At 38.7% G+C, this 144,179-nt stretch overlaps 6 protein-coding genes and 2 long non-coding RNA genes across 11 annotated transcripts; 5 read left to right on the plus strand and 3 right to left on the minus strand.

Annotated features, from left to right (window-relative positions):
- Positions 1 to 1,868: 1,868 nt before the first annotated feature.
- Positions 1,869 to 32,648, plus strand: LOC130930412 (junctional sarcoplasmic reticulum protein 1). Of its 2 annotated transcripts, XM_057858360.1 has the most exons (9): positions 1,869 to 1,912; positions 3,540 to 3,626; positions 22,730 to 22,806; positions 23,226 to 23,326; positions 26,287 to 26,315; positions 26,410 to 26,485; positions 28,231 to 28,365; positions 28,447 to 28,544; positions 32,104 to 32,648. In XM_057858360.1, exons 4-9 carry the CDS (start codon positions 23,233 to 23,235, stop codon positions 32,422 to 32,424), a joined length of 753 nt encoding a protein of 250 aa, XP_057714343.1. In that variant the 5' UTR covers positions 1,869 to 1,912; positions 3,540 to 3,626; positions 22,730 to 22,806; positions 23,226 to 23,232; the 3' UTR covers positions 32,425 to 32,648. The 2 variants fall into 2 exon arrangements, with proteins under 2 accessions (XP_057714343.1, XP_057714342.1); XM_057858359.1 differs by lacking the exons at positions 1,869 to 1,912; positions 3,540 to 3,626 and having other exon boundaries at positions 22,670 to 22,806.
- Positions 31,969 to 40,927, minus strand: sf3a2 (splicing factor 3a, subunit 2). Its single transcript, XM_057858358.1, has 8 exons — positions 40,803 to 40,927; positions 39,601 to 39,894; positions 39,476 to 39,522; positions 39,302 to 39,411; positions 33,944 to 33,993; positions 33,721 to 33,861; positions 33,579 to 33,647; positions 31,969 to 33,509 (listed from the first exon to the last, which is right to left on the minus strand). The coding sequence occupies exons 2-8, from the start codon at positions 39,796 to 39,798 to the stop codon at positions 33,252 to 33,254; spliced, it is 873 nt and encodes a 290-aa protein (XP_057714341.1). The 5' UTR covers positions 39,799 to 39,894; positions 40,803 to 40,927; the 3' UTR covers positions 31,969 to 33,251.
- A 1,673-nt stretch (positions 40,928 to 42,600) lies between these two features.
- LOC130930006 (uncharacterized) lies at positions 42,601 to 44,869 on the minus strand. Its single transcript, XR_009066978.1, has 6 exons — positions 44,601 to 44,869; positions 44,051 to 44,209; positions 43,607 to 43,730; positions 43,107 to 43,260; positions 42,892 to 43,002; positions 42,601 to 42,761 (listed from the first exon to the last, which is right to left on the minus strand). It is a non-coding gene; the product is annotated as an uncharacterized LOC130930006 (long non-coding RNA).
- A 138-nt stretch (positions 44,870 to 45,007) lies between these two features.
- Positions 45,008 to 47,213, plus strand: LOC130930004 (uncharacterized). Its single transcript, XR_009066976.1, has 6 exons — positions 45,008 to 45,215; positions 45,606 to 45,764; positions 46,085 to 46,208; positions 46,555 to 46,708; positions 46,812 to 46,922; positions 47,053 to 47,213. It is a non-coding gene; the product is annotated as an uncharacterized LOC130930004 (long non-coding RNA).
- A 7,522-nt stretch (positions 47,214 to 54,735) lies between these two features.
- LOC130930350 (E3 ubiquitin-protein ligase MARCHF2-like) lies at positions 54,736 to 69,471 on the plus strand. The gene is made up of 5 exons (XM_057858246.1): positions 54,736 to 55,466; positions 56,555 to 56,830; positions 56,955 to 57,150; positions 63,060 to 63,269; positions 66,904 to 69,471. The coding sequence occupies exons 2-5, from the start codon at positions 56,643 to 56,645 to the stop codon at positions 67,057 to 67,059; spliced, it is 750 nt and encodes a 249-aa protein (XP_057714229.1). The 5' UTR covers positions 54,736 to 55,466; positions 56,555 to 56,642; the 3' UTR covers positions 67,060 to 69,471.
- Positions 69,472 to 72,324: 2,853 nt separating this feature from the next.
- LOC130930084 (ras-related protein Rab-11B) lies at positions 72,325 to 94,669 on the minus strand. The gene is made up of 5 exons (XM_057857799.1): positions 94,440 to 94,669; positions 89,246 to 89,441; positions 88,987 to 89,180; positions 76,649 to 76,729; positions 72,325 to 72,922 (listed from the first exon to the last, which is right to left on the minus strand). The coding sequence occupies exons 1-5, from the start codon at positions 94,477 to 94,479 to the stop codon at positions 72,777 to 72,779; spliced, it is 657 nt and encodes a 218-aa protein (XP_057713782.1). The 5' UTR covers positions 94,480 to 94,669; the 3' UTR covers positions 72,325 to 72,776.
- Positions 94,670 to 95,602: 933 nt separating this feature from the next.
- On the plus strand, positions 95,603 to 117,695 carry LOC130930382 (mitochondrial import inner membrane translocase subunit TIM44-like). Its single transcript, XM_057858296.1, has 13 exons — positions 95,603 to 95,684; positions 96,095 to 96,199; positions 102,116 to 102,280; positions 102,373 to 102,453; positions 102,637 to 102,786; positions 106,248 to 106,381; positions 106,496 to 106,581; positions 110,949 to 111,041; positions 111,155 to 111,279; positions 111,367 to 111,417; positions 111,623 to 111,712; positions 113,783 to 113,893; positions 114,004 to 117,695. The coding sequence occupies exons 1-13, from the start codon at positions 95,655 to 95,657 to the stop codon at positions 114,121 to 114,123; spliced, it is 1,341 nt and encodes a 446-aa protein (XP_057714279.1). The 5' UTR covers positions 95,603 to 95,654; the 3' UTR covers positions 114,124 to 117,695.
- A 13,096-nt stretch (positions 117,696 to 130,791) lies between these two features.
- LOC130930160 (cortexin-1) lies at positions 130,792 to 140,262 on the plus strand. 3 transcript variants are annotated; one of them, XM_057857925.1, is made up of 3 exons: positions 130,854 to 130,877; positions 131,251 to 131,308; positions 139,389 to 140,262. In XM_057857925.1, exon 3 carries the CDS (start codon positions 139,505 to 139,507, stop codon positions 139,778 to 139,780), a length of 276 nt encoding a protein of 91 aa, XP_057713908.1. In that variant the 5' UTR covers positions 130,854 to 130,877; positions 131,251 to 131,308; positions 139,389 to 139,504; the 3' UTR covers positions 139,781 to 140,262. The 3 variants fall into 3 exon arrangements, with proteins under 3 accessions (XP_057713907.1, XP_057713908.1, XP_057713906.1); XM_057857923.1 differs by having other exon boundaries at positions 130,858 to 130,877; positions 131,274 to 131,308; XM_057857924.1 differs by lacking the exon at positions 131,251 to 131,308 and having other exon boundaries at positions 130,792 to 130,877.
- The last annotated feature ends 3,917 nt before the right edge of the window (positions 140,263 to 144,179 follow it).

A 144,179-nucleotide genomic window follows, 5' to 3' on the forward strand; every position in this document is an offset into this window, starting at 1 on the left:
TGACTTGGCCATTCTAACACCTGGATACGTTTATTTTTGAACCATTCCACTATAGATTTGGCTTTATGTTTTGGATCATTGTCCTGTTGGAAGATAAATCTCCGTCCCAGTCTCAGGTCTTGTGCAGATACCAACAGGTTTTCTTCCAGAATGTTCCTGTATTTGGCTGCATCCATCTTCCCGTCAATTTTAACCATCTTCCCTGTCCCTGCTGAAGAAAAGCAGGCCCAAACCATGATGCTGCCACCACCATGTTTGACAGTGGGGATGGTGTGTTCAGGGTGATGAGCTGTGTTGCTTTTACGCCAAACATGTCGTTTTGCATTGTGGCCAAAAAGTTTAATTTTGGTTTCATCTGACCAGAGCACCTTCTTCCACATGTTTGGTGTGTCTCCCAGGTGGCTTGTGGCAAACTTTAAATGAGACTTTTTATGGATATCTTTGAGAAATGGCTTTCGTCTTGCCACTCTTCCATAAAGGCCAGATTTGTGCAGTGTACGACTGATTGTTGTCGTATGGACAGACTCTCCCACCTCAGCTGTAGATCTCTGCAGTTCATTCAGAGTGATCATGGGCCTCTTGGCTGCATCTCTGATCAGTTTTCTCCTTGTTTGAGAAGAAAGTTTGGAAGGACGGCCGGGTCTCGGTAGATTTGCAGTGGTCTGATGCTCCTTCCATTTCAATATGATGGCTTGCACAGTGCTCCTTGAGATGTTTAAAGCTTGGGAAATCTTTTTGTATCCAATTCCGGCTTTAAACTTCTCCACAACAGTATCTCGGACCTGCCTGGTGTGTTCCTTGGTTTTCATAATGCTCTCTGCACTTTAAACAGAACCCTGAGACTATCACAGAGCAGGTGCATTTATACGGAGACTTGATTACACACAGTTGGATTCTATTTATCATCATCGGTCATTTAGGACAACATTGGATCATTCAGAGATCCTCACTGAACTTCTGGAGTGAGTTTGCTGCACTGAAAGTAAAGGGGCCGGATAATATTGCACGCCCCACTTTTCAGTTTTTTATTTGTTAAAAAAGTTTAAATTATCCAATAAATGTTGTTCCACTTCACGATTGTGTCCCACTTGTTGTTGATTCTTGGCAAAAAAAATTAAATTTCATATCTTTATGTTTGAAGCCTGAAATGTGGCGAAAGGTTGCAAGATTCAAGGGGGCCGAATACTTTTGCAAGGCACTGTATATATATATATATATATATATATATATATATATATATATATATATATATATATATATATATATATATATATATATATATGGCGGAAAACACAGAAAAGACTGAAAAAGCTATATCTGCTCTTGCACTCCTCTTTAAAAGAAACTGCCGTATTTTAAGCCAAAACAACCGTTGTGTTTGATAGAACAATATGTCTATATGCTGCCATAGCAAATTCATGGCACATTAAGCCCCCGACCTGTCAGGCCTAGTGCTGGGCAGGTGTGTGGCTGTGTTTGTCATCCAATTACAGGCCCAGCACCTGACGGGTGGAGCGACGGCAGCTGGCAGCAATCACCATCACCAGCCTACATAAGCCAGCCAGAGCTCCACCACGTCGCTGGATCGTCTCTCTCAGTACACTGTTAGTGCTTTCTCGTGTTTTGAATATTTCTGACTGACCTTATCTGATCATAGACCTCTCTTGCTTTGCCCTAGGATCTCGCCAGCGCCTCACGTCTCTTGTTACCTTCGCCCAGGCTCTCTACACCAACGAACTCCATTTTTGAATAAACTTTTTGACTTCCTAACCACGCCAACTCACGTGCCTGCTTTGGGGTTGTCTGCTCACGATCATAACACGACCTATTTTTAATTTGTCCGTTTTACCTGGAAATCCCATTTACAGACGTCGCGCAACCGCTTTTGTTTCAACCTAGCCATAAAAACAAGGTAAGCAGTCGTATTTATTATTTAAAATGTCTTACATTTTTAGCTTAGAATCATTAATTGATGTCTAATATTTAGTTTAAAAAAAAAAAAAAAGACTAAAAAAATTATTCACTCGCATATTTTAAACCTTTAAACAAATTAATTCACATTGAAAAATTTGGCATCACGGATATCTACCTCATAACTATCGCTTAATTGTATTTTTTTCGTTACTGTCGCATTTTCCCCAATATTTTAGATGATCAATAATCGATCCAAACAAAGACTCATGCTCATGGCATATTTAATTCTGCTCTTGCATGCTCTCACCTACAGTTAGGGTTTTGCTTTTTAAATTTTTTTTTTTTTTTTTTAAATACCCTCCTGTTTAAAATTTTTCTTCCCCCCAGAAAGTTAAGATGTCAAGCTTTCCAATGATGTATCACACATGCATATAGGACAATTTTGAAATTTGGCCAAATTGGGGTCTCAGAGCAGAACTTCAAGTCACCTATTTACACCTATTTTCCGCCATATATATATATATGTATTACAAACTAAAAAAATAAAAAATAATCAAAACAAATATATATATATATATATATGTATGTATAAATATATTTATATATATATGTATATGTATGTATAAATATATTTATATTTATGTATAAATATATTTATATTTATATATATATAGACCAGAACTTCAAGTCACCTATTTACACCTATTTTCCGCCATATATATATATTACAAACTAAAAAAATAAAAAATAATCAAAACAAATATATATATATATATATGTATGTATAAATATATTTATGTATATATATGTATAAATATATATATATATATATATATATATATATATATATATATATATATATATATATATATATATATATTTTTTTTTTTTTTTTTTTTTAAATGCCTCGATATACCCACACTAGCATTGCGGTCGACTGGTAGATCGACGTAATGAGCACCCTTGGTCTAAAATACAGTATACATGGTATCACTACAGATAATGTAATCCTTGGGCGGATTAGATTGGCATGGTAACACACAGAGGCTGAAATCTGACAAAAACAAAAGACGTCAACGGAAGAGTACTGGAGGGAGTGTATTCAAGTTTTAAATCATTCACTGCCATTGACAGTGATTGACATCAAATTCATTATAACTGGGATGGCTGGTATTAAGTGATCATATTTCAGTGTCACTGACAGCGATAGACGATCAATCCATTATGACCGGGAGGTCTGTCAGTGATCAAACGTCTATCACTGTCAATGGCAGCCAATGAGTTCATTTATAAAATAAAATTAAAGCTTTTTGAACATTGGAATGTTATATTGATTTTTTTCCATGTCTGTAGTTTTCCCTTTGTTTCAATGCAGTACATTCAGAGCTGTAAAATGCCAAAATTGTGGTCAATATAAAAATAGTTCATTTTTAGAGCAACTCTACTCATGTTGTGAGAGTGTCGAGTCCCTCACAGGGTGCAAAAACTGCCTCACTCCAGAAGAAGGTGTTATCCTCTTTAGTGCCCGTGTAGACACTGTGTCAGCACAAGGGGGACTTGCAAGTGTGTGCACGTGGAAAGAAAGATGTGTGCAGTGATGCATGGTCCATTCTTTCCCCGCACAGGACATCTGATAATAAGCCAATCACTGCCGCTGATGGAGATGGAAGAATGATAAGCGCAGCGTCCTCCCTGCAGGGAATGAGGCTGAGGTAAGGGGGTTGGTAATAGATGGTGTGTGCTGATGCAGACTGGGTTCTTGCGCAGCGGGCTGAACACCTGAGACCAAGGTGGCGGCAGCCCAGCAGCCATCAGATGAATGATTGTCTCGTGCCTGCCAAAGCGATTGCATGATACAAAACACACTTTGTTCTCCAATAAATCACATCTTGCGGAAAGTAGTTTTGCCCAAGCTCCGTTTACAATCACAGTGGAGTGGCAGTTATCGTGTGATATATTAACAAATTAACAAGCGCTTGGTCAAGCTTTGTGGCGTTTGAAATGTTAAAAAACATTGATAGACGAGGCTCATTGCGCGTTAATTGCTGCACCCTGACTGCGGTAGAGAAATAAATGGAAATGTTATTTGACTTTGGCACACACACAAGAGCTTGTTGCATAACTGGAGAGGAAACAGGCTGACTTTTAGGAGACAGCCATTGCTTATTCTCTTATCACCAAGTGCACGTCCATGTACAGGATGGAAAAATGAAAAATTAAGCAATTTAATTTGATATTTTTCACCTACTCTGTAGTTTAGGAGACATCAGAAATATGGAATTTGAAGGCCCATCTTTAAATTATATAGTGTGGCAGCACACAAAGCACAGGTGACAAACTCAAGGACTGGCGGCCAGATCTGGTCCGCCACATCATTTTGTGTTTTGCTAAAATAAAATGTAAATAAATATACATATTCTAAATAAAATATTCTGTAGTCCCTGATAAGAGATTGAGCACTACAGAAATTTGAGAATACGTACAGATATTTTTTTTACATTGGTGAAGGGAATAGTATCTTTTCTCGTTTTTACCAATCGACTGTTTGTATTACTCTAACACACTTAATATAATCAATCTGGGAATAGTATCTTTTCTCGTATTTACTGTTTGTTTGTATTACTCTAACATACCCAATATAAAATAAATAGCACTTATACTTTAGTTTAAGGAAAACAAGCAGAATATAGGGCATAAGAGATACATGACGCCTTCTTATCAAGGAAGCCCAACGTGTGCGTCATGCAACTGACTGAGCAAGATAGACGCTGACCAGCATCAGTTCCCTTGGCCAATCCAGAACAAATGGCGGGACACCCTGTCCCAACACAAGGAACACCGGAGAACGCCCGATATCTAACTGATTACACGACTGATAAGACTCCAAGAGCCCCTTTGATGCTGAGGTAGCAAAGTCCACAACCCTCATTGCCCTGACAACAGTAACTCCCGAATCCTCCCGTCCAATCCACAAACAGACAATAATCCAAAACAACGCCCAAACACACCTATCTCCTGCCAACGGCCCGCCCCACGAGAGCCTTCAAAAGAATGTTAAAGTAAGCAGTCATTTTTTTGTCGGGAACATTTTGTTGACTTGTTGACCCTGAATCCTCGCTTGGGTCCTTCTGTGCTGTATGATCGCTGTCAATCTGAATGATTTGTCAACTTGTGCTTCGAAGCCTTTTTCCAGATTTCCAAAATGGAGTCAGTACAAGGGGTTAAGACTAAGGTGAACGCGGGGAGTTTGGCCTTTTGGCCGGGTTGTCTTTTGGCCGGGTTGTTGGATTTTGCCAGCCTGGGTCGTTGAAGCTGCGCCAGCGCACGTCTGGCGGTTCGGCTGGCGTGGTTCCAGCAGTCTGGCTAAAAGGTCAGATTCCTTCATTGGGGAAAAAATGATAAGTAAAAGTACAGTGGTACCTCTACTTATTAAATCAATTGGTTCTGGTAGTAGTTTCATAACTCTGTAAGTAGAGACACGTTTTCCATGTAAATGCCCTAATCCATAATAATTAATAATTCCAAGCCTCCCCAAATTTCAGACATAACTCTTTTATAATGCACAAAAATGCATCAAAACATGTAACAAATACCGTAATTTCCTGAATATAACATGCACTTTTTTTTTTTACCAAAATCAACTTGTAAAATCATGGTGCGCATTATAAACAGGTACATGGATGGAGACAGAAATATATATATATTACATATATACAGTATATAAACCGATTTTTTTTTTTTTTGACACGGCCACGTTGTGTTGAAGAAACATATGCGGCAACCCGTTGCCGACCATTACGGTACGTGACGTCACCATTTTGTTTCGGTTGTACATCACTCTAATTGGCCGAATGATTTCGTCTGTGTTAAATTCTGCTTTTTTCACTCTTCATAAAGCACAGAATTTAGTTTCTTGAACTCATTTGAGTCGACGTTTATTGCAGCTCCGCAACTCGGACCATAACAAACGTAAGCACACAGACTTCCTGTGTCCGTCAACTATATCGGTCCCTTGGGAAACTCAAACCCAAATAACAATTGTTCCTATTGTTACTGTCATGTTGACAGCGATGCGCTCTCACGATTTCTGACTTACATTCTCACTTTCATTTTAATGTATCAATCCATGGAAGAAATATTTATTCATCATGATGAAACAAGCAGGTTATACAGCAGCCTTTAAAAGAAAAGTCACATCTGTTTTGTTTTCTCCTACATTCTGGTAAGTTGGAGAAGTTGTCAAATCATATTACTACCGTAAATATTGTCAGTTTATGGTAATGTTTTGAACTAACAATGTTCTATGCTTGTGCTATATTTCACCAGTCACTAAAATGACATTTCTGTATCTGTACACGAGCTCTGTTTTCTTATATTCTTCTATTTATTGGTGCTAAAATTAGGGTGCACGTTATAAACGGATACAATAATTTCCCCTAGATTTTACAAGTACATTTGGGGTGCGCATTATACACTGGTGCGCCTTATATTCGGGTAATTACAGTACATGTTGCAATTAGATTATTGCACACTAAACATAAAAGCAGAGTTGTGCATAATGTAAAAAAACAAGAATAAAGAATAAAAGTTAATACACTCATGTAAAGCTGTCGGAACACGGGGGCGGATGAAGAGGATGCTCTCATAGCCAATTGGATGCCAGGAATGCTAGGCAATAGCCAATGGCAGAGCAGCTATGTTGTTCATAATCTATGATTCATGAATTTATGATTAATGATTCTATGATTCATATTCTATGTTACGTTCAGTAAAGCCCTGGGAGGTGCGAGTACCGGCCGTAATGTATTTTTGCCATTCGTATTCTGAAATTTCTTTCATAACAAGTGGAAATATTTTCTTTTTGAGGCATCTTAACCTGAAATTTCTGTATGTAGAAACATTCGTACTGTAAGTAGAGCTACCACTGATTAAAAATATCATTTTTAAGTAAAACGAAAATTTACTGCATTTCCTTTTAGGGTTAGGGTTAGGGTTAGGGTAAGCATTTGTAATTGCAATCATTTTCTGGGAGTAATTGAGCATTATCTGACAGAATTGCAGGGGTGCCAATACATTTGGCCAGCAGTGTAATTAAAGAAAATAAAAAATAAAATAAAAATTTAAAAAAATAAACTATATTACAGAATCTTTGGATACTTTTTAGTTGTCGATTCATTAGATAATCTATTTGTTGTTAATTAGTCAGGCATGGCAAGAAGGAAATCATACCGACGATGTAGCCAGTGAAAAAGAGGTTTATCACACAAAAATACTGGAAGTCAACAAAAGCGCTTAAGGGAATAAATCGATACAGTTTCATGAAAAACGATTGCAACATAGGTTGTAAATATTTCAGTGCTTCATCCAGTCAAGAAGGCCTTGAGATGTCCCTGATGTTGCATCTCTGTAGTGCCCTACACAAACATTTGTGCTACACACATCCTGTCACAACTTCCTCCTATTGAATCATGTTTTTTTTTTTTTTTTTTTTAAGTTATTATTCTTTGGGTTTTTTTCCTCTTCGATTCAGAGCTTGAGAAACCAAGGAAAACATCATAATGCATTACATATCTAGATTATCTGTGAAGGCATTACAGAGAAGCAATTGCACAGAAGGCCCAGGGGGAATAAATCAAGTCGACTCGAGTGAATTGTTCCCATTCCTGCACCCTTTCATACATTCAAGAAAATATACTCCACTGAACAGTGAAGTCATTCCATTCAGATGAATGCGTTTAGGTTTTTTGTAGGCTTGAAAAATGGATTTGCCCAGTGATTTATGTATAGGACATGTTGTCACAACATGCAAATGTGCTGAGCTATATACAGTCAATCTACATAATATGCACTCAGCAAACGACCAATAAGTAATCATCATCAGGAGCTGGCGAGTACACAGAAGGCATCACAATCACATATGTGAACCTGCATGAGAAATCAGAGTGGTTTGTCTGAGTGCCTGCAGCGCCGAGATAAACAAACACGCCATTTGTCGAAGGGTGTTTGTGTGTGTGTGTGTTGGGGGGGGGGTGTTTGCGGGAGTGTGCATGTTCCTTCTAGGACAGGCAAAGTTCATTTCAATTACTCCATCGTTACTGAAATTTTCCCCTCCATACTGTCGTTTCTAGTGACTTTTCATCATTTCACAAGCCATAAATAAAGATGCTAACATCATCATTTATGCACATGATACGAATTCTATAGCCTTTATAGTTGGCGGCTTTACTTAAATCACTCTTTACCAGAACCTGGTCACTTTCTGTTGAGAGGTTTGTCAGAACCTTGAATCAATGAGCAGGAATTCCAGGAAGGACCTTGGACCCAGAATCAAAGACCTTGAATTACAGGTAGGGCATTGGATCTGGACTGGGATTCCATGTAGGTTCCCCGACTTCAGGGAGGTCCTTTGAACAAAATCAAGGACCTCGAATTGCAATTGCATCCTTGGATCTGGACTGGACTTGCAGTCCAGGTAGGTTCGTCTACTCATTCATGACCAATTATCGAAAATAGATCGAAAATTACGAACATTTCCGAATGTAGCCCGGAAACAGCCGAATGGGGCTGTGACGTCACAGCCAGGAAACAAAAGGTTGAGGCAGGTGCCATTGTTGTTTATCGACGAGAGAGTTGCGTTCGTGTTTTATGATAAAAAATCACTGAAATGGTTCAAACCTGTCGTGGTATGTGGTGTACAAATTTGTCGCAATGTAGTACCCATGAGTTCCCAAACGCGAAAAAAAGAGCTGGACTATGCAGTCAATGAGTAAAGTTCGTCCGTGCAAAGAGGGCTAATTTTGCACACCCAGCCTCCGGCACGGTTTTGTGTGGTGCGCATTTTACACCTGAAGGCTATTCGAACTATGGACAAATGAAATCAGGTTTTGCTAAGAAATTGCTGCTGAAAGCGGATGCGGTGCCCACCATACACGCGCAGCCACCTAAATGTCCCGAGATATCAAGAAAGAGGACGATGACTGGCACTGATGAGACCACCCCACCACCCCAGGCAAAGCAAAGGAGGGGAGAAGCCAAGCTCGAAATGGCCAGAGTGAGTACTCTTTTATAATAAAAAACATATCACACATTGGATATAGGACTGGACACATGTATAAATTATAGCTCGTAAAATATATACAACAAATCCTTTAATCCTATTCATATTTGTGTCTGTTTGCAGAGCGAAAACCTATGATAGCACAATAAATGATTATGATTCTATACATTATTTTGCGGTCACAGTATCAGCTTCACAAAAAGAAATGCAAAACAAACCATTCGGTTTTTCCCCACATGATTTATTGCCGGTGTTTCATGAGTGTGATTGCTCCCCTTAATGGTCGTTTCATTAGGCTGCATTTGCTTTTGTTTGGGCTCAAATTGACAACCCAAAACACCAAAGAAAGGTTCATAACTCTCCTCGTCACCATTAGAAGAACGTTCGTTACGTCGGATTCGTCGCTGCAACTAGAAACAAAATTGTCCGCCATCATCGCCGCCATTCAGTACTTTGTCAGGACCCAAGCACTGAGCCGGGTGTTTCCTAGTTGTGACGTCACGCACCCAATATGCCAGATTTCCGGGATCTCGGGCATCGGTCGTTTTAGCTTGACAATCGATGCAAATTTCCATAATTTTCTTGGTGTTGCGATGTGTGTAATTACACAAAGTGGCATGATATGAATCCAAAAGGCATGCGTTTATGGATAAATGATGGAATATTAGCATTTCCCCAGGTGTTTTAATACTCTTTAACAGTATTATCACTAGGTTTTTTTTTTTTTTTTTTTTTTTTTTTTTTTTAAATATGGAGGCTCCTCGAGACACGTGAGTATGGAAGGGGCGTCGCTGCCAATTTCAGCGAGTCACCAAACACCAACGTAATCAAGTTATACTGCCCCACTGAAAGTCCCTACCCCAGAGTAGGAACTAAAATAATTCTTGAAACTAGAGTTCCTGGTCCCAAGTTTCTACATGTGCGATCATGCAAAATTAAGTCATTGTCCTCCAAAAGGTTCTAGAAACTGCGGATAGTTCCTACAGTGCTTAAGTGACTAATGACCTCACCTAGAATGAAGGACCTGGATTTCCAGGTTGGTCTTTGAGTCTGGAGTCATAGACCTCGACACAGGAAACCCATTTGTTTGATCCCCAAAAATACAGTTCCCTCAAAAACGCAGTTAATTTGTTAGGATGCGTGATCCCAGAGCAGACAATGGCACGAGTGACTGTGATAAAAAATGTTGTATTGTTGCCAGATCCAAGGGCAAATAGGCAGGCAGGGTGCCGACAAGGATTGGGAAGATTATCAGGCTTGAGGTTCCGATGTAGGGCGCGCAGAGACCGGTCCTGGGACGTGAGCAAAAAAATCATGAGCCGAGAAACTCAGAGAAAAGTATCAAATGAATGCGGGAAGAAACTGACAATGGAAACAGACAAGTTGATCTGGCGACGAGGTGAGGCGTCCACTGGCTTATAAAGGTGGCTGATGTTGATCGCCTGCACCTGTGGCCCCTCCACCCGTCTGACATCTGAATTAGATAAATCATGCACACCTGGCCCAGCTCTCAGGAGGGAGGGGCAGAGGCCCTAACATTTTTTTTTTCCTACAAAAACTGAAAAATACAAATTGTACCAAGTCTCACATTATTAAATCCCATTCATATTATTCACACTTCATAAATTTCAGGAACTCATGGGAGACCGGACTGTTATTTTGTTTTTTTGCCCAAAACTTGAAGTTTCACTTGAATTTGACAGAAACTTTTCCATTCATCATCAGTGGTCCTATTCCCCATTCACTTCCAATGGCAATTTGAATTGCAAGGTTCATTTTAACCAAAGGATTTGGGTTACAACTAAGTTTACAGTTACAATAAGGAACTGAAATGCCCGTGAAGGCCATATAAGTCAATGTATGACCTTGTCTCTTGATCTTGGACTTCACAGCAAAAGGATTCCAGACAAGATCCTGTGTAGGGAGTCAAAAAAAAAATTTAAAAATCAAGCATATATTTTAGTCCAAGGCCATTGAGTTCTTGTAGAACAGCAGTAAGATTTTTAAGTGTTTCCTTTTACCAACAGAAGGCAGTGTAATGATTTCTTGTATGTATTTGTAAGGACTCTGGCAGCAGCGGTCTGGGTTATGTTATGCAGCCAGATTGATTTTTTTGTTAAAACCTATTAAAGTGATCCTCTAACTTAAATACATGTAGGCTCTAATAAACCACAATTGTTCTCTTGTACTAAAATATGTTGTTAGAAACACATAAAATGTTAAATCAATGTCAATATTTTACAATATTTAGTCCATATTTTGACCGTTAGTTGGCGCCATGGTTTGCAGGCTCGCAGTGATGATGTCACTGGGATCTTTCCAAATGTGTAGCGTGTTCAACAATTGCTGATTGCTGCCTAAACTCGCGAAGTAAAATGCTACGATGTGCTGCTTTTGGATGCAATTTCCAGTCAAATGGAATCAAGGGGAGTGAAGCGAGTGGTCAAGGTGGAATTATTATTTTTAGTGAATAAATGTGCATAAGTGGAAGCTTCTCTCCCTTTTTGGTCCCTGTATGCACCAGAGGTTGCGCTAAACTTTTTCGTTGTCTGACATTTTGACTGACAGGGTCATAAAAATCCGGTCATAATCTATTTTTACCCGTCACTTAAATTTTTAAAATGATGATAATGACATTGTGGTGACCCTTTGTTTGGCATAATTCACCTTCCGTATTTGTGTGTCCATTTGGCCGAGCGCGTTACCGGCTGCGACACAGTCACGTGACAGAGACACTTAAGAGCCGCGCGCGTTCCGGCTTGAATAGAGAGTTCACAGAGAGCAGCAGAGCTACAGCGGCTGGACACAGCAATTCGAGCTAACAAGACTCTTAACATTGCATACCGCTTCAACATATTCAATAGTATTTAGTTTTCATTCACTTTAAATTAATATTCTGTCCGAACAAGCTTAACAGAGAATCCACACCGTGCCATCACACATCAAGCAGATGAATATGTAACTTTTTCTCCGCAGTGACAAAAACAGCTGACTGTGGCCCCAGTAGGTAGGCTACATATGGAACAATTAAATTAACAGTTCACCTGTTGTGGCCTGAACGCAGTCTCACACTTTCCTCCTGGTGCGCATGGACTTGAATTGCGTGCCCGCTTGTGCAGTCCCTCTTTATTCACCTCTTTTATCAACACCATCGTTGTTTTGGGGCTTATTGAAGAAACTTCGGACACTCAGTTGCCTTGACATTTTTCAGAGTAAGGCCAACGACGTCATGCATCAAGAGAGACAATAGCTAATTAATATGCTCACTCGCCACCCTGTGGTCTGGGGTGTGAATTGCAATCTGTCAAAATGACAGATGGACTTGTTTTTTCCGTCACCGTTTTAAAAAATCGGTCAACGACGGAAAATATTCGGTTAACGCGACCCCTGGTATGCACGTATCCTACCCACCGCGCATTACAACGGGCGCCCACCGCCTCTGCAATATTGGTTTCGGATCTGTCCATTTTTTTGATTTGTCGGTCCCACAGCGGCTTTTCGGATCAGTCTATTTTGTGGAAACGACGGCCTGATCGCGGCTGCGACATTGCCATGGGATCGGTCTAATTCCTGGATCTTCGAGTGAGTAAAAAACACGGATTTGGATTACTATTGCTTTTATGTTGAATATTCTTCGTGGGAGTTTTCCCCAAATCATACTAAATAATTAAAGCACTATGGCACGCTACAGTGTCGACAGTGACTCTGACGTGGACCTTACAACAATGTTGGAGTTCGTCAGGGAACGCGTGTTTGCGTACTGCTGAGCTCCCGAGTGAAGAGCTGTCAAGGTGGAAATATTATTTTTGTGAATAAATGTGCATAAGTGGAAGCTTCTCCCCTTTTTGGTACTTTTGTACACTTATCCTAGCTACCACGCGTTACAATGTACAAGACATGGATTACACAAGGTGTGCTCTTTGGCTTGTACTGTATGTATAGCACACGACAGCTCTGGATGCTAACAATCTACATAATTATATTGGGATAAGTTTGAAAACACCATATGTTTACCTTAAATATCTGCTAATAAAACCGGAGTTCCAAACAGCATACACTCTCGCTCCCAACCGGAGTTCAACAGCACTCTCTCGCATCACCAGTTTTGCCCAACTTTTGTCTTATCAGGTATTTGCTGCACGCATTTTTCCCTGAAGCTCGTCTTGTGAACGACCGACAGTGCTATCCTGCTCTTCACTTTTCAGATCTGGTTCAAATAGGAAGGGTAAAACTGATGACATGTTGGGAAAGCTAACGAGTGACATATTGGAATTTCGGCAACGGGACCGGTGACGTCACGCAATGCGATGTAACAAGAATGGCGACCTATCATTTAAAATAATTTTACAAACTTTATTTAAACAAAAACATTAAGAGGGGTTTTAATATCAAAATTATTATAACTCATACTATCATTTATCTTTTAAGAATTACTTGTCTTAAAAATAGAGGATCTCTTTAAAAAAAACCTTTTGATTTAGACAATTTTGAAGTCAACCATGTCTTTAAACGGCTTATTGACTGTCAAAATTGATAACGATTCATTTGCTTAGTCAATTAATCGTGGCAGCTCTAATTTACCTGTCATTGACTGCGTTAGCGGTCCAATTCGTTTTGACTGGGAGGGGTGAATGAACGAATGCCGTCAATGGCGGCCAAATGAGTTAAACATTTATATGGGTTGGCCAACGTAATGGCCCTCTGAGGGACACCATAACTACATTGCGGCCCATTACATAGACAAGTTTGACACCCTACTCTAACCAGTCATTCATGTGATTGAATGTGGTTCCCATTTGGAAATAGGTCTGTTGTCACAGAGAATCCTGTAAGTGAGCAGAGTTTAAGCGGGAGCCAGAAGAGGAGGAAAGACATCTTGTACGCAAGCACTTGCCCGTGCCTGAGTGCGCAGCTGTCACGGCTCCCCCGCCAAACAAGGAGACAGACCGAAGGGGGTTCCTATTGAATCAGGGAAGCGGCCAGGACTAGAGTTTCTACTGTCAGCGCGCACAGCTTTTATTATGTAACCAGCACATGAGAGAGGAGACGGTGAAGACAAATAAAAGAAGGCAACGGAGTGACAAACAGCCTGTAGGCGTGAAGAAAGGGACAGAGAGAAAGATGTGGAGAAGAGTCTGACTCATTCCCACAGTGCTGGCTAGAGAATTTAGCTGAGAGTCATGTAGGCGAGAGATTAAGAACAATTAAAAACCCTTTAAAACTAGATTAGGCTTCTTCATCAACACATTTTTATCTGAATTTACATTTAACCTATTCAGTGCCATTGACGAAGATAGTTGTCCAATCATGTGGTGTCCGATCATCCTTCTGCGGTGAATTGAAATTGGTTTCTCAATGGTGGACGTCCAATCTATTTGGGAGGTGCTCAACCCTCCCACTTCAAATGGATTGGACGTCCATGACCGTCAGTGGCTGCCAAGAGATAACAAATCTATATGAAGCATTATAGGAATACCTAAGTAGAGTATTAGTATTAAACAGTAGTAATAATAAAAAATACGTAATATTAAAAATTAACACTTTGTTTGAATGCTACTTATGACAGTGTCACCAATTTAGAATGAAATTAAAAAAAAACATTTTTGAAAAAAGAAATAGAAGAAAATAGAGCACAAATTAAAAACTAAAAAAATAAATAAAAAAGATCGCACCTCTTTTTGGGTAATTTTGTACTATATATACAGGACTATATACTAGTATATTGTTTATTTCTAATTAATTTTCTAAATTTATTTTTAACTTACTGTTTTCAAAATCTTTTTATGTTCTTTAATTTTGGGATTTTCTCATTTTTAGCTGTTTTTTCAATTTCATTTTCGTTTGCACGTTATTTGAATACTTCTTATGATAGTGTCATGAATCGTATCATATTCATGACATGACAGCTGTCATGAACATGAATGACTGCTTATGACAGATGTCATTACTTGTTGTATCCTATCCCTAACACAGTTCCTGAACCCTAACTGAAAGACATTTGAAACGATGTCAACTGTGTATCAAAAGTGACATGAGTCACTGAATGACACTTTTTTTTTTAAACAAGGATTCTGTAGTTAATAAACATGGTGTGCTAAAGATTACTTTTGGATTCCACACCCAAAAATTAGTTAAAAACAGTTGTTAAACCTAAAACAAAAAAAATCACAATTTCCTTTAAATTTTTACTTCTATTTAGCCCAATGGCTGCCAGTGACAGCGATAAATGTCCATTGCATGAATGTTCATTTCCTGCCAGCTCTCCCAGTTTAAATTGATTGGATTTCTACCAGTGACAAACTTATTTGAATTCAAAGCAGATACAGTGCCTTGCAAAAGTATTCGACCCCCTTGAATCTTGCAAACTTTCGCCACATTTCAGGCTTCAAACATAAAGATATGAAATTTAATTTTTTTGTCAAGAATCAACAACAAGTGGGACACAATCGTGAAGTGGAACAACATTTATTGGATAATTTAAACTTTTTTAACAAATAAAAAACTGAAAAGTGGGGCGTGCAATATTATTCGGCCCCTTTACTTTCAGTGCAGCAAACTCACTCCAGAAGTTCAGTGAGGATCTCTGAATGATCCAATGTTGTCCTAAATGACCGATGATTAAAAATAGAATCCACCTGTGTGTAATAAAGTCTCCGTATAAATGCACCTGCTCTGTGATAGTCTCAGGGTTCTGTTTAAAGTGCAGAGAGCATTATGAAAACCAAGGAACACACCAGGCAGGTCCGAGATACTGTTGTGGAGAAGTTTAAAGCCGGATTTGGATACAAAAATATTTCCCAAGCTTTAAACATCTCAAGGAGCACTGTGCAAGCCATCATATTGAAATGGAAGGAGCATCAGACCACTGCAAATCTACCAAGACCCGGCCGCCCTTCCAAACTTTCTTCTCAAACAAGGAGAAAACTGATCAGAGATGCAGCCAAGAGGCCCCTGATCACTCTGGATGAACTGCAGAGATCTACAGCTGAGGTGGGAGAGTCTGTCCATAGGACAACAATCAGTCGTACACTGCACAAATCTGGCCTTTATGGAAGAGTGGCAAGAGGAAAGCCATTTCTCAAAGATATCCATAAAAAGTCTCGTTTAAAGTTTGCCACAAGCCAACTGGGAGACACACCAAACATGTGGAAGAAGGTGCTCTGGTCAGATGAAACCAAAATTGTACTTTTTGGCCACAATGCAAAACGACATGTTTGGCGTAAAAGCAACACAGCTCATCACCCTGAACACACCATCCCCACTGTCAAACATGGTGGTGGCAGCATCATGGTTTGGGCCTGCTTTTCTTCAGCAGGGACAGGGAAGATGGTTAAATTTGACGGGAAGATGGATGCAGCCAAATACAGTAACATTCTGGAAGAAAACCTGTTGGTATCTGCACAAGACCTGAGACTGGGACGGAGATTTATCTTCCAACAGGACAATGATCCAAAACATAAAGCCAAATCTACAATGGAATGGTTCAAAAATAAACGTATCCAGGTGTTAGAATGGCCAAGTCAAAGTCCAGACCTGAATCCAATCGAGAATCTGTGGAAAGAGCTGAAGACTGCTGTTCACAAACACTCTCCATCCAACCTCACTGAGCTCGAGCTGTTTTGCAAGGAAGAATGGGCAAGAATGTCAGTCTCTTGATGTGCAAAACTGATAGAAACATACCCCAAGCGACTTGCAGCTGTAATTGGAGCAAAAGGTGGCGCTACAAAGTATTAACGCAAGGGGGCCGAATAATATTGCACGCCCCACTTTTCAGTTTTTTATTTGTTAAAAAAGTTTAAATTATCCAATAAATTTTGTTCCACTTCACGATTGTGTCCCACTTGATTCTTGACAAAAAATTAAAATTTTATATCTTTATGTTTGAAGCCTGAAATGTGGCGAAAGGTTGCAAGGTTCAAGGGGGCCGAATACTTTTGCAAGGCACTGTAGATGAAAGAGCCACAAGATTGGTTTATCATCGTCATTGGCACTGAAACAGTTAATATTTACTTTAATAGCAGCCAATGACTGCCTCTGCCTGTTCAAATAGACGTAGGTCTATCGCCGTCAACTCAAAACAAGTTCAGTTTTTGGCTCATTTGTCGTATGGTTCAGTGAAAAATGAAACTAAAAATCAAACATCGATCGCATGACTTTCCAGTTTTGATACCTCGCATGGAGTGACATTTTCAGTGGATAACATACAGCGAGCACGACTTTCAGCTTGGCATGTTCTCCATTTGAAAGTGCTTCTAGAAAGGCCAAGCTGTGAGCGTGACAGTCAAATAGCTGTAATTATCTTCAATCAGTCGACAACCAGGGGCTGGCTGAAAGGCTTCTCACACACACACAAACACAGCACAGGAGGAGAAGGAAGGGAAATAAAAGAAAAGAAGCACAAATCTCTAAAATCAAGCAGCGTGTCATCATAAATGAGATTTTTAAATGAAGCTAATGCTGATGGGAGGTGGATCCACTTCCTTTTTGCCTCATTAAAGCCTCTTGACAGCCAATGTTAAAATTCCTCCTACAAACTGACAGCATGAATGATTACTTTTAAAGACATGACATTTGTTTCCTGCCCCCCACCCATGACCTCCTTCAGTCCTCCATCTCCTCATTCAGTACAAATGAAAGCATTATCTGAAATTGATTAGCAGTTTCGCTAATTCATTATGAGTTCCAAGCACAGAATGAGTAATTGATTTTTAGATAACACGCATGGGTGGACGTGGTTAGGCGGTTGGCAAAGACCGATGGAGCAAAGCAGATCAAATTCTTAGATGAGAACAGACCACCTGTGTTTCTGTGTCTTCCAAATTTCTATCTCTTACACATGCTTTCGCATTTACTCCACACAAGCACAATCTTCTTCAGTGACAGAGCGAGTGATAGTTGTGGGGATACATAAAATTAGTATTTGTTTCGCTGTCCTCTTTTTAGATGTACTGCACAGCCCTCACACCCTTCGAACTTTGAAAAGTTCCAAATATTTACCCAATTCAGGCAATATTTTTATTTCTCCCCTAGCGTCCACGGCTGCGCCAAAAACACTTTTTTGTTTTAAATGAACAAAAACGCCTCAGTTATTTCTGTTAGAAAAAACTCAAATTTTAGATTTTTTAAATCCTTCTCGTCCTCCAGGTCAGATTCACATAATTTGCACCGAAGAAAAAAAATCACAAACTCAAGGCGCAATACAAGTAGTCCCAGGGTTACGACGGACTCGACTTACGCGATTTCGACTTTACGATGCCGAAGTCTCGTCCGCCATTGTCTCCAGTCTTTTTTTTTTTTTTTTTATTGCCGTGTGAACAATACCTTATTGTACCTTGTATCTTATTTTTAACTTTATTAACTTGACGTGTTCTGTCCTCACTAAATTTCAAGTTGTGCAGCTTGACAGATAGCAAACAAGGCAATTGTGGATTTTGAAGCTTTTTCCTTCCTTCAATTTTGATCATTTGTAGAGCTGTAGCATACATATGTACTCTTAATGTATGTTTAAAACGACACACATTTTAACAATAAAACACCTGACACAACACAACTGCTGTTCAAACGTCCATCTCGTCAAATCAGAATGTAAATTTAGTAGATTGAATTAGCGTAATTTGCCTGGCAAAGGTCCGCTAGTTTAAATGCTACGAATGCTAACGTATTTACAATTTCCATAGCATATCGTTCACATATATAACTTCACAAACTGTAGCTGTAAACTTAATTACAAATGCAGACACAAACATGTATTAGCTGAAAAAACTTACAGCCTTATGTGGGCCAAACGAGAGGGCAGCTGTCCTACATCCATGTCAGACGAGTCTCTGACTCAGTCTTAAGCCCTTTCTACACACATATCCCGGTAAATTCCCATGTAAGGTGACACGGGATTTACTCATGTCATTGCTTTCACGCATGTTGAGATGTTCCGAGAAGGACACGGGTCGGACACTTTCACACACTTGTCCCATGTTGCCCACTGGCGCTTTCCATGCAGGGTGGGCTGCTGGCGCGGTTTTATAACCCCGACATTACGTCATTTTTGGTCGGCATCGGCTGTCACAATTTTGGTCTAATCGTGTTTTTTTTTGTTTTTTACAGAGCCGTTTGTGGGAGCGTTCCCGACGTTGTAACTGCAGCCGATTCAAGCTCATTAAGACAATATTTAAGCCCAGGCAATCCAAGAGAAGGGTGCCCAGATATTAACTTGCTGGGCGCCATTCGACACCTCTGCCGTCGTTGTTTTGAAATCCCCTACGTTGTGCTGGTATTTGAGTGTATTTGTTTTGTTTTCTTATCGGCTTTCTGCCTACCGATTAGGTTAGTACTGTATTATCCCCGTCGACCTACTGTCACGGGCCCATTGTGTTAGTCCCCCTTTTCCGCGATCGCGTGTTTTTTTGTTTGTAATTAATAAACCCTTGAATTCATCCCTCCGTTGTTTTCTGCTTTGAGGTACAACCTTGTTTCCGCAATTGCGGCCCATAGCATCGGCAACAAAATAAACCACACATTTCCAAAGATGGGCGATGGACTCTCTTCGGTTCTACGATTCAGTAGCAATTTAATTTTGTTATGTTTCAGTTTAATTATTTTCAGCTTGCCATGTTTATAATTGCGATGTTTGTTTCCCACTTTTCGTCTTAGTGCGAAGAAACCGGAAGTAATGATCGGCCCGCCATGATATTTACGTCATCAAATTTAACGCTTGCTTTCACATAAGCCTCGTCCCGGGACTTTCGCGGGAATTATACTAAGACGCGGCTCGTGAAATGTCTGCATTCTCCGTGTCAGTCGAGCCGGCAAATTGTGTTCACATGCAAGGGCTGCCAATTTAAATCCTGCGATTTGTGTTTCGGCGTGTGTGAAAGAGGCCATAGATGCCAAAGCGACAGTCCAGCCACACCCAACGCTGCCACCAGAGGGCAGTGTATCCTCCATCATCAAACAAAATAAAATACTTTCGGACTTTTTGAACATTTATTTTTTTAATGGGTTAATTCCGATTAACGCGGAAATTCGGGTTAGGTCGCCAGCGTAGGAATGGAATTCATCCGTAACCCAGGGACTACCTGTATTGACAAAAACGGTACAGTTCTGCCTAAATTTGCCCAAAACTACTCCATCCATTTTCAATGGCACACACAACACTAACAAAACGTTTTTATTTTTTATTTTAAAAAATTAAATTTGGTTAAAGTGGCATTAAAAAGCATCAAATGAAATGTGCTTATAACTGAAAAAACCCTGCATACCAAGTACTGTCACCCTTAAATAAATCATGTCATGATTTGTGAATAAGTATTAAAAATGATGACACTGAAATTATATTTTTAAAACTTTTGAAGCCAAAATGTCCTCCATTTCTGGAATGATCAACATGCTGTCGAGTTGATTTTTACAAGCACATTTTAAGACTTCACTCTATAAGCAAACCATTTCCAAACCCTTGGACTAATGCTTGTCTAGTCTCAGCGGATCTTACAAGGACAATATCGCCCTCTGCCGGTGAATTAAAGAACAGCATGCTTCTTTAACTTGCATAATTCCGAGGGCCTGACACCAGGAGTGAAAGTGGCTCGAATTTCTTGGCGGAACTCCCCGGTTCCCAGCAGTTATTTCTATAACACATACAAAAACGGTTTTTCATTCATAATTGTATTTTTTTTAATGATTTGCAAAATAAAAGCAGTAACCCCAACCTCCATCTCCTAATTTTTTATTTTCCCTCCTCATTTCCTCACATACTAAATGCCAAATCTCAATTTGAACTACTTAAAAACATAGGATGTATAATCAAATTGAAGATAATGTAAACATTTACTTCATTTTTTTTAAATGATAAAGATATAAGTAACATAAATTCAGAAAAATAAGTACAAATGACTTATATTATGCAGTGTAAAATGGAATATATTTTGAAGATCGCGCAAACATTTGACTTTTTTAAATCATAAGGAAATGAATAAGTAGCCTAACATAAATTAACAAATCAGGGCTGTCAAAATTATCGCGTTAACGGGCGGTAATTAATTTTTTTAATTAATCACGTTAAAATATTACATAATTAATTACACACAATAAAAACACAATATTAATACACAATTAACACACATGCCCCGCTCACACAGATTAAAATGACAATGTCATGTCCATTTGTTACTTGTGTTTTTTTGTGTTTTGTCGCACTCTGCTGGCGCTTGGGTGTGACTGATTTTATGGGTTTCAGCACCATCCTTGCACATTGTGTAATTATGGCCGTCATTAATGGCAAGCTACTAGTTTATTTTTTGTTTGAAAATTTTACTAATATTATTAAAACGAAAACATTAAGAGAGGTTTTAATATAAAATTTCTATAACTTGTACTAACATTTATCTTTTGAGAACTACAAGTCTTTCTATCCATGGATCGCTTTAACAGAATGATAATAATGTTAATGCCATCTTGTTGATTTATTGTTATAATAAACAAATACAGTACTTATGTACAGTATTTTGAATGTATATATCCATCTTGTGTCTTATCTTTCCATTCCAACAATAATTTACAGAAAAATATGGCATATTTTATAGATGGTTTGAATTGCAATTAATTATGATTAATTCATTCTTAAGCTGTGATGAACTATTTTAAAATTTTTAATCATTTCACAGCCCAAGAACAAATACAAGTCCAAAGTGCACATTGACAGCTAAGATGTTCTGAACCTCCCCATCAGAGCAAATCAAACTAAATATGATAAATAAGCCTCCTCAACTCTTTCGTTGCTCTTAAAGATTTGATCCATTTTATGTTGCATTGCCCTTTTTTTGTCAATTCAACAACCTTTTTTTTTTTTTTTTTTTTTTTGGGCTGTTCCAGAAAACATGCACATTTGAACTAATCAGAGCTAACTATCTCTGCTGATCACGTGTCAGGATGTCAGCCAACTGAATGGATAAATGAGTCCAGGCGTTTTGCTGTGCTGCGTGCATTCGCACATTGACGTGACTCATCATCGTCAGACCAAGATAACTGCAGAAGCTGGGGAAACCTCCATGCCGTCCATGGAATAAAATAAAGAATAAATATTGGTGGAAATGGATGACGCTACACAAGCACTTTATTATGCTTGTTGTTAACACTTGTGTATGTAAATCTGATGTTGGTAGATTGTTTTCTTCGTGGAGATGAAATTCATGTGTGGCAGTTTAGGATTTTTTTTTTTTTACATAGCGTTTTGACAGTTGCCGTTATATTTTCGGAATCAAAGCACTGTGTACCGGAACAGCATTCCGGCCCTGAATCTTATACCGGAACTGCGTTCTGGCACTGAATCTTATATCGGAACTGCGTTCCTGACCGTTCTGGCCCACTTTCACCCCTGCCTGACACCGAGTGATCTTGTCAGTGACGGAGACAGACGTCCAATCCATTTGAACTGGGAGGGTTGGCAGCGATTATTCACCAGCCTCTCCCAGTTCAAATATAAAGGATGTCCATCGCTGCCAATGTAAGGCAATGTACTATACTGTACTTGTGCTTGTACTTTTTACAAAATGTACTGATGGATGAACGGATGGATGTATTGTGACTTCCTGTGACCAAACCTGTGCCCTTCTCTCTCCACCCAAACCCAGCCCAGCGCAGCGTTTTGATTTGCTCGTCTGCGTGCCACACGGTGATGTCAACACGGCCTCTGTCAACGCTTCTGACTTGACACGTTGTGCTTTTTTGTTGCTGTTGTACTCTCCTGCACCTGTTTGTGGCTGTCAGAGCTGTTCACATTGAGCCGCTTGCCCCTGCCGAGGAACGACAACTCTGGGACAAAAGAGCCCCAAATGTCGAGTCAGGTAAGTACTCGGATACTGCAGGGCCAAACATTAGGCATAAATTTAGTATGATGCTCCCAGTTTATTTTCATTTGTATTGTGTTGATTGATCAGTCTCTGTGTGGGAAATTTTATTCGCATCTATTTATAGTGGTGCTAGGACATTAACTCACAGAAATGAAATGTCATAAGGGTCACACAAAATTTTAATGCACGTATATGTGAAGGTCATTGAATAGATTTAGCTGTAGATGTAGATTACTGCATTTAAGTCATTTTTTTCATGTATTAAAAGTGTGAGTACTTTGACATGGAAAAATACTGACACAACTGAACAGCTGTCCAAAACAATACCAACAATCCCCAAGGTGACATGTAGTTCATTTTAAACCCTGTTTCATGTTGACATGCTTAATCCTTTTTGTGCCGTTTTGTCTCAGGAAAGACATGGAGGAGAGCTATGAGACATTTGATGATGAATTAGGGCCTCAAAGAGAAGATCCTCCTCCGCAAAAGCCTTTTCGACAGATCCGACGACCAGGTGGTGACACACAAACAAAATCTGTGATGCTTGCACACGCAGTAAATGAATTCTACAGCTCATATAGCATTGTATATTGCAAGCAAAACTAAAAATACCTAAACAAGCCACTGAAACATGATCCTCTGTCCAATTCTACACAGTGATAATGTGCCTGAGTTGTCTCACAGAGATGGTTGGTGCATGAATCATTCCGCTATTCCAACAGGAATAATTAGCCTAAATCCTGCAGTACATTTGTGTGACAGAGCCCAGAAAAGAAGGGAGCACATGTACATTTAGTAGCGGGCAAGATTATTAAATACTATTTTTGCAGCTGGCAATGATTCCCATAGGATCAAACTTAGCCTGTAGCTTTTTATAAGGCAAGGATACATCGAGTTAAAATAGACACTTTTCTTTTTACGGATTTTCCACTTTACAGTGTGCAAAAAAAAGCTAAGAAAAATACAGCAAAATACTGCAAAGGTTAAATGATATAAAAGTAAAAATGTTCTTTTCCTGTACTAAATATATTCAATAACTAAAAAAAAGGTCAGATAACAAAAAAGCAAAAAATGTTTTTACTGTATTATCCAGGGGTGAAGGTGGACCGAAAAAGGCCGGAACGGCGTTCCAGTATAAGTTTTGGGGCCGGAATGCCATTCCGGCATACGGTGCTTTGATCCCAAAAATAGAAAGGCAACTGTCAAAACCCCATGCTTAAAAAAAAAAAAAACTGCCACGCTGCCACACACGAACCTCCAATAACAACAATCTACTAACGTCAGATTTACATACACGTGTTAACAACAAGCCTAATAGAGAGCTTGTGTACTGTAATCGTTTCCACCGATACGTATTATTCAATTATTTACTCTACGTAGTTCTTCTCAGCGTCAAAAAAAAAAAAAAAAACTGACTTTGCTGTCCAATCAATTGGCTGATATACTGACATGTGATCAGCATGGATAGTTAGCTCTGATTGGTTCAAATGCACATTATTTTGGAAAAACAAACAGAGGAAAAATAACAAGTTTGCTGAATTTAAGGGGCAATGCAACTGAAAATTGATCATATCTTTAAGAGAAAGGAAAGAGTTGATGAGGTTTATTTTAATTGGGATGTTCAGAACATATTCTATGTTTATATGCACTTTAGACTTTTTTTTTCTTATTTATGGCTGCTTATTTATTTTCTTATAGTTAAAAAAAGTCAATGTTTGCTTTGTCTTCTAAATATATTCCATTTCACTCTGCATAATGTAAGTCATTTGTACCTATATTTTGTTAGTGTATGTTACATATATCTTTATTATTTAAAAAAATATCAATATTTACATTATCTTCAATTTTAAAGTACATCCTATGTTCTTGAATAGTTAAAATTGAGGTTTTGCTTTTAGATTTGAGGAAATGAGGTAAAAAAAAAATGTTTCAGATGGAATTTTGTAAATCAGTGAAAAAATACAATTTTGAATGTAAATCTGTTTCTTTTTATGCCTTGTTTCAGTGTAATGCAGTAGCCTAATGCATGTGTGAAAACTTTCATTCATCCATTCATTTTCCGAGCCGCTTATCCTCACGAGGGTCATGAGGGCGCTGGAGCCAATCCCAGCTAACTGTGGCCAGTGTGCGGGGTACAATCTGAATTGGTTGCCAGCCAATAACATGGCACAACGAGACAAACAGCCATTCGCGCACACAGTCATACCTAGGAACAATTTAGAGTGCTTGCTCAGCCTACCATGCATGTTTTTGGGATGTGGGGGGAAACCGGAGTACCCGGAGAAAACTCACGCAGGCACGGGAAGAACATGAAAACTCCACACAGGAAGTTCAGAGTCCGGGATTGAACCCTTGATCTCAGAACTGTGAGGAAAACGTGCTAACCACTATGTGTGTGAAACCTGTTGTGTTTTATTGTGTGTTATATTTATAACTGTGCCTAAAGCTGTTTTTGCATTTCGGTGGTTTTAGGAGGTTTAAGAAAAAAAAGACATTGCCGAACTTTATGTCAGGGAGTTTGGCAAGAAATTCTAGCCACTTTCACCCCTGGTCTGGTATTAACCCTTTCAGGGACAGCGGTCACGGAAAGAAAAATACTATTCAAGTAATTGCATGCCTTTGACGGCAACAGACTCCAAATCCATTTAAACTGGGTGGACTTGCCATGATGAATGCTCATCTTTCAGTGCCATTGACAACGCTATATCCAATCCATTTTGACTAGGGGTGGGTGAATGAATGTTTATTCATTCGTCTCTCACAGTCAAATGAGTGCCCTGTAAAAGTAACTAAAAGAATTGATGAATATCTTGAATAACTAGATTTACCGTGAAAATAAATACTGTAAGTAAAAAGTAAAATACTGTCATGTAAAAAAAAGTCTGGAGAGCTTCCATTTTTCTTATGGGCAAAAATAAATGTCACAGTAAAATTGAAGTATAAATCTACTGTATTGATTTTTAGCCAAACACAAAAAAAATTTTTACACAAGAAACCATGTGAAAAAAGAGGACCACCGATCTACTCTCAAAAGACAATATTAGCAGAAACAAAAAGGATGAGATTTCTGGATAAATTGCATGTGAAAGCTGAATAGCAAAATATGGAAGCATGTTAAATACTGTGAAATTAATTTTGAATATGTCCATGTATTACTAAAAATCATTAAGGAAAAAATGAATATCTTTCAATTTGTTACACTGTTTATTAACTGTAATATACTATACAGTATATATAGTATATGTGTGTGTGTGTGTGGGGGGGGGGGGGGGGTTGTGCGTTTATATTGTAAAAACTATGTTTAAAATATAAAGATCTTTACACCACTGAGCTATGAGAAGAGGTACATGATTGATGTTAGACGTCCAATACATTATGACTGGGAGGGTCATTCCAAATAGATTGGACAACTATTGCTGTCAGTGGCAGCCATTGAGTACCGGTAAATTGATCTCAATTTGCCTTTCGTTGCAGAAATGTACACAAACAAGAAAGTCAGAGAGGTTAGTGAATAAACAACTATCATGATGTATATACTGATTTTTTCTCATTTTTTTCCTAATTACATTATATGTATACATATTTAATCTGCTATAGGATATGTCTGCAGTTCTACAGCCACCAAAAGTAATCCCTCAGACTTTACCCTCAGAACCAAGCGCTCCAAAGACATGTGAGTAAATCAAGAAAAAATCGCTTTCAAATAATGGTTTGAATAATATCTATTCTTAAATTGAGAACATTTGAAAAATGTACTTTTCCCTCGTTAAAATAAGAAACACTCCAATATCACTTGATCAAATCACTTTTATAATTTGACAGAGTTAATCTCAAACTTCTGAACAGAATTGTTTTTCAAAGTTAAAATAAGTAACAAATACGACATATATATCTTAGAAAACAAGTGTTTCAAGCTTATTTCACACTTTAAACTGATTTGTTCTGTTGCAAATAATGAGTGATTGAAGCTTTTTTTAAGGTATAATTTCCTAGATTTGTTGCTTAGAATGAGTATTTTTTGCTTTTTCTAAGCAACATGTTGCTTACAGTGAGTGCTCAATGTTTTTTTAAAAGATTGAATAAACTTGATTTTTTGCTTGATACAGTGGTATGAAAATGTATTGAGAAGCATTGTCAGATGTGCATCATGGCTCGGTCAAATGAGCTGTCTGAAGACCCGTGATCAAGGATTGTTGATTTGTATAAAGCTGGGAAAGGATACAAAACCATCTCAAAAAGTCTGGATGTTCATCAATCGACAGTAAGAGAAGATGTCAACAAATTGAGAGAGTTTGGCACTGTTTCTTCTCTCCCAAGGAGTGGCCGCCCACCAAAAATGCCAAGAGTTCAGCAAAGAATACTCAGAGAGGTAAAAAAGAACCCAATAGTGTCTGCTAAAGACTTACAGAAATCACTGGCACAGTCCAATATCTCTGTGCACACATCAACTATATGTAAAACTATGGCCAAGAATGGTGTTCGTGGGAGGACTACACGGGGGAAGCCAATGCTGTCTAAAAAAAAAAAAAAACATTTTGCGGCCTTAGGGCCCGGACAACTTGCAATCAATAATGAAAGAATGAATTCAAAAGTTTATCAGGATGTTTTGCAGGAAAACCTCAGGCTGTCTGTCAGACAGTTGAAGCTAAAAAGAGGATGGATGCTGCAACACGGCAATGATCGAAAACATAGAAGCAAATAAACTTCAGAATGGTTTCAGACGAACAAAATTCACGTTCTGGAGTGGCCAAGTCAAAGTCCAGACTTGAACCCCATTGAGATCCTGTGTGACATCCGAGGAATCTGACTGAATTACAGTAGTTTTGTGGAGAAGAATGGGCCAAGATTAGTCCTGATCGATGTGCCAGACTGATCTGCAGCGACAGGAAGCGTCTAGTTCAAGTAATTGCTGCCAGAGGGGGAGGGCACAAAATATTAAATGTGATGGTTCACTTACTTATTTTTCCCCCTTCTGTCATTGTTTGCAGTGGGTGGTTTTAGTCAAAGCAGACACTGTTATTTCATATATGTGATTTGGACAAAGTCCAGATTTCATTGGATGATTTTATGCAGAAATGTGAGAAATTCCAAAAGCCTAAGATACTTTTTAATACCACTGTATAAGTGATTAGGTCTTTAAAAAAAAAAAAAAAATTTTTTTTAAGTTTAATTTGCTTAACTCCGAAGAATAAATGATTTTGCTTTTTATACACAATGTTACTTAAAATGAGTGTTGAAAGCATTAAGATTAAGGATACAAATTCATTGCTTGAAATAAGTATTATTTATAGTTTATTTACACTGAAAACATGCAAATATAAATACTGAGGTTTTAGGGAGGTGTGTTCTTGCAGTGTAGTATTTCCACCCTAATTAACATTGATAAAACAAAGCGACTAATCTATGTTTTTTCTTCAGTTCCTGTACAAAAAACCTTGTCCATGCAGAACCTGAGTCCAATCGAGACACCATGGGAGAACGTGACGCTCAACCGCTGTTTGTTCGTGGCCATCACCATCTTGGTGCTCACCTCGGGATGCCAGAGACTTCACGGTCAGCACAGCTGTTAGTACTTGAGGACAAGGTCGTGTGTTCTGCCAGCTCTGACCCAGTTCTGTCTTTTTAACGGAATAGAGACGATGCGCGGTCGAAGGACAGCAGAGGAGGCGGAGGAGGTCGAATTGGCCACGAGGCATCCGACTACGTTACGACACCGAGGCAAAACGCCGCAGGTAAAGATGAACACTGTCAGAAGCACTAGCCAAAATTTTAATTCGTCCACTAAACTGTATGTGTTTCCGTTTGCTACAGTACATACTAAGGCCAGAGGTGGGTAGTAACGCGTCACATTTGCTCTATTACATTTACGTGAGCAACTTTTTGACAAAAATGTACTTCTGAGAGTAGTTTTACTAAGCCATACTTTTTAAATTTGACTTTAGTCAATTTGTGCAGAAGAAACGCTCCTTTTACTCCGCTACTTTGGGCTACACTCATCCTTACATTTTTCCTCTTTATTCTACATATTAGATTTAACCTTTTTATTTTGCCAGTCAGCATTACCAGTTTCACCAATGAGACGTTGCAACAACAATCACGTGACTCCATTATACCAATCAGACTCAAGCTTGCTCTTCTATGATCACCCTGGCCTGTTCAATCACATGGCGTCTATAAAGCAGTAAAAAATGAAGTACTGGATTTGACATAGAGCACTCTCCTCAACATGACTCAAAAGTGCGGATTTTAACCTTTCTTCCCATTTTTATCTGGCACGATTGACCACGGAAAACCAGAGATATGATCCTTTTAATTTCATAATAGGAACTATGAAGGAGTTATTCACTATTCAACTATTCAAACTATAAACTATTTTCTCCACTAGAGGGCACTCGTGCTCTTCTGGAGGGCCGATGCTTCAGTTCTGTAGATTTTTTTTTTTACCTCGCCGGCTTTTTTTTTTTTTTTTTTCATTGCCTTGATGCAGTTATGAAATATAGTACAGTATATTAATAACAGTTCATATTGATAACTTAGCGCTGAGAAAAAAAAATATCTGTGGGGATGAGGTGTAAATGTTGGTGAGCTGTTCCATTTTTCCTCCATACATGACGTTGTGTGTTACTCCCAAAAAATTCAACTTTGGTTTCATCAGTTCACAAAATATTTTGCCAAAACTTCTGGATTGTCCAAGTGCCTTTTTGTTTTTTTAAAACGCGCAGCGATGATTTTTTTTTTAGACAGCAGCAGCTTCCTCCTTGGGAGTCCTCCCATGAACACCATTCTTGGCCATAGTTTTACATATAGTTGATGTGTTCAGAGAGATATTGAACTGTGCCAGTGATTTCTGTAAGTCTTTCGCAGACACTATTGGGTTCTTTTTACCTCTCTGAGCATTCTTTCCTGAACTCTTGGCGTTATCTTTAGTGGACAGCCGGCCACTCCTTGGGAGAGAAGCAACAGTACCAAACTCTTTCCATTTGTAGACAACTTCTCTGTCGTTTGATGAACAGCCAGACTTTTATTAGAGATTTTTTTTTTTTTTTTATCCTTTACCAGCTTTATATAAATCAACAATCCTTGATCGCAGGTCTTCAGACAACTTTTGACCGATCCATGATGCACATCAGACAATACTTCTCATGAAGATAATTCTTACCAGCTGTGTGTTTTAGAGTGGGCAGGGCAACTTTACGCCACTGATCATTGATTGGGCACACAACCGACTTAAATTGTTTGGTAAAAATTGGTTTAACTTGCTCTTTAAGTCTCCTTAGGAGGGTTCACTTATTTTCCCCCTTCGGTCATTGTTTGCCTGATATCCTCATTAAAATATGAAAACCTATAAATGTTGGGTGGTTTTAGTTAAAGCACTTTTTACATCTGTGTGATTTTGACAAAGATCAGATCACATTTGGTGATTTTTTGCAGAAATGTGAGAAATTCCAAAAGATACTTTTCCATACCACTGTGTTTGTTGACCATTTTAACTGACTATAACAATACTACAGTGGTGGGTTTGTACATCAGTGATGAGATGAAAAAATAAATAAAAAATGTGTGACTTATGTACGATTTATGCATGACTATGCCTGTCGCGATATGCAATAATTCCATTTATCGCATGGTAAATGAAAATGAAGGCGGTAATTTTCCCGCTGCGATTTATCGCCTAACGTGCGTGCGTATGTGCGTGCGTGAGTGCGTACGTGGCAGATGTGCGGCGGACATGCTGTTAAAAGTTCGACTTGCTTGTTACCAACAGCGCAATATGCTCCCTGTGTTTTATTGACTTCAGGGTATGTCGTTTTATACATTTGAGTTTGCGTGACCATCATTCAATGGGAGGAGGCGGTGCCGAGTGCACTGTCAGTGTCAGCATATATTGCTGAAGAAATAAGACCATTTTACCTCTGTTTAATGTTGTTTGACACTTAGGCTAGGTCCATACTGCAGGTCTTCATGCACGAATCCGATTTTTTCGTGTTTTTCCGACTAAAGTGAAGCACTAACTTGACGGTCTGAACGTGACAAGTCGCATAGAAGTGGACCATTTCAAATCCGATCTGGGTCACTTTAGTATGTGGTCTAAATCCGATATGAGCCACATTTTTCCAGAATTTGGCTGGCTGTCTGAACTTTCTAGTCTCCTGTATCGGAATTCATGCAGCAATGACGTCAGCAAAGCGAAAGTGGCAGGCAGGACGGGAGCGATGTAGCTGAGCATTAGCTTCTAGCTAAAACTCTGCTTTTATGCACTAAGCGGGCTTGACCACAGATAAAATAATAAATAAATGAAGAAAACGATAAGCCTGACAATTTTTTATTTTCATTCTATGCGCCGAACGAGCAGTATTTCAGTATTGCTTCCACGGCCAAGACGGGGCAACCCAAGTCATGTCACGCACACAAGTCAAGGCTTATGTGCTTGCGTGCATGTGTTCTATCAGTCCATATAAACTTTGATTAAAAGACTAAACGGGGATTATTGATGTCTGTTATTTGTGTCATCTTTTTGGAAATCAAAATATGATCACCCTGGAATGACATACAGCTAGCAATTGTAAATTTGTTTTGGTGCTTCTGGGCATGCACACTTTGCTGAGCGCATCTCGGATGGCCAATTAGTGCTAATGCATGACACTTGAACTTGCTCCATGGACAAAGGCAGTGTGAACGGGCACACCAAAAAAACAGACATGACAATAAATCGTTTTTGTGCATTGAGACCTGCAGTATGAACCTAGCCTTAGTGAAGCCAAATTTTGTTACTGCTACTTAATTAATCTATTTTTCTCTGTTGTTGCTGAAGTGCAATTGTTTGTGTTACTACAACTTTATGCCTCTGTGCCTTAACGCTTAAGTTATTAAAGTGCAATTTTATTTTTTCTTGAAAAAGACATTTTATTTATTCTGTTTCTGTGCGGTGTTGGTATTGTTGTCTTTTACTTAAAAGAGGCATGGTCTATTGTTTTTAGTTGTGATTCCTTAAGTATTTTTGTATTTAAAATTAAACGTTTATTGCGTTTAAATGGGTGTACTTAATATTACTTAGTATTATTAATATATACTGTATTCCTACTGTGTTATTGTAAACTGGTTTAAAAAAATGGGTGTGGGGGGGGGGGGGGGGCGCAATAATATCGCATATCGCAATAATTTATGAGAAAATTTATCGCCCACCAAAATTTGTTATCGCGACAGGCCTATGCATGACTATGTAATATCTATGTGGCACTTTTCAGTTTATTTTTGCTGTCTATTATTAAAACACACATTAATTGTTCCCAGCCTGAAACCTCCTTTTGGGAAGTTTTGTTTTGGTGGCTGCCGGACCTGGATGTCGACGACGAAGAGGACGAAAATACCGTAAAGCGGAAAGGAAAGGCAGCCCAAAGCTTGAAGAGTCTTCGAAACAAACCAGTGCCAGACAAAAAACTCATGAAGAAGAGAGAGGGGACTTTAAAAACGAGGAGAGCCAAAAAAGCTCAAGTGGCTAAAAATGAGAAAGAGAAGGACCTACTGAAGATACATGATGGAGATGAGGAAAGAGCGGAAGATGAGGTGGTGGTGGGATCCAACAATGGTGAAGATGAAGGAAAAGAAGACTGAAAGAATGAATAGGAAAATTTTACAAACAAAATCTATAAAATGACCTGTATTGTTGTGTTTTCAATAGTTCCATTAAAAAAAAAAACAAGCGCAAACAGCTAGCCACTTCTACAGATTGAAAATTTGAATAAAAGCGATCAAAAGTGCTACTTCAGTGCTTTAGTCTTTTTCTGAACATGAGCTCAAAAATCATTAGTCTTTTGGTTGAACATACTTTTGACATTTAACTGTTTCATTGAATATAATAATGCCCAATCATGTGACTCTTTTCATCCTTCAGCCGTGAATTTAAAGTAGTTTGTCACTAGACGTCCAATCCATTTGAACTGGGAGGGCTAGAAGATAATGAACTTTCATTTGCTGCCGGCCCCACCAGTTCAAAAATATTGGACGTCTATCACTGTTTATGAGGCCGAAAGGGTTTAAATTATTTTTCAACTAGAAGAAGACGGCGCAAATTTCAGCCAAAGCAGTCAAATTCAAAGCATTGCCAATTTTGGTAAAGTGGGCACTCCCTTTAAATATAAAGTGTGTTATTGAAAAAATTCCTTTTCTGACCTATGTGACCTTTGACCCGATTACCCCAAAATTCTATCACCTTTGTTTCACATTGGTAACATATCCTGCAAGTGTAATAATAATCCCTATATTAGTTCATGAGTTGACCCAAAATTCATTTTCTGACCATTGTGACCTTTGACCCGAAGAGAAGACTAATACAGACGAATGGTTTTGCTCCCAAGAATATTTACTTACAAAATCTTAAAAATGAGTTTGCTTTTAAATGTAGAACACTAGAATCAGAAAAATAACCAGCTGGGACACAATTAATTGTTAGCAATAGAAATGGCCTCAGGGGGTGGCGGCCTCATTGGCATTGGTGGCATGGGTATCTGAGTGGGCATTTGAGGAGTACCGGGGGCACCAGGGGGAAGGATCATGCCACCCGGAGGTGGGGGCACCGACTCATTCTGTGGGCGCGCCGCACTCATGAGTGGTGGAGGACGCTTCATACCAGCTGGTGGCGGGGCACCAGTGGCAGGTAGAAGAGCTTTTTCCATTTTGAAGTGGAACTGCAAGAAGAACTGAAAGGAAACAAGAAATTGTGACCACATGCCTTCTCAATGATCAACGTTTTATTTTGTAATCCGTACCTGTTTAGTTTCTCGGTTCCAGTGAGTCCAGAAGCGGCTCTCTGCTTTGTCTATTTCTCTACTGGGAACCTAAAAAAAAGTTTACATTATGCTGTAGCAATACAGATTTTTTTTTTTTTTTTTTTTAATCATTTATAGTCACCTTAAATGCGATAGTTTCATAAGGTTCCGCAGCAAGCAGCAGGTACTGCCAACGGCGGTCTGGGGGCTCAATGCGCTGTTCGTACGCGGACATGAAACGATGCCTGGGTCCAATGCCTTCTGCAACTTCTGGGTAGTCGATCTGAATCCCAAAAAATTGGAACTCATTTAATTTCCTTTATCTATTTCTGTTACTTTCATATATTTTTGCGTTGCGCACTAACCTGGAAAAGTAAAGACTGCTGCCCAGACTCTGGATCCCTCTGCTTGGTTACTGAGAAGGACATGAAAACACTCTTCAGAATAGGTAAAACATTATGGTTTTGTACAGACATATGGCAGAAAACACAGACAAGAATGAAAAAGCAGTTTCTGCTCTTGGGCCCCTCTTTAAAATAAACTGTTGTATTTTAAGCCAAAAGAACTGTTGTGTTTGATAGAACAATATGTCTATATGTTGTCATAGCAGTTTCATGGCGCATTAAGCCCCCGAACTATTTTTAATTTGTCCGTTTTACCCTGGAGACCACCGTTTACAGGCACCGCGCAACCGCTTTTGTTTAAACCCAGCCATAAAAAGAAGGTAAGTAATTATATTTATTATTTGAAATGTCAATCATTTTGATCTTAGAATAATTAATTGATGTGTAATATTTAGTTTAAAAAACCAAAACTCCTAAAAAAAATATTCACTCGCATTTTTTAAAATTTTTAAACAAATTACGTCACAATGAAAAAAATGGTGTCTGTAAATAGCTCACGGATATCTACCTCATAGCTATCGCTTAATTGTATTTTTTTTTGTTACTGTCACATTTTCCCCAATATTTTAGATGATTGAAATTGGAAAAAAAAAAAACTCCTCCGTGAGTCATCACCTTATCGTGGTGGAGGGGTTTGCGTGTCCCAATGATCCTAGGAGCTATGTTGTCTGGGGCTTTAAGCCCCTGGCAGGGTCACCCATGGCAAACAGGTCCTAGGTGAGGGGCCAGACTAAGCATGGCTCAAACTGACCCCTTATGATGAGAAAAAGAAATGAACTCCAGTTTCCCTTGCCCGGACGCGGGTTACCGGGGCCCCCCTCTGGAGCCAGGCCTGGAGGTGGGGCTCAAAGGCAAGCGTCTGGTGGCCGGGCCTGTCCCCATGGGGCCCGGCCGGGCACAGCCCGAAAAGGCAACATGGGTTCCCCTTCCCATGGGCTCACCACCTGTGGGAGGGGCCAAAGGGGTCGGGTGCGTAGAGAGTTGGGCGGCAGCCAAAGGCAGGGGCCTTGGCGGTCCAACCCCCAGCTGCAGAAGCTAACTCTTGGGACATGGAATGTCACCTCTCTGGCAGGGAAGGAGCCTGAGCTGGTGGGTGAGGCAGAGAAGTTCCGACTAGATATAGTCGGACTCTCCTCCACACACAGCTTGGGTTCTGGTACCAATCCTCTCGAGAGGGGTTGGACTCTCTTCCATTCTGGAGTTGCCCACGGTGAGAGGCGCCGAGCAGGTGTGGGCATACTTATTGCCCCCCGGCTTGGTGCCTGTACGTTGGGGTTTACCCCCGTAGACGAGAGGGTAGCCTCCCTCCGCCTTCGGGTGGGGGGACGGGTTCTGACTGTTGTTTGCGCTTATGCACCGAACAGCAGCTCAGAATACCCACCCTTTTTGGAGTCCTTGGAGGGTGTGCTGGAAAGCGCCCCCTCTGAGGACTCCCTCGTCCTACTGGGGGACTTCAACGCTCACGTGGGCAATGACAGTGAGACTTGGAGGGGCGTGATTGGGAGGAACGGCCCCCCCGATCAGAACCCGAGTGGTGTTCTGTTATTGGACTTCTGTGCTCGTCACGGTTTGTCCATAACGAACACCATGTTCAAACATAGGGGTGTCCACATGTGCACTTGGCACCAGGACACCCTAGGCCGCAGTTCAATGATCGACTTTGTAATCGTGTCATCGGACTTGCGGCCACATGTTTTGGACACCCGGGTGAAGAGAGGGGCGGAGCTGTCAACTGATCACCACCTGGTGGTGTGTTGGCTCCGATGGTGGGGGAAGTTGCTGGCCAGACCTGGCAGGCCCAAACGTATTGTGAGAGTCTGCTGGGAACGTCTGGCAGAATCCCCTGTCAGAAAGAGTTTCAACACCCACCTCCGGCAGACCTTCTCCCTTGTCCCGGGGGAGGTGAGGGACATTGAGTCCGAGTGGGCCATGTTCCGCACCTCCATTGTTGAGGCGGCCGATCGGAGCTGTGGCCGTAAGGTGGTTGGTGCCTGTCGTGGCGGCAATCCCCGAACCCGCTGGTGGACACCAGCGGTAAGGGATGCCGTCAAGCTGAAGAAGGAGGCCTATCAGGCCTTTTTGGCCTGTGGGACTCCGGAGGCAGCTGACAGGTACCGGCTGGCCAAGCGGACTGCGGCTTCGGCGGTCGCCGAGGCAAAAACTCGGACATGGGAGGAGTTCGGCGAGGCCATGGAAAACGACTTCCGGACAGCTTCGAGGAAATTCTGGTCCACCATCCGGCGTCTGAGGAGAGGAAAGCAGTGCACCATTAACACTGTGTATAGTGAAGATGGTGTACTGCTGACCTCGACTCGGGACGTCGTGAGTAGGTGGGGAGAATACTTCGAAGCCCTCCTCAATTCCACCGACACGCCTTCCTTTGAGGGAGCAGAGTCTGGGGACTCTGAGGTGGGCTCTTCGATCTCTGGGGTTGAAGTCACTGAGGCGGTTGGTAAGCTCCTCGGTGGCAAGGCCCCAGGGGTAGATGAGATCCGCCCGGAGTTCCTAAAGGCTCTGGATGTTGTGGGGCTGTCATGGCTGACACGCCTCTACAACATTGCGTGGACATCGGGGACAGTGCCTCTGGATTGGCAGACCGGGGTGGTGGTCCCCTTTTTTAAAAAGGGGGACTGGAGGGTGTGTTCCAATTATAGAGGGATCACACTCCTCAGCCTCCCCGGTAAAGTCTATTCAGGGGTGCTGGAGAGGAGGGTCCGTCGGGAAGTCGAATCTCGGATTCAGGAGGAGCAGTGTGGTTTTCGTCCCGGCCGTGGAACAGTGGACCAGCTCTACACCCTCGGCAGGGTCCTCGAGGGTGCATGGGAGTTCGCCCAACCAGTCCACATGTGTTTTGTGGATTTGGAGAAGGCGTTCAACCGTGTGCCTAGGGAAGTCCTGTGGAGGGTGCTCCGGGAGTACGGGGTACCGAGCCCCCTGGTAAGGGCTGTTCGGTCCCTGTACGACCGGTGTCAGAGTCTGGTCCACATTGCCGGCAGTAAGTCGAATTCGTTCCCAGTGAGAATTGGACTCCGCCAAGGCTGCCCTTTGTCACCGATTCTGTTCATAATTTTTATGGACAGAATTTCTAGGCGCAGCCGAAGCGTTGAGGGTGTCCGGTTTGGTGACCTCAGCATTGCATCTCTGCTTTTTGCAGATGATGTGGTGCTGTTGGCTTCATCAAGCCGTGACCTCCAACTCTCACTGGGGCGGTTCGCGGCCGAGTGTGAAGCGGTTGGGATGAAGATCAGCACCTCCAAATCCGAGACCATGGTCCTCAGCCGGAAAAGGGTGGAGTGCCCTCTCCGGGTCGGGGATGAGATCCTGCCCCAAGTGGAGGAGTTCAAGTATCTTGGGGTCTTGTTCACGAGTGAGGGTAGGAGGGAGCGGGAGATTGACAGGCGGATCGGTGCAGCGTCTGCAGTGATGCGGATTCTGCACCGGTCCGTTGTGGTGAAGAAGGAGCTGAGCCAAAAGGCGAAGCTCTCGATTTACCGGTCGATCTACGTTCCTACCCTCACCTATGGTCACGAGCTGTGGGTCGTGACAGAAAGAACAAGATCCCGGATACAAGCGGCCGAAATGAGTTTCCTCCGCAGGGTGTCCGGGCTCTCCCTTAGAGATAGGGTGAGAAGCTCGGTCATCCGGGAGGGGCTTGGTGTCGAGCCAGTTGAGGTGGCTCGGGCATTTGGTTCGGATGCCTCCTGGACGCCTCCCTGGAGAGGTGTTCCGGGCATGTCCCACCGGCAGGAGGCCCCGGGGTCGACCCAGGACACGCTGGAGAGACTATGTCGCTCGGCTGGCCTGGGAACGCCTTGGAATCCCGCCGGAGGAGCTGGCTGAAGTGGCTGGGGAGAGGGAAGTCTGGGCTTCCCTGCTAAAGCTGCTGCCCCCGCGACCCGACCCCGGACTAAGCGGAAGATAATGGATGGATGGATGGATGGATGGATGGAAATTGGAAAAAAACAAATTTAAATGGTAAGTATTTGAAAAAGAAAATCTCGACCACTCAAGATGTCTCCGTTCTTGCATCACGACCCTTGTTATATTACCGTGTTTCACCCATAAAATCCCCCAAAAGTCTGACTGTGGCCATTCACAGCTGTGTCAGGACACTCTGCAATACATGCTCCACAGAGTTTTGCGATCGAAATAAGGTAAGTACGCGATAACATCTCGCTAAAATTATGGTGTCTTTAATTATGCTCTCTCATACACTCACCTCGGGTTACGGGTAAATTTTTTTTTTTTTTTTTTTTAAATGCCCTCCTGCTCAATTTTTCTTCCGCCAGAAAATAGATATTTTAGGATTTCCAATTATGTATAACACAGGCATATAGGACAATGTTGAAATTTGGCCAAATTGGGGGTCTCAGAACAGAATTTCAAACCACCTGAGTGTTTTCCGCCATATACAATTTGATTTAGTCACAGTTTCAGTTCAAGACAAAGTTGTGAAAAAATGTCTTAGACCATCTTGTTGCATTGAAGTCAAGTTTTCAAATATCGTAAACATGCAACTCGAATTTTGTGGTGGATTTTAGGGCGTATTTACACCAGGAAAGGCAACCGTTCACTCTCTTTGGTCCGCAGCAAATTAAATTTGGTCGAGACTTTTTTGATGTGGTTCCCTTTTCACATTGAAATTTGAGCAAACAACCCAGGATTTGACAACAAACCTGCGCATGTGCAAAAATCGTTCAATCATTGGACCCAACGGTCTGGGCGGGGTAACATTGTAAAATAGGGACGTAAACGATCACAGAGCTCCAGAGTACTGCAAACGTGCTATTGATTTATTTTATCCTATTGCAAGCGTTTGTGAGAAGTTTGGAGCTCAGAGGCCTTTGAGGCCACGTTGATTTTACACGGACACACTCAGCTCCTCATTGCTCCATGTTGAACCCCCGACTCATATTAACCAACATACTGCTAACCACAGACTGTGATGCTAATCAAACAAAATTTCCTTGCTACGGAAACCTGTTACGTGCAAAAAGATATGCGATTTCAGTTATGGTCCGGACCACGGTGCGGTCACTTTCACATCTACAGCGAACAGCACCACAGTCCGCTTGGAAGCGAACCGAGACCACCTCTACAGCGAGATCTCGGACCGACTGTTTGGTCCACACCAGAGTTCGCTGGTTTGTTTTCACACCAGCCCAAAAGGTGCGCACCGCACCACAAACCTTTCTAGTTTGGTCCAGACCAAACAAGGCAGGTGTGAATACAATACACCTTTACATTTCTCCTAAAATCTAACCTGAAAGACAAATACCCTTAACTTTCCATTAATATGGTACAATCACACAAGTCTACCTTTATATCCAGGCCGACCAATTTTTACAAACTTCTTGACTTCAACCTTCACTTTAGCTGGAGCTGGCTGAGCAGGAGCTTCTTTGGCCTCTTTGGCAGCTCGCCGTGCTCTGCAAACCAACAACATCTGTCCATTTAACTTTCTGCCAAACAAAAACAATCTATGCAACTTACAGATTAGTCTGATGTTTCTTTCCTTGTGTATGGGCTAAATAGCTGCCCTGTAAGGAAGAAGAGCACATAGTTAAATTCCTACACCAACCGCACATAATGCACATGTAACATAATCAAATTGTAACCTCGTTGTTGTGAAGCGTCAGGCAAAGTTTGCATTCATATGATCCTAAATGATTCTTCATGAAGTAAGGATCTTTATTGATGTCAATGGTCTCCAGAGCCAGCTGGCGTAAACGCTCCCGTCGGTCCCGATTACTCTCAGAGGAGGACGCCACCCCTCCGCTGCCAGTCTTTCCTCCAGCTCGATGTTGGAAATCCATTTTTGCCAGACAATTGGGTGAAACGCACAGATGCAGATGCAGGCAAATGCCTCCTCAGTCCAGCACTGGACAGCTGTATGTTTTTGTCCCTGTTACCTAAGGGGGGAATAGTAACATTTAGACCTTATGAGTAGAAGCATGTGGCCAGTTTGATACTGACTCCTGTGCTATTTCTAAATATAAAACATGGTGACACTCATATGTAACAATTAGGCGAAAAATAATGAGCTCTACTGCAAATAGCTTATAAACACTCTAAAACCAAACCATAACTATACACCAAACAATTCAATACCAATCCAAAACCATCTCGCAACATTGAATGAATAATGCACACATTTAACTCATTAGCTGCCATTGACGGCGCTAGAATGCCAATCCATTTTGACTGACCAATTCAATCAAATTGGGAGGATGGGCTCCGAATGCTCATCTTTATGTGCCATTGGATTAATCACCAAAAATAATTACTTTCGAAATAAATCGTTATTGCTAAGTTTGAAGACTAGTAGTTGTTTAAGGGGGAAAGTGCGTGTGTACGATCCAACAGAAAAAGCTTGTCCTTCATTCGAAATGTTTCACTTCAACATACTTTTTTTGCCAGCAAATGGGCAAATGGTTATGTTTACATCGAATCACGGAAGATGTTTGTAACAACTAGTGATAAGCAAACAACTAATCGAGCGGCGGGGTGCTTGCGCCTCGTTAAGAGTCGCAACTTCGCAATCATTTTGAATGCACTCAACCAAGTAAGCATTATTAATATTATTATAAATGATTTATTATTCAATCAAAAACAAACATTTTAGGATCCGGGTGCAAGCACACTCGCTTTCTAGAATGCTATGTTAGCATACATGAATGAAATGTAACAAAGTGAACGCTCACTAACACTTAATCTCGCTCAAAACAAACATTAGCGTAGCAGAAAAAAACAACACGCTCTGCATTGTGATATAAAATATTAAAATCTAGTCATATACGTTATGATTGCGTATACTTACCAAGAATACACGGCAATCTAACCACGACACATGCAAAATGCGTCACATCCGCTTATGCCGCGGCATTTGTACGTCATTTCCGCCATTTTGACTCGCCATCAGTGTCATTACCCGATCGTGACGGGTGCATCGATTGTGACGGTTGCTACTGCGCACGCCCAGATCGACGCCATTTTCTCCCGAGCGATGACGGGAGATATAGACATATATGTGAGAGACTCAATGATCGAAATACATTTAAAATGTATTTTTTTTAATCGGTAGGGCATCTGAGGTACACTCTGATCCAAGCAATTCATGTGTACACAAAAAGAAAACCTTAAGACTTTATTTAATCATGAATAAATCTTAGGCAAGCCGCGATTGGTTCTGCGCATGCGCGTAGAGCACCGCCCCCACTTGAGTCACGATGCCGCAAGAGTGATTTATGTGGTAGATTCTGACATAAAAAAATATTAATCAACCTAAAGACATCGAAGAATAGTGAATTTTTATGTCTGAATCTCTTGCGTTTATAAGCGTAAAGCCTTTGAAGGAAGTGACGTGATGCAGTCACGTGAGAGACGGTCGCGATCGGGTAGCTATCTGCGCATGCGCGTTAAAGTTCTTCGTTTTTTTTTTTTTTTTTATTAATCGCGAATTTTAGTGCATACTGCCATCTACTGTATAAAAATGTACATCATCTACAGTTTGCCTCCACCCTTATCTGTGTATCAATATAGTAATAATAATTCTTTAAAAGAATTGAAAAAGTGCTTCCCTTACATACTTAAATGTCTTCCCCTCCCCTCCCCTCACCCCCAGTAACCCCTTCAGAGACCATTCACGCTGGTTAAATTTAAAAGAAAAACTTTAAACCTTACGGACTTTGTTATAACATACGTTTCTCAATGGTATTACAAATAGAAATTGTTATTGTAATAATGTACGAAGGCTTCAGAGTCCTAGATTTATATGGTGAGTATAGTTTAGTCCTTAACAGTAACAATTAAAAAGAGCCTCTATTTTGACTTTTTTATATTTAGTATATATACAAAATTTTGTTAAAGCCCATGCTTTGATTTAATTCTGCAGCTAAATCCAACAATAAAATGTTTTTGTTTTGTATATATTTTGGTATATTCGTAGTTTCATGTAATTTGCTGTGATTATAAAAAACAAAACATTATCACTGTCAAATTTATTGTTGTAATATTTCGACCATTTTATAAGGATTCAAGGATTTTTATTGTCTCATCAGTTCACATTTACATGTTAATGGTGAGAAATTAGAACTCAGGTCCCGTTTTAAAAGCAAATATAAATGCAGAGTGAGTATAAAAGAGCAAAATTGTAAGGTGCATACAAAAATAACAAGCAAGAAAGACAAAAACGCTGGATAGAAGTATAAAAATATGTAACTACTAAAACAATTTAGCAGTTGGCTGACTTGAGCTTGTTAGGGGCTAAGATGTGCGTGAGGTATATAGACATGATCATAGTAGTCCAGTAATATTGGGGGTCTACGGAGCATGGCAAGAGTTCAACAGTCTGACAGCTTTAGGGAAGAACAACAGAAAATTTATGACAACACTGAAAACTATGTGGCAGTCATTCTTTAGTCCAAAATACATAATACAAACCTACAAATGCATAAATATAATTAGAAATACTCTTGAGGATAAACAGTAGAGAAGGTGAATAAACAAATAAAAGCTGTAAGGTGACATTTATTGCTGTATTAAATTTAGGGGGAAAAAAAAAGTTTCATAGGAAAGCATCCAATGATTATGCCGTAGATTGAAGAAAACAAAATGCCTTAAGCTGAAACAGTTTTAATGTGCATGTGTAGAACAAACTCAAACAAAAACATTACAGTTTAATGCATTGGACAGCAGGAACAACTGCAGTATCCTGTAGGTGTTTCCTCCTCGCAGTAAAACGCCGTTACTTTACCCCTTTTCTCCTCTCCAACAAATCCTATAAAAGAACATAAAAACACTGAGAAATACCGTTTCCAAGCACTGTGGCTTTTCCACCATGTCTATGCTTTGTTGAGATATTAAGTGTCTCTAATGACACCAAGATAAGCTTACACAGTGCAACTCACCTCGTGGGGATTGTTTGAACTGCTCCCCATACCCATGGCAGATCTCAATGGTGTACATGTTGTAATACTCTCTCCTGAATTCTGCACAGAACCTGCTCCATGTCCAGACACCTGTGGGATAAAAAAAAAATCACATTTACATATATAGCTTGTAGACAAATGTGACAACAGCACAAAAAAAAGTACATGTCATTGCATTTTACTGAAGTACTTACTGTTAAGCCATTTAAAATGTGGCCGTCTTCTGAAGGAGTCTGGAGAACCAAGGTCTCTGATTCTGGACCACACAAGCGCCAATGTGCATATAGCACGGTCACCTTCCCGAAGGACAACTTTTTCATGTATGTTGGCAGTCAATACTTCTGGCAACTGTAATATAGGTGAGCCGACAATGAAAAAGTATCAAATTTATTAAAAAACAAACGTTTAAAATGTAATTGGCTTCTCATGACAATTACTAAACTCCCTGCGCAATACTGCCTCATTGGGCCCTGTCTCTAATTATAATTACTAGTATAGCAGTTATGTCCTCAATTTAGATCAAAGGAAATTATGTCCAGGATTAGGCAGCTGTCTGTGTCATCCTCAACCTTTCAAAGAAGACATAATTTACACATGACATGCAGGTGAACGTTATGACCAGGTAAGCAATCAATTGCAGTGATGACCATTCCCCTTATCAACATTGATTGATTATCTTGTAGTTTTCTTTTACCTGTCTGATTGAAGTTTAGTAAGATATAGAGGGGGTTGCCTTTGGAACCCTGAAGACAGGCTGTAGAGATCCCTGAAGAAGAGGGGACGCTTTCTCTGTCCAGAAGGCAAATCTGTGCCCATGCCTTTAAAAAGAAATGCAAATAAATCCATGCCCAATACCTCCCAATGTTCTTTGACATAAGTGTCACAAAATGAAAAACAGACCACCAAAAAGGCTTTAAAAATGTGACAATATTTGATAATTTTTCAGAAATTTAAAAAAAAAAAAAAAAATTATTTACAATATTTCTACAATTCTGAAAAGGAGGATGGTCTAATATCGTAATGTCTGTTGAGAAGTGAAAACAATCCATTTGTGCTTCAATATAAATCATTACTTTAGATGAAATAAATTTCATGTAACGCTTCTGATTTAACTTAGTTGCTCAATTAAGGCATTTACCCATTCATTGATGTCCTGAATCATTGTTGGCCAATAGAAGCTAGAAATGGCCTCGACGCCGCTCTAGTTCCCAGAGTTATTTTGACACTCCATGAGGATAGTCTGCTTCCCCTTTGACTTGATGACCAGGCGCATATATTTCATTGGGGGGTCTTTTATCTGTTGGACGAAAATTAAAAAAGCAAAGAGATTCTTAAAATTCAGTAGATTAAAATGACCACCACCTGACAGAGATCAATAATAATAAATAAATAAAACTCAGCTCTGGACCTTCTCCCACCTGACATTCACAACAGTTTCACTTATTTTTATTATAACATCTCATATCTTTCTCATTTTCTACTTAAAAAACAAAAATAGAAAAAGTGCCTCTTTTTTTCAATGATTTCAATATCTTTATAAATAGTTTATGGAGCTGCGTTTTTTAAATGGCATAAAAAATAGTTACTTGGCCTATAAAGGATTAAAAAAAACGTAGAGGCTCATATATTCATGACCCTCTTTTCAGACCTATAACACAAATTGCCAGTATAACATCAGTTTTACTTACCTTTAACAATGAAATCACGCACCATTCGTCGAATCTTACGGCGCCCACTTGAGTAGTTGGAAGCGTTCCGTCGACCAGGTACCTTGGAAGATGCTAGGTATCCACATTCATCTTCTCGGATCACTCGAAGTATCTATTAAGACATATTCAAGCATTTCATGCTACTCGAAGATAGCGGCGTACACACACGCATAAAAAACCCTCAATGTCCGAGCCTAACGCATAAATCTATATCTCCCGTCATCCCTCGGGAGAAAATGGCGTTGATCTGCGCGTGCGCAGTAGCAAACCGTCACAATCGATGCACCCGTCACGATCGGGTAATGACAACTGTCGCATCGATTGTGACGGTTTGCTACTGCGCACGCGCAGATCAACGCCATTTTCTCCCGAGGGATGACGGGAGATATAGATTTATGCGTTAGGCTCGGACATTGAGGGTTTTTTATGCGTGTGTGTACGCCGCTATCTTCGAGTAGCATGAAATGCTTGAATATGTCTTAATGGATACTTCGAGTGATCCGAGAAGATGAATGTGTGGTCGACGGAACGCTTCCAACTACTCAAGTGGGCGCCGTAAGATTCGACGAATAGTGCGTGATTTCATTGTTAAAGGTAAGTAAAATTGATGTTATACTGGCAATTTGTGTTATAGGTCTGAAAAGAGGGTCATGAATATATGAGCCTCTACGTTTTTTTAATCCTTTATAGGCCAAGTAACTATTTTTTATGCCATTTAAAAAACGCAGCTCCATAAACTATTTATAAAGATATTGAAATCATTGAAAAAAAGAGGCACTTTTTCTATTTTTGTTTTTTAAGTAGAAAATGAGAAAGATATGAGATGTTATAATAAAAATAAGTGAAACTGTTGTGAATGTCAGGTGGGAGAAGGTCCAGAGCTGAGTTTTATTTATTTATTATTATTGATCTCTGTCAGGTGGTGGTCATTTTAATCTACTGAATTTTAAGAATCTCTTTGCTTTTTTAATTTTCGTCCAACAGATAAAAGACCCCCCAATGAAATATATGCGCCTGGTCATCAAGTCAAAGGGGAAGCAGACTATCCTCATGGAGTGTCAAAATAACTCTGGGAACTAGAGCGGCGTCGAGGCCATTTCTAGCTTCTATTGGCCAACAATGATTCAGGACATCAATGAATGGGTAAATGCCTTAATTGAGCAACTAAGTTAAATCAGAAGCGTTACATGAAATTTATTTCATCTAAAGTAATGATTTATATTGAAGCACAAATGGATTGTTTTCACTTCTCAACAGACATTACGATATTAGACCATCCTCCTTTTCAGAATTGTAGAAATATTGTAAATATTTTTTTTTTTTTTTTTTTAATTTCTGAAAAATTATCAAATATTGTCACATTTTTAAAGCCTTTTTGGTGGTCTGTTTTTCATTTTGTGACACTTATGTCAAAGAACATTGGGAGGTATTGGGCATGGATTTATTTGCATTTCTTTTTAAAGGCATGGGCACAGATTTGCCTTCTGGACAGAGAAAGCGTCCCCTCTTCTTCAGGGATCTCTACAGCCTGTCTTCAGGGTTCCAAAGGCAACCCCCTCTATATCTTACTAAACTTCAATCAGACAGGTAAAAGAAAACTACAAGATAATCAATCAATGTTGATAAGGGGAATGGTCATCACTGCAATTGATTGCTTACCTGGTCATAACGTTCACCTGCATGTCATGTGTAAATTATGTCTTCTTTGAAAGGTTGAGGATGACACTGACAGCTGCCTAATCCTGGACATAATTTCCTCTGATCTAAATTGAGGACATAACTGCTATACTAGTAATTATAATTAGAGACAGGGCCCAATGAGGCAGTATTGCGCAGGGAGTTTAGTAATTGTCATGAGAAGCCAATTACATTTTAAACGTTTGTTTTTTAATAAATTTGATACTTTTTCATTGTCGGCTCACCTATATTACAGTTGCCAGAAGTATTGACTGCCAACATACATGAAAAAGTTGTCCTTCGGGAAGGTGACCGTGCTATATGCACATTGGCGCTTGTGTGGTCCAGAATCAGAGACCTTGGTTCTCCAGACTCCTTCAGAAGACGGCCACATTTTAAATGGCTTAACAGTAAGTACTTCAGTAAAATGCAATGACATGTACTTTTTTTGTGCTGTTGTCACATTTGTCTACAAGCTATATATGTAAATGTGATTTTTTTTTTATCCCACAGGTGTCTGGACATGGAGCAGGTTCTGTGCAGAATTCAGGAGAGAGTATTACAACATGTACACCATTGAGATCTGCCATGGGTATGGGGAGCAGTTCAAACAATCCCCACGAGGTGAGTTGCACTGTGTAAGCTTATCTTGGTGTCATTAGAGACACTTAATATCTCAACAAAGCATAGACATGGTGGAAAAGCCACAGTGCTTGGAAACGGTATTTCTCAGTGTTTTTATGTTCTTTTATAGGATTTGTTGGAGAGGAGAAAAGGGGTAAAGTAACGGCGTTTTACTGCGAGGAGGAAACACCTACAGGATACTGCAGTTGTTCCTGCTGTCCAATGCATTAAACTGTAATGTTTTTGTTTGAGTTTGTTCTACACATGCACATTAAAACTGTTTCAGCTTAAGGCATTTTGTTTTCTTCAATCTACGGCATAATCATTGGATGCTTTCCTATGAAACTTTTTTTTTCCCCCTAAATTTAATACAGCAATAAATGTCACCTTACAGCTTTTATTTGTTTATTCACCTTCTCTACTGTTTATCCTCAAGAGTATTTCTAATTATATTTATGCATTTGTAGGTTTGTATTATGTATTTTGGACTAAAGAATGACTGCCACATAGTTTTCAGTGTTGTCATAAATTTTCTGTTGTTCTTCCCTAAAGCTGTCAGACTGTTGAACTCTTGCCATGCTCCGTAGACCCCCAATATTACTGGACTACTATGATCATGTCTATATACCTCACGCACATCTTAGCCCCTAACAAGCTCAAGTCAGCCAACTGCTAAATTGTTTTAGTAGTTACATATTTTTATACTTCTATCCAGCGTTTTTGTCTTTCTTGCTTGTTATTTTTGTATGCACCTTACAATTTTGCTCTTTTATACTCACTCTGCATTTATATTTGCTTTTAAAACGGGACCTGAGTTCTAATTTCTCACCATTAACATGTAAATGTGAACTGATGAGACAATAAAAATCCTTGAATCCTTATAAAATGGTCGAAATATTACAACAATAAATTTGACAGTGATAATGTTTTGTTTTTTATAATCACAGCAAATTACATGAAACTACGAATATACCAAAATATATACAAAACAAAAACATTTTATTGTTGGATTTAGCTGCAGAATTAAATCAAAGCATGGGCTTTAACAAAATTTTGTATATATACTAAATATAAAAAAGTCAAAATAGAGGCTCTTTTTAATTGTTACTGTTAAGGACTAAACTATACTCACCATATAAATCTAGGACTCTGAAGCCTTCGTACATTATTACAATAACAATTTCTATTTGTAATACCATTGAGAAACGTATGTTATAACAAAGTCCGTAAGGTTTAAAGTTTTTCTTTTAAATTTAACCAGCGTGAATGGTCTCTGAAGGGGTTACTGGGGGTGAGGGGAGGGGAGGGGAAGACATTTAAGTATGTAAGGGAAGCACTTTTTCAATTCTTTTAAAGAATTATTATTACTATATTGATACACAGATAAGGGTGGAGGCAAACTGTAGATGATGTACATTTTTATACAGTAGATGGCAGTATGCACTAAAATTCGCGATTAATAAAAAAAAAAAAAAAAACGAAGAACTTTAACGCGCATGCGCAGATAGCTACCCGATCGCGACCGTCTCTCACGTGACTGCATCACGTCACTTCCTTCAAAGGCTTTACGCTTATAAACGCAAGAGATTCAGACATAAAAATTCACTATTCTTCGATGTCTTTAGGTTGATTAATATTTTTTTATGTCAGAATCTACCACATAAATCACTCTTGCGGCATCGTGACTCAAGTGGGGGCGGTGCTCTACGCGCATGCGCAGAACCAATCGCGGCTTGCCTAAGATTTATTCATGATTAAATAAAGTCTTAAGGTTTTCTTTTTGTGTACACATGAATTGCTTGGATCAGGGTGTACCTCAGATGCCCTACCGATTAAAAAAAATACATTTTAAATGTATTTCGATCATTGAGTCTCTCACATATATGTCTATATCTCCCGTCATCGCTCGGGAGAAAATGGCGTCGATCTGGGCGTGCGCAGTAGCAACCGTCACAATCGATGCACCCGTCACGATCGGGTAATGACAATCAGCGACATCGTTTAACACTGTTTACATTGTTTTAAAAGATAATACAGTATTTAAATATTTTTCTGTAAATATTGATGGACGTCTTAAATCTTGATTAACTCCTTAGCTGCCATGGACAGCATTAACAATCCATTTGAATGGAAGGGTTTGCTGCGAATGAACTTGTGGATTGGACGTCTACTTGTGACAAACTCATTTAAATTAAAGCAGTAATGTGAAATAAGGTTGGCCAACCATGTTTTTGAATAATATCAATGGCTAAATAGTTATAAGCATATTTTCGTTATTTTTTTTAACGCAACCCTTCCAGATTCTTTGTTTTACCCATAGCAACGCCCTTGACAACGAAAATGCTTTTCTTCGGCAACCTTCGGACATCCTCGGAAATTACGTCACACCGGGAAGTGCGAGGGAAGTCCGCCATAGAACAGTATTGTTTGTGAATAATATTGTTGAGAATGATGAAAAGATGACTGGACGTATATCACCTACAATTATTGCGAAAATTTATGGACGCTCAACTTCTTTTGACGTCTTAAATCATAACTGTCGGTCCTTAAATGGTATTAAAATTATTTCGTCATGTTATCGATGCTAGCCTTCTGAACATCTACATTTTACGGAGTAGTAGAAGCAAGGCCGGCCCAGCCTATATGCAGACTATGCAGCTGCTTAGCGCCCCTGACCACTAGGGGGACCCCAATCTGGCAACCTCCTTTTATACGTTGTTAATAGAGCATTGTGAATAATGTGGCCAGGCATGAAAATCTCTCACCTTTAGGCGAAATTCGCCGTTTTGAAGTAAAAAAGGGCGACCTACGTGAATTGCGTAGATCCGAGGAGAAATTCTTTTTGGGAGGAGGGGGGGGGGGGTCGGGAGGTTTTATTTAATTATTATTATTATTATCATCATCATCATGTGATTAACTTAGTACGTAAACTGAGCACTTAAGAAATCGGTTCTTTAAGAAAGTGACACTTGGACAGTCAGCAAATCCTTCTAGATGCTTCGCTGACGAGAACCAATCATCAGCCCAAACTGCGTTCCATTATTCCAATCGCGCGCACTCTTTACGTGTACATGGAGTGCTTGGAGAGCCTTTGGTTGCATTGCAAAGCTGCGAAAACAAAAAGCAGGCCTTATCCAGAGCGGGGCAGACCAGAGCGCAGCATACACACTTACCTGCATTTGCCAGCAGATTGAATTTGGTGTGTAATGCTTTCAATCGTTTTCATATTTTGCGATATAATAAAGTTACTGCCATTCGTTGCAGCTTGCGTTGAACACTGCCAGAGCTAGCCAAATCTCCCGTGAAAAAATAGCTCCCGTTAAATTGGCGTGAAGCTCGTGTATTTAGCGGTAATATTAACGAAGAAACGCACTGTTGAGTCAAATTAAGCGGCATGCTCTTGGATGGAGTGGGGCGCCTCGCATCGCTCCCGTCGTCCGCCTGAGACACGTAATTTTCGGTTGGGACTTGAGCTGACGGCCGGTGTCGGCACAACACCAGCCCGACGAGTGGTGGGAATGACTCTTGCTTCTGAAAGCTTTTCAAAAATACAGGGATCCCTCGTTTTTCGCGGTTAATGGGGACCAGAACCCGCCGCAATAAGTGAAAACCGCGAAGTAGCGCCCCCACCATTTTTTTTTTTGGTGCGTGTTCGATATATTTATTCAGATTTTACATTGGAAAAAAGATACATATACTGTATATAAGACATGTTTTTTCACTTTTTTCACCAAAGTATCATTTATAAATGGTTTTCAAGCACTTCAAAATGTAAGAATTATGATAAGTTTTAAACATGTTACTGCCCCACCGAATTATTTTTAAACAAGAATAAAGTAGTAAGAAAATGCTTGGCTTTATTAAATGCTTCATAGTGAGTCTACTCAAACCCTCTCAGGCTTTGTTAGACGGTGATTGACACATGTGCAAAGTTTTTCTTTTTATATATATTTTTTTTGTTTGAAGCAACTTATTTGATTGAATAATAAAGACACAAATGTTCTAGCCAAAATGTGGCTCAAACGAAAACAACATAACTTCTATGGAAAAATTTGTTTCAATCAAGAAAAATAGTTTTCAAATGCTTTTTTTGTCTCAAATTTATTTTTGCAATCAAAAACAATTTTTTTTGTTGAAGTGACTTTTTTGGGATTAAAAGTATATACTGTATTTTGATTGATGCAACTTTGTTTTTGATAGAAGTAACTTTGTTTTTTGATTGAATAACAAAAACACAAATCTACCTCCATCGTTATTGAGAGAGAAAGAAATTAAGGAAGCTTTAAAACTAAAAGCCACCGGGGAGTCTGTTTTTTTTTTTTTTTTTAATATTTATATTTCATTACATAGACATGCCTCGTAGGGAAAGGAGATTGAGGGATAAAAAAAAGGAGTTGGATGAGGCTGCTAAAGGCAGTGGATACCTCATCAGCTGGGTGAATAGCAGACCTGGTTAGAACAAGTTTGCAAGGATAGTCGGGTATTAAATACGATTATAAACACAATTACAATGTTATTTGTCTATAAGATTTTATGTCATTGCTTTATTAATCATTAGGTGCTAGAGTTGTTAAGTATGGATAATAATGAAAAAATAGTTTTGAGAAAACTACTGTTGGTGGCTCAGTGACCATCTGATGTGGTTTGTTCTCAGATGTACAAGTTGAGGAAGGAAGTTTTGATGCAGAGGTTGAAGGAAGAAAAGAGGCAGACTGACTGAGTCACAGCCAGAAAGTGTTGATGACAGTCTTGATTTCTATTCACTATTGCCCCCTCCCAATTAAAGTATGTCACAGTCGCAGCCAATTATTATCTAAAGCTGGTTAAAATTGAAGTTATGTTGTTTTAAGGTGTATTAAATACTTGTTCATGTGCCCCTTTTGATGTACAAGCACCCGCCCCTCTACCGGTCTCTGCACGGCCCTGCTGAAACACAGTGTGGGTCGACAGAGCTCAATATTTTGTTGGGGTGTACAGTGTACTGGAACATATTTCCTGATTTTCCTCCACACCCTTCTCACCTTTTTAACCCCTGACCCATTTTCATGCCTGTGTGGCGCGCATTGCCGTTTATCTATGCAGACATCCATTTTATTGTCATTACAATCCGGCAACCTGGGGAATGACGTTGAACCTGCTTTGTGATGATTGGTGCTCAAACTTGCTTGGAAAATAGATGCACGAAAATGTCGAAGAGAATTTATCTTTCTGGAGCAGAGAAACAAAAGAAGAAGAAAATCGGAGAAGAAAAGAAACAACACTATCAATTGTATCAAATTGTATCTATCCCTGTTGATGTCGTTGTTGTGCAAGACACTCTGACTTGAACGTTGTTGTCAGCTGAGCTTGTCAATATGTCGTACTGGTAATTGCCATTAGCCGCAGGGCGATGGCCCGGAGCGAATCAAGTAAAGCAGAGCAAGTTGTCACCTGTCGGCAACGGCAAATGTACGGCTTCCGCTGATTGTAGTAAAACGAAAAATTGGCATAATATGCATTTGAAATTTTGGGCCAAAAATATGGGCCCCTTGGCATTATTTTGCTTAGGGCCCCCAAATGGCCCTGAGTAGAAGTAATGTGACAAATGGGGGAGGAATGTAGCAAAAGTGTTGCGATAAATAGAACGCCTCTACCCGATTGGTCCGCGGGGGACGCACAACCGTTTTAGGGTATGCAATCGGGTTTACATTGATTGATTTTGCTCGGTTTACTTGGGAGTTGGGACACATGAACCGTCCACCAGGATGAAAATACGCTCGCTATCGAAGTTCTCTGACTCGAAACTTGTGAACTCTTTAAAAAAGTTTCTTTCACAACTTTTGTTTACCTGTTTACTTTTTTTTAAAGCAATTCAACAACAACAAACAAAGACACTGTACTTACACATATCTACACATTCAAGACAGACATAGAACAGCAAATCAAAAAGAAAACATGTTAACACAAAATAAAGATTATCTAGAGTACAATATGCCAAGTTTTGTCAGGCAAAAGATTCCTGTACACCTTCATCCTCCTCCAGTCCGTGGATCATCACTCGCAACAACAAACATTGGGGTTGCTGGTAGAGAGATTGTAGCACTTGAACATTACAGTAAAGTATAGCTCTGCGCATCATCTTACATAAGGGCCCGTCCGCACCCCCAGGACCTCCCACCCCAAGCTCCGCTCCTGTCTCTCAAAAATGTTAATCTAGTAAAGGGTTTATTTTCAGCTGATGAAACACCATCCGAAATATGATAGAAAAGATTTAATGGAGCCTATTCTTAGCTTAGATTGATTTGAAATAACGGGTATGAAGTATAACAACAGATGTATATCACAGATTCTAACTAGAAATAACAAAATAGTTCAAAGGGGATTTTTATTCCCCCTGAACTCCCAAATTACATACAATGGAAAAGAGCTTGGCTTTTACCATAAAAGTACTGTATCACTCATAAAACCAAGGTTGTATATTTCAATTTTTTGTTTGTTTGTTTGTTTGTTTGTTTGTTTTACATAAGATCAATCCGTCTCTACATTTTTGGGCCAAATTTATTTACTTTAGTGATGTGTGCTATTTCTGTGGAAATTATATTGAAACAATTTAAGTATTTATCATTTCATTGTGTGAAAACCAAACTAGCAGCTGGGAGGGTCATGAGGGTTATTTTTGTTAAGACTCCCTTAAAATTTAAATATGTTAGATGTTACAATACTAACCATAGGGATAATCATTTTCAATATTTAATTCACTTTGTAAATCTTTATGTCTATGTTTTTTAATCCGCAAACCAGTTTTCCAAAACACCCCATTATTTGAATTTTTTTAACCAGAATTGGATTTTACACAGAGATCCATAAAACTAATTAGAAATTGGATATATATATATATATATATATATATATATATATATATATATATATATATATATATATATATATATATAATGCCGCCAGATATCAATTAAGCGAATGCTGAACTTGAGGAGTAATGTTCTGTAATGACAGATCTCAGCTACTCTCAAGTTTAACCAGTTTGCATTATTTTATTGCAATGTTTTTCTTTATTCAGATTTATTTCAAGACTACAGTTACAGTTAGACCTCACTTTGGTTAATACAGTTATTGCAAATTTTGTTTTTTTATCACAATAGGTTTATTTACATTTCAAAAACCAGAAGCCATTCATTTACAAATGTGATTGCACTTTAGTTTACATATTTAAATGTTCAGATATTAAGATTTAAATGAGGCAAAATAACATGTTTTTTTCTCAAACATATTGTTATAATCATTTGTTTCAGATGTACTGTAATTATTTTCTGTCTGTACAAAAATTAATTTGGTGTTCAAAAAGTCTTTTTTCAAACTTGAGTCTTGAAAAAGAGGGGGCCGTCTTATATTCGGGCCTATACAATCTATCTATCTATCTATCTATCTATCTATCTATCTATCTATCTATCTATCTATCTATCTATCTATCTATCTATCTATCTATCTATCTATCTATCTATCTATCTATCTATCTATCTATCTATCTATCTATCTATCTAACTATCTATCTATCTATCTTTATTTAGATGTTGTTTTCCATGAAGCCAATGGTTTAAAAAGGTTTATCTATTCTATTGTATTCTATTCTATTCTATTCTATTCTATTCTATTCTATTCTATTCTATTCTATTCTATTCTATAGTCTACGTGTTGTCACGTATTCTCGATTCGTTTCCTCTTTTTTTATTTTTTTTTTATTTTTATTTTTATTCATTTTTTATTACATAATTACGATTGACCACAGTTGTATACAGTAATACTTGTCAAACACAGTCGTGTTTACAAAGCAGATGACTGCTTTGAAATGTAAGTTTGAATAAAGTTTCTTGGGGGCGGGCAAACAAACAAACAAAACAGGTCGGCTCGCTGAACGTGAATGTGCTACTTCAGTTGCATTAAACAAAAAAAAAAGTTACATATAAGGTATCGCATTTGCGCAAAACATTTGTAGTTTGACGGTAACATTCAGGCATCATCACAGCAAAAGTGATCTCATTGGAACGTGATCATCATAGTACTTTTATCATCTGCCCTCATAAGGGGTGACTTAATGCGTTTCTGATTTTAAAAGGTAACATTTATAGTACACGCGAATTTGGCCTTGAAGGGCATCAGTACAGTTGAAAGACGTCTGAAAACTCCCAGCTCTAGTGACGACTCCGAATGCTGCATGATATCACGTGACTCTCTTGCACAGCTGAGGATGTTGAGGCTTGCCCGATGCTAGCTCGTTAGCTACGCTAGCTTTGTCTGGTAATCCTTGGAGGCACTTTACGCTTTCCTTGACACGTTTTTAATCCAAAACGCCAAGGGGGAACACTCAACGAACAATGGCAGTGTCGCAGGGCGTGATGGATTCTGCTGTGTTACCTCTCACCAACCGCTATTGGTTCGATGTCAATGTCATATTTTGCAACTAGGGCTGACCAGTTAGCTTCCTGTCGTCTGCTGTTTTGCTTTCACACACAAGCCAAGGCCGAACGACAAAGGGGAAGGCTGAAGAGGGTGAGCTGAATTTAAACTTGCCATTTGCTTATGACTATTTGTCAATTTTATTGGTGAAAACGATAAATATTAACGAGCCGATCGACTGCTCGATGTAGTTTTCGTGAAATGAAATTGCATTAGCTTTTGGAGCCTGTTGGTGAGTGACACTGACGTTCGTGTTGTGTCAAATTCTGTCACTGTCAACAGGCTAAGCGCGATTTTACACCTATGGTACACATAAATATACAGTTGCACATAGAAGATGTATACGCATACACACATGTTAATATAAAGTACATGTATGTATGTCATGGACACACTGATTACAACTGTACTGTACAAACAATACAAATCTTAGATCTCTTGCCTCAGTTACAGCAAACTGATTATATTTGTTTAATCAACATAGCCCATTAAAAAACGTGAAATCTCTATTTACTTTGCAAAAACAATTTTCTGACATTATTCAAAACAGTTACTCGACCAGAATCTTTTTTAGCATTTTCGGTAGTCTATTTAAAAATAATTTCCTGTTATCGTGGAGAGGGATGGTATTTTTTTCTTCTCCTTAATGTATTTGCTGCCCAAATCATTCACTACCAAACATGATGTCGCAGGATATCCCCTTTTTTTCAGGGGCCACAGAATATTGTGTTGTTTGGCTACATGAACACAGAACTTAACAAAAAGAAAGGTTATTAGATTCCCATCTTTCATTAAAAAACTACTCTTTGGTCCTTTAGTTATGAGCAGTTAAGCATTCTTTGGCAGTGAATGAGTTAAATGTAAGTGTGTTTGCACACAGTTTTGTTTAAAATAATTAAACTCACCACAGCTGTAAAGTTTTATCAAATCAATTACATTATTATTGCATTATTATTATTTTTTTACGTATTGTAACGTATTATTTACTATGGTGTTTAAATTATTAATAATTTAACAACCTATAAACATGTTTTATCACAAGAAAACATGAGTAGCACAATTGTCTCGCCAGGTTTGTGGTTTTATGACAAATACGACTATGCAAATTCAACTTAAGGACCATCTTATTCATGTATATTACATTAAAATGTTAATGTCATCCATGTGATGTCATTGTTCAGTAGGTGGACAGGGGCTGAGAATCAGCTTTTGAACCACTACAGACTCTTCTCGCCTCTGGTCTTCCTCCCTGTCAACCCCAGCAGAGCCATGTCATCATCATCAGGGTGCTGCCACCTCCCTGGCTCTCTATGTGATTATTCAGGGAACACAGAATCAGAGTCCTCGAAGGATTCCGAAGAGTCTGATTCAACTGCACAGGCTCAGTACATTGCCAAGGTTACGGCGAAAGATGGCCACCCACTCTCCACCATTGTTAAAGCTGTGAGCCTGCAAAGGTAAGCGCAGGAATATGGCGGCCTTGTTAAGATGTCAAATAATTCTAACAAAAACTGCCTCTTTATAACGTGTCCGTAGTGATTAGTTAATTCTAACAAAAAATGATTTTTATACTGTCCTCAGTGATGTGGGCATGTGCCGGATTTGCCATGAAGGCGGTGGAGGAGAGACGCTGCTTTCTCCGTGCGAATGCACTGGCACGCTAGGGAAAGTGCACAAGAGCTGCTTGGAGAAGTGGCTGTCTTCCTCCAATACAAGCTACTGTGAACTTTGCCACACCGAGTTCACCATTGAGCGGAGGCCACAACCCCTCACACAGGTCAGAAGGATTTTAGCTATTAGGTCAGAGAACACTCATTTATTGTGTCTTGGATGTTGCAGTCCCATTAACATAGAAAATTGCTTAAAAATCAACGATGAGGTGGTTGTCAATATAGTGGGGTTTAATGGCAAATTCTTTTTATTAATTACATTTGAGTTCTTGTCAGTGATGAAAGCGGTCTGGAATGGTGCTATGAACTAGGGCTGAACGATATTTGAAAAAACTGACATTGCGACTTCTTGAGCGTTTGCAATATCTTGGGATATACAGTGGTATGAAAAAGTATCTGAACCTTTTGGAATTTATCACATTTCTGCATAAAATCACTATCAAATATGATCTGATCTTTGTCAAAATCACACAGATGAAAAAACTGTCAGCTTTAACTAAAATCCCCCAAACATTAAGAGGTTTTCATGTTTTAATGAGGCTAGTGTGCAAACAATGATAGAAGGGGGGAAAAATAAGTGAACACTCACATTAAATATTTTGTGGCCTCATCTTTGGCAGCAATACCTTCAACCAGACGCTTCCTGTAGCTGCAGATCAGTCTGGCAGGACTAATCTTGGCCCATTGTTCTCTACAAAACTGCTCTAGTTCAGTCAGATTCCGGGGATGTCTGCCATGAATCGCCGTCTTTAGGTCATGCCACAGCACCCAATAGGGTTAAAGTCTGGACGTTGACTTGGCCACTCCAGAACGTGTATTTTGCACCTCATACCCTCTGTGAAGTATGGGGGTGGGTCATGCTGTGGGGCTGTTTCGCTTCCAAAGGCCCTGGGAACCTTGTTAGGGTGCATGGCATCATGAATGCTTTGAAATACCAGGACATTTTAAATCAAAATCTGTTGCCCTCTCCCCGAAAGCTGAAGATGGGTTGTCACTGGGTCTTTCACCAAGACAATGACCCTAAACATATGGCCAAATCTACACAGAAATGGTTCACCAGACACAAAATCAAGCTCCTCCCATGGCTATCTCAGTCCCCAGACCTCAACCCCATTGAAAACCTGTGGGGTGAGCTGAAGAGGAGAGTACAGAGGAGAGGACCTAGGTCTCTGGATGATTTAGAGAGATTCTGCAAAGAGGAATGGCTGAAGATCCCTCTTTCTGTCTTTTCCCATCTTGTGAAACATTATAGGAGAAGATTAGGTGCTGTTTTGTTGGCAAAAGGGGGTTGTACAAAGTATTAAAGCTGTAATGTGAAGTAATTTCATAACATGCCAAATAGGGTCACAATTAAAGTAATTAAACATTGTCCAACAAATAAAGCATGAAAAAATAGTTTATATGTTGTATATTTGACAAAATAATCGCGTTTCCGAAGTTCGAGCCTGAAAGGGGACGAACCCGGAAGTGATACGTCACACCGAGAACAGCGATGGCAACGCTCCATACGGCCGCTATACAAAGCCCTTCAAACAATGATTCAAACAGCGATATAAGCGATAGATCGAGCGCAAGGGAGGAGATCCAAGTTTTTGAAGAGTTGGAGGAAGAGGAGGAGGTTGGAATTTTATGTTGGACCGTACATGGGATATTAGCCAGAAGCTAATCAGGATGCAAACTATGTGCTCAGACTACTTGACATGGAATGGAGACAAGACCCATCGAGATTACAAGATTGGTAAGATATAGGCTGTTATTATTTTCATGATTTGAAGATGCAGGCATTTGCACATAATTTTATGTTTTTGTCTATTTGATGACATTGTTTAAAAAAATAGTAATCAGACTGCATGTTCATTTTGGCAGATCCGGCAGCGCTCATGCATGTAAAATAATAACATAAAAACGTTGGGGGGGGGGGTGAGTCGTTGATAGCTTTCTCCACTTTATTGTGGCAACAAGAAGAAAACAAAATAATAGCGGACTGCCGCCACATTCGACCGCGATGTTTTGCTTCTCGCTCATCTCAGCCTCGCGTGGTACTACCAGCTACTAGTACTTCCAGTCCCAGCGTCTCTTAAACGGATCATGCATAGTGTCTTGTTATGAGCGTTTTGTTGACAAAGGTATCGAACACACGACGTGCTTACAACTTTGTTTCTTTATTAACACATGGAGCTAACAGTAGCTGGGGCTTTCGGCAGTAAGTGGCGTCTAATGGCGTGAGGAAATGTAGTTTTTTCACACAAGCGAACGGATTACAAAGCACCACTTCAGTGTTGTCCCGAGACTACATTTCCCATGATTAACTGCGTGACTTGAGCCGCTCTCTGATTCGCTGCGAGATTGACTCAATGCCAACACGCTTGCTGTCACCTGTCAGCGGCTCTCGCGAAACATAAACTAGAAGGCTATCAAGCGATCACCATGAAAGAAACGCCTCTACAAATGCAATGCAATGCTTGAAGCATGCAGGTGGAAATATATAATACAAATACAAATAAATGTGCACAAACTCACCGGCGTTGTAAACCTGCCGCTGTCAACGCTCTGGGAGGTCGCATTTCACAGCATTCTGCCACGGTCGGTCCTCCTCGCCAGCTGTTTGCTCGCCATTCACGCTCGTTTGCATTTGATCGCTAGTCTGATACACTCCCGCTTTTTCGGTGAGTTCTTTTGTGTTTATTCGTTATTTGATTGTTTTTGTTCACCACTGTAAATAAGAGCACTGAAGCAATAGGTGTAAGTCACCATTTCTGTTCAACTCGTTTTCTCCTGTTTTGTTTAGCGTAAGAAGCTAGGTTAGTGGCAGTCTTTTTTTTGTTCTTTTTCATGATCAGGGTTTAGTTAGCGGGTGGGGTTCAAGTGTAGATTCCTTTTGTTTGTTGTTTTGGCCTGGGCTTACCCTGAAGCCGCGCTTCATCCACATTTTGTGCAAATTCATTGCGAGTTTGATTGTTGTGTAAATAAATTTGTGCCACTTGTGAAATTGTGTGGCTCGTTTTATGTTACGCTCTTCGCGAGCCGTCCTTGGGACGTAACACTAGCGAACACAACAACAACTATGCCACGACTATTGCCACGAGTTGGCTTTCGGCTAACGTCGCTAGCTTCTACTGTACATTCCACAACAGTTGGCAGCTCTGCTTTGACAAAGTCATCAGTCATCTATCCAAAAAATCACACTTACTTTTTGGCAAATACTTGATCATAAGCAGACCGGTTAAGGAAGCAGGCATCTTCGAAGTGTTTGCAGCAGAGAAGACTACTTGGTGATGGCGTGAAATTAATTCGCTTCGTGCGAACGAAAGATGTCCATTTACGTGCCCTGCTATCCTTTGGCCACTCATACAACTTTTTGTTTGAGTGAGAACAAAACATCGCCACACACCGCTGTGGGATCTTACCGAGAAGCAATGCAACAAACAATACTGTTCTATGGCGGACTTCCCTCGCACTTCCCGGTGTGACGTAATTTCCGAAGATTTCCGAAGATTGCCGAAGAAAAGCATTTTCGTTGTCAAGGGCGTTGCTATGTGTTAAACAAAGAATCTGGAAGGGTTGCGTAAAAAAAAAAAAAGAAAATATGCTTATAATTGTTTAACCATTGATATTATTAAAAAAAAAAAATGGTTGGCCAACCTTAGTTCACATTTCCCCTTTAACACCAGGGGTGCTAATAATTGTGACACACATTATTTGATGTCAAACAATTATTTCTTTATGTGGGACTTTTTTCCCACTGAATAAATGCACTTTTGTTGAAGGTTTCCATTAAGGTCCCATATTATTTAGAAAAAAAAATTATTAGAGGCTAAAAAACACATAATTATTATAAATCCAATAATTATGGAGGGCACTGTCGTTTCAACCGTCTGACAGACGGCCTCAGGTTTTCCTGCAAAACATCCTGATAAACTTTAATTCATTCTACCATTAATGATTACAAATTATCCAGGCCCTGAGGAAGCAAACAGCCCCAAATCCTGATGCTCTCTCCACCATGCTTCACGGTGGGGATGAGGTGTTGATGTTGGAGAGTTGTTCCAATTTTCTTCCACACATGACATTGTGTGTTACTCCTAAACAATTTAACTCTGGTTTCATCAGTCCGCAAAATATTTTGCCAAAACGTCTGTGACCTGTCCAAGTGCCTTTTTGCGAACATTAAACGAGCAACAATTTTTTTTTTAGACATCAGTGGGTTCCTCTGTGGAGTTCTCACATGAACACAATTCTTGGCCTTAGTTTTACATATAGTTGATGTGTGCACAGACATATTGGACTGCGAGGGACACTCTAGGGTTATTTTCTTTACCACTCTGAGTATTCTGCGCTGAACTCTTGGCATCATCTTTGGTGGACGGCCACTCCTTGGGAGAGAAGCGACAGTGCCAAACTCTCCATTTGTAGACAACTTCTCTGACTGTCGATTGATAAACATCCAGATTTTTAGAGATGGTTTTGTATACTTTCCCAGCTTTATACAAATAAAAAATCCTTCATCGCAGGTCTTCAGACTGCTCTTTTGACCGAGCCATGACGCACATCAGACAACACCTCTCATCAGGACAATTTGTACTTAACTCTTAACTATTTAAAAAAAAAAAAAAAAAAAAACTTCAAACCACTCATCAGTGATTGGGCACACACCTGACATAAATTGTTTGGTACAAATGGTTTCAATCGCTCTTTAATGTCCTTAATCAGAGGGTTCACTTATTTTTCCCCCTTCTGTAATTGTTTGCATGCTATCCTCATTAAAACGGACAGATCCAGTTGAGACCTGTTTAATGGGGATGAACCTAAAAAAAATTCAGCTGCTGATTTGACGACGGCTCTTCTCTTCACACTTGCAAAAACATTGTAAACCATTAAAAAAACTAGTTATGTTCCTTGCTCCTCCTTTAATGAGGAAATTGCTTCATTTGTATTTCAGACAAAACTTTTGGAATTGGCCGATCCACAAAAAGCATTTTGCATTCAGCAGTAATGTTTAAACAAATAGTGGCTTCCTAGTCACCTCTGAAGCTCCTGCCTCTTTGTCCTGATTGGCTTGCCAGCAAAAGGCGACTGATCCACATTAAGCCACAGTATGATGTATTGGTTTGTGGAAGGGCAAAAACATTTGCTCATCATTTGCCGTCAAAAAAAAAAACAACTTTTTGTGACGTTCTTTGCTGTTTTAATGAGAAAATTAAGCATATTCCTGACAAAACTTCAGAAATAGATCTATCTACAAGTGCAACTGCTTTGCACTCTGACATTGTAGTCAACCATAGTTGCTTCATGGTCATTTCTGCAGCTCTTGCCTTGTTCTCCTGATTGGCTCGAACATCAAATGACCGGGGAAGTGGTTGGACAATTGAGGTTTGAAAGACTGTACTATATGATGAATCAGGAAGTACCGTCTTGCTTGCAAGGCAAACATGACATTATATATAGCAGAAACGATACTAAATGTATTATTGTCATCATTTTATATTGCCACTGTTGTCATTTATTAGGCTATCTATTCTGACTCTTAACTACAATGAGGAGTTGGTACCTATCTGCAGTTGTGAGGAACAATCTTTAGATGTCATTGATTAAAAAAACCACAAAAAAAACACCAATAATTTCATAAGGCACCACACGACCCATACTCTCATGGTGCATTATGAAAGAAAGAGTTCATGAAAATCAATATACAGCAAGGTGAACACAAAAAGCTATTTCTAATCTAGAACAAAAGAACTGGCTTCTAACAACAGCAAAAAAATCACATAATTACCATAATCTTTCACAAAAGGTCACCGCAAGGCATGCTGGGATTTCCAGTGTCAAATCGTGTAGTGAAATGACGCATCCCAAAACAAGTGGAAATAGCAGTGTTCAATAAAACAGCAAGATATGAAAGCTACACAGAATACAGACAACCCCATTTTTAACATGACAGTGTTAATAATAATCCGTTGGGTCTGACAACCATTGAGTAATGATATAAGACGACTTACTGGATTTGCATGTCCTTCAGTGGCTGAGGGACCCGGGGCCCCGCAGCGAGAAGCGGACGCTGTTGTGTGACATGGCCTGCTTTCTGCTCATCACACCACTGGCGGCAATCTCAGGTTGGCTGTGTCTGCGCGGTGCTCAGGACCACCTGCAGCTCAAGAGCAGACTGGAAGCTGTCGGCCTAATTGCACTCACAATTGCCCTCTTCACCATCTACATCCTCTGGACACTGGTAATAAGTATTCTTAGGCGTGGTTCAGACCGCAGGCCTGGATGCACAATTCCAAGTTTTCTTCATGTATTTTTTTTTCCCCACGTGCCCGTTCAGTCTGTGTTTTTCCATTGAGCCCGTTCAAGTATCACGCATGCACACTAAATCGCAGTCCGACACACGCTGAGCAACCTGACTCGCATGCGCAGAAGCATAAAAATAAATGACTACACATGCTGCCCCTACGTTATTCTTGACCATATTTTGATTTCCAAAAAGAGGACACAAATAACAGACATCTTCGTTTACTCTTATATTCAAAGTATATGTGCATTGATTGAACGCATGCATGCACTGTGTGTGCATCACGCACACACATACGTTCAGTTTGCACCGACTCCTGGCCATGTAGGCAATATTGAAATATTGCTCATTTGGCTCACCAAATGAAAGAAAACCAACAACAACAACAACAGTGATGCACAGCTCCATTGCTGCTCTCCTCACACCCTCTCTCTCTTTGCTGACGTAATTGCTGCATGAATTCCGATTTGTGAGAGTTCAGACCGCCGCCACATTTTGAAAAATGTGTCCCAGATTGGATTTTAACCACGAAAGTGACCTAGATCGGAGTTGAAATGGTCCACTTCTATGCAACGTGTCTCGTTCAGACCGTCAAATTAATGCCTCACTCGAGTTGGGATAACATGAAAAAATCGGATTTGTCATCTGATTTTTTGGGCGTGTCCGTTCAGACTGTCCTGGTCCATTAAGCCCGTTCAAGTATTACGCATACACACTAATTCGCAGTCCGACACACGCTGAGCATACTGACCCGCATGCGCAGAAGCATCAAAATATATGACAAAACATGCTGGCTGTACGTCATTCCAGGGTGATCATATTTTGATTTCCTAAGAGCGGACACAAATAAGACGTAAATCGTAGACTTTTCTATCAGTTGACGAGACAGCTCCCTCAGACATTGCACCACGGCTTCCCTTAGGGAGCCAGACAAGACAGAGCGTCGCGGCAGCTTTCACTGCAATAAACTCAAACACGCTGCGTTCTAACACCGGATTTAGGTGGAAAAGGGTCGGAAGTTTTAGTGCATACAAGCAGGCAGGGGTATCTCAAGATTGATTTGGCTGAGGATTCAAGGCAATTATTGTATAAAATTGCGCCATGCATACACTTTAAAAAGTTTTGAAAAAAAATGAAATGAATGGAAAAAATTAACGTAACTTTAGCTTGAAATATTTATGTAAAACGAATGATAACTGCCCGTTTTTTTGTTTTTAACCAATCTAGACTGTTTGACGTTCATATCTATAGAAACTGCGTGATTTACTCATTTATTTACAAGAATTTCCAACTTAAAAAACTCTTTGTTTTGTGATGGCCACCATGTTGGATTTTGTATCTATACACGATAGCGTAACTTTACGTTCAAATATTCCGGTAATTTTCGGCCAAGTGCCTGTTTTTTGGCAAAATAATACTAGTAATTTAGACATTTCTGCGTCCATACAAAAATGGGCATTTATGTGTTTTTATTTTATGTAACAACTTAATCTAAAAACGACTAGGGCTATAATAGCCGGCAAGTCGTGCTGAGGCAATAGTGACATCGGAATTCAATCTAAATACATTGCGATTGTGTATAGAAAAATGCAAATTTCCTTTTGTTGAGTAAAATTAAGATGATTCTGCATGCTTTCCTCGTGTATTTTCTGGTATTTAAAAAAAGTTGCTATTTCAGGAAAAAAAAATATTTGTTAAATATTGCTGTTGGGCTTGAAAATATAGGTGATTATCTCTGCATTTGGTGATTTTTGTTTAGCATTTAGCGTAAAATCTGAGAATTTTATAGTAATTTTAAGTTTTGTTATATAAAAAAAAAAAAAAAATCCTGATATATTTTTTTTTTATGCTAAAATGTAAAGAATATAGCTCAACTTCGGAGGTTAAACACTAGAGATTTCCAAATATCGGCGCTGATAATTGGCCCAGCCCATATTTAGAAATTTGACATCTCTTCTAATTTTCTAATCTTAAAAAAATATCTATTATCTTTTTTTTTTTTTTTTTTCTTTTAGTCCGACCGGCCGATATGAAAAAAATCAATATAAAACTGGGTTATTTCAGCTTAGATGCCTCTCTCTCCTGCATCAGTATTCACCGCGTCCTCTGATCCTACTAACTTACTTACTTTATAAAATCTCTGGAAGCAAGTTTTTATTTGCATTTACTAGAGATAATGCCGAGCCTGAGAACTCCGTGTATTTTTGTTGTATTGTATTTTCTGAGGAAAAATTTCAGAGAGCTATTTATTTAAGCCTTTATTCAAATTTATAAAAGATGTTTTTGAGTCAAGGAAATTTAGGCACTTCTGGAGCTATTATTTTCTATTTGTGTGATTCAATAAACATGCTTTAGGCATTTCAATGAAGTTTAGTGTTTGCATAATTCAATTTTCTTACTGCAAATGTATATCGGCTCAAAAAAAGTTATCTGCCTGTCTAACTACTAATATAGTATATAGTATTGTATAAGTCTTGAAAAACCCATATTGGTCGATCTCTATTAAACACTTGGGCAATTTTTGTTTCCATTTCAAGCTGTGTCAGTTCCTCATTGCTTAGAATTGCACTGCTTACGAAGTAGAAATCACAATTTTTTTTCAAATTTGTGTTTCCATTTGGTCAACAATATCATTACAGCTTTTCTCAAAATATTGTGACATAATTTTGAGGCTTATTGCCCGCCCCTACAGGGCAACATAGCCACATTCCCATCGTTCGATCGCTGTCAGCGCATCCCAATCAAAATGAATTCGACGTCTGTTGCTGTCAGTGACATGATCATTCAAAATTTGTGGTGTCACTGTGATGATACAAATTTAACGTCCACTAACCACCAGTGTTTTTTTTTAGTGCTTCAACGATTAATCGATTAACTCGAGTAATTCGATCAGAAAAAAGCCTCGAAACAAATTTGAGTATTCGGTTAATTAGAGTGGCGTTGTAGTGGTTTATTTTGGAAGTGTTTGGATTTAGTTTTGTTGATTGGGTTGGAAACACTGCCCTCTAGTGGAAACCGTGAATATGACATGAAACATTTAACATGGTTGAATCCAGCTGCTTCCTGTTAAGACCAAGATAAGGAAAGTGTTTGTTTGAGCTTTTTTTTTTTTTTTTTAATGCATTCGTCATTTAGTATATAGGTATATTTAGCTGTTTTTGTGTGGGGTTATGTGTTTGAACGATTTGTTAAGAGCATTGTAAAACAACATTAGCATTTTATAACATTTAAGCTAGCGAACTTTTGCTATGCAAGTTAGCCAATTGTTCTTTTGTTGTACTTAGATCCTCATGTATTTTTGATGGCGTTTGAAGCTAATCTCAGGTATTTTAATTTTTAAATGAAAGTGCAATTCTGCATAGTTTGAAGAAACACTGGGGAATTTTGTTATTCGCATTTAATACTCTTTTGAAAGTACACTCTTAGCAAGCCTTTGCATCAAATGTTCGTAATCCGATTAATTGATTATTCGAACTAACTAGTTGATAGATTAACGACTACTAAAATAATCGATAGCTGCAGCCCTTGTGATTTTACTTTACCGATGACATTTTTCCGTCTTGTTTTCCAGGTTTCATTTCGATACCATTGCCAGCTGTACTCAGAGTGGAGGAGGACCAATCAGAAAGTGCGCCTGCTCATGCCTGACATGAAAAGCTCACTCACCTCCCAAAGTTCTGTGCCGACCAAGTCGACGAAGAAAATGACTGATGAGACCATCGTATGAGTGTGGCTTGGCGGCCAAGGGAATATTTAAATGAAGCCAGCCTAAGCACTCGCAAAAAACAAACAAAAAAACCCCACAAAAAAATCATTAACGAACCTTTGCACTTCATATGGACCATTTGGATTGGGGAGGACTACTTTCTCCCGATTTTGTCTTTGTATTGAAGCACTTGATGTTAACTACTACAGTATTGGCTGGCCACAAATGTGGTTTTTGGATGAACTCATGCCTGAGTCACAATGGATTGGAAAACGTCTTGTCTGGACCGCTGGTGCTGAAACGTCAACGTCTGGGGGGAAAAAAACCGAGATGAACTAACCAGCCCGGCCTTAAGTCTGACAAAGGTATGAAATACTAAGACACAAGCTAATGTAGCAGGATATAACTGACAGCATGCTACAACAGTATAATATGAACTTTCACTACCTATAATTCCCCACACGCACCTTCACAATGTATTTAGCCGTTTTCAAATGAGGGGCAACCTTATCTGGGCATGACCTGGATTATTAATTTCAGTCTGCTGAGTTTTAAACTGTAAGTGGATAACCTATGCCCTCTATTACACACACTTGCAGAATGAGTGATTCGTCTCTCAAATTGTATTTATAGTCCCCAATTGAACCTTTGTGTTCCAGTATGTGTTCATTCTTGCTATGTATTTAACGAAAAAACTGGGACAGTAAAGCCTTTACCACTTGAATGTTGCCAATTGGTAAGTTAAGGAGGACTGACGTAATCATTATTTCACATTTTTGCAAGTGCAAATAGTATTTCTGAATTTTGAGAGACAATTAGCGCCACCTATTGCATTTTGTGCAATCCAACATCCTTATTTTGCAGCTTTAAACATCTGCTTTAGAGTACATTTATTTGAATCACTTCATTTTCATTTGTGTGGTTATCCTCACGTTAGATGTTTTGTACCAAATTGTGATCACAATCACCTGTAATCATATTTTTTCAGTTTTTTTCCCCATTTGACTAATACTAATCTCATCACTTGTTATAAAGTTCCCATCACTACATTTTATTTTGCACATTACAATCCTTTATGGCCAGACATGTTTGTGGTCTGCAGTGATGTGCAAGCAAGTTAGATTATCTTTCAAAATAATGGCTTTTTATGCTTCTACATTTTTACTGTCCATTTTTTCCAATATGGGGGTTGAAACAAGTATTTGTGAATATTCTTGTCAGAGGGAAACTGTTTTACACCAATTAGTCGACCCTAGTATGAGATGTGAACTCCACACATTCAATAAATGTGAACCGGCACAGCAAAATGAGTCATAGTGAGAGATTTTTTAAAAGTGAGCATTTTGTTATAATCATGACAAGAACAATCTCTATTTTCCAAAGACATATCAAGCATACAATTGCTGAGAAATTGCGATTTGAAGTTGGGTAGTCCGTGTTTCTTGAAATTTCCGGAATGAGGAGAAAAAACAAGACTCTCAAAACTTTTTGACCACAGTTCACTTATCTATAGCAAGCAGTATGTTAATGAGGCAGGAATCAGGCCATACTGAAGAACAATTTATTGTATGATTCAGCCATAAAATAATAACTTGAATGTATTTAATTATACTTTTAAAATCATTCAGAAACAGTGCCATTGAACCTAAACAACTGAGATTTCTTGAGTAATAGAAACCTGAACCGCTTTACGTCCTTTATCAAGTATGTTTATACTAGTTCACTCCACAAATTGCAAACCGACACGATTCAGATTGTCGGCAATTTGTGTCATTCAAAGACATTTTTTCATGTCTTTTTTTTAACCTTGAGAATCCATACAAAGTGTTTCGAAAAAGTCACATAGCATGTTTTCCAACCTTAGACTCGGTATCCCTCAATGCACTGACACATGAAAATAGACCAATAAGAAGCCATTATACAGTGGTACCTCTACATACGAAGTTCATTCATTCCAGGACCTTGTTTGTACGTCGAAATGGTCATATGTCAAGCAAGATTTTCCCATTAGAGTACATTATAATCCCATTGATTCGGTCGACAGCCTGAAAACCTACACTAAATCCTTAATAAATGCTGCTGGTACTATTGTAAATTCACCCCTTTGCAAAAAGTATGGAATCACCAGTCTCGGACGAGCACTCACTCAGGCATTTTATCATGTAGAACAAACTCCGATAAAGAGCTTGAGAAAAATAATGAATTGATTCAAAAGTGCAACTCTTAAGCATTCAGAAACACTAAAAGAAATGAATAAAAAACACTGTGGTGGTCAGTAAATTTTACTTTTATAGAGCAAGTGCAGGGAAATATATATGGAATCTCTCCATTCTGAGGAAAAAAATATGGAATCGTGAGAAACAAACAAAGAAATAACAATTTTTTAAAAATCTGTTGTATTTAGTAGCACCACCTCTGGCTTTTATGACAGCTTGCAGTCTCTGAGGCATGGACCTGATGAGTATTCTTCATCAATTTGGTGCTAACTCTCGTTGATTGCAGTTGCCAGATTATCCTTGCAGGTCGGAGCCTTGCTGTGGACCATTTTTTTCCATTTCTACCACAGGTTTTCAATAGGGTTGAGATCTGGGCTATTTGCAGGCCATGACATTGACTGGATGAGTCTTTCTACAAAGAATGCCTTAACAGTTTTAGCATATTCTCAATTTTAACATTTTCAATTGAAGGGATAAGAAGGATAAGAAAGCTGTCTAAAATTTCAATGTAAACTTGTGCATTTATTGAAGATTTAACCACAGCCATCTCCCCAGTGCCTTTGCCTGACATGCAGCCCATTATAATCAAGGACTAAGGTAGTTTTGTTTTCTTCAGGCAGTCAAGAGTCAAAAATATGCATTGGACAAGGTGATGATGCTGGAACTTTTGTTTGGTGCTATTCCAGTGAGATTTACAAAGATGACTGCCTGAAGAAAACATCAAAATTCCCTCAGTCGTTGATGATATGGGGCTGCATGGCAGGCAAAGGCACTGGGGAGATGGCTGTGGTTAAATCTTCAATTTTAGTTTAGTTTACATTGAAATTTTAGACAAATTTATTATCCCTTCAATTGAAAATGTCATTTTCCAAGATGACAATGCATTATGCCACAGAGCTAAAAACTCTTAAAGCATTCGTTGGAGAAAGACTCATCCAGTCAATGTCATGGCCTGCTAATAGCCAAGATCTCAACTCTATTGAAAACCTGCAGTGGAAATTGAAAAAAATGGTCCACAGCAAGGCTCCGCCCTGCAAAGATGATCTGGCAACTGCAATCAAAGAGAGTTGGCACCAAATTGATAAAGAATACTCATCAAGTCCATGCCTCAGAGACTGCAAGCTGTCATAAAAGCCAGGGGTGGTGCTACTAAATACTAGAGATGTGTTTTGATGGTTATTTCTTTGTTTCTCATGATTCCAATTTTTTTTCCTCAGAATGGAGTGATTCTATACAGATATTTCCCTGTACTTGCTCTTTATTTACTGACCACCACAATGTTTATTTATTTATTTATTTTAGTCTTTCTAATTGCTAAAGAGTTGCACTTTTGAACTAATACATTATTTTTTCAAGCTTTTTATCAGTTTGTTCTACATGATAAAATGTCTGAGTGAGTGCTCGTCCGAGACTAGTCATTCCATACTTTTTTCCAGGGGTTGTAACAATTGCACATAGCAAAACAAAAAAACTATGAAGAACATTCGAAATAATAAAAATAATACCTGTAATAATGTAACGAATGGAGTTCTAATATGGTGGATATGTTTTAGTGGAGTGTACCTGAATGCACTGCAATGCTGACTTAACAGAGTGAGGAAGGGAGGACTTTTTACTTTCATTTTGTTCGGCTGGGGCGCACAATTGACATGTTGTGTTGCACAAGTTTGTAGATAAATGATTAAAAACCTGATGAAGCTGGCGATTTTTTGGGGGGGCGATTTTACCACACAATTATAATTGTCACCTTAACTTATAAAAGACCAGCAAACTGAGGTCGGAGGAGGACCGTCGAGATTCTAGACATTCTACGGCCGAACGTACCGTCAAGTCAGTTTACGTACGCGCCCACCATGCTTATATTTTTGTATCATGTCCATCTTAATGTCAATGGTATGCCTTACCTTTTTACTGTTTTCGCCACCTTATCTAACATTCTTGGATTGGAACATTCTTGATTTCTCTCAGAAGATAATCCGCTGTGCTTCAGTCTTGCGGGAAAACTGTGGCGCTGTCATAAATCGTCGTATTTCGAGCATTTCGTCGGTTGTAGAAACAAATGGTGAATCAAATTTCACGTCGGATGTCGAAGAGATTGTGTGTCGAAGCGATCGTATGTCAAGGTACCACTGTATTTGGCAATTGATCAATCAGAGTTGTCATCTTCAGTCAGAACCTAGCTACGCTTAAAATTCCTTAGGTCCTCCCTGCATACTTTTGGCCCAAGATGACCTCGAAGTATATGAAATTGTACTGTTTTTAAGAAATGCCTGGTGGCCCGCCAGGCTTATTAAAGCACTGGGAGAAACCCTGCGCCTTTGTGGAGCACCTTTTAAAAGATGCGATTCTCGAACACTTGACAATTACTATTGCAAGATAATGGAAATCTTGACTAGATTAGAATTGTTTATAGGATGTAATGAGGAAACACCAATATTTAAAAAAAAAAAAAAAAAAAAAAAATCACCTAGCCGAGCCTCACATTGCTTTTTAACTCGGAATCTTTCGGCAAAGTTTGACTCATTTTGCTATCCCAGTACACAAATGTGCAGGAAACGTTCATACAATCGGGACCTCAAAAATAATAGAAAGGAATGGCTGATTGAGCTACGTTTTTAAAGCACCCTTCATTAATTGAACTAATAAGTAGAAATTTCCTTTTTCAAAGTTGTTTTAATTCAAATATGGAACTGTTGCTGCTTGCAGGTATTCTGTAAAATGTAACGGGAATATTTTAAGCCAGTAGTACTTCAAAAATTGAATATTTTGTGTCACCTTATTTCTCGGTGCATCCCTGGAAAGCTGGTTTATTGTGCAATAAAACTTGAGGGACTCCCAGACTCTTTCCTACCCGTTTGGTTGCTGCTATTGTCTTGTGTTCCTATTGTGGTTGACATTACAGTGCCAATGATGGGGATAGTCGTCCAATCTATTTGAACTAGGAGAGGCAGGCAGCAAATGACTGCTGCCAATCACCCAGTTCAAATTAAAAATTGGGGGGAAAATCACTTTCAATATGTGGATCTATTTTGTATCACTTTGGCAGTTTTAAAGACCAGCCTAAGCCACATAATATTGTAAAATTTATTTTCATGTCATTAATATAATGTATGTGAGCAGACACGCTATCAAAATAAAAACGAAAGCAATATATTTTACAGGAAGAAAGCATCAGCAGCATCACTACTACTTTTGAGATGACTTGAACAAGTAGAAGTGGGATGCAAAAAATGGAAAGCTGGTACTACTGAAACATCTACCAGAGACAGACTTCAATCAGGGTGAAAGTCACACCTGTGTGGTACCAGCAGTCCAGTTTTTGCTCTAGAATGTACTGTAGCAGGCTGAAAGTGGGTCAGATTACACCTTAAAAATCAATTCCTTCTGTGGGATCATGAACCGGTTTCCTGGATCTACTGTAAATTACGCCGATTTCAGACTATGTTGCAGCCCGGGAAGACGGAAGCATGCCAGCACTGGATCCCAAACGACAATCCTCCCTAAAAGTGGCTCTGGCCGCCATTACAGGTTCTGACAGCACTGCAGCTTGCTCCCCCTCTGGCCGTCCGTTGTCGGAGGCACACTGATGTCCACCACGTTATTCCCGGGCGACTCATCGTGGGCCGACCGTTCAGCTATCTGCTTCTGCGATACGATGCGGTAGATTTCTAAAAAGAAAAAAATGATCAGAGGGACAGTGTTACACTTGAAATTCACACTATATACAAAATAGTGGTGTCATTTACAGTGGTATGAAAAAGTATCTGAACCTTTTGGAATTTCTCACTTTTCTGCATTAAATCCCCATCGTATGTGATCTGATCTTTATCGAAATCACACAGCTGTAAAAAGTGTCTGCTTTAACTAAAACCACCCAAACATTTATAGGTTTTCACATTATAATGAGGATAGCACGCAAACAATGACAGAAGAGGGGGGGGATAAGTGAACTCGCTGCCTAAGGAAACTTAGGCCATGTCCACACGTAGCAGGGTATTTGGCAAAAAGAAGATATTTTTCTACGGTTTGACCTATCGCGCACGCAGATTTAAACCAGGGTTCTTAAAAACAACGGGGAAGGTGAAGATTTGCGAATTCTGCGTTTGTGGCTCCATCATGTGGACACTGATAACCGAAGATTTACGTCACTGGTTGCGACAAATTTTGTCCTCACGTCACACCTGAGACTATTTTTACATTTGGAGTATATTAAATAGGCGCTTTTTTTGCTTCCATTTTTTTTACAAACTTGCTGTGCTTCTCATTGAATAATGGGTATTTTGGACAAATAATAATAATAATAATGCATTTTATTTGTAACGCACTTTACATTTGAAAAACAAATCTCAAATTATTTTTATTGTTTTGAATGTACTTAAAAATGAAAGCGGTTGGCTGTGGAATTTTTTTTTTTTGTGGACGCAATTATTTTCCCCCAACGTATTAGGGCAGAATCCTCGTTTAAAAAAGAAAAACCCTGCTACGTGTGGACATGGCCTTAAAGAGCAACTGAAATTAATTTTTACCAAACAATTTAAGTCAGGTGTGTGCCCAATCACTGAGTGGTTTAAAGCTGCCATGCCCACTATAAAACACACCTAGTAAGAATTGTCTTGATGAGAAGCATTGTCTGATGTGCATCATGTCTCGGTCAAAAGAGCTATCTGAAGACCTGCGATCAAGTGTTGTTGATTTGTATAAAGCTGGGAAAGGATACAAAACCATCTCTAAAAGTCTGGATGTTCATCAGTCGTCAGTCAGAGAAGTTGTCTCCAAATGGGGAGAGTTTGGCACTGTTGCTTCTCTCCGAGGGGTGGCTGTCCACCAAAGAGTTCAGCAGAGAATACTCCGTGGTAAAAAAAAGAACCTTACAGAGTCTGCTAAAGACTTAACAGAAATCACTGGCACAGTCCAATATCCGTGCACACATTATAAGTAAAGCTATGGCCAAGAATGGTGTTCATGGGAGGACTCCACGGAGGAAGCAACTGCTGCCTCAAAAAAACATTGTTGCTCGTTTAATGTTCGCAAAAAGGCACTTGAACACTCCACAGAAGTTTTGGCAAAATATTGTGTGGACTGATGAAGTTGGTTTGGGAGTAACACGTCATGTGTAGAGGAAAAATGGAACAAGTCACCAACATCAACACCTCATCTCCACTGTGAAGCATGGTGGAGGGAGCTTGATGATTTGGGGCTGTATTGCTACCTGGGGGCCTGGACAACTTGCAATCATTAATGAAAGAATGAATTCAAATGTTTATCAGGATCCTTTGTAGGAAAACCTGAAGCCATTCTTCGGACAGTTCAAGCTAAAAAGAGGATGGATGCTGCAACAAGACAATTATCCAAAACACAGAAGTAAATCAACTTCAGAATGGTTTCAGAAGAACAAAATACACGTTCTGGAGTGGTCAAGTCAAAGTCCAGACTAGAACTTCCATTAAGATGCTGCGGCATGACCTAAAGACAGTGATTCATGCCAGACCATAGACTTCATTACCTAGGTTATGAATTCTATGGCCAGATATCCCAGGAATCTGACTGAACTACAGCAGTTTTGTAGAAAAGAATGGGCCAAGATTAGTCCTGATTAGTCCTGATCGATGTGCCAGACTGATCTGCAGCCGCACGAAGCGTCTGGTTGAAGTTATTGCTGCCAAAGGGGGGGAACACAATATATTTAATGTGATGGTTCACTTATTTTTCCCCCTTCTGTCATTGTTCGTAGGGGTGGGCGATATGGCCTTAAACACGTATCACGATAAATTGAGCAGATTTACCTCGATAATGATAAATGACGATAAAGTCGCCCAAGCGGACTGTTATATAATTTGAAAATCTGAATCAATGCATGAAATACAGATTAACAGTTTCTTGTTGATTTAGTTACCAGCATTCAATTTGATATATTTAGCAATTGTACATGCAGTCTAAACATTAAGTTTATAAAAATGTATTGTAAACAATAAGAATTCAAGTATGAACATTTATAACAGCGTGTATGGCTTGAACAATTTACATTGTCAAAATCAATATGCCTGTGCAAACGTCATTGTAACACAAATGACTTGCAACTTGAACAGTACACTTCAAAAAGACAGACAGACATTAAAGCTATATTGATCTGCAAATGAAACACTTAAGATTTTATAATAGCAATAATGACACAGAATTAAGCACATACAGAAAAATAGCTGGGCCATTTCTCGGCCATATTACAAGTTTCACCATTGGATTGTGCTTTATGCTGATTGCTTTACCATCAAAAAAGCTATCAGAGAAATCACACACAGTCAGATACAAAATAACGCGACATAGTAATTGCTAGATGCAGTCTGTGCCCAATCCACTCATTAAGTTCAGCCGTTTGGACAAGGTTAGAGCCGCTATCCGACTCCCATCACGTTCATTTGTAGCGTTAGCCGCTAGCGTTAGCCTGTGGCCTGGCTACCAGTAGAAAGCACAATCTCCGGAAATCGTGAGAACAAGGGAGGACAGCGGGTGAAAGCCCATCTGGATGCCACCAAGAGTCTACTAAATGTCGGGTGAAAGTTTGGCGAACCTCGCTTAAGCTACACTCCATCACGTTTTGCTTGTAGCGTTAGCTGCTAGCGTTAGCTTACCGGCCTTCTGTTTGATTGGCTTCCTGATGATCACGTGACTCCCTACGTAAGTACATTGACTGCTTTCTTAAAGGGGAATGAACATAGACGAACAACACAGTCAAAGCGGGATGAAAAGACTATTTTCTTGTTTTATAAATTTACCGAATTTACCGACATGGTCAAAATTACGTCGGTCATCGTGAAGAATTTTGGTGACTGTAAATTTTCGGTTAACCGCCCTGCTCTAATTGTTCGTATACTATCCTCATTAAGCCCCATAAATGTTTGGGTGGTTTTAGTTAAAGCAGACAATTTTTTTTCATCTGTGTGATTTTGACCAAGATCAGATCACATTTGATGGTGATTTCATGCAGAAATGTGAGAAATTCCAAAAGGTTCAGATACTTTTTCATACCACTGTAGATCAACTGCCTTCCTACTGTTTTAATGCCTTTAATTTTGGGGGGGAAAGATTTTCCCACAAGTTTTTTCGCCCTTGCTGGTACGCATTCCGTGTGGTAGCTGTGACTTTTCATAGTTGACAAATTCATAACCTGTGTGTGTGTTCTGTGAATAAAAGTGTGTAAAAAGTGCAAACTTAATTCTGCTAAGAGGAGGCGACACTCCTTTGACAAGTTCAATATGCTCCATAAACTACGTATGAATATACAGTCGAACTGAAGCAATCGTTTCAAATGTAAATGTGTGTGGCTCCCAGTGTTGTCTTTTCTGTGAAAACTGGGTCGAAATGGCTCTTTTGAGTGTTAAAGGTTGTTGCTGTCATACCTGTTAGGATATTCTTGAAGGCCTCTTCAACATTTGTTGAGTCCAAGGCTGAAGTTTCTATGAATGAAAGGTTGTTTTTCTCTGCGTTGAAAAGAAAAAAAACAATGTGTTGTAATGAGCAAATAATGTAATGGACTGCAGAATTATTTTTTCCCACAAAGTGGTAGAAGCTGAGTTGAAATTATTTGTTGTATTTACAGTGAGCTCTCGTTTTTCGCGGTTAATGGGGACCGGAACCCGCCGCGATAAGGGAAAACCCGCGAAGTAGCGCCCCCACCCACCGAAAAATGAAAAATTATGTGTTCAATGTATTTAGATTTAGCATTGGAAAAAGATACATACAAGACATTTTTTTCACTTTTTCCCCACAAAGTATAATTTTAAAAAAAACAAGTATATAAATATCTTAATAAATTGTTTTTAAGCACTTAAATTATAATAATTATAAGTTTTAAACATGTTACTGTCCCACCAAATTATTATTTTTTTTTAACAAAAAAAAGTAGAAAAATGCTTGTCTTTATCAAATGCTTCATTGAGTGAGTCAAATCTGCTCAAGCTGCCCACTTACACACAAGTTAAACGATGATTGACGCATGCGGCACTTTGAAGCTTCGGTTTCCAGGCATCTGTGGCAAAATCAAACACTAACGTCTGTCAATCATCGTTAACTTTAATGAGCGACTCCAGGGCAATGCCTGACCAACAAAAATCAGCAGGGGGAAAGTGGGACTACATGTTTGGCTCGGGACGGCTCATCTGCATTTATTTATTTTTTTTAATCGGAAAAAAAAAAATCCGTGATAGACAAGGCATGTGCCGGTATGATATTCTGACGGTACCTTAAGCGATAATATCACGGTTTCTTGGTATAACAGTATTGCAATTACAGCTCTAAAATGTGTTAGAGATATATAGGTTCAAAAAACAAAAAAAAAACAGGATTTTTATTTTTCAAACATATTAGCAACTTGGAACACAAGTATAATTTTAAGTTTTTTAAATAAAGTTAAAATGCAAAATGCAATCCTTTAGATGAGCATAAACTCAAAGCCACAGCTCAACATTATTACCATCAGAATAAAATAATTATTTTCCATAAAAAGCACGTGTGTATAACTCGTATCATGTTTACATTACACACACACTCTTTCTCAACACAGACCGTTGCCAGAGGAAAAAAAGCACGTTTTACCACCGCTAGACACACTAAACACGCTGGAGTTAACTCACGAAACTGGTAGGAAACGTTCATGACAGGAGCCACGTTTACATGCTGACTTTTATTCATACCGATTCAAATCATTCCGAATGGAAATTTCACATCAGCTGTTTACATGTCACTTCATCTATTCCGATCCAGCGTTTACATGTGTCTGCCTTTATTCCGAAAGGACGTTTGACAACTGCCGTCTGACATGCGCAGATTAATCAAAACAAAGCGTCACGATGCAAAACATGGAGATCGATCGTCAGATCAGCTGCTGTTTTAACTTTTCGAGCGGAAATAAAACTTCAGAATGATACGCCGTTCATTTAAAAATTTGTGTGGGTGCGCTGTGCGTGTGCTTGGAAGCCATGTTGCAAGTGACGTTACTGACGTCACCACGTCAGTACGGAGCATGTGCAGAAAGAACGCAACCAGACACCATTCCGCTTCCCTGTTTACATGATATAATTTTACTTCTAATCGGTTTGGGAAAAGGAATATTCCACCCCTGTGAATCGGAATGAAATTCCATTCGGTTTGGGCCTGTTCATTCCGAATGAGGTGTTTATATGGAACACATTTATTCGGTTTGAACAAATATTCCGATTGTAATTGGAATATTTGGCTCCATGCAAACGTGGCAAGTGTTTACTAGTGTTAAATTATAGATAAATGAGAAATCAAATTGGAGGTATTGCCTCCTCAGCAGCCACCCAGGGCAAACATGTTTTACACGTTGGTTGGCCCGCCTCCTCTAAGTCGCGGCTGTCTGTAACTTTTCTGTAGCCGAAATATTCCCATACCAAAAATTTCGTTTTCTTTGGTGGGGGAAAAAGTTCAGGAGTTTCACCTCCTCCAGCCATCGTGTAGCATAGCTGACACTGAGCAACAACCAGTGGGGGAGAGTTGAATCTTACAGCTGCAAGCGAGGGATTTCTCTGTGCATTTTTGGGACATAAAAAATAGCTAACATCTTAGGGACTGTATGACGAAAATGTTTGCGGTTTTGAAACCTTGACGTTTTCATACCACTGTATACCGTGAAACCGGGAATCGGCACACTTCAACGATGTACTGAGAGCGCGAAGTTTGAAGCGCGAAGTCGCGAGGGATCACTGTATTCAGTGGTCTTCAGATACGAGCCGAATTCATTCTCTGACCATGCTTGTGTATCAACACACATCTCAAATCACCACTTAATTAAATACAAATGGAATCCATTCCAGCATCCTTTTGTTTTTTGATAAGGAAGAATTAACAAAATAGAACTTGTACTTGTGTAAAAACCCACAGCATTGATATTAAATGGCAAGAACGATCATCATCTAGTCCAGGGTACACTAAATCCGGACCTCGGTGCCACTTTTCCTGTTGTGTTTTCCATGTCTCCCTCCTCTAACAAACCTGAATCAAAATAATCAGGATCATTATCAGGCTTCTGAAGAGGTTGCTGATGACATAATCATTTGATTCAGGTGTGTTTGGGGAGAGAGACGTGGAAATTACGACAGGAAAAGTGGCACCGAGGTCCGGATTTAGTGAATCCTGATCTAGTCAATTATCAACTGACCCAATGGTCACATTATGCGACTAAAATTATTAGTATTTCTAAGTTTGTTTGTTTGTTTTTTCCCATCTACTCGCACATGCGCGACCACTAACGTTGCATTTTTATTTGTTGTTGCTGAAAAACTCCTTCACGGTTAAAATCCACTAGTTGGTGGTAATGGAACGAGCTGATTTGCCAAAAGAGAATACAACAGAAGAAAAAGGTGGAGCTGGGCGATGTGTGGAGCAGGTTATAATTGGGATAGCGGGAAAACTTGACAGCACTTCCGAACAATGGCAAAAAGGACAATAAGTAGGGATGGGAATTGATAGAATTTTTACGATTCCGATTCCATTATAGATATTGCTTAACGATTCGATTCTTTATCGATTCTCTTATCCATTCTAATTGAGGGAAAAAGAGCAAACATTTTGATTGGCATCTAGTTTGTTTAATCAGAAGTCACAACCTTACAAACTCACAATGCGGTCAAAAGAGGCCCAAAGCCTCAATGTTAACTATGGCAAATAGACAAGAATGTGTAACATTTTACTGAAACATTTTTCTAATAGAAATAAAAAATCCTCCTTTTTAAAAGGACAGATGAGCTGATAGCACTCAAAATAATGATTTAAAAAAAGATAAATACTGTCAAATACAACAGAAGAATGCGTAATGCAAATGCAAAATTAACAATTCTTTTGCAGAAAAATAAGCAGGTCCGCTTTTTCAGGTAGGTGATCTTTCTGGACTTATGGTGTCTCCAGCAGTGGAAAACACCCTCTCAGATGGGGTGGAGAAAGTCTGTATACACAGAAAGTGTTCAGCTAGTCCAGACAGTAGGGGCAGAGTATCTGTTTTGTTTTCCCAAATATTAACAAGTTTATAACTAGGTTGGTGTTATTACATAAGGATGGTTAGGTCATCTCATAAAATATAAGAGGAATTTTAGCACAATCCTGCGTTAACATGGATTTATTAACTTCCTAGACATAGTTAGGGTACTCTATGGAAAGGCGGTTTGATACTGAGTAGAATAATAGTGGTTTGGGACCAATGGGACCATCCTATCTCGAATTAGGGGCGAAAATACGCTGATTGGCTGTAGTAGTCAGGTGCATTTCGGGAAGTTATTTGGAACATCCACTTCCGTTAGACGTAGCAACACAAAAATACCACCATCGGATGCAGAGGTATATACTTTTGTGTGAAATCAGTAGTCAGATTGGCCCTACGACCCACCAAATTCAAATTATTCCGAAAAAAAAAAATATTGGTGGACTACCGACCGAAATGTGTATTAAAATTGCTAATAAAATCGTTTAGGATTATTTTAGATGCATATATATATATATATATTATATTTTTCTTATAGAGTATTTGATGAGGAATACGATAGACCCATTAATAGACTTTTTTTGAAAAATCACCATTTCTCTAAGTAGTCTCATGAATAATGACGTGGCCTGTTAAATCAATGAAGAATCCCTTGGTGACGGCTTTCCAGATTATGCTTGGTGAGTGGTCACTCTTTGAATAATAATGTAGCCTGACTTGCTGAATCACGCGTGTGTAACATGTGTAAATAACATGATGTAATTCGTGCAGCTTGGAATCTATAAGAGAATCATTAGATAAACTGCCAAACGATTCCATGGAATTGAAACGCACAAAACCAGTCCTCGATTCCCATCCCTAACAATAAGTGACTCTTTCCAACAAACCTCCCGGCACTGTTACAAAGGCCGACGGGGGAATAAGTCCGACCCTGGGGCTCGGCACTAGGGAGGCGATGAGCGATGGCGAAATGCGAAAGTCATGAAACCCAAACACATGGGGCGCGATGCGCTTGTCGCACTGCCCTCTACCTGTACGTCATCGCTCGTCTCTGATTAGCTATGAATTTGGAGGGCTAAAATTTCAGATCTTTTCTAAGCGGCAACAACTTCCTATACTGCTGCTTTTTTTATTTATGTCCCAGAAATCATGCTGAGAGGTATCATAACACACTGCTAAAACGATACGCTCCTTTATGTTGACAAAGATGACCAGTGTCCTCGCAGGTGATTTGTCAATCAATAAATCTGTTGCTGATTGGTGGTAGTGCCAGGTGTCAGCGAAACAAATGAAACAAAATTCCCATGCTAACCTAATTTCTCAGCAGTGTACTGGTTGATGTCAAAACTGATATATAATATAGATGTATAAGTTTGTAGTTTTATGCTTGTATTATGAAAGTAGCAGTTAAACAGTGAAAATTTGAGGGCAAACTTTGCATGTCGATGATCCGAGTAAAAATTGTTAGTCTGGAGCCCTTCTACTGTAATTAAATTGATGGTGAATAATCGTTCATAGATAAGGTTAGGGATGGGAATTGATAGGATTTTTACGATTCCGATTCCATTATCGATATTGCTTAACGATTCGAATCTTTATCGATTCTCTTATCGATTCTAATTTGGGGGAAAAGAACAAACGTTTTGATTGGCATCGAGTTTTTTTAATCAGAAGTCACAACCTAACAAACTCACAACGAGGTCAAAAGAGGCCCAAAGCCTCAATGTTAACTGTGGCAATAAGTGGCAAATACACAAGAATGTGTAACATTTTACTGAAACATTTATCTAATAGAAATAAAAAATATTGGTATATATTGGCAGATAGGTTGTTGTTCTGCCTTTGGCAATATGTGTTAAAGCAGGGGTCCCCAAACTTTTTTCTGTGAGGGCCACATAACTTTTCCCTTCTCTGATGAGGGGCCGGGGTCAGTTTGTAACAGAAAAAGTGTGACGATTGCAGAAGTGCATAAATGTAAAAAAAATTATTGTTTTTCAGAAAGCCACAATCAAATAACCCTTTCTGGATTCTTCACGGAATGAAAGTAAATAAAATAAAAATAATAATATAATATAATAATAATAATAATAATTAATAATAAAAACACTATTAATTAAATAGATAATAACCAAATAACCCTCTCTGAATTCTTCAAGGAAAAGGCCAGGAAATAAATAACACGATTGAGAAAAAAAAAAATTCAAAATGGCCGGACCAAATGTGGAGGCTGGCCGTATTTGGGCCGCAGGCCGCAGTTTGAGGACTGCTGGGTTAACGTGTATTATTTACCATTACATTGAAATGCATGCCTTTTAGTTTTTGTGGCGCTTACATGCTCACGTGGGGGCGCCCTTGCGCTTCCTCACGCGAAAAAGAACGCGCTCACGTGAAGAAGAGCGCGCTTACACCCGAAGAAGAAATGCCGCATCCAAGCGAGTGAGCGAGTTAGTGATAGAGGGAAACACTTCTACGAGCCTACGTTCTTTGTTAATGTTAATATCTACAGAGGCAACGCCTGTATGTATCATCTTTTGTGTTGTTGTTGTTGTGTTTCCACTCGCGATCGGACACTTAAATCCAGTTGTGTAGTGGTTTGAACGATGTGCTAATGCTAGCGAACGAATGCTAACCATTTGTTATTACTGTTATTAGCAGCTAATCATCGCTGATTTTCGTTGATGCAAACCTGTTTGTTATTGGGGACGAAATTGATTTGTTTCATTTCTATTCTTAGTTTCACTCTTCAAGTGATGGTTGAATAAATTCATCAAATTATACCAACGTCTTCTGCATCGTCATTTGGGAGTTTAGCTAGCTGTATAGCCAGGACTGAGCCTTAGCCTCTCTGTGAGGACAGCGCAGTCGTATTCCCTCCCGATGCAGTTATCTCCACATTGCAATGACTGCAAGTTGCTTTGTTGTAATTTTTCCTCGTGAAGTGAAGACACACTTTCGAGCATTTGAACCTACGTGCTGTCATTTTTATGTTTATGGGTGCAATGCTCGTGCTTACCCGTCGTAACCTTTCATTTTCACACTCTTTCCTGGTGGGATGTAGTCAAACTTTGGAGCGAGTGGTTCTTGGCGCCATTCTAGTTTGATGCGTCTGGACAACAAGACACGTCACGACGCAATACGCGTCTTTAGGAATCGTTAAAGGGATCGTTAAGGCTTTTTCATTGTGATGTCGAGGCCTCGAAACACTCGGAACCGGTTCTGAATTGGAATCGGATTTCGATTCCCATCCCTAGATAAGGTGACCTCAAAATTGTACTGCTGATATTCATTTTTTTAAGCCTCTTTTCCACTTGATGCCTATTGTACCGAATTATAGTCATGTGAAAAAATTACGACACCCGATGGAAGCCTGTGTGTTTTCTAACATATTTAGTCATATGGATATTTGACATCAATTTTAAAATCTTGAAAGATTCAAGTAATAAAACTAAACAATTAAAACTGAAAAACATTTTTTTATAACTTTCTGTAAAATGTAATTTTAAATAAATGCAATTTCTGATGAGGAATAAATTAGGACACTCCCACGTTTAATGAATTAATCCCACTTAAAATGGCTAAAATGAACATAGGTGTTATCACATCAGGTGTTATCACATCAGGTGCACATGAATACAACATCATTACTCAATGTTTTGAAGGAGGCTTGTCTTATTTAAACCTTACATTTAGTTTGGTGTGCCCCTGACTGCTAAAGTGAGAGAAAACACCATGGTGAGATCAAAGGAGCTGTCTGAGGCCTTCAGAAAGAAGATCGTAGACGCTTATGAGTCTGGTAAGGGATTTTAAAAGATCTGAAAAGAATATACAATCGGCCATTCCACTGTCCGAAAAATAGTCTACAAGTCGAGGACATTCAAAACAACTGCCAAAATGCCCAGGTCTGGCCGTCCAAGTTCACCCCAAAAGCAGATGCTAAAAGAAGTCTCCCAAAACCCTCAAATGTCATCACGGATCTACAGCAGGCTTTAGCTACTGTTGATGTGAAAGTGCATGCCTCTACAATCAGAAAGAGACTTCACAAATTTAACCTTCATGAGAGGTGTGCAAGGACGAAACCTTTGCTCTCCATGAAGAAAATGAAGGCCAGACTGAAGTTTGCCAGAGTGAATGTAAACAAACACCAGGACTTCTTGAATAATGTTCTATGGACAAATGAATCTAAAATGGAATTATTTGGACACCAGAACAGAGGACATGTTTGGCGTAAACCCAATACAGCATTCCAGGAAAAGAACCTCATACCAACTGCGAAGCATGGAGGTGGAAGTGTCATGGTTTGGGGATGCTTTGCTGCAGCCAACTCACCATCATAGAATCCACCATGAATTCTATCGTGTATCAGAGGGTGCTTGAGGAACATGTGAGAAATCTATGTGATCTGTGAAAAAATCTAAAGCTGAAGCGAAACTGGAAACTGGACCCTGCAACATGACAATGACCCAAAACATACCAGTAAATCCACCAAGGACTGGCTGAAAAGGAAGAAATGGAGAGTCCTGGAATGGCCGAATCAAAGCCCAGATCTTAATCCCATTGAGATGTTGTGGGGTGACTTGAAATGGGCTGTACATACAAGAAACCCCTTTAAACATCTCACAGCTGAAAGTATTCTGCGTTGAGGAGTGGGGCAAACTTTTGTCAGACCGATGTCAAGGACTGGTAGATGGCTACAAAAGGCGTCTCACTGAAGTTATTTTAGCCAAAGGGGGTAACACTAGCTATTAGGTGGTAGGGTGTCCTAACTTTTTGCTCACTTAGAATATGCATTTTTGTTGATATATTTGGTTTAATGAGTAAAACTATGTTAATTTTTGTTGTTTACCTGCAATTAAATCACTTCCTTTTCCAGAGATAAAGAAAAATAAGATCAGACATTGATATGTGAACATTTCTTAATAAAGAACTGAATACTTAAAGGGGTGTATTAATTTTTTCACATGACTGTAGATTCCACATTCAACCAGCCTTGTTTTTTTAACCATACGTACTTTACCTACCTGTTGTCACTGATTTGCATCATATACAAAATTATGCGTATTTTTAAAAATTATTTGTTTATATTACCATTTTATGTATTTTAATTTCTCAAATTGATTTAGCCTCTACTTGAAAGCAAGAACAATGTCAAGCATAGTGAAAAAAAAAAAACAATAATCTTATGATTTTTTTTTAAATCATTAATTTACATAAGAACAGTAAATATTATACTTTTTTTAAATTAGCTTAATTTCGGATAAGACGCACACACCAAATTGTACAAGAAAACGGTATTTGTTCATACACAGAAAAAAAAATGGTGGATTTAGTCGATAAAATCATTGTAACAATTTGCACTCACATGTAGGCATGTGCCGGTTACCGGTTTCACGGTTTACCGCAGTGTGAAAACGTTGCGGTTTCAAAACCACTAAAATTTTCCGTCAGACCGTAGTACGGTATTCGCCATTTTTCATGTGTCAAAAATGCAGCCAGAAGTGGCGTGGCGCAGCAGCGCTCACCCCCTCCCGTTTGTTTCTGTGTGAAAGTGACGCTAAACAGCAGGCAAACCCAAAAACAAATACTCCAATCATAAGTCGTTCTTTTCTTCAATTTATTGAGCTCTCAAATCGTGGTAAGTGTAATATACAAAATAAATACATTTAAAACGTTGTACAATTGTATTTTGCCATGTGTGAGACGTGAGTAGCTTCAACAGATTAGCACCATGGAAAAGTTCGCTAAAAACAAAACACACGTTTTCCTTTCAAATTCGATATACGCACTAACTAAAAGCTTACAAAGATGAATGTTAGCCTAGGCTTAGCTGGAAGAGCAACTTCGTCGAGTGTTACAGCCGCAGAGTGAGAAAACAAGCTTGATTTGCTTGAATGAAGGGGGGGGGAGGCATAGCATCAAAGATCGTTAATTGACGAAAGATGATCTTGCCCAAAGCACAAATCCACGTTTGTTAGCTCAAGAAGAGGTCTCACTCCCAATGTTTTTTTTTTTTAGATGAAACCTTTCCACAACAATATTTACATTTTAACTAACTTTTACATTTTTAACTAACTTATACTAACTTGTACATTTTTAACTAACTTATTAACTTATGAATTCTTTATGTTCTTTTTAACACAAAGGCATGACCAGATTTGACACAGTGGCTGAAAATGGCAAAACTTCACTTGAGCTTTTCCACCCTCAAAAAAAAAAAAAAAAAAAAGTCATGCAGTATACATTTTTAAAAATTTTATTCAGAAGTGTTTTTACTTTTTTACAGAAATTATTTTGTTCTTGCTCTAATCTTAAGCAACTTGAGCTGTGGCTGTGGGTATAGTCTATTAGTTATATTTTAATTGTATTTAAAATGTTGTTTTTTTTATTGATAATGTATTTATTTTAACAATATATTCATGTTCCAATTTGCAACTATGTTCTGAAAAACAAAAAAAAATCCTGTTCAATGGAAAAAAGTTATTTTTTTTAACCCATACATCTCAAAATAACACATTTTGTAGCTATAACTGCAATACCGTGATACCGTGAAACCGCGGTATTTTTGCTCGCGGTTATCGTACCATCAAAATCTCATACCGGCACATGCCTACTCACATGTTACAATGATTTTAAAGTTTCAAGTAAATCCAACAGTTATTTTTTTAAGTGTATGTAAACTGCACTGGATGACAAGCCACAGGGTTCAAACTTGAGAGAAAAAAGTAACAGCTTGTAGTCTGAAAATTACGGTAGTTTTTATTGTATTGAAAAAAAAAATATATTTTGAGTAAAGATTTTTTTTTAAATCAGAATATCTCCTTTCTCTTAAGTCCTTGTTAATATGGTGCCGTGTTAACTCTTTCAATGCCATTGACGGTGATAAGACGTCCAATCCATCGGCCATCCTTTTTACCTAGGTGGCTGGCATCGATCAGCCCACCCAGTCAAAATGGATTGGATGTCTATCACCGTCACTGGCAGGTTCTTGTGTCTCATGGTGTGACTAAACACTATAATAACCTTTTCTCACATTTTCCTTATGTAAAATATATGCCAACAAACATACGTATACAGTTTTAATATACAGAGGGGAAAATAAGTATTTAGTCAACCACTAATTGTGCAAGTTCTCCCACTTGAAAATATTAGAGAGGCCTGTAATTGTCAACATAGGTAAACCTCAACCACGAGAGACAAAACGTGGAGTAAAAAACCCAGAAAATCACACTGTATGATTTTTAAAGAATTTTTTTTGCAAATCATGGTGGAAAATAAGTATTTGGTCGATACCAAAAGTTCATCTCAATACTTTGTTATGTACCCTTTGTTATCAATAACGGAGGTAAACATTTTCTGTAACTCTTCACAAGCTTTTCACACACTGTTGCTGGTATTTTGGCCCATTCCTCCATGCAGATCTCCTCTAGAGCAGTGATGTTTTGGGGCTGTCGTTGGGCAACACTGACTTTCAACTCCCTCTGCAGATTTTCTATGGGGTTGAGACCTGGAGACTGGCTAGGCCACTCCAGGACCTTGAAATGCTTCTTACTAAGCCACTCCTTTGTTGCCCTGGCTGTGTGTTTGGGATCATTGCCATGCTGAAAGATCCAGCCACGTCTCATCTTCAATGCCCTTGCTGATGGAAGGAGATTTTCATTCAAAATCTCTTGATACATGGCCCCATTCATTCTTTCCTTTACACAGATCAGTCGTCCTGGTCCCTTTGCAGAAAAACAGCCCCAAAGCATGATGTTTCCACACCCATGCTTTACAGTGAGTATGGTGCAATTCAGTATTCTTTTTCCAAACAAGAGAACCTGTGTTTCAACCCAGAAAGTTCTAATTTGGTTTCATCTGACCATAACACATTCTCCCAGTCCTCTTCTGGATCATCCAAATGCTCCCTAGCGAACCGCAGACGGTCCTGGACATGTACTTTCTTCAGCAGGGGAACATGTCTGGGAGTGCAGGATTTGAGTCCCTGGCGGCGCATTGTGTTACTGATCGTAGCCTTTGTTACTGTGGTCCCAGCTCTCTGTAGGTCAGTCACTAGGTCCCCCCGTGTGGTTTTGGGATTTTTGCTCCCTGTTCTTGTTATCATTTTGACGCCACGGGGTGAGGAGGGAGTTGAAAGTCTGTGTTGCCCAACGACAGCCCCAAAACATCACTGCTCTAGAGGAGATCTGCATGGAGGAATGGGCCAAAATACCAGCAACAGTGTGTGAAAAGCTTGTGAAGAGTTACAGAAAATGTTTGGCCTCCGTTATTGCCAACAAAGGGTACAAAACAAAGTATTGAGATGAACTTTTGGTATTGACCAAATACTTATTTTCCACCATGATTTGCAAATAAATTCTTTAAAAATCAAACAATGTGATTTTCTGGGTTTTTTTCCACATTCTGTCTCTCATGGTTGAGGTTTACCCATGTTGACAATTACAGGCTTCTCTAATATTTTCAAATGGGAGAGCTTGCACAATTAGTGGTTGACAAAATACTTATTTGCCCCACTGTAGCTAATACCTTAATTGACAGAATTCAACTGGTATTCAATTTCTGGTACTTCAATTCCTTGATGCAAATCCTGCATCTCTATTTCTTGTCTGTACAGCTAAAATGGATACTTGCTGAATCAAGGCTTAAACTGTTGTTGGAGCAAGGCGCAGTTGTGCGATTGTGTTACATCTTGACACAGATCGAGCTCCAGTTTCCAGAAAGCACTGATACAATTTTCGAGCGTCGTACCTGCGAAGGCTCGGGCCTCGTCGGTGGGCACGGCCCTCAGGTGGCGCAGGTCGCTTTTGTTGCCCACCAGCATGATGACAATGTTGTTGTCAGCGTGGTCCCTCAGCTCCTTCAGCCAACGTTCCACATTTTCGTAAGTCAAGTGTTTGGCTATGTCGTACACCAGAAGCGCCCCTACCGCCCCTCTGTAGTATCTGCGAAAGAGATCAGGAGAGGTTGGTCAAGATCACGATGAGACAATCTGATTCTCAAAACTCACGCCGAAGTGATGGCTCTGTAGCGCTCTTGTCCGGCGGTGTCCCAGATCTGAGCTTTTATCGTTTTGCCGTCCACCTGAATGCTGCGCGTGGCAAACTCCACGCCGATGGTGCTTTTGCTCTCCAGGTTGAATTCGTTTCGTGTGAATCGGGAGAGCAGGTTGCTCTTACCGACACCGGAGTCCCCAATTAACACCACTGGAGACAAGAGAAAGACCATGGTAAAATATTATAGATGTCCCGATTGATCGGCATGATTGGGTCCGATCACGTCATTTTCAAAGTATCGGAATTGGCAAAAAAATATCGGACATGCCTTTTTTTAATATATATATTTTTTTAATTAAATCGTTTTCTAATTGTATTTAATGTTACAGACAAAATGTTTAACACTCATCCAGAGGCTTTAGTTTTGGCTTAAAGTAGGGTTATCAAATTTATTGCGTTAACGGCGGTAATTATTATTATTATTATTTTTTTTATTAATCACATTTTTAACGCATGCGCTGCACGACCCACTCACGCATTGTCGCATTCAATCTATAATGGCGCCGTTTTACCTATATGTAGAGCTAAAAGGCAGCGTAAAATGAGTAGAGTGAATTTTGGCAGCCTTTGGAGCCTGTTTTTAATTGGCTAAAGCCTTACAATCCCTCTCTCAATAATTTGAAATATCGTGGGAATCAATGTGGGGAAGAAAGGTAGTAGTTGATCTTTTCCTTAACACCCTATGTTATTTCCCAACGCAGAGAAGATATATCAATTGGTGCCACTACGCACAGTCATGGTTGCACTTCCCATCATGCATTTGGGCAGAACAGTTAAATGGCTACAGTATCATTTACTGAAAGATCAACAAATACACTAGATGGCAATACTTAGTCACAATACACAAAGTCACATTTATCCTTTAAGAATTACAAGTCTTTCTATCCGTGGATCCCTCTCACAGAAAGAATGTTAATAATGTAAATGCCATCTTGAGGATTTATTGTCATAATAAACAAATACAGTACTTATGTACTGTATGTTGAATTTATATATTCGTCCGAGTTTTATTCATTTTTTTCTTAATGCATTGCCAAAATGTATATGATCGGTAAAAATTATCGGGAATGATTGGAATTGAATCGGGAGCAAAAAAAAAGCAATCGGATCGGGAAATATCGGGATCGGCAGATACTCAAACTAAAACGATCGGATCGGGAGCAAAAGGAGCAAAAAAACATGATCGGAACAACCCTATAAAATATGAACTCTTACAGTGCCGTTGATGATAACAGACATCAAAAGGTTACGCCAATAAAAATAATATCAAAGCTGTTTCAATTATTAAATGAATTGACTAATTGACACCTAATTGGTTACAAAATGAATCTGAAACTTATTTTTGATAGTCGATTATTCATATAAAGACATTTCTTGACCTCTAAATAGTCCAAATCCTCTTTATTGAGAATCGTCATGGTAAATATTCTTTTTTTTTTTTTTTATATACTTTTTTAGATAATAAAAAAAGGGGGGGAAATCAGTAAAAAAAAATCCTTTATCTTCAATTGACTTTTTAAAAAATATTTTATTCTAAATACAAAAAAATAGAAACACTTTAACACTTTATAGGAAAAGTGATTATTTTTGATAATAAAAAAAAAAAAAAGTAACCCTATAAAGACCTGGCGTCAACATACTTGGACATCACATTTTGTGTCATGTATGCCACAATATTAACATTTGCTATACATATGTAGCCTACATGATGCAAAACATGATGCCCACGTATATGGACTCAATAATAATTATATTATTGTTTTATTAATAATCATTCATGTATTTCTAAAATATTTTTCTATGTTTTCATGAAAAAAAAAAACTTCTAATTTCATAAAATATGAATAAAACCGAAATACACTCTGTTTGTAGCCCCCAATAACACTCTAAAATTTGGGGGCCAGTTGGTTTCATAGTATTTAACTCATTGCCTGCCATAGACATGCAATTAATTCAAACTGGGAGGACTGGCTGTGAATGCTAATCTTTCAGTGCCATTGACGGCGCTAGACGTCCAATCCATTTTGACTGGGACGGCTGAAAGCAATCATTGTCTTCAGTAAAAATAGATTGGATGTTTAACAGCGTTAATAACAGCCAGAGAGTTCAATTAGTGGGTTAAAGAAATACTTTTTTGATAAAAATGTTGACAATGAAACATAGTATTCATAGAGAATTTTTTCTAAGTCCATGTTTCTTTTAATTTCAATGCAAAATGTTAAACCTATAGTATGATAATGTGATTTATATTTGTACTAATATTGACTATTTTGATTCCTTTCTATTTATCTAAGACAGACGTTCCGGCTGAAGAAAATCAGTCACAATACTTCAGTTTTTGAGCATGGCTATTAGCAAATCAAATCCGGTCAACATTGTTTACCGATACAAAAGAAAAGAAATCCATTTTACAATATATACAAGCCTAACTGTATTGTCTTTCTGAGGTCCTGTATGGTTGAGAATCAGGCCTGCAAGCTTAGTCAGGATGGCCCTGGGAGGCTTCAATGCACAGCACAGAATCAGAGGTGGGGCCTTTGTTTTTTCTCTCCTCCTTCATAAAGGAAATGGAGTCGAACTTTATCCCTGCTGACACCATCCTGGTCCGGGCTGCAGGAAGCCGATAACACCCTCCACCGAAACCTGAATCGACAGTTTGGGACCGCCTTGCCTTTCCTGTTTCTGCAGGCCTCGGGATGACGGGGAGAGGGAAACAGCAAGAGAGAGGGAGCGAGGGGAGCCCTCGCCTCCGGCAGATGCACTATTCAGCCCACAGAGAAGACTTTGTTACATCTAAATAGCCTTTTGGCTCCTGCGCCCCCCAGGATGTTGATGTGCCATGTCCAAACCATTTGAACGGGGAGTCCTGGCAGTGATCATTCATTATCAGCACTTCCAGTTCAAATGGATTAGACGTTTATCGTCGTCTATGGCAGTCAGTGAGTTAACAATTTCCTATAAATGCCACAAAACATTTGTCTTCAACTCTCTTCAACATAGTTTTTTACCACAAAGAAGGCACAGGATGGTAATCAAAACATTACTTTTGTCCAAAATGAAAATACTCAACTCACCTCAACATAGTTCATTGATACTAACATGCCACAAGATACAAAGGTAGGAAAAGTATCTCAACCTTTTGGAATTTCTCGCATTTCTGCATAGAATCACCATCAAATGTAATCTGATATTAGTCAAAATCACACAGATGAAAAAAGTGTGTTTCACTAAAACCACCCATACATTTATAGGTTTTCATATCTTAATGAGGTTACTATGCAAGCAATGACAGAATGGAGAAAAATAAGTAAGTGAACCATGACATTTAATATTTTGTACACCCCCCACCCCCCTTGGCAGCAATAACTTCAACTAGACGCTTCCAGTAGCTGCAGATCAGCCTGGCACATCGATCATCGATCAGGACTAATCTTGGCCCATTCTTCTCTACAAAACTTCTGTAGTTCAATCAAATTACTGGGATGTCTGGCATGAATCTCTGCCTTCAGGTCATGCCATAGCACCTCAATGGGGTTCAAGTATGAAGTTTGACTTGCTCAACTCAGAACATGATCCACCAAATATTAAATGTGATGGTTCACTTACATACTATCCTAATTAAAATATGAAAACCTATAAATATTTGGGTGGTCTTAGTTAAAGCAGACACTGTTTTTCATCTGTGTGATTTTGACAAAGATCAGTGCACATTTGGTGGTGATTTTATGCAGAAATGTGAGAAATTCCAGAAGGTTCAGATGCTTTTTCATTCCACTGTTGTATCAAAGCACTTTGTTTTGTCCAAAATGAAACTCTTGAACACACACCAACACTTGACACTGAGCTGCCAAAAAGCTGGTATCAAAGCACTACTTTTGCCAAAAATGAAACTACTGAACTCACCTCAGCATAGTTTCTGGGCACTAAGATGCCACAATCTAGTCCCAAAGCACTACCTTTGTCAAAAAAGGTCCTCAACTCACTTCAACATAGTTCCTTGACACGGAAAAGATAGCACGAGATGAAGCCAAAGCATTACGTTAGTCAAAAATGAAACTGCTCAAGTCACTCCGACATAGTTCCTTGATACTAACATACCACGAGTTGCCACATGAAGATGCCAAAGCACTTCTTTTGTCAAAAATTAAACCCTTCAACTCACCTCAACATAGTTCCTTGACACTAAGACAAAACAAGTTTGTGTACAAGCACTTTTATATCAAACTGGGCTGTGATCCACCCACACAACAGCAATTTGCAGATAGTGTATACAGGTTAACACTGTACCTCTATTCAGTTCCACCATTAAGGATTTCATTGACATTTTATTGTCTAGCACCAACCTTTTTTCTAATCTCAGAGTTACTTCCTTGGTTATTAATGAAGTTGACTTTGATAACCCATATGTAATTATTATCAATTGAATATAGTTAACACTGTTTAGACACTGATCTTGTGAATATACTGCATCACAATAAAATGGTATATACTGTATGTCAACAATTATTCAACAAGAATCCAGTGGATATCAATACACTCATTTCATTTTCACCCCCTATCTCTGCTAGTGTCTACATTTTTAAACAATCACTCCAACAAAATTCCTTGGAAATCACTACAGTATATCCTATCACTTGTCAGCTATTATTTTATAACGTGTCCTATCTGCTGACCCTTGACAGTGAGTGATTTTTGTTTACACGTTATTGTTGTTGTAGTTGTTGCCATTTCAGGGTCCTTGTTGACACTTATCCCAATTATAACAGTAAACTCTAGGTTGCTCTTGTAGTAAGTCTAGTAAAATTCAACAATAAATGATCAATAAGCAAAATAATTGGCAAAAATAAAGTGCCTCAAATCCAAATTCGGAGGTTCTAGAGAAACAGTCGTTCTAGGTAGAACACCAAAGTTCAATAGGCCTCCAAACAGATGGGGTGTTGCACCCTACCTCGAAGCTGCAAGCGTCGGAACGCTGCAATGACATCGTTTTGTTTGGAAGATCATCTTCTCTTCTCGGCCTTCTACATAAACACGGGCCCGATTATTTTGGATACTTCATACCAAATCAACATTATCGACCCCACACATTCGCAATTTAAAATCGGTGTCAGTATGAATACGATCATCATTATTCCCTCACTCCTTTACCTTTGAACAAGAAATCGTATTCATCGTCTCGGTTCCCCATTCTAGACGAGGCCGCTCCGACGCGTGTCCCCCGGAGGATGATGAGAGAAGTATGGGAGGTAAAGGTGGCTTAAAAAGAAGCTGGACAAAAAGGGAAAGGTTAGTGGCGGGACCGTAATGCGCCAATGCTGGCTGTCAGGCTTGCAGAAAGGCACAGCAGTTCCCAACTCTGCAGAGGGAGGAGTCCCTGCAGTATGAATTTCTTCCAGCAGGAGGCGCGGCTCTCGTTGACGTGCCGACGCTGTTTCAAACCGCAGACAATGACAAAAACATTTGTATTTGTTGACCATACAAAGTGTTTTTACCCCATGACGAGACAAAAATACTACACTATGTTCTGAAGACATTTAACTCTTTGGCGGCTATTGACGGTGATAGGCGTCCAATTCAGTTGGACTAAAAGGGCTGCTCATTCCTCACCTGATTTATTTAATAAAGATTCTTTTCATGACATTTTACGCCTTTTTAATCGCGTTTTATTTTTTCAAGTAATCAGTAATTAAAAATAATATTTAATAATCATTAAGATGAATGAATATTAAAACCAAACTTTTGTTAGCTTTAAAATGTGAATTAATCAAACACAATCTAATGAATCAATAATTTAAAAACAAATTCATAATTTGATAATGTGATCAATAATTTTTAAATTTTTTTTTTTTTTGTCATTTTTGTCAATTGGCATTATTATTTGAAAAACGGTTTGAATAATTCTTTTACATACTGATTTATTTTCTTCACCAACAATATAAAAACACTTTTTACTAATTTAACTTTACCTGAATATTTTATAGATTAGGAGTTGCCCTTATTTTGTTATTAAATGTCGAATTGTTTAGCAATGTAAAATTGTTAGCCAAAGAGTGTTAGAATAGTCCATATACCTTTGTGTATAAATATGAAAATAATGACTGAAAACCTTAAAAGACATGAAGAAAAACTAATTTTGTTTTCATCAAGCACATTGTCATTTTTTAAATTCTGTGAGTTAAAAATGACAATGATGCTAAATGCTAACTATTTTGACAAGGTTCGAAAAAAGACTGCGTGGCCCCTTTAAAAGTCATTATGAATGTAGCTCCGCCTATTTGGCGTCCTACCCCCCTCCCATTGGTTGAGCGGGAGGTCAGATGCTGCCGCAAGGTTGCACGTGCAATTCGTCTCGCTTAAATCAAGATGGCAGCCTCCTTGTTTCGATGTTATTTGGTAAGCGCATCCATACGTATCCTTCGTTATCTCTCCATATCGTCAACAAATTTTTAATACGAGACTATCAGCATAGATTGTTTTGGCTAGTGGTTGATCTTGGTTTGCCCTATTAGGTGGTGGAAAAGCCTCGCGTTTGCTTTATTGGTTCTCTCGTGGGTGTTATTCAATCAGCATTTCTGTATTTGAGTACATTTTACTAATGTGGTTGTGTGAGTTTTACTAATATGGTAGTTGTGTGAGGGACCCGACTGAGTCACTCTATAGATATTTTTTATTGATTGCTCAAGTAAATTAAAATACTCAATATGGATTCAGCATTTTCCAAGCCATACAAAGTTACTCTGCACCACAATGTATTTAGGAATGTTATTGAGAACGTTTAGAATATAATATTCTCTGCATTGTAGCTGGTCGGCAAGCATCGTTTGGCCTTCTGTTCCCGGCCTCTGGTGCCCTTAACTTGGAGAGGAGATGCTGACAGGTTACCAAGGAGTCCAGCAGCAGCACTGCAGGTAACTATATCAACAATTTTACATGCATGAATAAACACATTATGGTAAAGTTTGGGTGAAAATATTTCCATCTTCCTTTTAATATACTATTCCTTCTAAAAAGATTTGCGTATTGTGATAAAGTTAATTATTTTCTGTAATGTACTGATCAACATTAGACATTCATATATTTTAGATTCATTACACACAACTGAAGTAGTTCAAGCCTTTTATTTTTTTAATATTGATGATTTTGGCAAAAAAGTCAATAAAACCCAAAAATCCCTATTTCATCCGACCAATACAAAGTTTTTTTAAATACAAAAAAAGTCAACCTTCAATTAATTATATCAGCTATGCACTGAATACTTGGTTGGGAATCCTTTTGCAGAAATGACTGCTTCAATGCAGCGTTGCATGGAGGCAATCAGCCTGTGTTACTGCTGAGGTGTTATGGAGGCCCAGGATGCTTCGATAGCAGCCTTAAGCTTATCCACAGTGTTGGGTCTGCTGTCTCTCAACTTCCTCTTCACAATATGCCACAGATTCTCTATGGGGTTGAGGTCAGGAGAGTTGGCAGGCCAATTGAGCACAGTAATGCCATGGTCAGTAAACCATTAACCAGTGGTTTTGGCACTGTGAGCAGGTGCCAGGTCGTGCTGAAAAATGAAATCTTTATCTCCAAAAAGCTTTTCAGTAGAGCTGGGAATCTTTGGGCACCTAACGATTCGATTACGATTACTATTCAGAGGCTCCGATTCGATTATAAAACGATTATTGATGCACCCCCCCCCCCCCCCCCCCCCCCGCTCCTTTTTTTTTTTTTTTTTTTTTAATTAAATGTTTTGTACATTAGTTCCAAAATTGTTCAAAAATCCTCTCAGGCTAAACCAAACTACTATTTCAGTATAAAGTTAACATATAGCAGTAAACAAATATACAAAAATAACAGTAAATAAAAAAACTCCAGTCCCCATTCTGTAACAGCAGCTTTAAACTACATTCAATTACTTTAATGTTGTGAATCAACTGTTAAAGTTGTTAAAATTGCTCCCGTTATTCCATAATTTCCCTTTTGTCTACTTTCGACATGTGAAAGTTTTAAAACTATTTTAAAGATAGATTCAAGTAAACCTGAACGATATATCCTTTAAACATCGCCATCGCGATGTGCGTGTGCGCAATAGTCCCATCGCAAGCACGTGCGATAGTTTTTCTTTTTTTTTTTATCCACATACGCCTCACTTTCTGGTCTGCGCACAGCCTCCTACCCTCCCTCTCCCAGCCTTTTGATCCTCTCAGTCACTGCGCACAACGATGGCTTTGATCTGGCCAAAGAAGCAGACTTCACACAGGCATCTGTCAATCATCGTTTAATTTGTTAAACAGTTGCAAGGAAGCCGCGCTGTGTACTGTGGGGACGTTGGAGACATTTAAATGCCAGAAGTGATCATGAGGAGTTTGACATTTCTACATGTCACTTCAACAGTCACAGCTAAAGTAGATAAACAGAAGCATTTAATAAAGCCAAGCATTTATCTGCCACAGTACTTTATTCTTGTTCAAAAACGATTTGGTTGGACAGTTATGTTTAAAACATCATAATTATGACATTTGAAGTGCTTAAAAACCATTTATTTATATACATTTTTTAAATCACTTTGGGGGGAAAAGTGAGAAAAAAAACATGTCTTATATGTATCTCTTTCCAATGCTAAATCTCTATAAATACATTGGGCACAAAAAACACACAAAAAAAAACAAACAAACAAAAAAAAAAAGTGGGGGAGGTGCGCTACTTCGCGGTTTTTCACTTATCGCGGCGGGTTCTGGTCCCCATTAACCGCGAAAAACAAGGGATTACTGTACACTGTGGTGATGGTGAGTCATCTAAAGTCTTTCCAAACAGCTATTTAAGTCATCTTGTGAAAATTTCTTGAAAAAATATATATACATTTTTTTTAATATCGCAATATAATATCGCAATATATCGCAAACCCCCCAAAAAAATCGCAGCAATAGTTTTTTCCAATATCGTTCAGGCCTAGATTCAAGTCAATATTTTACCGATTTAGGAGTATTTTAGATAAAAAGTTAATTAGGTTTGCTTGGAAGGTTCGCTACAACAGCCTTGCAGGGAAGTGTACTGCTTTAAGATGGCGGCCGTTTACTAACGCCCGCATCTAGCTTTTTGTAGATGTGCTGCTCACTCTACCGAATCAATGGTGCATCTAGTCCTATATAAATGATATATACCATTACATTATGTGGATGACGTACTTTATAGCAGCTTTTCGGCAGCAGTCAGGTATGTTGTTGGGTTTTTTTTTATCTCGTGGCATGAGTTGAGCTAGAGCCTTGAGTTGAGCATTGGCATTACCCGAGGGGCCGGGTAATGAGAAGCATGATGTTTAGCTACTCTCGCTGCGCTCTTTCTCGTTGCGCCCCAAAGACCGCGCGGCGCGCTGAGTGTGTTGTACTTCCGCTTTACTTGGCATATTTCAATAATCGGAATTTGGATGTTTGTGAATCGTTCTCGAATCTTCCATGGCCATCTTCCATCGTGAATAATCTAAGAATCGGAAATTTTGCACACCTCTACTTTTCAGCATATGGAAGCATGAAGTGCTCCAAAATCTCCTGATAGCTAGCTGCATTGACCCTGCCCTTGATAAAACACAGTAGACCAACACCAGTAGATGACATGGCACCCCGGACCATCACTGGCTGTGGGTACTTGACACTGGACTTCAGGCATTTTGGCATTTCCTTCTCCCCAGTCTTCCTCCAAACTCTGGCACCTTGATTTCCGAATGACATGCAAAATTTGCTTTCATCTGAAAAAAATACTTTGGACCACTAAGCAACAGTCCAGTGCTGCTTCTCTGTAGCCCAGGTCAGGCGCTTCTGCCGCTGTTTCAGGTTCAAAAGTGGCTTGACCTGCGGAACCTGTAGCCCATTTCCAGCACACGCCTGTGTACGGTGGCTCTGGATGTTTCTACTTCAGACTCAGTCCACTGTTTCTGCAGGTCCCTCAAGGTCTGGAATCGGCCCTTCTCTGCAATCTTTCTCAGGGTGCGGTCACCTATTCTGGTTGTGCAGCGTTTCCTGCCACACTTTTTCCTTCCCACAGACTTCCCACTGAGCTGCCTTGATACAGCACTCTGGGAACAGCCTAGTCGCTCAGAAATTTGTTTCTGTGTCTTAGCTTCTTGCATGAGGATGTCAATGATGGCTTCTGGACAGCAGTCAGGTCGGCAGTCTTGCCCATGATAGCGGTTTTGAGTAATGAACCAGGCTGGGAGTTTTTAAAAGTCGCAGGAATCTTTCGCAGGGATTTTGAGTTAATTCGTTGATTCAGATGATTAGGTTATTAGCTTCTTTACAGTACCTTTTCATGATATGCTAATTTTTTGGGATAGGGATTTTTGTTTTTTCTGGACTTTTTTGCCAAAATCATCAATATTAAAACAATAAATGGCTTGAACTACTTCAGTTGTGTGTAATGAATCTAAAATATATGAAAGACTAATGTTTATCAGTACATTATAGAAAATAATGAACTTTATCACAATATGCAAATTTTTTTAGAAGGACCAGTATACACACAAGGAATGTGAACCTCCTGGGTACCTCCTGATAGGATTTGCCATACAGGTCTCACAATAACGATTATCTCACAAAATGGAGATATAACAATTATCGATACATCAACATACGATCGCATTGACTTACGACCCCAGGGTTTCCTCTAGGATTTTTTGAAGCTGTGGTGGTGGTGGGCTGCATCAAAGTCTGACAGCCCCACATGTTGTGCAGCGGCGCAATTGCTTCATATCGTGACTGAGAATTTTTTTTAACAACATTTATTTTTTCCAACAAGAAGCATAACAAGGATCTATTTGAAATATTTAATTTGCCAGGCTAATGAAATATTTTGAAACGTGACAGTCTACGATAGAGTATTGGGCCCAAATAAAAAATAAATAAATAAAATGACTATGAGATTAAATTTGCTACGAGGGGGAAAAAAGTAATTTTACTTAGGGGTAATGTAGCTGTAAACCGCTATGCACTTCACGTACATGTACCTTAGTTGGGAGTTACGACGAAGCATTAGCATAAATCATTCTATGGATAATAATTTGATGTAGATGAGGCAGAAGAAAAAAAAGTCGAATGCTGACTACGAGAATGAATGTCGAATTAATATGACAATAAAAATCGCATTACGTACGGCTCATGTAGCTGAATAAGCAGCTACTGTACGTACTTAACGTAGCGCGTTGCCGCCTCCGTTAAAAATCAACAATATTGAAAGCGTTTGTGTTTTAGAATCGGTTTAAAAAATAAAGAGATCCTTAATATTTTGCCTCATTTACATCAAATTATAATCAATAGAAGGATTTATACTAATGCTTCATCGTAGCGCTCACCTGCGGTACATGTGCATAAAATGCGAAGCTGATTACAGCTACATTACCCCTACTTAATAATACGACTGTTTTTCCTCGTAGCAATAGTATGACATACATCTCTTTTCTTTTTCTTTATTGGCCCTAATATGCACTACATTACCACAACAATAATAGTCCTTCTGTTAACGGACCGTCGTCCATTGACAATTTAAATATTTTCTAAATATTTCAAAATACTCAACTGATATACTACCAGTGACATCAGCAACGGACAAATGGTATGCTAGGACACGACGATTTGGGTAAAACACACACCAAAAAGAATCTAAACGTCATGTCAATGTCGATATTCAGGTTGGTTTCCCAGGTTTATACACGAATTACATTCATTCATTCATTTTCCATGCCGCTTTTTCCTCACGAGGGTCGCGGAGGTGCTGGAGCCTATCCCAGCTACCTATGGGCAGTAGGCAGGGGACACCCTGAACTGGTTGCCAGCCAATCGCAGGGCACAAGGAGACATACAATCAATCACGCACACACTCATACCTACGGACAATTTAGTGTTCAATCAGCGAATTACATTCATTAACTTGAAATATCTTTCTGTGGATTTTTGTCTCGACTCCTCGCCAACCTAGTCAGACTCACGCTTGCGACAGGAGAACCGATGTGATTTTCAAAATAAAACATGTAAAGGAACAATTTGTATTTGATGTGCTATTTCAAACGACTTCTGGCAAACGGTGCGTAAATTATGAGCCATAGATATTTATTTAGATGTATTGTTAAATTATACTAATTATAAATTAGAATGTATCTTTAAAATAAAACATCTCATTTGCCAGACGTGGCGGCTTTTATTTTGGTGTGGCGTTAAATTCGTATATAGAGGTACCACTTAGTGCTGCAACGATTAATCGATTAACTTGAGTATTCGATTAGAAAAAAAAAGATTCAAATTAAATTTTGCTGCTTTGAGTAATCGGTTAATTAAAGTGGCGTTGTAATGGTTTATTTTGAAAGTGTTTGCATTAAGTAGTATAGATTTGGTTGGATACACTGCCCTCTAGTCTGCCTCATTTCACATGGCTCAATCCAGCTGCTCCATGTTAAGATAAACATAAGCTAAGTTTTTGTTTGAGCTAATGTTTTTTTTAATGCATTTGTACTTTAGTTTATAGGTATATTTTTGTGTGACTATGTGTCTGAACCATTTGTTAAGAGTATTGTAAAAAAAAAAAAAAAAAAAAAAAAAAAAAAAAAGCATTTTATAGCATTTAAGCTAGCGGACTTTTGCTATGTAAGTTAGCCAATTGTTCTTTTATTGTAAATAGATCCTTATTTTATTTTTTTTTACCATTTGAGGCTCAGCTCAGGTATTTTCATTTTTCATGTTCCTTATCCGATTACACGATTATTCGAAGTAACTAGTTCATCGATTAATCGACTACTAAAATAATCGATAGCTTCAGCCCTAGTACCACTGTATCAAAAAATCAAAACCTCTGCATTATAGGTACGGTATGCCTCAGGTCGTAAAGGTTTCCTGGGAGAGTTTGTGGACAACCTTCGTCAGGAGTTCAGTAAGAATCAAGAGATGAAGGAGAACATCAAGAGGTTTCGAGAAGAGGCCAAGAGGCTGGAGGAGTCTGATGCACTCCAACAAGCACGGAGGAAATATGTAAGATCTCATATCTAATTTTTCACTGTTCATTTTGCGATTGTTTTCAATCAGCTACACTTGATACTTTTTTCCTTCTTCTTCTTCTTTAGAAATCTATAGAGGCTGAAACGGTGAAGACATCGGAAGTTTTTAAAAAGACATTGGGCTCTTTGTCCGAAACCATGAAGGAGGTAAATAACCGGAAATGTTAGCCTATGTCTTTAAATATTCCACTCTGGTAAAATTAAGATGACCTTTCAATGAAAATCTTTCAACTTTAGAAGGTAACTCTAGTACATTGCAAACTGGTGACAACTGCCATATTGAAACGGCTATACTAGCTCTTCCAAAGTGTTGAACTGCATTGCCCACAGAGCATTGAGGAGGTGAGTCGTACGGACATTGGGAAGAAAATCAAGGAAAGTGTGGAGGAAGCGGCCCGCAGCGCCATGCACTCTGCTGAGACTGTTTCAAAGGGAGGAGAACGACTGGGCAAGACCAGCGCCTTCCAAGCTATTTCACAGGTGCGAAGAGCGGGAGAAAATAACGGATGTTAAATGATGTTTTTTCTCTGCTAGTTTGAATCCATCTTGCTGTGTTATTGTTATTACCCAGCTGGCTGTGGCATGGAGGAAACTGGGTCATGATTTCTCATTTTAGTGCTGTAATGAGGGAGCTTGCATAACTGACCTTTTCATGCAGTCAAGCTCAATTGTATGAGTGAACAAGGGTTTCCCCCAGAAAATTTGCAAAGCTTGATGGTAGAGAAGTCCACTTGGGACCTGTTTGGGGATACAAATATTTTGAAATATAAAAATGTTAAGTTGACAAGAATTTTGAAATTAAGACTATTATGTGTTATTATAGGCCATTTATTAACAATACCTTAAATTTCGCACTATAAGGCGTACCTGACTGTAAGCCGCCACCGACCAAATTTGACACCAAAACAACATTTGTTCAAAGATAATCCGCAGCTGTCTTCACTCTATTATGGGATATTTACACCAAAAGATAACGGGTAACACTTTATCTTAGACAGCAGCATTATACGATTGTCACAAGACCAAATAAACCACCGTAAAGTTTTGAACCAATTGGCTGCAAAGCTTCATTGCTTCAAGAAACTTCATTTGGCCATCACTGCTCCTTTGGGGGAGACGGTCAACCTCTGCTGCCACCTGCTGTCAACACGGTTGTTGTCCAACATGCCTCCTAGCACCCATTGCAGCGCTACAGATGTAAATATCAATCAAAATAATTCATGTTCTGTGCGAGTTACTTCTTCAGTTACTGTTCCAGTTGTTTCATTAATTGCTAGTTATGGTGTTTGTTAACACTTTGACAGTAGCGCCATAAGACTGTCATCAGACCATCATCATAAGACCATCATCATCATGACATGACACTGCCATGATCATTAATGAATGCTTATAACAGATGTGATTTTGTGTCATTCGGCAAATAATCAGACTTTTAATGGATGTAACGATCCAAGCTGGACATAAATGGTAGTGATGGGTCCGTGAGACCTCATGAAGCGTGTCGACACAGTGACACACTGTGTTGACACAGTGTGGATACTGTGTCATTGAATACTGACACCTGCTGGACATAAAAAATCCCTACAGGCAACCCACTTGACAGACTGACACTGAATTGATGACATAGCATGTAAAATCAAATAATTTAAGTCTTTGCATTCATATTGCATTATTCCATATCTTTAAATTATGTGAACATATATTATAATGTGAAAATGTAAGTAATAATGAATGGGTGAATGAGGAATGCCTGTGGACTTTTTGTTCTGATAAAATTTTATTCAAAAACATAGTTTTTTTTTTTAATGTTTAAAATTTAGTTGGTTACCTTTTTAAAATCAAACAAGCCTGCTGTGGACAACACACTTGCATGGAACCAATGATGCCAGCATGCACAAGAATTTCCAGTTGAAAGAGGTTTGGATAAGATGTCCATTGGCTCAGTTGGGCTTCGGTTCATGTTCGGCTCAGCCATGCATCGTTGCACTTTTGCAATTTCATCTACAGTTGCATTGCCTTCTTGACTCCCCACTTCGTCATCTAAGTGCTACCATAACCCACCAGAAAGAAATTGAAGTGGACAAAAAATAAATTATAGCTTAATTACAGATTTCTAATAAATTACCAAAAAAGTGACTGTGGGAAAGTAAAGGAATGGCTCTATACCTGTGTTTATTTTGGGATTATCAGAAACTTCATTCTCATGCTTGGGCCAGTAATGCTTCAGCATTGAGGAGGTGGCAACTGTTTGTATATGGCAGGTTAGTCATATACAAAGTACAAATGCAACATTTCACCTGCAAAAAAAAAATAACTTTAATAGTAAAACCGAAAATTTTGGTCTTGCGTTGCGATACGTTCTGACCAGGACTCGAACCCGCGCGCACTACGCGTCGGGGACGAGTGGCGTTCGCTCTGACCACTAAGGTAACATGTCAAATGCAGGTAAAGGTGTAGGCAAGGCTCCACAAATGACGGACCCCCGTGTACCTGTCACACTAATAAACTCAGATTTACATTAAAATTAATTGTATTTTGAATGGAAGATGACAACTGCATTTTCCCTGTCTTACGTCCATTTCCACAGCATGTAGACAACGAGGAAGTAACCGTGAGATGTGGATTGTTTCAGCAGCTCCATCGCGTTGACAGACGCGCTTCCTTTTGAAGCAGTTTGCCGCGTCATGACTGTGTCGACACAGTTCAATGAGTTCATGCATCGGTCACGTGATTTTCTTGTAGTGATACGCGCACCGATGCAGGGGTTGCTCCATGAGCTCGGCGCGCGCGCCGGCGCATTAGTATCACTGGACCCATCACTAATAAATGGAGTTATTGACATAATTCATAATGTCATTAATGCCCATCCGCTGTCAAAGAAAGTGTTACCTATTAGCCAAAATAAATCAACAAATAAGCCGCACTGGACTATAAGGTGCAGGATTCAAAATGAAGGAAAAAAGTAGCGGCTTGTAGTCTGAAAATTACGATACTTAAAAATAGTTTAAAAAAAAAAAAAGTCTTGAAATTCGTGTTGCACTCTTACCGATCTTCATATCGTTACTGATAAAGCACTAAAAATCATGTCATCGGTGTCAGAGAATACTAAATCACTTGCCGATGCTGTGCAGTATGTACGTCTTGAGATCTAAGTTTCCAACCAATGGTTGCCCTACCCAAGATGCCCGCCAGCTATGTAAACCGCTAAAAATAAAGGATCACTTGTCACCCTTCCCCAGATGATGATAGACGTCCAAACCTGTGGCAACTAATAACCCCTATGCAGTGAATTTCAGTGACTTTATCACTACTATATGTCCAAGCAATTTGATGTGGGAGGGATGGCAGTAAATTAACAAAGGTCAATTGAAGGCAAAGAGGTAACAAATATTTGTCCTTCCTCTGGACAAGATGCACTTTCTTATTAGTTTATCACTAGTTTCTACCCCCCCCCCCCCCCCCCAAACACACACACAGACACACTTTAAATATATTGGACTTCTACAGCCATTAATACTCTGTGTGTACATGTATTATATATGTACACCGTCCTCATGAGGGTCAAGATAAGAGGATAAACTGTTCAGAAGATAAATTAATGTATTTTTTTATACGACCGGGTGTCCGAATCGGTATCGAGAACCACAAAAAAATGGTATCAATGCAATCCTATTTCAAATAGTTTTAACAAATAAACAAAAATACGATACACTGCAATTGAGCACAGTTGCAAAGCTGGGACAGGTTGGTTCAGATGTCGATCATTGTCGCCATTGCTCTTTCAAATGTATCACCAGACAATGTTAAAATATGTATGCGTTTTATACTTTGTAGCACTGTTTTAGCCTGTCAGGCCTGAGGAGCAAGAAAAGCCTCTAGGCCCGCCAGGCTTATAAAGCACTGGAGGCAACCCTGTTCTAACTCAGTTGTCATCGGTGTAGAGTGTTGAGTCCATGAAGAAGGAAATGGATGTTAATGATGCGGGACCTTACAGAGCTCCCCCACAGCTGAGGAAAAGGAGTGATTTTTCCTCAAAGGGAGCAGATGGTGACACCAGAGTATTTGAAGCCAATGAGTAAGTCATTATTGTTGTTGAATCTGTTTGACAGAGTTGTCTATCATGTGGGGCATCATGAAGAATCTGTAATTATTAACTGTTAATTGTGTTTTTTCCTTTTTTGTAATATAGGGAAGCTTTAGGTGTTGTTCTTCACAAGGACTCAAAATGGTACCAGCAGTGGAAGGATTTCAAAGACAATAACATGGTTTTCAACAGTAAGTACTGTAATTTTTAGAGTAAAATTCATTTTTGAAATGTAAATTCCAAATTCAGGCGGAGTGTTACATGAGTTTAAATAGTTGCTGGTAACCAGAAAATGAATTTTTAAAAAATCCTTAGAGGTCTTCAGAAATAGAAAAGGCTAAACAATTAGACTGAAAAAGAACCCAAAGCAATACGTTGCCACTGGTACCGTAATTTTCAGATTATAAACCGCTACTTTTTTCTCTCATTCTGAATCCTGCGGTTTAAAGTCCAGCGCGGCTTATTTGTTGATTTATTTGGGTTAAAAAGTAACTTTCTTTGACAGCGGGGTTACAAGACTGTCATAAGACCGTCATAATTATGGCATTACACTGTCATGGGTGTTAATGAATGCTTATGACAGAAGTAATTAAGTGACATCTGGCAAATTTTGTCACTAACTCTATTTAGTTCCAGCTTGGATCTTTTACATCCATTCACAAGTGAGATAATTTGTCGGATGACACTAAAAGGCATCTGTCATAAGCATTTATTCATGCTCATGACATTGGCATGTCATAATTATGACAAATAAAGTGTTACCAGTTAATATCTTTTGGTGTCAATATCCCATTATACAGTGAGGACAGCTGTGGTTTATAGTCCAGTACGGCTTATCTATGAACAAATGCCGTTTTTGTGTCAAATTTGGTGGTTGGCGGCTTATAGTCAGGTACACCTTATAGTCTGAAAATTACAGTAATTAGATCAGGGGTCCCCAAACTTTTTCCTGTGAGGGCCACATAACCCTTCTCTTCTCTGATGAGGGGCCGGGGTCAGTTTGTAACAGAAAAAGTGTGACGATTGCAGGAGTGCCTAAATGTAAAAATGTATTGTTTTTCAGAAAGCCACAATCAAATAACCCTTTCTGGATTCTTCACGGAACCAAAGTAAATAAAATAAAAATGATATAATATAATATAGTATAATATAATATAATTAGGGCTGTCAAACGATTAAAATTTTTAAGCGAGTTAATCACAGCTTAAAAATTAATCGTAATTCATCGCAATTCAAACATCTCTAAAATATGCCTTATTTTTCTGTAAATTATTGTTGGAATGGAAAGATAAGACACAAGACGGATATATACATTCAACATACTGTACATAAGTACTGTATTTGTTTATTATAACAATAAATCAACAAGATGGCATTAACATTAATATTCTGTCAAAGCAATCCCTGGATAGAACGACTTGTAGTTCTTAAAAGATAGATTTTAGTACAAATTATAGAAATTTTATGTTAAAACCCCTCTTAATGTTTTCGTTTTAATAAAATTGGTAAAATGTTCAATCAAAAAAATTAACTAGTAGCTCACCATTGTTGATGTCAAGAATTACACAATGCTCATGGTGCATAAAATCAGTCGCACCCAAGCGCCAGCAGAGGGAGACAAAAAACACAAGTAACAAGTGGACATGACACTGCTGTCATTTTAATCTGTTTGAGCGGGGCATATGCGTTAATTGCGTCAAATATTTTAACGTGATTAATGAAAAAAATTAATTACCGCCCGTTAACGCGATAACTTTGACAGCCCTTAATATAATATAATATAATATAATCAGGGGTGCACATAATTTTTTTGCCCAGGTTCTCAGAGGAGGACCTGGAGATGTGACTTGGTCCTCATTGAGCTTGAGAGCCGACCCACCTGATGCGATAAATTTATGACAAGCTTTACTTAGAGTCAATTAACTTTGATTAATTATATTAACAGTTAATGCTTGATTAACATCAACTGGCACAACAAAATTGCCATTACTTTGAAGTGAAATGTAAAGAAATAAACATAAAAGCACCAATTCAAAATAAAGGGCATTATGCGGCTCCCACATTAACTCCAAGCCTTTTTAAAAGTGGGATGTCCTCCTCATAAGACCTCATTGAACGTGTATGTTTAGCTTTGTAAAATGCGAGCAAAAACACGTTTGTCAGTGCATGTCGCTGTTCATTACCTTTATTCCGCCCTATTCCGCCACATGTCCATAGGGCGAGTGGGGTCCTGTTTGACATCGATAGTTTGCTTAATTGCCACATGCTCTCTGTTTTTTTCGTGCTTTTCAAAGTTTGGATGGCTGAAATTCTTTGACCCTACATAAAATGCATTGCTCTAATGGGCGACATTGGGATTCTCACGGCACATTTTGTACCGCATTTCCGTGCGAGCATCATTCACTTCTAGCCATGGTACCTCCTGTAGCCACTTTTCAGCAAAAGTCCTTTTTTTCGGTAGCTCCGGTGACGTCTCTGTCGTCTGTCTGTATTTTGACGGGGGTGGGGGAACACGGAAGTAATTACTCAGTGTGGCCTGCCTCATCGACATTTTGAGAAGTTATTTTCTCGTGTCCGCCGCAAATAGTGGTCAGCCATCGGTACGCAAAAGCGTATGGAAGCCGTTGAGGGCCAGCGCGTTTGTCTACGTCCAGTACGCATGTGCGGACCACTTATGTGCACCCCTGAATATAATATAATATAATATAATATAATATAATACCATGTAATGTAATATAATATAATAATACTGTATTAATTAAATAGATAATAACCAAATAACCATTGCTCAGTTCTTCACAGAAAAAAGCCAGGACATAAATAACTCTATTGGAAAAAAAAAAAAAAAATTTTTTTTTTTTTTTTTTTTTTTACAATTTTTTTTTTTTTTTTTTTGCTCAGGGGGCCGGACCAAATGTGGCTGCGGGCCGTATCCGGCCCGCGGGCCGTAGTTTGGGGACCCCTGAATTAGATTCTTCGTGAAAGAGAAATTAAACTAGGAGACTAACCCCTTTGGCGCAGTCTCCCAGACCTTGTCTTTTTATGCACAGTTAAGGCATTTAGTAATGGGTGGTCCTGTTGCCTGGGGTTTGCTACACTCTGGCAGCATGTCCACAAATAACATTGGATAATGATTAATACACACCTCAAGAAAAATGATTGTCACCATGAGCACCAGTTAAGTTGTTACTATAAATATTTTGACCTTTTGAATATACGATCAATATACGGGGACAATGGTGATGACAATGATGATGATGGTGGTGGTAGTGATGATGAGGCTGAGAAGTGACTGTTCACGTGAAAAAAGGACCGACTAGGGGGTGGGACCAAAAAAAGCTCTGGTTCTTCCCACCCCTTTTCAAGCTACATATGTATGTAAGTGGTACCTCTACATATTAGTTTAATTCGTTCCAGAACCTGGTTTGTAAGTCTAAGTGGTTGTATGTCGAGCAGGATTTTCCCATAAAAATACATTATCATGCGATTATTTTGACAGCCCAAAATCCTACGCTAAATCCTTCATAACTACTGGAAGTACATTACAAATAGCAGTTACACATAACAAAACAAATCAATTATAAATACAAATCGGAATAATAATAATGATAATGTAACAATTTCAAATCGTGATCTGATGTGGCGGTTTTGTTTTACATGCTGTTTCTGAACGCACTGTGTAACTGACGACAGTGTGAGAGAGGTGCAGAAGAGTGGAAAGTTTTTACTTTATTGTTTGTTGTGTTGCACAAGTTCTGAAATAAATGATTAAAAACCTCACGAAGCTAACGACTTCCTTGCTGGTGTTACAATAATAAGAGTTGTCACCTTAACTTATAAAGACTGGCAAACGGAGTCGGAGGAGGATCGTTAAGATCGTAGACAAATTCTGGCCGTATCGTCGAGCCAGTTCTCTGACAGTTGCACAACACGCTCATATTTTCCTATCAGTTCATCTTAACTGCAATGGTAAGAGTCACCTTTTCCTTTTTTTCACCACCCACATTAACCTTCTTGGGACCCATGTTGATTTCTCTCATAAGAAAATCTGTCGTTCTGCCGTCTCACGGGAAAACAATGAAATTGTGACGCAGTTGTAAATCGTCGTATTTCGAGCATGTCATCATATGTCGAGACAAATGACGAGTCAAATTTTACGTCGAATGCCGAAAGGATTGTATGTCGAGGTACCATTGTATACATATTTCGTTATTTTTTTCTCATTAGTACAATTATTGTTTTTTTTTTTTCCTCTTGTTGTATTTCATTTATAACTGCTCGAAAAAAAAAAATCAATTAAACACTAGATTCAGGAATAACTTCCAAAAATGTTATCGTGGCAGTTCAAAACGAATTGAGGTAAAGTAGTCTTGACCAATATAAAAAATTTCAGCTAGTCTGAAAATAAGCACAGTAAATGTTGACAATTTCTTTTGTAAACACTGGGTGGCAGTAGACGCACCTAAATCCACAACACATGAATGAAGTGTGATGCTGGTCAGTCCACACAAATTCAGATTTGACCATGATCCTCATGTCCTTCTCCTATCCATTCCAGGGTTCTTTGAGATGAAAATGAAATATGATGAAAGTGATAACGTCCTGGTCAGAGCATCCAGAGCTGTGACTGACAAAGTTACCACCGTCCTAGGTAGAGAGCTTCTTGTTTTCTTTGCCGTGAAGCCACAAAAAGAAAGTCCACGATTTTTTTGTGTGTGTGTCTTGCCGTCTAATATTTGACATTAATTTTGTTTATTTTCCCAGGTGGTCTTTTCTCCAAGACGGAGATGTCTGAGGTGCTGACGGAGATTGTGAAGGCGGATCCTAAATTTGACAAGGACTCTTTTCTCAAACAGTGTGAGAAAGATATCATCCCAAACATATTGGAGGTAAAATTTATCATTGATCATTGGATTGGAATTTAAGATCAATTTATATACAGTAACAGTAATATTTTTATATTATTATTTTTATAGGCTATGATTCGTGGAGAGCTGGATGTATTGAAAGACTGGTGCTATGAAGCGGTAAGATCTACATGATGGCATTAGATTTGTGCGACAACTCCATGTACATAATGGGAAACACTGGGCACAAAACTGTGTTGTTTTTTTTTTTGTTTACTAAAACATGATTATTTTTTGCATGAACCCACAATCATATTTTGTGTGTGATTCATGGCAAAATTTTACAAATTGCATACCTGAAGTATATTTTGGTTTCTGTCCTCAGACATACAGTCAGCTGGCCCATCCAATCCAACAAGCTAGAGCTTTGGGGTTGCTGTTCCAGTCCAAAATCCTTGATATTGACAACATTGATGTAAGTGCCCACACAGCAGAACGATTAATCAACGACTAAATTATTTGTGAATTTATTTGTATAGGACAATTCAACACAAGGTAATTCAATGTGTTTTACATCACATTAAAATAAGCAAGACACAAGTAATACAATCAGTTAAGAAATATATGAAAGGATACATGAAAGTCACATTAAAACCAGCTAGACACTGTTAAAGACTAAAACAATGAAAATAGGAAACAGAAGTAAAGGCATAAATTGATAGTCACGTTACACATTGCAATTTTGAACAGTAAGTAACCCCTGACCCATTTTCATGCCTGTGTATGGGGCGCACTTCGTCATAAGGCGCAGTAGTACTAGTCGTAGTAGTAGCAGTAGTAGTAGTTGTGGTTGGAATAGCGTTGGCCTTCAAAGAAAAGAACACGGTGCCCACAGTCAAACATGGCGGAGGTTCCCTGATGTTTTGGGGTTGCTTTGCTACTTCTGGCACTGGACTGCTTGACCATGTGCATAACATTATGAAGTCTGAAGACTACCAACAAATTTTGCAGCATAATGTAGGGCCCAGTGTGAGAAACATGGGTCTCCCTCAGAGGTCATGGGTCTTCCAGTAGTACAACGACCCAAAGCACACTTCAAAAAGCACCAGAAAATGGTTTGAGAGGAAGCAGTGGAGACTTCTAAAAAGGCCAGCAATGAGTCCAGACCTGAATCCCATAGAACACCTGTGGAGATCTGAAAATGGGAGTTTGGAGAAGGCAACCTTCAAATCTCAGAGACCTGAACAGTTGGCCAAAGAATGGTGTAAAGTTACAGCAGAGCACATTGTAAGAAACTCCTTGATGAAGCGGTTGTTCGCAGTTATTTTGTCTAAAGGTTGTGCTACCAAGTATTAGGCTGAGGGTGCCAGTACTTTTGTCCGGCCCATTTTTGTTTTATGTAAAATAATAATGATTTAATTTTTTTCCCCATTTGCTTTTGTGTTTTTTCATTACAAGCAAAATAAATGAAGATAGTACTACCAAAGCATTTGTAATTGCAATCATTTTCTGGAAAAAATTGAGCATTTTCTGACAGAATTGCAGGGGTGCCAATACTTTTGGCCAGTAGTATATTAGTATTAGTGCTGCAACGATTAATCAATTAATTCGAGTATTCAATTAGAAAAAAAGATTTGAATTAAATTTTGCCGCTTCGAGTATTCGTTTAATTAAAGTGGCGTTGTAATGGTTTATTTTGAAAGTGTTTGCATTTAGTTTTATTGATTTGTGCCCTCTAGTCTGCCTCATTTTACATGGCTGAATCCAGCAGCTCCATGTTAAGACAAACATAAGCTAAGTTTTGTTTGAGCTAATGTTTTTTAATGCATTCATAATTTATTTTTTTGGTATATTTAGCCATTTTGATTAGGGATATGTGTCTGAACCAGTTGTTAGGAGCATTGTAAAAAAAATTTTTTTTTAGCATTTAACCTAGCGGACTTTCGCTATGTAAGTTAGCCAATTGTTCTTTTGTTGTACATGGATCCTTATGTATTCTTTTGTACCGTTTGAGGCTCGGGTATTTTAATTTTTCATGTTCTTTATCCGATTACTCGATTATTCGAACTAACTAGTTCATCGATTAAGTGACTACTAAAAAAATCGATATCTGCCGCCCTAATTAGTATCCAACTTAGTCATTTTCATTCTAGGCTATTACAGATACATACCGAATGTGTTGCCTTCAATATAAGGCTTATATAAGGCTTTCAAGTTTTTGTGGCTCCAGACATATTTGGGTTTTTTTTCCAGTATTGCTTTTTCAACATTTTGGGTTGCTGACCCTGGTCTATACTTTGAACTCACTGGAAACCAGTGTGGTGATTCCATGGCTGTAACTGGTGTAATATGGTCCATGTTCCTTGTATTTGTGAAAACTCTGACAACAGTCTTGTGGATAAGCGGCAGTATTCTAATAGATTTTCTTTTTTGTTGAGACCAGTAAATGCACCATGGGAATAATCAATCTGCCAAAAATGAATGCTGGCATGCCATGTTATGAGAATACTTGCTCATTGTTGATTTTTTTTTTTTTCGCTTATAGTTGGCAATGGGGAAGATGATGGACCAGGGCCCAGTTCTAATCATCACCTTCCAGGCCCAAGTTGTCATGGTTTTACGTAGTCCCAAAGGAGACATTGTGGAAGGGGATCCAGTCAGTTCATTAATATTTTTTTTTGTATTTACTGACTCATTGTGTTTATAATGTCTCAATCTACTCTGCTCTACTGTGTTTAAACTTACGTTACTTTCCTTTCGTGACAGGAGAAGGTATTAAGGACAATGTATGTTTGGGCGCTTTGTCGCGACCAGGAGGAGCTGAACCCCAACGCGGCGTGGAGACTCCTTGACATCTCCGCATCCAGCACTGAACAGGCTCTCTAGTAAGGAAAACATCAGTGAAAAGACTTGAACTGGAAATTATAATGCAGTAACGGAATGGGAGAGCCTGGAATACTCACTGAACGTGGACTCATCCAGGTGGAATTTTGTGTATTTGCACACCATTTCTCCATTGCCGTCACCATGAAGATGCTTAATGTGAAGGTTTGTAAAAACAGATGACCGACTAAGTCTTCAAATCATTAAAAAACAAAAAACAGCTGATAGCATAGTAGATCACATCTCATGATGCACTCATACACTAGCCAGGTAAGGACTAAACTGCTCGCTTGATCAGTTCAACTGTGCTGCAAACATATTTATTTGTGAGACAAAAATGTATACCGGCAGCAAATGATCATGTTTAGTGCATTTGACGGTGATGGACGTCCAATCCATTTTGACTTGGAGGGCTTAGCAGGGCGCCTCCCAGTCAAAATGAATTGGACGTCTATCGTCGTCATTGGCACTGAAACATGATAATTCCTAAATAAAAATGAATCAAATGTAAATCTATAGGACCATTATTGGAATACATGATGAATGCTCCTCTACTTACTGAGGATCGTGTTGCACTTGCTGTTTTATTGGCGTGTTTGTTCACTTGTTGATTTTACATGTTGAATGTGTGAGTAGATGAGTTTACCTCTTTATTTTATAAATGGGGATACTGTTACGTTTTGTGGACTGACTAGACCAGTGGTCTCAAACCGGTCCTCAAAGGGCCGCAGGGGGTACTGGATTTCATTCGAACCAAACGAGACAAATACCTTTTCACCAATCTGGTTTCTTACAAGTGTAATCAGTTGATTGCAATCAGGTGCTGCTTATGTTAGTAGAAACCTCATTGGTTGAACTGTTTGTGCTGGATCTGTTGGAACAAAAACCAGGACCCACTGCGGCCCTTTGTGGAGTCGGTTTGAGACCGCTGGACTAGACTATGACTGCAGTGTAACATTTATTACTGTATTTTAACCCCATGCTTGTAATGTGCAGCTTTCTCTTTCAGTGCAAGTTTGTTTTGAAAGCCTTGAACATGTACAGTATTATATAGCGTGTATCCAATCTGCTGATGTGCACGATTACAGTTAAAGTAAATAGTGATCAAATTTGTGTCGCCCAAACTAGTATGTTTTTAATGTATACCATTACAAGCTCATTTGAGCCAATGTTTTTATGTCCACTAGAGACCATTAAACTGCGCCCCGTGTGTAGAACTGCGCGGCATTTGCTTTTCTCATTTTGACACTGACGTGCATGATAAATGTCCATGAATCCAGCTGTTGATAAACCTATGGATTTACTGTGTAGTCCTGTATAGGGATGATAGATAAGGCTGTAAATGACATGTGCCAGTCGATTCACACATAGGGCAAATATATATGGCAGCTTATCACACAGTTGTCAGTTATGATGAACAGCTACCCCCACTAGCTTCTCCTCACGAAGTGTTTTTGCGCTTCCAGCTGCAATTCCATAGAAAAATGCAGCGTTTTGTAATGTATGTATTTTGTAAGAATGCTTAGAAACAAAAAGCATCCCACATATGTTAGGGCTGGGCAATATGGCCTTAAGTACTTATCACAGTAAATTGAGCAGATTTACCTCAATAATGATAACGATAAATTCACCCAAGCGGACTGTTCTATAATTTAAAAATCTAAATCAATGCATGAAATATAAATTAACCGTTTCTTGTTGATTGATTTACCAGCTTTCAATTTAACAATTGTACATGCAGTCTAAACATTAATTTATATAATTTCTTGTAAACAATAAGAATTCAAGTATGAACATTTATAATAACTTGTGCTTTATGCTGAATGCTTTAGCATCATAAACGCTATCAGAGAAATCACAAAGATACAAAATAACGCGACATACTAATTGCTAGATGCAGTCCGTGCCCAATCCACTCACTCAAGTTCAGCTGTTTGGACGTTCGCCGTTACTCCATAACCTTCATTTGTAGCTTGAGCTGCTAGCGTTAACCTGTGGCCTGGCTGCAAGTAGAAAGCACTGGATGCCGCCAAAAGTCTACTTAATGTGGGGTGAAAGTTTGGCGAAGCTCCCTTAAGCCACATTCCATCACGTTTACTTGTAGCGTTGGCCGCTAGCGTTAGCCTACCGGGCTTCTGTTTGTTTGACTTCCTGATAATGACTTCATACGTAAGCACACTGAGTGCTTTCTTAAAGGGGAATGAACATAGCCAAACAACACACAGTCATAGCTGGATGAAAAGACTATTTTCTTGTTTTATTAAATTACCAAATTTACCAACATGGTCAAAATTACGTCGGTCATCATGAAGAATTTCGGTAACTGTAAATTTTCGGTATACCGCCCGGCTCTACTGTATGTTATTGCTGCTTCCACATTTTACACCCAATTCACACTGTTCCAACTTAAAAATGTTTCAAAAATTAACATGGCACAGGGATGTATTTTTTATTAGCCCAAAAGTTCATGGTTGCCCCAAAAACTTTGTCCCCCTCAAAAAAAGCCTAGTTAATTTCCAATAGCATAATAAACCTAACATATTTATCTTGCTCATTCAATTCTCATCGTTAGTCATTATTACTGTTGACTTTCAAGTTGAACCCAGGCACCCATTGGCAATAAAGTAATCCCAATCCAAAAAAAAAAAAAAAAAAAAAAAATCCCTATTGGCTCCCATTGGTTGTCACCTCGGACACACACAAAAAAAATCTTAATTGGCACCCATTGTCATTCAACGAAGTCCCACAAAAATCCTTGGTGGCTCCCATTTACTCTCGCCTTGGCCAAGATTCACCCGAAAAAATCTCCAATCGCACCCAATGACATCCAACTAAGTCCCACAAAGAAATCCCAGTGGCTACCGTTGACTCTCACCTCAGACTCACAAAAAACAAATCTCCATTAGCGGTCCTGCCAAAAAAAAAAAAAAGAAGGAAAATGAAACTACTCCAATGGCACTTACTGACATTCAACTAGATCTCACAAAAAATCAAATCGGGACCCACACAAAGTATCCACTCTCTCTCATTCACATTCAGCTAAGACCTGCAAAAATGTTTATAGTGTTACTTACAAAAATTTGACCTAAAGTCACCATCGCCAATAAAGCTTTCCCCTGCATTTTTTCCAGAAATTCCATTTTCTAGTGTAAACCGTGAGAGAACTGCAGTACAATGTGAAGTAAGAGCTTCCAGCCCTGGAGGTGATGTTCGTCAACCCTTAACTCCCAAGTATTGTGACTTGATGAACGAGGTTGGCTGATCAAGCACAACTGAGAAAAGCTGCAGGCAGTGCTTTGTTGACTTATTACGACATGTTCTTCAGCCACAATAGTGCTTGTACTCTATTCAAGATTTACAAACGCATCCTATTTGATATACCTCTTAAAGCCTAGGCGCTCGAGAAAGTGCTAACATCACTTATGTTATGTAAGCAGATGTTGCCCTCTTTTGCTCATTTGGCCTCCGTTTCCAGAACATTTTAATTCATTCCCTGCCATTGACGACCATAGATGTCCAATGCATTTGAACTGGCAGGCAATCTATTGTGTTCAACAGCAACTGATGATATATATATATATATATATGTATGTATGTATGTATGTAATGTATGTATGGCGGAAAACACAACACTGAAAAAGCAGTTTTTGCTCTTGCACTCCTCTTTAAAAGAAACTGCTGCATTTTAAGCCAAAACAACTGTTGTGTATGATAGAACAATATGTCTATATGCTGCAATAGCAGATTCATGGTGCAAATAGCAGATTCATGGCGCATTAAGCCCCCAAACCTTTTTTAATTTGTCTGTTTTACCCTGGAAACCCCTGTTTACAGACGTCGCGCCACCGCTTTTGTTTTAACCCAGCCATAAAACTAAGGTAATTAATTATATTTATAATTCAAAATATCTGTCATTTTTAGCTTACAATCATTAATTGATATCTAATATTTAGTTTAAAAAAAAGACTTTAAAAAATTATTCACTGCATATTTTAAACTTTTAAACAAATTACGCCACAATGAAAAAAATGGTGTCTGTAAAAACGTCACGGATATCTACCTCGTAACGATCGCTTTATTGTATTTTTTTTTTTTTTTTTTTTTACTGTTGCATTTTCTCCGATATGTTGGATGATAAATAATCGATCCAAACGAAGAAAAATTGGGGGGGAGGGCGTTTGAAAGGGTAAATATATGAAAAAGAAAATCTCGACCACTCCTTAATGTCTGCGATTTCTGCATCGCGACCCTTGCTATATTACCATGTTTTACCCTTAAAATCCCCCAAAAAATGCAGCTGTGGCCATTCACAGCTCCGTCCTGACTAGGGATGGGAATCGAAATCCGATTCCAATTCCGAACCGGTTCCGTGTGTTTCGAGGCCTCGACATCACAATGAAAAAGCCTTAACGATCCCTTTAACGATCCCTAAAAACGCATATTGCGTCGTGACGTGTCTTGTTGTCCAGACGCATCAAACTAGCATGGCGCCAAGAACCACTCGCTCCAAAGTTTGGCTACACTTCACCGGGAAAAAGGGTGAAAATGAAAGGTTAAGATAGTTTAGCACGAGCATTGCCGCCGTAAACAAAACAATGACAGCACGTAGGTTCGAACGCTCAAAAGTGTGTCTTCACTTCACGAGAAAAAATAACAACAAAGCGACTTGCAGTCATTGCTAGGTGGAGATAACTGCATCGGGAGGGAATAGACTTCACTGTCCACACCGAGACGCTCAGGCTCAGTCCTGGCTATACAGCTAGCTAAACTCCCAAATGACGATGCAGAAGACGTTGGTATAATTTGCTGACTTTATTCAACCATCACTTGAAATTAAAAATAGAAATGAAACAAATAAATTTGGTCCCCAATAACAAACAGGTTTGCATCAACGTAAATCAGCGATGATTAGCTGCTAACACAGTCGTAAGAAACAGTTAGCATGCGTTCGCTAGCATTAGCACATCGTTTAAACCACTACACAACTGGATTTAAGTGTCCGATCGCGAGTGGAAACACACAACAACAACAACACAGAAGATGATACATACAGGCGTTGCCTCTGTAGATATTTTACAAACATTGACAAAGAACGTAGGCTCGTGGCAGTGTTTCCCTTTCTCACTAACTCGCTCACTCGCTTGGATGCAGCATTTCTTCTTCTTCGCGTGTAAGCGCGCTCTTCTTCACGTGAGCGCGTTCTTCTTCGCGTGAGGAAGCGCAAGGGCGCCACCACTTGAGCGCGAAAGCGCCATAAAAACTAAAAGGCATGCGTTTCAATATACTGGTAAATAAAAACAGGGGTCCCCAAACTACGGCCCGCGTCTCCATATTTGGTCCGGCCCCCTGAACAATTCCAGGGAGCATTTTGAATTTTTTTTGTTTTTTTTCTCCCTCAGGAGTGTTATTTATTTCCTGGCCTTTTTCAGGGAATAACTCAGAGAGGGTTATTTGGTTATTATCTATTTAATTAATAGTGCTATTATTAGTTATTATTATTGTATTATATTATTTTTTAAATTTTATTTACTTTTGTTCCGTGAAGAATCCACAGAGGGTTATTTGATTGTGGCTTTCTGAAAAACCATTTTTTTTACATTTACGCACTCCTGCAATCGTCACACTTTTTCTGTTACAAACTGACCCCGGCCTCTCATCAGAGAAGGGAAAAGTTATGTGGCCCTCACAGGAAAAAGTTTGGGGACCCCTGCTTTAACACATATTGCCTAAGGCAGAACGACCTATATGCCAATATATACCAATATTTTTTATTTCTTTTAGAAAAATGTTTCAGTAAAATGTTACACATTCTTGTGCATTTGCCACTTATTGCCACAGTTAACAATGAGGCTATGGGCCTCTTTTGACCTCGTTGTGAGTTTGTAAGGTTTTGACTTCTGATTAAACAAACTCGATGCCAATCAAAATGTTTGTTCTTCTTTTTCCCGAAATTAGAATCGATAAGAGAATCGATAAAGAATCGAATCGTTAAGCAATATCGATAATGGAATCGGAATTGTAAAAATCCTATCAATTCCCATCCCTAGTCCTGACACTCGGTGATACATGCTACATGGAGTTTTTGGACCGAAACAAGGTAAGTACCCAATTATATCTCGTTAAAGTCATGGCGTCTGCAATTCTGCTCTCGTGTGCTCTCACCTCCAGATAGGGTTTTGCTGTTTGATTTTTTTTTTTTTTTTTTTTTTTAAATGCCCTCCTGTTCAAAAATTTTCTTCCCCCAGAAAATTGAGATTTTAACCTTTCCAATGATGTATCACAAATGCATATAGGACAATTTTGAAATTTGGCCAAATTGGGGGTCTCAAAGCCGAACTTCAAGTCAACTGAGTGTTTTCCGCCATATATATACTGGACTGTCTCAGAAAATTAGAATACACAATATTCTAATTTTTTGAGACAGTCCTGTGTATATATACAGGACTGTCTCAGGAAATTAGAATACACAATATTCTAATTTCCTGAGACAGTCAGGAAATTAGAAAATTGTCTCAGAAATGTCTCAGAAAATTAGAATACACAATATTCTAATTTTTTGAGACAGTCCTGTGTATATATACAGGACTGTCTCAGGAAATTAGAATACACAATATTCTAATTTCCTGACTGTCTCTGGAAATTAGAATATTGTGTATTCTAATTTCCTGAGACAGTCCTGTATATATACACAGGACTGTCTCAAAAAATTAGAATATTGTGTATTCTAATTTCCTGAGACAGTCCAGTATATATATATATACTGGACTGTCTCAGGAAATTAGAATACACAATATTCTAATTTTCTGAGACAGTCCTGTATATTGTTCTATGTAAAGGACGTCAGCCAAGGTCGGCCCCCCACATTTTTACCACGCCAAATCTGGTCCCCTTTGCAAAAAGTTTGGACACCCCTGCTTTAAATGGTGGATTAATGTACAGGACTGTCTCAGAAAATTAGAATATTGTGTATTCTAATTTTCTGAGACAGTCCAGTATATATATATATATATATACACAGTATATATACTTTTTTTTCTTTTTCATTTAACATCTATTTAAAAGATATTATTAGACTAACTCATTCATTGCCAGTCCAGGTCACTGAGTATGTGTTGTAATAGATAATAAAATAGGGAAATTGACGGCCGTTCTTCCACAGTGTCTTGAACTACGTAAGGTAGTGATTGAAATACACCATAAGGTGTCAATGGCGGGTTTTAAATTACTTAGAAATCAAGCCAATGAGTGTGTTTTGTCCCTCGACTGACGCCGTGGTTCTGTTTCCATTCTACTTCACGGTCATTTTAGTGCTGGCTTCACAACGTTCGAGACCTCTGAGAGTTTGTATATTGTGACTAAATATTGCCATCCTGTGTATTTGTTGAGCTAAACGAAATGTTTGAATAGAGTTTGACCAAAGTCTGAGTAAGTTTTATGTGTATTTTGCATAGCTATTTTGATTGGGAATGGACATTATATTTTGAGGGATAGGAATATTATTTTTGTTGTGCTTTCACTATATGATAGTTATGTTTGTTGTGAAGGAGTTGCCGAAGTTTATGCTAATAAACTGCGCTGTCCAATTAATGCCTGTGTCCACTCACCTTTCTCTGCCTCTTAGCTCTCAATGTGCAAAAAACGGCGTCATTGTAATCTGAGGCAGTGCATGAGCGGGTCATTCCGCGCATGCGTTAAATGCGTCAAATATTTTAACGTGATTAATTTTAAAAATTAATTACCGCCCGTTAACGCGATAACTTTGACACCACTAATGAATAACTTTGTGCTGAGAAAAACCATTGTTTTAAAAAAAAAAAATCACAAGCATTTACTCACAATGTTACTCAATACTTGAGTTTTTTTTTCACCAAATACTTTTTTTACTTCAATACATTTTTTTGAAGTCTACTTTTACTTTAACATTATTTTGAAGTAACGCTACTCTTACTTGAATACGATTTTTGGCTACTCTACCCACCTCTAACCATCAATGGCAGCAATCTTGGTTAAGGCAACAAGTGGTTGGAAAGTAAATCTTGAAAATTACATATTGCGCAGCATCACAACGTTATTTCTTTGTATCCTTGATGACTTAATCGGTACGGATACCACAAATACAGTAGTAGCGGTTTCAGTGCAAAACTAGTTATCACGTTGAAATGTGATAATTTTCGAAGAACATTGTTCTGGTCAGGCAACAATACTGTGCGCTACTGCAAACAAATCTTATTCAATCATATTAAAATTAATTAATACTTGAAGGTGCCCTCAGGTTGGGTGCATGTTGATATGCACTTATGCAAACTGGCTGTTCTGTTTAACTGTGCCAATTAAGTGGTGTTTGGCTTGCTGCCTGCTGTTGTTTTTTTTATGTCATTTCATGCAATGTAACCAGAGTCAAGCTGTGTCAGTCATATTGTGTGACCTAACCTAGTTATAATGTACAGTATTTATAAGCAGTGAGAGGTCTACACACCGTGATGTCAAACATTAACTTAGTTGACATTGACAGCGATTGATGTCCAATTTCCGTCAATGGCAATCATAAAGTGTCTCACTCTCGCTCTGAGTAAAGTTCAGATGTTCTATTAGGCTTTTCCTGACATTTTTTCCAGAGCCTTTCCAGAGTTTTTGTGGTAACACTGATTGGTATTTTGAACTGTTCATAATTCCACTCAAAATATACCAAATGCATGGGTGGAAATGGTTATAAAGCTTTATAATCTTTAAAGTCGTTTTTTTTTCTTTTTTTTTCTTTTATGTTTAAAAAAAAAAACAAGTGTCACAGTAATTATTGTTTTTGTAGTTCATTAAAGATGGGATATACAGTAGGTATAACATATAATACAGTGATACCTCTACTTACAAACGTCTCTACACACGGAATTTTCAGGTTACAACATGCCTCAACGGGAAAATATTGCCTCTTGTAACGAAAGAAATTTCATGATATGAAAGGCAAAAATAAAGTATGGGATGCTACTCGCAGCTCCCAGAGTTTACTGAACGCAACATCTTATAGCTGCTCTACCATTGGCTATTGCCTAGCATCTTCCTGGCATCCAATTGGCTAGGAGAGACCTCTACTGTATGTGTATGTGTGTATCCCACCGTCCTCTTCTTTCGCCATGAGGTTCTGACAGCTCTACATGAGTATATTACTCTTAACTTTTATTCTTGTTTTTTTTTTTTTTACATTATGCACAATTTTGGGGTTTTTTTATTGTGCAATAATCTAACTGTTACATGTGTTTGTCACGTTTTGATGCATTTTTATGCTTTATGAAATTATGTCTGAATTTTGGGGGGCTTGGTACAGATTAGGACAGTTACATGAAAAACGTACACTGATGGAATTTTCAGTTTACGAAGCTATCTACAGAACCAATTAATTTCATAAGTAGAGGTACCACTGTATATACATGTATGTGTATGTATACAGTGTAGTACAAAGTTTTGGACACACCTCATCCAATGCAACACAAATTAAGGTCCCAGTCCCATTGATCAAGCAATAAATTCCACTAATCAACCCTGAAAAGGCATACTTGTGAAGTCAAAAACCATTTTAGGTGATAATCATCAAGATAATGGCAAGAGTGTGCAAAAAAGTAATCACAGCAAAGGGTGGCTACTTTAAAGATACTGTTGTGCTTGTTGGACTGATGTTTTTAATTATTTCACCTTTTTTTGCGAAGTACATATAGTAATTCCCCACGTGTTCATTCATAATTTTATTTCAGTGAGAATTTACAAATTAAATAATCATGAAAATAAAGAAAATGCACAAATGAGGAGGTGTGTCCAAACTTTTGGCCTGTACTGGACATATATACAGTGGGGCAAATAAGTATTTAGTCAACTACTAATTGTGCAAGTTCTCCCACTTGAAAATATTAGAGAGGCCTGTAATTGTTAACATGGGTAAACCTCAACCATGAGAGACAAAAAAAAAAAACAACAGAAAATCACATTGTTTGATTTTTAAAGAATTTTTTTGCAAAAAAACAGCCCCAAAGCATGATGTTTCTACCCCCATGCTTCACAGTGGGTATAGTGTTCTTAGGATGCAATTCAGTATTCTTTCTCCTCCAAACACGGGAACCTGTGTTTCTACTAAAAAGTTCTATTTTGGTTTCATCTGACCATAACACATTCTCCCAGTCCTCTTCTGGATCATCTAAATGCTCTCTAGCGAACCGCAGACGGGCCTGGATGTGTACTGGCTTCAGCAGGGAGACACGTCTGGCAGTGCAGGATTTGAGTCCCTGGCGGTGCATTGTGTTACTGATAGTAGCCTTTGTTACTGTGGTCCCAGCTCTCTGTAGGTCATTCACTAGGTACCCCCGTGTGGTTCTGGGATTTTTGCTCACCGTTCTTGTTATCATTTTGACACCACAGGGTGAGATCTTGCATGGAGCCCCAGACCAAGGGAGATTATCAGTGGTCTTGAATGTCTTCCATTTTCTAATAATTGCTCCGCAGTTGATTTCTTTACACCAAGTGTTTTACCTATTGCAGATTCAGTCTTCCCAGCCTGGTGCAGGTCTACAATTTGTCTCTGGTGTCCTTCGACAGCTCTTTGGTCTTGGCCATTATGGAGTTTGGAGTGTGACTGACTGAGATTGTGGACAGGTGTCTTTTATACTGACAATGAGTTAAAACAGGTGCCATTAATACAGGTAACGAGTGGAGCCTCGTTAGACCTCGTTAAACCTCGTTAAAAGGAGTTACACCTCTTTGACAGCCAGAAATCTTGCTTGTTTGTAGGTGAACAAATACTTATTTTCCACTCTAATTTGGAAATAAATTCTTTAAATATCAAACAATGTGATTTTCTGTTTTTTTTCCACATTCTGTCTCTCGTGGTTGAAGTTTACCCATGTTGACAATTACAAGCCTCTGTAATCTTTTCAAGTAGGACAACATGCACAATTGGTGGTTGACTAAATACTTATTTGCCCCACTGTATTTTTTCAAAAATTATTTGGAGAGCAATAAAGTGACATGGCTACATTGTTCAACTTTTCTCCGCATATAGTTTTTGGTTTTAGTGCACATTTAAAATGTTAAACCTAAAGTAACTGTAAATGACGTCTGATTTATATATTGTATGAGCCAATTAGTCGCAAAATCTCAAACATAATTGATTAGTCGGCTGTCAGGCCAAGTGTGAGGGGAAATACTGCGCTTTCCCCAAATCACTTTTTTTTTGTTTCTATTATATTATTGTATAAGTAGAAAGTGTATGTCACCCTCCATTAAATATTTTCCACACTTATTGAAGAAAAGGTGATTTTACTTGCCCATGCCGCAGGAGTTGCGAAGACATTAAGCCAATTCATCAGTGTGGCCAAACATTGTTTACTAACCGGTGTGACGTCAGCAAAGGGAGACAGTTGTATGCACACATACCAACACATAAAACTGGTGGTAAAAGTGTGTAACTGTTCACGTGAATGTATTAACGGTTTTGCATTTTCAGTTCAGTTCACTTATGTACCGTTTCGGTTTTGTTATATTTTTTTCCTCATAAATTTTGTTATGATAAGTGCAAGCTAAGCGGTATGTGCGGAACCGACGGTTTGAGTTTCCGCACAGATGCCTTAAGTGTCAGATGCTCAGGTCTCCCTTTTCACTACTGATAGGTCGGCCCACCTGGAGCAGTTGGTGGTGTTACAACAGACGCCCAGGCTGCACCCAGCTACAGCCGGTGGCAGCGCAGGGAATACTTCTTGGCTTTCCTGTTAAACGTTAAAAGGTGGATAAATCCAAAATTATATCAACACTACCGTACGGATATTTTTATCCACTTAATACTGCACAGTCATCAGACAACTTGTCTGTCTTCAGCGATTCAGACATTGAATTGGATGAAAATGTTTCTGTTTTCACAGAAGATGGTTTTAAGGACGATATATGTGCTGACGATGTAAACGTCCATAAATTTATGAGCCGAAAGCACAAACCTCTTCCAGAGAATGTGATCGCCGACGGTGATGAGAGAGAGAAGTTAAAGGGAACCTCGGACTTAAAGTGCGTACGACAGGAGAAAAAAACTCTTAAATAGCATTATTATGTGAATTAGAATCATATTTTGAGACGATTCGACTATATACAACAATTTAGCAAAGTGCAGATGATGAGAAATTAGGCTTTTAATCTGCCGGTTAGCGACGCCAACAATTATAGGGCTCTAGCGTCCCCAACAGGTGGATGACGTCAGCGGGAGAATAGGCTCATCGGCTTTACTATCCAGCCCATTGAGGGGGAATTATTCAGAACGAGGAAAACGCGATGAAGAGAGCCGCAAAATGTCATTGTTTCAGTCTCTCTACTCCAATATTTTTACAGGATATTCTTTTTATCCAAGTATTTTTCCCCAATAGCTAAATAAATGGCATGGTCATGACAAATAACAGTCTTGTGCTAAATGGAATATGAAATAATAAAAATGCATTTATTCAGGACGACATGGCAGAATTACTCCATAATGGTCAAAACTGTCGACTTCACCTTTACTGTCACACCTCCCGTAGGATATTTTATGCCACCTAAATCGGGCTTATGTCATTTCCCTTCCCCGGCTTCAGAGAATGTAAACAAACCAAGAGGTGTGACAGCTAGCCGACATGCTAACCCGTACCGAGTGATGTTTCAAAGTCTTCGAAGCGGAAAATCACAGATCACTAGCCCGGGTCATTTCACGTGACGACTGGGTTGTCGATTGTCTTCGCCGATCGGCAACCCGCCCGGCGGCGTACAAGTTAGAGCTCGTCGTTCACCTGCTGAGGGCAGAGGGCTCGTTTGCGGGGAAGCAGCAGGACAATGGAGGAGCGTGTAACTGCCAAATGGTAAACACGAATATGGCAAAATAATGCTTTACTACACGGCGAAGTCGTAAACAGCGAGAGACTCATAGGAGGGCGGCTGCAGTTGTTATGCAGCTAACATGACAATATGTGTATGAGGAGAGCTTTCTACATTCCCATCCATGATCAAACATAATTAGTCCTTTATTTAAAGAAATTTTGGAGTGTTTACTTTGTAATCGCTGTATTCGTGGCTATTTTTGACACAAAGTTGCAATTTCTGATCGGTTGGAAAATTTGACAGAACACAGGGCACATGAAGAGGGCAATAGGCCGAGTATAGTGCTGTCTCAGCGGGGGATGTGCGACAAGCAAGGAGCATGTCAGCCACAAAATGCAAGTCACCTACATATTAAAATGATCCCAGAATTTGACATAATACAAAACACATGTTTACTCACTTCCTCGTGAGTCCCATGGTCCCACAGTAGTAGGGCTTGTTTTGGCCAACATCCACCAGTGAATGGGAACCTTTTGAAACCCCAAAAAGGCTCACAAGCCTCTCCGTCGTACAGCAAGATTTTTTTGCAGCCGTTTGGCTGGCGTGATGTGAAAAATAAACGAATTGATCCGCAAAATCAGCTGAATCCTTGGTCCTTCTCATACAACAGTACGGCTGTATAGTGAAGAGGACCGAAGCCGGAAGTCTGTCACTTTCATAGTGCAGGATTAAAAAAATTTAATAAATATATCGATCGCTTCTTCACACATCCAAGTGGTCCATTTCATTCAGGAGCATAAAGTACCCATGCTTTTTCGTGTCAGAGGCACTTTAAAGACTTGTAGGCTCTAATAAGCCACAATTGTTATCCTTTATTAATTGTTATTAGAAACACATAAAATATCGCCATTGATTTAAAAATCCATAATACTTAGTACCAGAGGTTGCGCTAGACTTTTTCGTTGTCTGTCATTTTGACTGACAGGGTCATAAAAATCCGGTCATAACCTATTTTTACCCGTCACTTAAATTTTTAAAATGATGATAATGACATTGTGGTGACCCTTTGTTTGGCATAATTCACCTTCCGTACTTGTGTGTCCATTTGGCCGAGCGCGTTACCGGCTTCGACAGTCACGTGACAGAGACACTTAAGAGCCGCGCGCGGTTCCCTCACTATCCACTCGCTCTCGCTATATGATTGGCCGAAGAGTCGAAATGCTCTCCCGTGAAATGCCTGTTTAAAAATGTTCCTGTTGTTACTTCTTGCGTTCGCTTATAAGTGCCCATTTAAAAAGGAAAAGCGATGGATGATACTACACACAGAGCGTATTATTAACAAATGTTAAAGTTGTATAATCATATAGCGAGAATAAGGAACGTCACTGACAAGCGCAGGCCCCCGCGAGTGGATAGTAGTGAGGGGTCTAGGATAGTGCGCCTACAGCTAACAAGACTCTTAACATTGCATACCGCTTCAACATATTCAATAGTATTTAGTTTTCATTCATTTTAAATTAAGATTCTGTCCGAACAAGCTTAACAGAGAATCCACACCGTGCCATCACACATCAAGCAGATGAATATGTAACTTTTTCTCCGCAGTAACAAAAACAGCTGACTGTGGCCCCAGTAGTTAGGTAGCCTACCATATGTAGCATATGGAACAATGAAATAACCAGTTCACCTGCTGTGGCCTGAACGTAGTCTCACACTTTCCTCCTGGTGTGCATGGACTTGAATTGCGTGTCCGCTTGTGCAGTCCCTGTTTTTTCACCTCTTTTATCAACACCATCGTCGTTTTGGGGCTTTTTGAAGAAACTTCGGACACTCAGTTGCCTTGACATTTTTCAGAGTAAGGCCAACGACGTCATGCATCAAGAGAGACAATAGCTAATTAATATGCTCACTCGCCACCCTGTGGTCTGCGGTGTGAATTGCAACCGGTCAAAATGACGGATGGACTTCAGTTTTTTCCGTCACCGTTTTAAAAAATCAGTCAACGACGGAAAATATTCGGTTAACGCGACCCCTGCTTAGTACGTGTTCTGACCTACGGAGGGCGTCATGTATTAAGCGCGCAATGGACGATAGGGGGGATGACGTAAGTTGTCACTGTCACTCGACGAATACTACCGGGTTACTGCAATTCCTTCTATGCAGCGAGATGTCCAACACATGCGCTCATCGGTTAAAAGCGGCGAGTACTTACTATTTGTTTTTTAGTCTTTTACCTTTTCATTGCCTCAAAATACTTTTTGCGTGTATTTCCCTCTCATACGTTTAAGCATTGTGTTTTCTTGTGGTAGTTATAAAGCAGATTGTTGATCTGTTGACCACATTAGCCACGCATAGTTAAACCACCCTTATCTGATATTACTATGTTTAATTTTCTTAAGGCATCTTTAGTATGTTCTGTCTGTATGCATCTAAACAAAACAAGCTGAAAGCGCACGGTAGTATTTTGGGTGTCAAATTCGCCTCTTGTAGACGTTTCGCCGGTGTAGCATATTTTGGCAGAACACCGTTTTTTTTTTCCTTTCCTACGCTCGTCTCATCCCGTATTTCCTGTTCATTTTGCTTTTGTTGCTCGTTTTGTGAAATATCAACAGTGCTGTCATGTTCATTAATGGTCCTCTCTGGTTCATATTGAAAGGGTTGAACAGATGACATGTTTATGTCGCTAGTCTCTGGAAGCCCGGCAGCGTGACCATGTGACGTCACCGCCCGGCGACGTCAACAACAATGGCCACCTACTAGTTAAACTAATTTTATAAATTGTATAAAAATGAAAACATCAAGAGGGGTTTCAATATCAAATTATTTTAACTCATAATAATGTTCATCTTTTAAGAACTACAAGTCTTTCTATCTGTGGATCCCTTTAAGATATTGATTTCAACATTCTGGAAAATTGGTTTAAAAACTATAGTATTAATAATCAAGCAATATTCAAGAGATGGTCATGGATGTGAGAAATGCTTTGTTCGCCTGCCTGCCTCTTCGCCTAGCCTCACCACAGCCCCTGGTCCAGACTCACGAAAATCGCTCCAGGTTTGCTGCACAGATCTCACCCACTTTCACCTAAGTGCATCCTTTTTTAAAAAATCCATACATTGTCATCACTAAATCTTTGTTTCCAAACACTTTTGAATCCACCGACCCACGCAGTAATTCGACATTTTGTGTTGGACAGTTACACAGTGATGCCTATACTAAATGGCAGAGTTTCTACATTCATCTCCCTTAGCTGACATCATCAAAAATTACCAAGAGTATCCGACTGCACCAATTGATTTTTCATTTGTTGCTGACGACCTGTGAGACTGATTTAAAAAAAAAATGCCAATAAAAAAAAAGTATGCCCCTGTATTATTTCAAAACATGGTTCGGGTTATGGATAAATTTATTGTATATTTTTCATAAATGGGCATTAGTTTTGCTGTTAAATGGATTACATACTTAAGCAAAAGCAAATTTATAAACATAAAAAAAAAAAAAAAAAAAAAAAAAAAAACATATTACTGTCGGTTGACTTCCCAGCATACATGAGGTCAACTTGAGTTGTATGGTATTTACCGTGAAGCTATGTTCTTTTTATTTTGAGAGTCAAAGCTATCACGTCCTGTATTATTTCTAATTATTACACTGCGCTGAGCACCAATAAAGCCACGCTGTCCTTAAGCAAGTGGTCTCTGCATGGACCCTTTCCATCTTCATGCCCCCTGCAGTCCTCTTACATAATGCAAAAGCTTCACTCTGCTCATTTTACTCCAGGAAAGGAAAGTAGTAGTAGTCCAGCCATCTTCAGCGCGGAACTCTTGCGGAGGAGGAGAAAGAGAGATGGACAGAGGCGGGGGCACCTCCCTCCAAGTGAGGAGACTTAAAGCCCCCGACACGGCAGATGAGGAGGTTTATGCCAGGAACGCCATCGTGAGTTAAAGGTAAGATTGTCCTATCTAATAATAATGCATTTGCTAAAAGTTTTTAATTTGACATGAAGATAACAATGCAAAACACTTTATAATTGACACTAAATTTTCATGATGTTTTATATCAGTGTAATTTTCACCACATTTTGATTATTTATTACACTGTGCAACAATTTGGGGGGGGAAAACTATCTGCTGTTAGGTCTATGAGCTGCTTTTAACTCATTTTTGGGGTACTCTCGATCATGCTCATATCAAGTTTTTTTTCCTTACAATGTTGTTACTACTTGTGCACAGCTAGCCATACTCTTTGAAAACACAGTGATGAATAAATATTGCAGTTATGCCTGTTTCTGTCATATTTCATTGTATCTTTATACTGTAGAAAATAAATATTGACCCTCTTAGGGACAGTGGTCACTACAGTGGACAGCTACTCAAAGGTTGATTTTTTTTTTTTAGTATGCATGTAATAAAAACTCTTAAGACCTTTCACCCTAAATAGGACAAACAAGGGCGTAGGTTTGCATAGGGACGGCAGGGACACAAACCTACCAACTTTTCAGAATGTTCAAATTGTCCTTACCAACTTTTAAGCAACTTTATTTGCATTATATAATGAGTTCAGTTATATAGGTATTTTGGATTGTCTTCCCATATGTTGTAAGGATAGAATTGACCCTATCATTATTAAGTGAATTGTTTTCATTATGTTCAGACTTACATTTACCCCTTTTCACTTGCTGAATGTGCCATTCCATTTTTTCCCCCTGAAACGCACGTTTGATTGGCTGATGACTTGCATTCATTTAAAATATTTTTAAATAAATGAAGAAAATAAATACATCTTTTTTTGCAGCCAATGCAAGAAAAAAATCATATAATCATACATTAATTATGGTTAAGGTAAAAAGTTTTTTGTTGAGTTTAGATGTGCTTGTGGAAAAAAGCAGTAGTTTTACCTGAAGGAAGGCTCCATTTTTATTTAGTTTTGTTCTACCCTGACTAAGAGTTTTTTTCAATTTAATTTATTTAGACAGAAGACAACGTTGAGTGTGGTCTTTAGACAAATGTTTATTTTTGCATTCCTGGATAGTTAGGAGATTATTAACAAGTTTGTATTTGTTGTGAATGTTAATATAATTTAAGTTATTTTCAAATATTGTAATTTAAATTTGCTAATAAAATCCAGACGTTTATTCTGGAAATGTTCAAAATGTTTTTTTTAGTAGTTTTTGAAAACAAAGGTTTCAGTCGAATGGTGTATCACCTGAACCAGTACACATGAAAGTTAGTATAAGTCAGTACAGATTTATTTTTGCATTGATCATTTTGCCGATCAAATGATTAGGTTCATATTCATGAGAAATGTACGTACCCCTGATCACCCAATCTATTCGGTCTTATTAATGTCTGGTGCTCAGCAAATATGAACATGCAGGTTATGCTTTTATATCATTGAGACCAAACCTACGCCCTTAAAAGAAGTGACTATTTTTGTCCATAAAAAAAAAAAAAAAACGTACTACATATTGGCATTTTGTATTGCTGCATCTTCTTGTTTTTTCCGCTCGGCTTTTCCCTTAAAGTGCCCCACAGCGAATCAGTTGTCTCCATCTAACCCTGTCCTCTGTATCCTCAGCATGTATTTTAAATGACCAGTAATTATTTTATGCACTATAATTATACGTAAATACTTTTATGAATTCCTACAATATTATAATAATATAAACTCAATGAAATTAAAATGAATAAAAACAAAAATACACTGGTTAAGGCCCGAAGTAACACTATAAAGTTTTTTTCAAAGCAATAAACTCCTTACATACCATTGACGGCGATAGACGTCCAATTTAAACTGAGAAGTATGGTTGTGACTGTTCTTCCAGTGCCACTGATGACGCTAAAAGTCCAATTACAGTAGTACCTCTACATACGAAATTAATTCGTTCCAGGACCCTGCTTGTAACTCGAAATGGTCATATGTCGAGCAGGGTTTTTCCCATAGGCATACATTAAAATTCCATGAATTCGCTTCACAGCCCAAAAACCTACACTAAATCCTTAAAAAATACTCCTGGTACTATTACAAATGACAATTACACACAGCACAACATATTAATTATAATTAAAAATCGAAAAAATAATATAATAATAATAATAATTCCTGTAATAATGTAACGAATCAGGTTCTAATGTGGCGGACGTTTTTTCTGTACAAGAGAGAGGAGCGGTGCGGTTATGTTTACTTTCTGACTGGGAGGGGTGAATGAACGAATGTTTATTCACCCTCTCCAGTCAAAATGAATTGGATGTTTAATGCCTTTAATGACAGCCAATGAGTTAGGGGAGTTCCCTGTCAAGGATAAAAAAAAAATCAAAATCATTTTCAAAGAAATCATAATTCGTGCAAACAAAATAAAACGCAGTGGCACCTTGATATACGATCGCATCGACATACGATCCTTTTGATATCCGACAAAAAAATTGTCTCATTTTTTGTCATGACATATGACGACATGTTCGAAATACAACGATTTATGACAGCATTGTATTTTTATTGTTTTCCCGCAAGACGGCTGGACACATGGCAGATTTTCATGTGAGAGAAATCAACATAGGTCCCAAGAAGGTTAGTGCAGGTGGTAACAAAAGGAAAAAGGTGACAATTAACATTGAAATTAAGAAGGAAATAATAAAAAAATATGAGAGTGTTGTGCGTGGCAGTGAACGGGCTTGACAATATGGTCAGTATATGTCTACGATCTCGAGGACGACTGTCATTATTATTTTTGTTTTTACATCAGCTAGGAAGTCACCAGCTTCGTCAGGTTTTCAATAATTTATTTCAGAACTCGTGCAACACAACATGGCTACTGTCCGACATAGCCGACGCCAACAACAAGAGAACATGGAAGAAGAAAATAAAAACTTCCCACTCTTCCGCACCTCGCTCACCTTGCGTCCGTCACAGCAGGAACAGCATGCAAAACACAACCGCCACATTGGAACCTGGTTCGTTACATTATTATTATATTTATATTATTATTATTCCGATTTATATTTATAATTTATTTGTTTTGCCATGTGTAAATGTTATTTTTAATTGTACCTGCAGTATTTATTAAGGACTTAGCGTAGGTTTTTGGGCTGTAGAATGAAATGATCAAATTATAATGTATTCCTATGGGAAAATCCCACTCGACATATGACCATTTAGACTTACAAACCAGGTCCTGGAATTAAATGAATTCATATGTAGAGATACCACTGTAAATTATATACAGTATATGGCGGAAAACACAGACAAGGCTGAAAAAGCAGTTTCTGCTCTTGCACCTCTCTTTAAAATAAACTGCTATATTTCAAGCCAAGAGAACTGTTGTGTTTGATAGAACAATATGTCTATATTCTGCCATAGCAGATTGATAGTGTATTAAGTCCCCGAACTATTTTTAATTTGTCTGTTTTACCCTGGAAACTCCGTTTACAGACGTTGCGCAACCGCTTTTGTTTCAACCTAGCCATGAAAAGAAGGTAAGTAATCGTATTTATTATTCGAAATGTCTGTCATTTTTAGCTTAGAATCATTAATTGATGTCTAATATTCTGTTTTAAAAAAAAAAAAGACTTTAAAAAAATTATTCACTCGCATATTTCAAACTTTTAAACAAATTACGTCACGACGAAAAAATTAGCGTCTGTAAAAAGGCACGGATATCTACCTCATAACTATCGCTTAATTGTATTTTTTTCGTTACCGTTGCATTTCCACCAATATTTTAGATGATAAAAAATCGAAGAAGAAGAAAAATTGAAAAAAAAAAAGTTTAAAAGGGTAAATATATGACAATGAAAATCTCAAGTTAAAAAATATATATGTATCATTTAAAAATTCAAAAATATATATTTATAATTTAAAAATATATATGTCAGAAAACACTCAGGTGACTTGAAGTTCCGCTCTGAGACCCCCAATTTGGCCAAATTTCAAAACTGTCCGATACGCATGTTTGATACATCATTGGAAAGCCTAAAATTTCAATTTTCCGGGGGAAGAAAAATTTTGAACAGGAGGGCTTTTTTTTTTTTTTTTTTTTTTTAATGTTTTTTAAACAGCAAAACCCTATCTGGAGGTGAGAGGACGCGAGAGCAGAATTACAGATGCCATGACTTTAACAAGATATTATCGCTTACTTACCTTGTTTCGATCCAAAAACTCTATGTAGCATGTATCACTGAGTGTCAAGACACAGTTGTGAATGGCCACAGCTGGATTTTTGGGGGACTTTTTGGGGTGAAACATGGTAATATAACAGGGGTCGCGATGCACAAAACGCAGACATTAAGGAGTGCTCAAGATTTTCTTTTTCATATATTTACTCTTTTAAACTTTTTTTTTTTTTCCAATTTTTCTTTGTTTGGATTGATTATTTATCATCTAACACATCGGAGAAAATGCGATAGCAACAAAAAAAAAAATAATACAATTAAGCCATAGTTACGAGGTAGATATCCGTGACTTTTTTACAGACGCCATTTTTTTCATTGTGAGATAATTTGTTTAAAAGTTTAGAGTGAATACATTTTTAAAGTTGTTTTTTTTTGTTGTTGTTGTTTTTTTTTAAACAAAATATAAGACATCAATTAATGATTCTATGCTAAAAACGACAGACATTTTGAATAATAAATATAATTAATTACCGTATTGGCCCGAATATAAGACGGCCCTGATTATAAGACGACCCCTCTTTTTCAAGACTCAAGTTTGAAAAAAAGATTTTTTGAACACCAAATTAATTTTCACACAGAAAATAATTACAGTACATCCGAAACAAATGATTATAACAATATATTTGAGAGAAAAAGCATGTTATTTTGCCTCATTCAAATCTTAATATCTGAACATTTAAATATGTAAACTAAAGTGCAATCACATTCGTAAATGAATGGCCTCTGGTTTTTGAAATGTAAATAAACCAATCTATTGTGATAAAACAACAAAATTCCAATAACTGCATTAACCATCAAAGTGAAGTCTAACTGTAACTGTAGTCTTAAAACAAATCTGAATAAGGAAAAACATTGCAATAAAATAATGCAAACTGGTTAAACTTGAGAGAAGCTGAGATCTGTCATGACAGAACATCGCTTCAATGATAACTGGCGCCATCTAGCGTTGTGAATGGGTATAATTTCTAGACCGCGAATATAAGACGACCCCCTCTTTTTCAGTCTTATTTCAATGCAAAAAACACCGTCTTATATTCGGGCCAATACGGTACCTTCGTTTTATGGCTGGGTTGAAACAAAAGCCGTTGCACGATGTCTGTAAACGGGGGTTTCCAGGATAAAACGGACAAATTAAAAATAGTTCGGGGGCTTAATGCACTATGAATCTGCTATGGCAGCATATAGACATATTGTTCTACCAAACACAACAGTTGTTTTGGCTTAAAATACAGCATTTTCTTTTAAAGAGGAGTGCAAGAGCAGAAACTGCTTTTTCAGTCTTGTCTGTGTTTTCCGCTATATGTATTGTTATATTATCGATTTTAGATTTCCAATCATGGTGCGTCCAATCATCCTTCTCCTGACTTGAAATGAGTTTGTCACTAGTATTGGACGGATTGGACGTCGATCGCCATCAGTGGCACCCCATGAGTTAACACCAATATAAGAATCTTGTTTGTAAATAGGTCAGTGTTCCTGATACTGTTTAGGCCTCACTGTGATGCGTCTGTCCCTACCTTGAACTAGAGAGTGGCAAAACTCAAGCTAAATAAATCACAGTGCAGACAGAGGACAAAATGTGACCCTATGAGAGTTGCAGTGCAGAAACACTTTCCGTAACCTCTCTAATGGGTCTTGAAGAAACATTTCCTGGGATGCGAGGTGCACTTCTCAGTCAGCACTATCTATTCCAGGAGGCTTTGTCTCTCCTTCTAACACACACGCACAAATAAATACGCTCCATGACCAACACTCCAGTCATCCACGCACCATTGATAGCGCTCCAAAAAGCGCAAGTCAGCAGGGAAGCGGCACTTAGAAACAAGATTGCTAATGAAAATCAATCAGTACATTTGTTCTCAACAACTTTAGAGGGAATGTGTTGCTAATACACCCACAACATCATCCTAAATCAGCCACATTTTAAACAAGACTGGAAATGTTTGTTTGTTGTTTTTAAACCAAAGTTGCTGATAGTGGTGAAAAACATCAATGGAACTAACAAAGTCTTTTGAAGAAAATTAGCTTTAGAGTGTTTTTGTGATGATAAACTGTTACAACAATGAACAGGCAATACGGCAAAACCCTCACAAAAAAAAAAACAATGAAATAGACATGAAATGAGAAAATAATTTTTAAAATTTACCTTAAAACTTTATTTGATACAACCTATACTTGTAAAGTTGTGTTATTTAACTTATTAAGTGCCATTCTCAACAAGACATCCCCAGTTCATTTAAACTAGGAAGTCTAAGACTGTGAATGTTAATCTTTGAGTGCCATTGATGGCACTAGATGTCCCAGTTTATTGGGATGTCTAGCGCCGTCAATGGTATACAGTGAGTTAAGTCTTTCAATTACTCAGAAGGGTTTCCCACAGGTAAGCCTTGCGGATGCAAAGCTTTTCGTGATCCCCCCCGGCTAAAAGAGTGCTACAAAAGCCACATTTTAAACTGCATCTGGTGATATGTTTGAATGCGCATGATTGATATGTGAACAAACCTGTCCCAGCTCTCTGCCATTGCACTGAATTACATTGTAGTTTTTAAAAACTAACCCTAACCCATTTCAAGACTGTGTCTTTTTGTTATTAATAATTTCAACTTTCCTGTCAATTTCACATCACCAGGCTTTATAAATTTTCTGGGCAAAAGCTTGTACACTGTTGGCCAAAAGTATTGGCACCCCTGTGATTCTGTTAGATAATGCTCAATTTCTTCCAGAAATGCAATTACAAATGCTTTGGTAGTAATTTATTCAGTTATTTTGCTAGCAATGAAAAAACACAAAAGAGAATGAAAAAAAAAAATCCTCATCATTTCACACAAAACTCAAAAAACGGGCCGGACAAAAGTATTGACACCCTCAGCCTAATATTCAATACCTAATACAACCTTTAGACAAAAGTGCGAACAACCACTTCCGGTATCCATCAATGAGATTCTTACAATGCTCTGCTGGAATTTTAGACCATTTTTCTTAGGGCAACTGCTCCAAGTCTCTGCGATTGGAAGGGTGCCAACTCCAAATTGCCATTTTCAGATCTTTCCACAAGTGTTCTATGGGATTCAGGTCTGGACTCATTGCTGGCCACTTTAGATGTCTCCAGTGCTTACTCTCAAACCACTTTCTAGTGCTTTTTGAAGTATGTTTTGGGTTATTGTCCAGCTGGAAGACCCATGACCTCTGACGGAGACCCAGCTTTTTCACACTTTTTTATGCTGCAAATCAGTCCAGTGCCAGAGGCAGCAAAGCAACCCCAAAACACCAGGCAACCTCCGCCATGTTTGACTGTGGGGACCGTGATCTTTTCTTTGAAGGCCTCGTTTTTTTCCCTGTAAACTCTATGTTGATGGCTTTTCCCAAAAAGCTCTACTTTTGTCTCATCTCACCAGAGAACATTCTTCCAAAATGTTTTTGGCTTTCTCAGGTAAGTTTTGGCAAACTCTAGCCTTGGTTTTTTATGTCTCTGGGTCAGAAGTGGGGTCTTCCTGGGTATCCTACCATAGAGTCCTTTTTCATTCAGACGCCGACGGATAGTACGGGTTGATACTGTTGTACCCTCAGACTTGAACTTTTTGGATGTTAGTCGAGATTCTTTATCCACCATCCGCACAATCTTTCGTTAAAATCTCTCGTCAATTTTTTTTCCCGTCCACATCTAGGGAGGTTAGCCACAGTGACTTTACACTTATTGATGACACTGCGCACGGGAGACACAGGAACATTCAGGTCTTTGGAGATGGACTTGTAGCCTTAAGATTGCCTATGTTTCCTCCCAATTTTTACTTCTCAAGTCCTCAGTCAGTTATTTGGTCTTCTTTCTTTTCTCCATGCTCAATGTGGTACACACAAGGACGCAGGACAGAGGTTGAGTCAACTTTAATCCATTTTAACTGGCTGCAAGTGTGATTTAGTTATTGCCACCACCTGTTATGTGCCACAGGTAAGTAACAGGTGCTGTTAATTACAAAAATTAGAGAAAATCACACGATTTTTTAAAGGGTGCCAATGCTTTTGTCTTGCCAATTTTTGGACTTTTGTGTAAAATAATAATGTTTTTTTTTTTTTTTACATTCTCTTTTGTGTTTTTTCATTGCAAACAAAATAAATGAAGATATTACTACCAAAGCATTTATGATTGCAATCATTTTCTGGGAGAAATTGAGCATTATCTGACAGAATTGGAGGGGTGCCAATACTTTTGGCCATTTGACATTTTAGTTTTTTTTTTTTTTTTTTTTTAAATCAAATTTTTGGTCCTAATATTTTCTGTTTTCTTTTTGGCAGGGCCTCGACAAACCTCAGATTATTCCCAGGCGCATTAAAACAAGGAAGGTCATTTCACTTCGTATTTGCAGATATACTTTCATGATGTGACTGTCATTCATATTAATCCACCCAAAATGAGCTACACTAACTACTGGGTGGTGGACTACGACCTGTCGTCTCCGGCTCCGCCCAGCTTTCCCAGGGGCCCCGCCGTGCTGCAGCCAGTGGCAGGAAACCCCGAGCAGACCACGGCCTTGTGCTTTGTGGGCCTGCTGCTTCTCCTGCTGCTTTTCCTGCTGGTCCGCTGTGTGCGGATTCTACTGGACCCTTACAAAAGCATGCCGGCATCTTCATGGACCGACCGCAAGGAGGGTCTGGACAGAGGACAATTCGATTACGCGCTGGTTTGAAGGATGGCACAAATCCTAGCTTTGTTTAATATTATTTTGTTTCATATTGTTAAAAATAAATAACTTCAGTATCAAGCTTTTGCACGCTAAATATAACATTTTCACATGGTAATTTAGTGTAAAATGTGATAATTGTCATGCAAAAACATGATAGCATAATCACATAAAAACTTAAAAGTAAGAATGTTGAACTCAACTCCTGAGTCAGTTCAATACTTTCAATGGTTTTAAGTAATCAATAATCACATTTTTACATGCTAATTATCATGTTTGACATGATAGTACCATGTAAAAACGTGATATTTGACTTTTTTTGTAGCAATTCACTGGTGGTATGCGAAAGAATCACTGCCTACAGTTCAGTTGTATGTTCAGATTTGATATTTGGGAACTGTTTGCTGTATTTAAGTACAATTAAGTTGTATGTACAATATATTTTAATTGAACCATTTATTATGGAAGTCAAGTTTTTTTTTTTTTTTTTTTTTCCTAAGAATTGTTATCAAAGGCAGCCCATTATATAAGTCATTCCTACTTGAAGTAATTCTCTTGTGCTATATAACTTGCTGTACTGTGAGCTGTTCAGGTTGATGCCCAGGTGGAATTCCCTTGACCAAAGACTGCACCTTCAAAAAGAGTTGTGTTTTGACCATCATTGTAATAATTTTTAAACTTTTTAAGCGCATGAAAAGCAGTCCTCCTCATCCCTATTCGGTGTATTCAACAGTGCCTGATGTGACCAAGTCTTGACGTCACTGCTTCTTTGTACCACTTGTTTTGTAAAAACTTCTGCCCTTTAACCCTTATGCAATGTACCCTGACTTCTGTTCTTAGGGATTTTTAGCAATGTAAAGTTTAAATTCTTGATGATGAATAAACACAGTTTAGTAGATATTGATCATATAACGCTGTTTTTGAGAGCGACAAATGCAAAGATCTCTACTATTTTTATTATTCTCCCTTGCTTATAAATGCATTTACGATTCAGCTAAAAAGAGTGGTTGTGCTGCGACACCGTCTGGATACTTTGAGTACTACCAGACTCCAGCCAGTTTGAGTTGCTCTAAAAATACAGTGATCCCTCGATTTTCGCGGTTAATGGGGACCAGAACCCGCTGCGATAAGTGGGGGGGAAAAAAATTTTTTTTTTTTAAATTTGTGCATGTTCAATGTATTTATTCAGATTTAGCATTGGAAATAAATACCTATAAGACATGTTTTTTCACTTTTTTCCCCAAAGTATAATTAAACAACGGAAAATATGTATACCGTATTTTTCAGACTATAAGTCGCACCTGAGTATAAGTCGCACCAGCCATAAAATGCCCAACAAAGAGGAAAAAAACATATATAAGTCGCACCAGAGTATAAGTCTTATTTTGGGGTGAAATTTACTTGATAAAATCCAACACATAGAACAGATATGTCATCTTGAAAGGCAATTTAAAATAAAAGAATATTAAAAATACAATAGAGAACAACATGGTGAATAACATAGGCGGAGTTTGACTTTTAGGGCGGGGGGGGGGGGGGGGGTACAACATTTTGATGACCCCAAAACGCAGTGTCAGAAATAAAATTAATTTACAAGAATATTTATAATAATAAGTTGACAATGAGCGTTTTTTGTTTCCTGTCATTCTTGAGGGGAATTCTAAATCAGGCTGCTTAGGCAAAACTTTTTGCAAAGATCGTCATCCATTGAATATAGCACGCCAGTCGGTGTCGTGCCAATGCAGTTACCCCAGTCAAAAATGCGAAAATAAATTTATAATCAAAACAAAATGCATGTGAAAGCTATTTTTCTTTGAATTTTTTTTTCTTTTTTTGATTGAAGTCTTTTTTTTTTTTTTTTCTTAATTTTATTAAAGCAACTTTTTTGATTGGTTTAATGTCGATTTGCGTTTGGGCCACATTTTGGCTTGGACATTTTTGTCTTTATTATTCAATCAAAAAATAAGTTCCTTCGAAAAAAATATATATTTTCAAAAAGAAAAATCACTTCAAAAAAAAAATGTAACTCATGGAAAAAGTTTTTGAATGCGAAAAAATATTTGACATTGAAAATTTTTTCATTGAAAAATTTTCTTTGATTGAAGCCATCCTTTTTGTAGTTGGGCCATATTATGAGTAGGACATGTGTGTCTAAATCATTTAATCCCCAAAAAAGTTGCTTCAATCAAAAAAAAAATATTTTTAATCAAAGAAAAAAATCCTTTGCAAAAATATTTTCTTGTTTGAATTTTTTTTTTGGAATGTCTAAGTTGCTAGTCACATGATCTGTTCGAAAAATAATTTTGACCCATTATAATTTTTTTTTTTTTTCATTATTGTTGCAGTTTTATTGCTTTACAAATTTTATATATATAGGAAAGTCAATTACATGCAATGACACATTTTTTTCCACCAGGGGGGGAATGCCCCCCCCCCCTTAAAATCCGCTTATGCTGAATTAGTGTACAGTATGATACTGTTACATGATGCATGAACAACGAATAGCGAACGTGGTCGGTATGTTAACGTATTATAGCTATTAAGAGTTATTCAGATAACTATAGCATAAAGAACACGCTAACAAATTCACCAAACCATCAGTGTCACTCTAAAACACCAAAATAACATGTGGAATGATATAATAATGTGTCAATAATTTCACACATAAGTCGCTCCAGAGGATAAGTAGCACCCCCAGCCAAACTATGAAAAAAAACAGCGACTTATAGTCCGAAAAATATGGTATATAGATTTTAATAAATGGTTTTTAAGCACTCTAAAATGTGATAATTATTATAAATTTTAAACATGTTACTGTCCCACCAAATTATTTTTTAACAAGAATAAAGTAGTAGGACAATGCTTGGCTTTATTGAATGGTTCAAAGTGAGTCTACTCAAATCCTCTCGAGCTGTTCACTTTCACATAATGAGTTGCCTCAGCAACTGTTTAACAAGTTAAACGATGATTGACGCATGCGGCGCTTCTGAAGTCCGTGACTCTGGCAAGACTTTAATAAACAACCCAGAGCAGTGCCTGACAATCAAAGGGCATGGGGAGGGAGGGAGGGAGGGAGCAAGAGAGGGAGCGAGGGTGCGCAGCGCGATCGGCTCGGGACAGCTCATCTGTACATTTTTTTTTTTTTAATTGAAAAAAATCTGGACTGAGAGTGCGAAGCTTGAAGCTTGAAGTAGCGAGGGATCACTGTAAGCTGTTTTTCTATTGACGACACTATAACTTTGGTTTAATACATTTTACAAAACCCAAATTAAGGCAACAGCAACAGTTTTTCTACTTTTCTAACAGCTTTGTTGTTTATTGTTTGCTTTATTGTTGACTCACGGGCTGCTTTTAACAGTGGAAGACGACTAATTAATTTTGACTGAGAGAGGATGGCAGCGACCATTTGTTTGGACGGATGGATTGGACGTCTGTTGACGTCAATGGCAGTGAATCGTTTAATATGATCAATAAAATGAATCTGAATGGAAATATTTTAAGGGAAGCACAAGGGAAAGAAAAGAATGTGGTTGTAAAAGTACACATGCGCTGCATTCGGCAAATGTAATATAATTTGTAAAACGTCAACACAGGGTGACAGGTTGTTATAATTTTGTCCACGAATGATCAATGAAGTGATAACAACAATCATACAATCTCATCTACATAATGCTGAATCAATTTTTTGGAGATTCCGTGGGTTCCTCTGGCTTGATTTTGAGTTTTAACTTCGCAAAGACACTGCTTACTTCAAACGCAACTCATGAGGTTTTTTCAAAACCGGAAGTTCAAGCAGAAATCTTCCAAGATGGCGCCGCCCATATTTCGCTCAGGAAACTTGTCTATAGTCCGAAAATTACGGCATTTATAATCTGCAGTATGTCTGGGCCTATGCAACGGAATTTTTTTTTTTAACAGTTTGAAAGAAGAATATTAAGGCAGCAAGTTATGGGCTTTAATTTGACAAAATTTCTGTTAGAGCGGCGTAGTCCAAGAGGCTAAAAATGTCCCCGATTTACTAGGGAAACGTTTTGTGAAAAATTTAGTGTAGGGTGACCATATTTTGAATTCCAAAAAAGAGGACGCTAGGCCCAGCCTCAAGATACTTGAATTTTACTTGAAGGTCACTCAACGATGCCTATATCACCCACTTTTTTTACTCAACTGGTTACTCAACAAGCTTTATTCTTCCTAAAAAAATAATCAAACAATAAAACAAAAACAAATAAACACAACAACAACAAAAAATGAATAATGATTAAAAAATAATATAATGCAGACCCATGGAAATGTAGTCCAGTCAATACACACACAGTAGGCTATGTGCCAACTCAACATTTTTTAAAATTACTTTCACGACAATTGTTATTAACAAATTGTTATTCGCACTCAATTTTTATACGCA

This window comes from Corythoichthys intestinalis, chromosome 14 (genome assembly GCF_030265065.1).
Source record: "Corythoichthys intestinalis isolate RoL2023-P3 chromosome 14, ASM3026506v1, whole genome shotgun sequence".
Classification (NCBI taxonomy): domain Eukaryota; kingdom Metazoa; phylum Chordata; class Actinopteri; order Syngnathiformes; family Syngnathidae; genus Corythoichthys; species Corythoichthys intestinalis.

Bases quoted from the DNA above. Each gene is read 5' to 3' on its own strand.
- LOC130930412 (XM_057858360.1), top strand. From the start codon at position 23,233: ATGGAGGAGAGCTATGAGACATTTGATGATGAATTAGGGCCTCAAAGA. The intron at 26,316-26,409 runs GTTAGTGAATAA...AATCTGCTATAG, and splicing joins CAAACAAGAAAGTCAGAGAG to GATATGTCTGCAGTTCTACA. The intron at 28,545-32,103 runs GTAAAGATGAAC...AATTGTTCCCAG, and splicing joins ACCGAGGCAAAACGCCGCAG to CCTGAAACCTCCTTTTGGGA.
- sf3a2 (XM_057858358.1), bottom strand. From the start codon at position 39,798: ATGGATTTCCAACATCGAGCTGGAGGAAAGACTGGCAGCGGAGGGGTG. The intron at 39,523-39,600 runs GTTACAATTTGA...TCTTCCTTACAG, and splicing joins TGACGCTTCACAACAACGAG to GGCAGCTATTTAGCCCATAC. The intron at 33,862-33,943 runs GTTAGTGCGCAA...TTTGGGATTCAG, and splicing joins AGCAGTCTTTACTTTTCCAG to ATCGACTACCCAGAAGTTGC.
- LOC130930350 (XM_057858246.1), top strand. From the start codon at position 56,643: ATGTCATCATCATCAGGGTGCTGCCACCTCCCTGGCTCTCTATGTGAT. The intron at 56,831-56,954 runs GTAAGCGCAGGA...TACTGTCCTCAG, and splicing joins AAAGCTGTGAGCCTGCAAAG to TGATGTGGGCATGTGCCGGA. The intron at 57,151-63,059 runs GTCAGAAGGATT...CATGTCCTTCAG, and splicing joins GGCCACAACCCCTCACACAG to TGGCTGAGGGACCCGGGGCC.
- LOC130930084 (XM_057857799.1), bottom strand. From the start codon at position 94,479: ATGGGGAACCGAGACGATGAATACGATTTCTTGTTCAAAG. The intron at 89,181-89,245 runs GTGAGTTTTGAG...TCTCTTTCGCAG, and splicing joins TACAGAGCCATCACTTCGGC to ATACTACAGAGGGGCGGTAG. The intron at 76,730-88,986 runs GTACGACGCTCG...TTTTCAACGCAG, and splicing joins CGAGGCCCGAGCCTTCGCAG to AGAAAAACAACCTTTCATTC.
- LOC130930382 (XM_057858296.1), top strand. From the start codon at position 95,655: ATGGCAGCCTCCTTGTTTCGATGTTATTTG. The intron at 95,685-96,094 runs GTAAGCGCATCC...TCTGCATTGTAG, and splicing joins CCTTGTTTCGATGTTATTTG to CTGGTCGGCAAGCATCGTTT. The intron at 102,787-106,247 runs GTGCGAAGAGCG...TCATCGGTGTAG, and splicing joins CCTTCCAAGCTATTTCACAG to AGTGTTGAGTCCATGAAGAA.
- LOC130930160 (XM_057857924.1), top strand. From the start codon at position 139,505: ATGAGCTACACTAACTACTGGGTGGTGGACTACGACCTGTCGTCTCCG.